The sequence below is a fragment of the Mauremys reevesii genome, linkage group 3 (assembly GCF_016161935.1).
Source record: "Mauremys reevesii isolate NIE-2019 linkage group 3, ASM1616193v1, whole genome shotgun sequence".
NCBI lineage: Eukaryota > Metazoa > Chordata > Testudines > Geoemydidae > Mauremys > Mauremys reevesii.
Genome location: NC_052625.1, coordinates 51,306,252 through 51,450,430, shown reverse-complemented (window position 1 = coordinate 51,450,430; position 144,179 = coordinate 51,306,252). Strand labels below are relative to the sequence as shown.

The window sequence follows — 144,179 nt, the reverse complement described above, 5'->3', positions numbered from 1 at the left end:
TCTCATAAGCCCAGACTAAATACCTCTCCCCAAAAAACACAGCCTCCTACCAATGCCAATTTGCATCTATTAGGTCTTTTAAAACCTCATTAAATATACAGACTCCTCTCTGGGCCTCTAGTGCTGCTTGAAGTAAAAAAAGTCTCCAAGGCAGGCCATGAAGATGTGACTTGTGAAGCTTATAGATGTTAGCACTAAGTTTGCCTGAGGGGCGGGAGGATAAAGGGTGAACAATGAATAGTGAGCAGGGGGCTAGAGAAATGAAAAACAGAAAAAGTTGAAGGGAGAAAAAATACCGTATTTTAAAGATAGCAGGACACAATCTCCCCCATTTGCACTGTGGTCTGGGCAGGCAGACAGAGGATCTCTAACGGGTTGCTCGTTTCTTAAGCGAATGCTGGACTGTGACTAGCAAAGCTCTGTAAGTGGCTTATAAAAGTATGTGTTACTGTGTGTCGAGGCCTTTTCTGAAGCATACCACTGCAAAGCATGCTGTGCAATGGAGCACTTCTCTGTAGTGGAGCAAGTTGTGCAGGTGAAACCAATAACAATCATGAGTGCTCTAACATTTCCTGTGAATCCGCGGAGAGTTATAATTGCCATTAAACTGCTCTGTCCAGAACAGCAGTCCGCTGCATTATTCTGTTCAATGACACAGCGTTGGTAACGATCACTGAAGGCACTCGGAATAGGTAATTTAAAGGTGACCTACTAAAAAAGAAAAGGTGTGCTTTTGCCCATTTTTGCTTCTTTATTACATAAACGTTAAAAGGCTAAAAGTCCTGACCAGGACAGTAATAGTGATGATGAAATGCTAAGGGAAATTAGAGAGGCTATCAAAATTAAGAACCCAATAATAGTGGGGGATTTCAATTATCCCCATATTGACTGGGAACATTTCACTTCAGGACGAAATGCAGAGATAAAATTTCTCGATACTTTAAATGACTGCTTCATGGAGCAGCTGGTACGGGAACCCACAAGGGGAGAGGCGACTCTAGATTTAATCCTGAGTGGAGCGCAGGAGCTGGTCCAAGAGGTAGCTATAGCAGGACCGCTTGGAAATAGTGACCATAATACAATAGCATTCAACATCCCTGTGGTGGGAAGAACATCTCAACTGCCCAACACTGTGGCCTTTAATTTCAAAAGGGGGAACTATACAAAAATGAGGGGGTTAGTTAGACAAAAGTTAAAAGGTATAGTGACTAAAGTGAAATCCCTGCAAGTTGCGTGGGCCCTTTTTAAAGACACCATAATAGAGGCCCAACTTCAATGTATACCCCAAATTGAGAAAAACAGTAAAAGAACTAAAAAAGAGCCACCGTGGCTTAACAACCATGTAAAAGAAGCAGTGAGAGATAAAAAGACTTCCTTTAAAAAGTGGAAGTCAAATCCTAGTGAGGCAAATAGAAAGGAGCACAAACACTGCCCAACTTAAGTGCAAGAGTGTAATAAGAAAAGCCAAAGAGGAGTTTGAAGAACAGCTAGCCAAAAACTCCAAAGGTAATAACAAAATGTTTTTTAAGTACATCAGAAGCAGGAAGCCTGCTAAACAACCAGTGGGGCCCCTTGATGATGAAAATACAAAAGGAGCACTTAAAGATGATAAAGTCATTATGAGAAACTAAATGGATTCTTTGCTTCACTCTTCACGGCTGAGGATGTTAGGGAGATTCCCAAACCTGAGCTGGCTTTTGTAGGTGACAAATCTGAGGAACTGTCACAGATTGAAGTATCACTAGAGGAGGTTTTGGAATTAATTGACAAACTCAACATTAACAAGTCACTGACCAGATGGCATTCACCCAAGAGTTCTGAAAGAACTCAAATGTGAAGTCGGAACTATTAACTAAGGTTTGTAACCTGTCCTTTAAATCGGCTTCGGTACCCAATGACTGGAAGTTAGCTAATGTAACGCCAATATTTAAAAAGGGCTCTAGGGGTGATCCTGGCAATTACAGACTGGTAAGTCTAACGTCGGTACCGGGCAAATTAGTTGAAACAATAGTAAAGAATAAAATTGTCAGACACATAGAAAAACATAAACTCTTGAGCAATAGTCAACATGGTTTCTGTAAAGGGAAATCGTGTCTTACTAATCTATTAGAGTTCTTTGAAGGGGTCAACAAACATGTGGACAAGGGGGATCCGATGGACATAGTGTACTTAGATTTCCAGAAAGCCTTTGACAAGGTCCCTCACCAAAGGCTCTTACGTAAATTAAGCTGTCATGGGATAAAAGGGAAGGTCCTTTCATGGATTGAGAACTGGTTAAAGGACAGGGAACAAAGGGTAGGAATTAATGGTAAATTCTCAGAATGGAGAGGGGTAACTAGTGGTGTTCCCCAAGGGTCAGTCCTAGGACCAATCCTATTCAATTTATTCATAAATGATCTGGAGAAAGGGGTAAATGGTGAGGTGGCAAAGTTTGCAGATGATACTAAACTACTCAAGATAGTTAAGACCAAAGCAGATTGTGAAGAACTTCAAAAAGATCTCACAAAACTAAGTGATTGGGCAACAAAATGGCAAATGAAATTTAATGTGGATAAATGTAAAGTAATGCACATTGGAAAAAATAACCCCAACTATACATACAACATGATGGGGGCTAATTTAGCTACAACGAGTCAGGAAAAAGATCTTGGAGTTATCGTGGATAGTTCTCTGAAGATGTCCACGCAGTGTGCAGAGGCGGTCAAAAAAGCAAACAGGATGTTAGGAATAATTAAAAAGGGGATAGAGAATAAGACTGAGACTATATTATTGCCCTTATATAAATCCATGGTACGCCCACATCTCGAATACTGTGTACAGATGTGGTCTCCTCACCTCAAAAAAGATATTCTAGCACTAGAAAAGGTTCAGAAAAGAGCAACTAAAATGATTAGGGGTTTAGAGAGGGTCCCATATGAGAAAAGATTAAAGAGGCTAGGACTCTTCAGCTTGGAAAAGAGAAGACTAAGTGGGGACATGATAGAGGTATATAAAATCATGAGTGATGTTGAGAAAGTGGATAAGGAAAAGTTATTTACTTATTCCCATAATACAAGAACTAGGGGTCACCAAATGAAATTAATAGGCAGCAGGTTTAAAACAAATAAAAGGAAGTTCTTCTTCACGCAGCGCACAGTCAACTTGTGGAACTCCTTACCTGAGGAGGTTGTGAAGGCTAGGAGTATAACAATGTTTAAAAGGGGACTGGATAAATTCATGGTGGCTAAGTCCATAAAAGGCTATTAGCCAGGATGGGTAAGAATGGTGTCCCTAGCCTCTGTTCATCAGAGGATGGAGATGGATGGCAGGAGAGAGATCACTTGATCATTGCCTGTTAGGTTCACTCCCTCAGGGGCACCTGGCATTGGCCACTGTCGGTAGACAGATACTGGGCTAGATGGACCTTTGGTCTGACCCGGTACAGCCTTTCTTATGTTCTTAAGTTTAAAAAAAAAAAGTCTCTTCAGGTCTTGTATACTCTGTTCCAGGCTAGCAGTTCTCAAACTGCGGTTGCAACCCCGTTTTAATGGGGTTGCCAGGTCTGGCCTTAGACTTGCTGGGGCCTGGGGCTGAAGCCCCACCACCCAGGGCCAAAGCCAAAGCCTGAGCCCCACTGCCCAGGCCTGAAGCCTTTGGGTTTCAGCTTTCGCCTCCCCACCCAGAGCGGAGGGGCTCAGGTGGGCTCAGGCTTCGGTCCCCACCTCCTGGGGTCGTGTAGTAATTTTTGTTGAAATTCTAGATTTCTAGAACTAGTGGGATGATGATATCGCAAGAAATCAAACCCCAAGAAATTGAGAGGGGAAGGAAATTAAATCACTGTTTAAAAAATTCTGAATCCTCTATAACCTATTTGCCCAGGCTGCAACATTGCCAACTCTTGCAATATTTGGTGTTTTTCTTAAAACCTCAGCTCCTGGGATCATGTTATTAGACAAAGAACCTCAGCTTTCATTTGGAGAGAAAAAGTTTCTAGACCTCATGGTTGCAGAGAAATACTTGAAATTGTGACCTGAGTGCACTTTAAAGGCTCAGATACCAGAAGGCAAATAACGTGATGCAACATTTATTAGATCTCATTATTTTTAAGCCAACCTCATTATTTTGGGGGCCTTCCTTATTTATAAATGCTTGAGGCTGGCCATACTGCCACAGTATTTACTGTAGTATAAATGTCTAAACAGAAACTCAAAAACTCCTGACAAACACTTGGAAGACAAGATCTCTTTGTGAACACTTCATTACCATTACCCCTTCAGTTGAAGGCTGAGACAATTCCCATTCTAGTTCTCTGGTCCTCTTTGGAGATCTTCTGCAAAAACTGGAAGACTTGCCATTCCTGATATTTTAAAGGTAAAAGTCCCCCAAATGTTTAAAAAGCCACCTTTCAGGCCTATATCATCATAAGAAAGCCAAAAACAGAGGCAGAATATTGACACACACACCCCCGCCGCCCCCTTTGTAGATCCCTTTCCAAAACTCAGCTGGTCCTTTTCCTATTTCCTTTTATCACAGTCACTTCTCCACAGTGCTGGCTCCAGCTTTGGATTCATTCAGGACTAGCAAACAAACACCTCTCTGCTGTCTTGTTTTCAGCTTCAGAAAAAAATTCAAATCTCAAGTTAGCTAGCAGTTATGTTTGTGAAGAATCACTCGTTTTTGAGGTTATTTGATGCAGAGAGTCTGCAAAGAGCCTGGGAAAATAGCTTTGAGAGATGTCAATTGCCCCATTTATTTGAGGGAGGTGTTAACTCAGACGCCAAAGAATGATAATGTAAATCCACTTTGTTTTCCAATTCATTCCTCTTGTGAGAAGGGAGGATCATAGATTGGTAAAATTTACTATGAGTCAAGTCTCATTTTGATTCCCCAAATGGATGGCCCTTGGGAATTATCACCATTCTCCATCCCCCAGTTAGAACGAGCCAAACAAAAAGAACCTAGAAGAGCACATGGGTAGAATTAAGCCATACCAAGGGGGAGCCAAGGTCAGGGAGTTCTGACATCACACAGAATCAAATTGTGAATACCTACACAATCTACTGTGAGGGGCTTCTCCTTTTGGTGATTCACAAGGGCGGAACTTGTTTTATGGGCAGAGCTTGGAGCTATCCACCATTGTTTTATTTCCAATTCAACTCTTGGATGTGTTCAACTCCTTGAGCTGTAGCATGCCCTCCAAAGTAAAACATCATGGAAGTTGGGTAAAGAATGTGAAAACATACAATATAGACATGGCAGTCACAATGGCATGCCTTCCAAAAACACACACCTCTCAGGTGGAGCAATGGGTGTGGGTACAAAACAGGCACAGGAGATGGAAGAGTAAGTGAAAAAGCAGCAGAGGTACCAAAACCAAATAGTCTCTGTGTGTCTGCTACATAAAGACAACTATCCTTTTCCACCATGGTCAACTTGGTCGGTTACATTGCCTTCTTCCTGAAAGGGTACAACACCACCTGTCCAGAGAGGCCATGCCTACGAGACAGTCTCATTTTAACAAACCATTCCATACCCCCAAACTTACTTTGCTCCTCCAGTAGGCCATCTCCAGTAAGCAACTGATTTGTCTAGGTTCACTGTATTTAGGTAACAGCATGAAAGGCCCCTACCAACATCTAGGCATTACCACAGACTGCTCTGGTGATCCTGTATGCATGTGGTGTCACTTCAGAGCCCCTCCGGACCTCACCACAGGATGGTTGGCACTGTTTTGTTCATGAAGTATGAACATGCTGCATCTCACTCAAACTCATGCTGCACCGAGGCCAGAAGTTTTACAATGCTGCCTTTTCAGATTATAAACACGTCAGGGCCTGATTAGCAGAGGTGCTCGGCATGCACAGCTGACTACAGTGGGAGTCATGTGCCCCTTTGCACTCCTGAAAATTAGGCTCCATGCCACTGAACCAATTTTTCCATGTGTTGGGGGTTTGCTGACTTGGCATTCTGTACCCTGCTTTTTCATTCTGTGCTATGCTAGCACCGGGAGCCCCAGGCCCTTAGGCTGACTTTACGTTGAAAGAAGGAAGGAGAGGTAAGCATTGGTTGAGAAATATAGATAAGTGACAGCAATTGGCAGCCTAAGCAAGAAATGAACTAGTTGATTTCAAGGAGGAAAAGCAGCCTTGACATGAATCACTGACAAGTTAATGGCAACGATATCAGCTGTTTATTGTCTCTCTCTCTCGATTTGTTGTTTGATTGTTGGGTTTTGGTCTGTTTTAGAGGCATCATTTAGCATGAGTTTCTCTTGCCAATAAGCCTCAACCTTCCCCTCCCCTCCCCCAAGCCCACCACTAAAAACTCGATCTCTAGCCCCACTTTGAAAATTCACTGATAGAATCATAGAATATCAGGGTTGGAGGGGACCTCAGGAGGACATCTAGTCCAACCCCCTGCTCAGAGCAGGACCAATCCCCAACTAAATCAACAAGCCTATTCCATAGAAGCTGCACCAGGCAAAGGGAGGCCATAGTTCAGTAGACAAGAGAACACAGTTACCATCAGGCAGAGCAATTTACAAGCTAAAGTTCATATTTACCTTTGTGGAAAGTCCCTGGTGATAACAGGCTAGAGTCTATGAGTTACCCATTAGCAAGCAGCTATTATATTATGGCATAAGAACTGCTGGCTGGGTATGGAATCAAAACCTGAGCCATATATCCCTCTTGCTATTTCCTCCCCCACCCAAAGAATCAGTCATTTCTCAGAAGGAAGCAAACGCAGAGCTGTAAAACAAAAACAAAACAAAACAAAACAAAAAAAGGGAGTGAGATTAAGCCAAACACATTTGGTGGCTTGTGTGAAGTGAGGATTGTGGGTCTGAGTGCAGCTCTGAGTGGACAAGAGTTCACATTGCAAAAAACACCATCACAACAGAAACCCACTTGCAGCCTTGTTGGAAGTTTGAGCTGACACATCAAGGACAATATAGTCCTTCACCACTTACCTATCATCTCTCATCCGCAGTGATGGTTTCTCCAGGGCAGGGCGGAGGCCTGTTAATAAGCAATGTGGGGAAGCTTGCACTGCAGCTGCCTATGCCGTACTTGTTTTGTGAATAAAAAACTTCCTTTCATTTGTGCACTTAACAATAACATTCACAAAAGCAAAGGGAGCATTTTTATTTTTATTTACAGTTCTTCATTTTTCTGATCACCATTCAGAGAAACACAATCTGGCTTCTTAAGCGAGGGAATTCCAGTTCATTCATAATAAGGCAAAGAGAACACGCCAACAAGATTTAGTTAAAAGAATAGCAGAAAAGCACAACTTAGAACTCCAAATATTGCTAAGGAAAATGCTTGATCTCATATCAATAACGTTTCAGATATGTTTCCCTCAAAGTGTGATGCTAGGAGATCTCCATCCAAATTTCTTAGCCCAGCCAGCTGAAAGTTTCATTTTGATATGGCATCGCTACAGCTTTCACACAATGAAAGGAATACAGAGTTAGTAGAATTCTATGGGCCTCAGATGTGCCCAGGAGTGTTTTTTCCAAAGTCTTGAGATATTTGGTATTTTTCTTAAAGCCCCAGCTCCCAGAGTCAAGTGATTACACAAAATTCTCAGCTTTCATTTTTTTAAAAAGTAATTTTCTAGCCCTCACAATTGCAGAGAAAAGCTTGGCAACATGATTAGAGGGAACCCTAAAGGCTCAAAAATCAGAAAGCAAATTACATTATATATATAGAAGCAGCAAAGAATCCTGTGGCACCTTATAGACTAACAGACGTTTTGCAGCATGAGCTTTATTCACCCATGAAAGCTCATGCTGCAAAACGTCTGTTAGTCTATAAGGTACCACAGGATTCTTTGCTGCTTCTACAGAACCAGACTAACACGGCTACCCCTCTGATACTTGATTATATATATATATATATATATTCTTAAAATCTTGTGATTTTTAAGCAAATCTCATGATTTTTCAGGGCCCAAGGCATGATTTCTCAATGTCTGGAATTGGCAATACTGAGGTAGTAAAGCCTACCATGTCTCAGGCCTGGTATCTGAACATATTGATTGTAGCTGTCACTAACAAAGCATTAAAATACACAGGCAAATCAAAGGCTGGGAGGCTACCTTTTCCTGATACCTTTACTATCTCTATTTCCTTACATTAGTTTGACTTTTCCTCCTCATAACCAGCATCAAATCCCCACTACTTCTCGCGCCTTATTCCCCTTCCTGTTTTTCCACTCATACCTCTCTCCCTCTTCTACTTGCTTTCCCTTTCCCTTTGCTCCTTTTCACACATAGCCTCCGGCTTGAGTAAATTAATTCATTTAGAATTACAAACTTTGGCTCAATTACTCTATGATTATTTCCTTGGGCTTGTACATTCTTTCACTGGATCTGATTTTAATAGCTGAAAAGCACTTGAGATGTTTGCATGAAAGGCACTGGAGAAATGCGATTGTTCCAGAATTAAATACTCTGTCACGTCAGCATCTTCATTTGTTGTTGTTGAAAAGAATTTTCAGATGCAGGTCACAGCAGCAGATCTAATGCTAGGAAAGTACAAATCACCGTACTCCTCTATGAAAGCTCATTTTTTCTTCCTTTATGAGACAGGCAGAGCCACTTTAGCGGACTAAGGAGGCTACTGATGCTGCTACTCCAAAGGGTGCTGCATATGCAGTTGCTAATCCTTGCAGGCCAATCACCAAGTAGCGACATCCTTTCTGGAGAGCTTTGCCAACATTCTATTTTTAGGGAAGAAGGGGGCGGGAGAGAGAGAGAGAGAACAGAAAATAACATCAAATTAAACAGTTTGGGGAGCTCAAATAAAGAGCAGCCATTTTATATGTCCTTCCACAACCTCAAAATATGAACAGACCCACCATCTTCTTAGGGCTTGTCCACAGGGAAAAGTTTTACCTGTCAGACCAGCATAATTCAACTGTTATACCAGTATAAATTGCCATGTGGACACTCTTACTTTGCAGCAAGAATGGATTTTTTTGTGTATTTTTAAACACCCTCCAAAGTAACGTAAGCTAAACTGAAAAAAGGCATCATTCGTGAAACAGGGTTATATCAGTGTAACTATATAGGTTTAAGCTCATGCCTTAGCTTATACCAGTAGAGCTTTCACAGGCAGACAAGCCTTACTTGTGTTATAAAGACTATTCGATTGCTTGCATTTAAGGAGGACATTAGCTGGTTAAAATTGGGGTGAAACGTTTAATGGAAATGTACACAAACATTTCAACTCTTTTTGTCAACATTTCAAATTTTGACCATCTCTGTTTCAATCTATATCTATAAAAAACGCACACATTTTTTACAGCATTGCCGGAAACCCAAGATATATTATTCAAATTGAAAATATGAATCTAATTTTCCTTTCAGTATTGATACTATTGACTTACATTTGGCATTTCTCATGATTGGACAGTTAAACAGTCTGGGCCAGCGCTTTCTTATTTATAGTTAGCTTCTAGTCAAATTTACTTTCAGGCCCTCAGGGACTAGCACAAGACTGCAATGTGCATTGCACATGCTGCAGGTGAACGTTTATCTGTTTAAAACAATATTGGTGGAATCCAACCCATTTCTATTATTGAAGTAGCTTTCTCTAAAATTGAATTACAGCACCTGAAAGACCAGATGAGATCAGACAATGTCCCTTCATGGGCCAAACTCTGCAGTCCTCACTCCCACGAAACCCTATACAAGTTTTAATAGCGTTAGGGTGGCCAGATTGAGAGGCAGCACAGACCAGTGGGTAGGGCAGCAGATTGGAAGGCAGGAGGCCTGGGTTCTTTTCCCAGCCCAGCCATGGATCTGCTGTTACTCCTCCTCTGTTTCCTTCCTGTCTTTTGTGTGCCTCATCTACATTTAAGAGTTTGCCGGTTTAACTATATGGGTACCATTAAACAAGCCAAACCTTTCCCCTGTAATTGCAGTTATTGGTCTAAAAGTGCTTATGCCCATTCCCAGAACTGCCATAAGATACACTGGGATAAAAACTTTTATACCACTACTACTACTGTGTCTATACTAGGGCTTTTACTGACATAGCTGTGTCTGCCACAAAAGCAAAAAAAAGAACCCCTAACCAATATAATTATGCTGGTAAACTTTTATGTGTAGACTAAGGCCTAGTCTATACTAGAGAATTAGGTCAGTGTAACTACATCACTCAGGGGTATGAAACATCAACACCTGGTCCCCTGAGTGACGCAGTTAAACGAGCTTATCCCCCGGACAGACAGCACTAGGTCAATAGGAGAACCTAGCTACGGTCTCTAGAGGACCGATATGAGAACCCCTCCCATCAGCATAGGTAGAGTCCTCACTGAAGAGCTATAGTGGTGCAGCCGCGCCACAGTCGCATTTTAAGTGCAGATGAGCCCTAAGCCCTAGACCAGGGATGGGCAACTGGCCGCCACTTCCACATCATTTATTTGGCTCGCTCATAGGTGGCCGGTGAAAAGGAGGAGGCTGAGCTGGGGTATGGCCATGGCTGACCCAGTTAGCACCCCCGAGACCCAAATCTGAGCACCAGGCACAAATTAAATGGACAACACTGAGTTACCAAAATTATTCAAGAGGAATGTTACTTTCAGAATAGGAGTGATTTTTGACCTAAATGATGATAGTTACCAAAGTAAAAAATTGTTACTTTTCCCCCTTAAAATGTGTGTGCAATTTTCAGGGACACCTTGACTCTAAACTGATCATTTTATAGATATATGGAATCTTATTATACTTTTTTTTGTTGCTGCTGGAAAAGAAAAAAATCCACCCCCTAATACTTGTAGTTAATTAGAATGATGTCAAAATAAGAACGCTAGAGAAATGCAGCACAAAGAAATGTAAAGTATCCCTCACATGGATTAGCTTAGTGTCATTTCCAGACTGAAATGACAGATTTTCTATCCTTTGATCTAAGTGAGAGTCAGTTCCATTCCTTCTCTAATGGGACTGGTTTCTTCTGAACAACAAAGAAAGTCAGCAGGCTGCTTCCTCAGATTTAACTAACAAATTGTCTTTCAAGCAGACATTTCTCTTTCCTATGAATGGCAGCAGTGTATTTCTAGTAAGTCTCAAAATATCTGTGTGAGAGATATTCAGGGATGTTTTTAAGTTAGTTTTAAGTGTGATTTTACATACCTAGGAAAGCTGTTGGACAATTACTATTAGTTACTATAGTGATCTGAGAACTCACCACTTTAGCACAAGTTTACTTTTCAGTGCAAAGGCAGGATTGCAGCCGTAGGATATTAAGTGTATCTTTTTAGCAGTCTGTGATTCACCTCCCAAGGACAATGGAGGTTAGTGCCTTTAAGACTTATACTTACAACTTTCTGATGTTACAATAAGAAGTTTGAGGAAATAATTGTCAGTTATTTCCCTTACCCTCTCCCTGAAATCCCTGCAGGGTTGTTCACTGCATGGTATTGTGGTCAAGGCACAGGACTAGGTGTCAGGGCACCGGGAGTCTACTCTCAACTCTGCCACTTATTTCTGGAATAACCTTGAGCATGTCACTTAATTTCTCCATCTGTAAGATGGGGTAACAACTCACAGGAGTTCAATGAGGTGCAATGTTCCAGAAATTCTTGGCAACCCTCTAAAAAAGGGTCTCCTACTGCTGCACTTCTAAGTGACTTCTAGTGCTCGCTGTAGTCTAATTTCCCCCTCTTGCTCATCTATCTATGGCTTCCATCAGCACTATGTCCGAACCCTTCACATACATCAATCAAGCCTTACAGCACCTTTGCCAGTAGGGAAGTATTGCCCTAATTTACAGATGGGGAAATGAGACAGAGACAGACAGTGTGACTTTCCCAAGGCCACACAGGAAGTCTGTGCTACAGCAAGGAAGCAAAGGCAGATCTCCCCATCATCCTTCACCACAGGACCATTCCTCCTCCAGTTTTATTTCCGGAAACCAGCAGTGACCTCCCTGGCAGGGCAGTTATACTTGCGTTTGCATTTAGGGTTTGTCTGGTGTATTCATTCCTTTTTTTAGCACCATCTCTCAGCTTGCATTCCCCTTTCTTTGGATTTTTTAATACAGTTTTTGTGACATTTCAATTTACTAGCACATGATGCCAGTGATTGACTATTTAAAAGCATCTTACAAGTTAATTTTCCTTTGTCCCTCTGATTAACAGAGGAGTCTGAGTGAGAGAAGAGGAGCCTGGCTCTTCACCATTAAAGGAGGGGGCAACAGAGGAAGACTGTGAGCTTTAAAGTCTGCACCTCCAGTGTCAGGCTACAAGCTGGGACTTGTCACATCTAGCGACACTGGAGCATGACAGATCCTGCAGCACATTCTTTCTTTGAAGCAGCATCGCACAGCAGAGAGGGCGCAGAGAAGAAAGTTGAAGGGATAGAAGAATGCTGTAGTCTCCCACCTCCTCGCTCCTCTAACACATAGAGGAGGAAGCTGTCCTGCCACACTAATAGGACTCAACACAAGCACCACTGCCACAAGCAGAGCAGAAAAATCAGGGCCATGTCTTACTGCACACATTAAAAACGGGATCTAGAAGGGAGGAAAGTGGGATGGGGAGACAATGTTTAGGTTCTAGTCCAGGCTCTGCTACGATTCTCTGTGTGACCTTGTGTGAATGGCAACCTGCAGGTGCCTCGGTTTACCTGTTAGTGAAATGGGCACTGACACACCCCACAAGAATGCGGCGAGGTTGCGTTCAGTAATGTTTGCAGAACCTCTCACGGAAAGGCGCGGGAGGAATGCAAAGGATCCACAGTGCTTAAGGTTTCCAGTGCAGTTTCTGGAGCATAACTGAAAGTCAAGTCCTGAAACGGATCTTAGGTGGGGAAACACCCCCATTAGCCCAGGCCGAGCCACCAGCAGAGCCCTGTGCTAAGAGGAGCCTGGAGGAAAGGCAGACGATGCATTTAAAACAGAGTTAAATCCGCGGAGCGTCCGCTACACTAAACACACCGACAGCGGCAGAGCGCGGGGTGCAGGGTCCGGGCTGGTCAGTGTCAGACGCGGGGATCATTCCAGGGGCCTCTGGAGCGAGCTCGAAACGCCTTCCTGGCTCGCCCTCCGCCTGGCCAGGCAGCAGAGCCTGAGCCCGCGGTGCTCAGCACCAGGGCCATGGGGCGCCCCTGCCTTGCTCTGGGCGCGCGGATCGCTGGCCGGCGGCTCGCCCCAGCGGAGGGGGTGGGGCGGTTTCCCCGCCGGGCTGAGTGCAGCCTCCGGCCAGCTCCGAGCACACGGACTGGGGGGCCAGCGAGCAGCCGCAGGGGCAGGCCCGGGACTCCCAGGCGAAGCAGCGTGGGGCCGGGGAGCCGCCCCGGGCGCGGGGTTTGTTAGCGAGCCCGGCTGAGCCCGATCCGGGCTTACCTTGCTGTACTTCCTCAGCTTCCTCTTGCACTTGCTGCGGCCTCCCGAGCCCTCCTGGCGCAGCGGCTCGTACTTGTCCGGGAGGAGGGCGAAGCGCACTTTCTTGGCGCGGCAGGGCTCCTCTGCCCGGCTCCCGGGGGCTCCCAGGCTCTCCTCCTCCTGCGGCTGCCTCTCCAGGATGGCGATCTGGTCCTCGCCGGGCCCCGAGGGGGAGAACTTGGCTTTCACCCTCCCACCCAGCCTGGCCCCCACGGTCATGGTGCCGACACTCGCGCCCGGGGTGGGACGGCTGGCTCAGAGTCAGGCTAGCTGCACCTCTGAGCCCTTCCTGCTTCCCAGGCACAGGACGGGACTTCCCAGTGGCCTGGCAAGGGAGAGCAACAGGTGGAGCTAAAGCGAAACACGTTTACATCCCAGACTGGATTAGAACCTCCCCTGCCCACAGTCCGGCAGAGATAAGGCAAGTCACGGCAGCCTCGGTGCCATCCTCCTGCAGGGCGCTTGGGCTTTGATCCCTGCCCCTCCCCGGCCCACTAGAAATTAGAGCCAACGGGGTTTTGGTGAGTGTTTGACATAATCCCTTACTGAACCTGTAGAAAGCTTCCCCGGTTACCCCCAGCTTTCTAAACCCATCGGAAGTGCTAGGGCCCTTGGCAGGGGGCACGCTTCCGCCCCTTAGGATTGAAGGAGACACTAGCATCCATGCTCACATCTGGCTTTTCTAGAAACATCAGCCCTGCCCTCCAAACGCTGGTCAAGGCTGGTCTAAAGTTTTCCATAGTGTTCTGCAAGCCACCAGACTCAACTGGGCTTTGCTTCCAGCCCAGTGCAGAGAACACAAGCTCTAGCAGCTCTGATAGGCAAGGTGGCCTGCAGTTATTAGGAACCAATATGCAGTATTAAGGACCGATGAAGCCTGAAGGCCTCTACCCTGTGGTGAGAGTAACAGAGCACAGATCAAAGGCTGCTCCTGATGTCACAATTAGGAATGAATTGATTCGTGGAGGCCTACAGCCCTGTAATTCCCCAGAGCTGCCTGCCTTAAAACTATCACTTTGAACATCAGCCAAAGTGTTGATGTTCTTATCCCCTCTTCCTCTTCATTTATCAGAAAACTCCTGTGACTGCAGCCCTCTCTCCCAAGGAACCACTGGGGCGGGGGGCTAAAAAGGATTTGAAACCTTTAACTTGATAACATAGATGACAAGGACGCAGGATCTAGACAAGTATAGCAGAATGGCAGCTCTTCCAATGAAAATCTCACTCATTCTTACTAGGGCAGTTGTAGGTAATTGACCCTTGGCTTTCTGACTGAAATTCATTAATAAGCTTATCGTGGTTGGCTTTGATGTAGCTACTAGAGAAATGTACCCAAGGCCTTAAGCCTTGCTGCATACATCACTGTCCACGTACAGATTCTGGACTGTGTTCTCAGTAGCCAAGATATTAAAAATTACACACACTTCCCGGCAATAGCTGTCAGAAAAATCTAATCCTACTGTGCACTCTCCCCCTCCCAAGAATCTAAGCCTCAGCTTCATTAAACGTGAGGAAAGCTTAAGCCAGGCCACAAAACTTCAAGGTAAGAAATTTCCAAAATAAAGGCAAAATCTAGGGCCCCATTGCTAATGGCATATTAGGGAAATTCACATTAACCTTTAGTTGATACTGCCCCACTTAGAGCAGACAAGTGGCAGGCTGGAGCTCAGAGTGCTCTTCTCAGCTGTGTAAGGGAAGGATTGCCTGACATTAGGGAAAATGAGGAACAGAGATCAATCAAATAGGGGACTTGCGGGAGACCCTTGTTTAACAGGGGTTAGATAAAAGTGCACACATTTCAGCCATGTCTACACTACCAATGTGTGTCAACAAAAGTGATGTCAACACCCAAAATCGACATAATGAAAATTGCAATTTCGTGTTCACACTTACTCCCTCTGTCAGCAGATCGCGTCCACAGTGAGGGCACCATCATCGACAGTGTGAGCAATGCACTGTGGGTACCTAGGTGTTGTGGGATGACGGAGTGGATCGTAGCACATCTTGGGACAGTGTTAAATGTCCCGTGATGCATTGCTTTCTGTCCCAGCATGCCATGGGCTTCTGGCTTTCTTTCACGGTATTTTTTCCAACAGCCTCTCTTTGCTGTGCACCCCCTGGCATCTTTGTGAGAAGAGATGGATCCTGTACTCTTCTCCTATGCTCTGTTAGCTGTCGTGAAGACATCGTGGATGGCAGTGCAGTTAATCGTGTAGTTCCTAACTGAAGATAGCACGCAGGCACCCGACCTTCTGCGTGACATGGACAGGAGCAACTTTAGATTGTTTTGGGCATTCACAGAGCAGGTGCATAGGGTAGACCATTGCTTTTGGGCTTGTGAAACAAGCACTGAATGGTGGGATCATATCATCATGCAGGTGTGGGATGACGAGCAGTAGCTACAGAACTTTCAGATACGGAAAGCCACCTTCCTGGAACTCTGCGCGAAGCTCGCCCCAGACTGCGGCACCAGGACACCAGAATGAGAGCTGCCCTATCAGTAGAGAAGCATGTGGCAATTGCTGTGTGGAAGCTGACAACTCCAGACTACTACTGGTCAGTCATGAATCAATTTGGAGTGGGGAAGTCGACCATTGGGGCTGCATTAATGCAAGTGTGCAGGGCAATAAATTGCATCCTGCTACAAAGGACCGTGACTCTGGGAAATATGTGTGAAATAGTGGATAGCTTTGCAGAAATGGGTTTCCCTAACTGTGTAGGGGTGATAGATGGCGCACACATTCCAATTTTGGCATTAGACCACCTTGTGACGGAGTACATCAATAGGAAGGTGTACTTCTCCAGGGTGTTGCAGGTGCTTGTGGATCACCGTGGGCATTTCACTGACATCAACGCAGGGGGGTCTGGGAAGGTGCATGACGCACATGTCTTCAGGAACACTGGCCTGTACAGAAAGCTGCAAGCGGGGACTTTCTTTCCTAACCAGAAGATGACAGTGGTGGGTGTTAAAATGCCCATAGTAATCCTGGAGGACCCTGCTGTGGCTCATGGAACCTTACACGGGACACCTGGACAGTAGTATGGAGCAGTTCAACAACAGGCTCAGTAGGTGCTGGATGACAGTTGAATGTGCCTTTGGCAGATTAAAGGTGTACTGGTGATGCCTTTATGGCAAGTTGGACCTCACTGAGAATAATATTCCCATGGTCATAGCCATGTGCTGTATGTTGCGTAATCTCTGTGAAGCTAAGGGTGAAAGGTTTGCTCAGGGGAAGAGTGCTGAGGCAAACCGCTTGGCTAGGGCTGTCAGAGGAGCCCAGAGGGGGGGCTATTCGAATCAGGGAGGCTTTGAGGCAGCACTTTGACAATGAGCACCAGTAACGTATCTCTCTGTCTGAGTTGCTTCAATGTTATATTGCATGTAGTTTTCCTAGGAGGCAATGGTGACATTTGGGGCCTTATATTTCAGTAATAAAGTGATTAAAATGCCTGTGCATATATTGGCAGTGCCTTCAATCCAACCTTGTAGGAAAAAAAATAAAAATGATTTACCATTATAAAAGTTTGCTTTTATTGCACAAGAAACAGCACACACACAAATACATATTCTTGGTGGGAAAGAAGGAACCAGGGAAGGGAAGGCTTTCACAGCTGTGTGTAAGTCCAGCTATCATTGTGAAAGTTGTCTGAGGGGGTGGAGTGAAGGGGAAACCAAGAAGTCCCAGAAGGTAGAAAGGAATGTGTGGGCAGAGTTGGGGGAGGGGGGCATGGAAAAGAGAGTTTTGAATGTGCTGCAGTGGAGGTCAAGCACTGATCTGCTCAGTCTGCAGCATTATTAAGGACTTCAGCATCTGCATTTGCTCCTCCATTACTTCAAGCATCTGCTCAGTAGCATCTTTAACACATGCATGATTCTCTTTTCTGTCCTGCCGCTTGGCTTCCCAGCACTCCTTTCATTCCCTTTTTTTTGCATTGGAGCACTGCAGGACCTCCCGGAACGTGTCTTCTTTGCTGCATCTTGGGCACTTTATCTGCTGGAGACACTTGGCTGGGGTGCATGGGATGTTCCTGGAGGCCACATCTGGCGAAGCACAGCGGACAACGCACAGAAGCAGGATTATTAAATTCACACACAGCATTGAAACATTTCTGTTACACAACCTTTTGCAGCATTGCCATCACTTTCTCACTGATCCTAGCTAGGCAGGGGGGACGCTCCACATGGGGAAAAGAGCACACACTCTTTGCAAGGGTCATGGTGCAGCATTCTAGGGAACAAATTCTAAAATTCTCCCACACTTTTCCACAGGTGGGAGTAATTCTAGCAGACATCTCACTGCTAAGGGTAAGCAGGGAAACAAGGGTGCATCTACTCCATGATTGTGGCTTCCACCCTGCTCCCTATGCTGCTCGCCTATATGCTGCTTTGGTCCCTGCACAATTGATTGCTGAATGGCGCGGGAATGTTTCCTACAACATGGGAAGGAACAAAGCTGCTCTGCCACGGAACCTTCGGCAGAGGATTGACGAGTACCTCCAGGAAACTTTCCTGGAGATCTCTCTGGAGGATTCCTGGGAGATCTCAGCGTGCATCAACACCCTGTTCCGCCATACTGATTAGCTACACAGGGAAATGTCCAGCTCACGGAAACACAGCCAACCTCCTGCATTGCTATGTCCTGCACCCACCTCTGCACTACACAAGCCACAGCCACTTTCCAGAAGTCTCATCTCCTGCTTCTTGCTTGCTGGAGAGTAGCTGCTGAGACTGGCTAGACACCTCTAGAGTGGACAGTTCCTGGCTGCCTGCCCCACGGGCGACCCTGCAGGGAGCTGCACATCCTCATCTAACTCCACCTCTTCATCAATGCCTTGGTCTTCTGGGTTAGGTCCTCTTTCCGTTGCCTCTGTGCCCCTCTGAAGTATCCATGAGGCTCTTGGCGATGAAGGTGGGGTTGCCACCGAGGATAGCATCTAGCTCCTTATGGAACCAGTAGGTCTTAGGTGAAGCACCTGAGCGACAGTTTGTCTCCCTTGTCTCATGGTACGCCTGCCTCAGCTCCTTTATCTTTGCTCTGCACTGGAGCGTGTCCTGATCGTAGCCCTTTTCACACAAGCCTAGAGAAATCTGCCTGTAGGTATCCCAATTTCTGCAGCTTAAGCGCAGTTGGGACTCCTCCTTTCCCCATATACTGAGCAGATCCAACAACTCTGCAGTGGTCCAAGCAGGAAAGCGTTTGCTGTAATAACCCACCATGGTCACCTGGGAAGATGCAATGAGACGTCTCCACACCGAGCAAACAGGAAATAGAATTTCAAAAATTCCCGGGGCTTTTAAGGATGAGGGGTGGATGGTTGTTTATCTGTCTGAAGGGCAGTGGAGTTCAAACTGCTGACCAGAGTGGTCAGGATGTACATTGTGGGACACCTTCTGGAGGCCAATTAAAGTGATGAAATGAAGCGTGGTGTCTACACTTGCACTTTGACAACAAAAATGTAGAGGGAAAAGATGTAAATCTCTTGTGAGGGTGGATGCATTTTGTCACCAAAATCGGGTATTCTCCCTGACAAAAGTTGCCTCACAGTATGATTGGGCTGTCAAACGGCAGTTTTGGTGACAAAACTTGGTAGTGTAGACAAGGCCTTCCTTTTTACTACAGTATGAGGGGACATATACCTACACACAAAGGTTAATCTGTTTTTCTCCAATGGTTTATAAACTGGCTCTGTAGAATCATATTGTAAAGAAAGGTGATGAACAAGATGCAACCCTACTGTAATCATTTTTCAAACTAACAGTCAGACTATGATGTGAAGGCAGTAGGCAGTTTCACGGGTTAAGATATTCACAGCAGTTTAGGATCTTAAACTTCTTCCATTAAAATGAATAGATGATGCGTCTAAATCCTTTGGCCGCTTTGAAAAGTCTCAGCCATAGCCTCTAATCTTACAATTGTCTAGTCTACTGAAAACAAATGATTGCTTCCCACATAGGAACTGCGATATGTATGCACAGTGACAGTTCTTTAGGAGTCCAATTGCCTCATGGTCAAAGGAACTGAGCCAGTGTTGAGAGGAATCTCTTGCCAAAGTCACGCCACTGCCCTCATGCTGGATGATGGTGCCTCCATTGCTGAAAGAAGCATTGTCACGATCAAGGGAAAACAAAAATTGCTACCAAAACCTCATTGAAAACTAATTTTCCTGTATTCATAATTTTTGCTGGTTACCAAGATAGAAATGAGGAAAAGAATGAGGCTAATGATCGACCACCACTTCCTCTCAGTAACAACTCAGCACTTCTGAAACTCAAAATCACTCCTGAGAATTATTTGACTGTCAAGTGACCTCCAGCAGCTCATCTAGTCTGTTTCCATTCCTCCAGGATGGCAGGATCAATTTCATTAGCACTGACACAACTCTGCTCAGCACAGCCTCAAACATCCAAAGAGGATGTAGAGCCCCTTGTTCCATGTCCATCTCTTTTTATATACAGTTTTTACCAATATTTCAGTTAAAATGGTCTCTGCTGCTGCTTGCTCTGACCTCACAATAGTAATAATGTGCATTTAAGCCTCAGTTCAGCAAAACACTGAAAACACTTATTAGCTTAAGCACATTCTTCAGTGATTTGATGAATCATGGCTTTATATAGCATCTTCCCCCTAAAACTTCAAGGCACTTTGCACACCCAGATAAATTAAAGCCCACTCTACACACTGAAGAGCAACGTTGGCCAGGGGTGTGAAAAAACACACATCTCAGACAGACGTAGCTATGCTGATATAACTCCCCAGCACAGACACGTCAATGTCAACAGACAAGGTTCTTCCCTCAACAGAGCTAACTTCGTTTGGGGAGAGGACATTCCTACACCAACAGAAAAGCCCCTTCTATCAGGATAGGCTGTGTATAGATATACCGAAAGTCTTGCAACATCTGTGTGGGTACGTCCAGACTACCTGCCGTATCGGCGGGTAGCGATCGATTTATCGAGGATCGATATATCGCATCTCATCTAGACGCGATATATCGATCCCCAAACGTGCTCCCTTTCAACTCCAGCACTCCACCGGAGCAAGCGGCGGTAGTGGAGTCGGCGGGGGAGCCGCGGACGTCGATCCCGCTCCATGAGGACGGGAGGTAAGTCGGAATAAGATACTTCGACTTCAGCTACAGTATTCCTGTAGCTGAAGTTGCGTATCTTACATCGGCCCCACCCCCTAGTGTAGACCAGGCCGGTAAGTAGTAAGCTAGGCCTGTCCTCCATGCAGCATTCCTTTTTTATGTTTGTACATAAGAATTTTCTCTCAGTTGTCTTTTCCTCTTTTCCCGCACAAACATCTGCACGCAAACACTACCTGCTTTTTATAAAGATCCTGCCAATGTGTCAGAGTGGCAGGAAATGGGGTCTTTGCTGGGGTGAGTGCTGGGGCTTGGAGCTCATTCCCCCCCCCCCCTTAGTGGTCTCAGCCTTTCCTTCTCAACTTGTAAAAGAGACTTTTGTGCACTATGGGCCTGATCCAAAGCCTATTCCAGTCTGTGGAATGACTCCTGTTAACTCCAACAGATTGTGGATCAGGTCCCAAAGCAGTTATTGACCACTGTTAAATTTAATGCTACTTAATCAGTAAACGAGCATCTCTCTACTCAAGCAATTTGCTTAGCAAAGCCTCATTAAAGGAAACTGCCATTTATTATACTTTTTGGTTATTTCAGCTGCTTGTCAGAAATTGTCACCATTTACAAAGCAAAGTTATTAAACTCAAGTATAGTCAGTCCTCAAAGAATGCAGACTACCATGTTGCTGGTTTGCTGACCTGGTGATCCTTCCAACTTCAATGGGATTACTCGTGTGAGTGAAATCGCTAGCACTCTCTTTTGTAACAAGTATGTTTGTTAGAGCTGGCCAACATTTTTTTTCTAATGTTGCTGGAATTTCAAATTTTGAAATTTGATTTTTTAAAAAAAAATCATGAAAATCTTCCACTTGAGCAACTTGTTGAAATTTTTAATTTTTTTTTCAAATGTCATGTTTTGAAATAGGAGAGGGGAAAGAAAAGCAAACTCACTTTTTTCCTTTGGTTCATACTGGTTCCCCTCCAGTTTCAGTATTTGAATGTGTGAAGGAGATATTTTATTATGAACCAAAGTTTATATTCTTTGAAATGTACACCTTTACGTGGAGCGAGCTGAGAGGAAAATGTACTGCTCTAGCTGCTACTGAAGTACAAGCAGAGCATTGTAACCTAAAAACTAACAGGATTAAATTTACAGGTGAACAAAGATCTAAAGGGTAAGAAGAGCAGGTCCTGGGAGGCAAGGCTTGTGTTTTGAGCACATTTTTTGCATTGAGATTAGGGTTGCCAGGTGTCCAGTTTTCGACCAGAACGCCCGGTTGAAAAGGGACCCTGGCGGCTCCGGTCAGCACCACTGACTGGGCCATTAAAAGTCCAATTGGCAGCACAGGCAGGCTCCCTACCTGGTTCCACATGACTCCCAGGAAGCTTCCAGCATCTCCCTCTGGCTTCTGGGTGGAGGGAGGGCCACGGGGGCTCTGCATGCTGCCCCCGCCCTCAGTGCCAGCTCAGCAGCTCCCATTAGCCAGTAACTGCAGCCAATGGGAGCTGAGGGGGTAGGCACAGGCAACACGCAGAGCCACGTGGTCGTACCTCTGCCTAGGAACCAGAGAGAGATGTCACTGCTTGCCAGGAGCTGCCTGAGGTAAGTGCTTGCACTCCGAACTGCCTCCCATACCCAACCTCTTGTCTCAGCCTGGAGCCTTCTGCACCCCAAACCCCTCATCTTGGGCCCCCCACCCCAGAGCCCGCACCCCAGCCAGAGCCCTTACCCCCTCCTGCACCCCAACCCCTGCCCAGATCCCCCTCCCACACCCTGAACCCCTCATTTCTGGCCCCAGCCCAGAGCCCATACCCCCTCTTACACCCCAACCCCTGCCTCAGCCTGGAGCCCCTCTCCTGTACCCCAAACCCCTCATCTCCAGCCCCACCCCAAAGCCCGCACACCCAGCTGGAGCCCTCACACATCCCAACCCCCTGCCCGGAGCCCTCTGCTGCACCCCAAAGCCCCCATCCCTTGTCCCACCCCAGAGCCTGCACCCGCAGGTGGAGCCCTCACCCCCTCTCACACCACAACCCCCTGCCCCAGCCCAGTGAAAATGAGTGAGTGAGCAAGGGTGGGGGAGAGCGAGTGATGGAGGGAGGGGGAATGGAGTAAGCAGGGGGCATGGCCTTGGAGAAGGTGTGGGGCAGGGGATGAGGCAAGGGTATTCAGTTTTCTGCAAATAGAAAGGTGGTAACCTTAATTGAGATACCCGCTGCCATTACACTGCTAGCAGTATTAAGTGGTTGGCTTAATACAGGCTTAATACAGGGTTCAGTGGGCATGAGAAATACAAAAGAGTGGGCAAGAAATGTAGGTCCTTAAACTCGCTCCCTTAACATGCCATGCAAGTTACAAGGTACAGAAATGAAGGTTATTTACTTGTAACTGGAGTTCAAGAGAGAACTCTGTATATTCCCATTTATCGTATTGCGCCTCCTGGTGGTGCCTAGTGGTAGAACCTTCTCCAAGCAGTGCCCATTCAAGAGTTCATGGGTCCCTTGCTACTCCTCCTTCCCCTCAATATATAAGGGAGCACTGAGCCCTCCATCATCTCGGTTCCTTCCACAGATAACCCAGAGACACCATAATAGGACTATGAGAAAGAGGGGGAGGTGCGGGGGTGGGGGATGCAGGGAGTGGAGGGAAGTGTGAATGTGCAGAGTCATCATGAAGATCTCTGTTTATTAATAACTAACCTTCATTTCTCCTTTCAGTGTCTCTGCATATTCTCATTTGTGGGTAGTTTGACAAGCAGTGCGGAAAAATCCCAGAGGTGAGAAGAGAGTCCTAATTAAATAAGGAATGAAGCACTGCTCTGCCAAATTTGGCATCCGCTCTAGAAGCTAGATCCAGAGCATAACATTTAGTGAATGTATCCAGGTAGAACTCTTGCAAATTTCATGGTCTAAGGATCAGGTCTAAGAACCATGTTATCTTTATGAACGAGGAGTGGATATAGTTTCCTTGAATTTTTCCAAAGTTTTGTCAGCCTTATTGCTGATCAGACCATCCCCTTTGAAGGGGAGATCTTCCACCTTCACTTGTGTCCTCAGCCAAAGAAGTGTAACAAAGCTAAGCATGCCTTTTCAAGGTAACTGTGGAAACCCATGCTCTGGTGAAAGAGTCTGAAGCATCGAATGATGCTCCGCTTTGCCACATTCTGCACTTCTATCAAAATATAATTAGCCAACTTCTTTTATTATCTGCAAATCTTGGACAAAGAAAGCCATCCTTTCCCGCAGGTGGAATTGGTTATGGGCCATCACCAGCTAATTAGCTACTCTAATTCCCAGAAAAGAGAACAAGAAAACTTTCCCCCCACCCCCCAGTTTGTATATATTTTTCTCCCTTGTCTATCAGGAGTGCAGGTAGCTTGGCTAAGCCTGTTATTGGCAGGAGCCACCACTGGGGAATTTGGTACACAATGTATATGAAAGTTAGAAAACCCTTCATGGGGGAATCAGACAGTTTGCTTTCTTGGAAATCGGTCCGCTCCTGCTTCTGGACAGCCTAAGAGTCAGAGAGTGACATCTTATTCATGGGGGTAGCCCCAAGAATGTCAAATACTGGGTAGGAGGTTTCCTCCACAGCCTTCAAAGGTAAATTTAATGGGGCCCCGGCTACCATGCAACCTACAAGCTCATGGAATTGCAAAGCATCCTCAAAGGGGAGGAAGCAGAGGCTACACCCACATGCTTATCAGGTGACATCAATATTAATTTGTTCCCTCTCAAAAAAAAAAGGAACTATTGCCTCATGTTTTCTTCAGAAAGCATATCAGGTACAACTGTCTGAGCTGCTGACAGATCCAGAGGAGCCACTAGATCCTTATTGGATGAAACATCCCTTCTCCATCTATAAAGGAGGATGATCCAGAAATTCTTGTGGTGGAAACTCTGTCTGGTAGCTGGGATCTGGAAACAGGAGGAGGAAGAGGAGTAGAAGTACAAGGAGGCATAACTTGGTATGAATAAGGCTCTTGGTTTATCCTCTTAAAGAAGGAGTTGAGCTCATATCTGCTATGGATCACTGTAGAGATTTCACCCTACGGTTCTGTTGCTGAGAAATAAAAAGTGAGAAACATCTGCCTGAGTTCTTACTGGAGTCTCGGGAAGAGGGTGCAGAGGTGGATCTGGAGAAAGACTAAATCTCCTCTGCTTGCCTCTTTTCAGGAGACAGAAGTAGATAGCAGAACCCAACAAGACTGTCTCTTCCTCATCATCAAGTTTCTCTCAGTCAGATCAGGGGAACACTCAGATGCAGGAAGCTGGGCTTTAGCCACTACTGTTAACAAGCTCTTTGGATCTGAGGATGGTCCCAAAACAAGAACAGTACGGAGCCAATGCCATAGGCCTGTGGAGTATCTGATTAGGAGAAACACTCAGCTCTATGACACTGGACTTTGAAATGGAATCTGGAAGAGATTTAGGTTTCAAAGTTGGAATCGTAGAGGCCATGTCAGAACTGGATAGATCCAATAAGTCCAATGTGTGGGATCTAGCACTGCTAACAGTGATAGTCTTCTCATTCTGCTTCTCATTAGGAATGGATACACTCAGAACTGACATGGCTTTAGGCTCCTTAGCAGACAGACAGACAGCCCTTTTCTTTCAATGGTGCCTTCAAAGCCTCCACAGCTTTAGCTGAAGGATTGGAAGCCGGTACCAACAAAGATCCCAATGACTTGGAACCCTTAGACAACTTAGCCTTGCTGACGGAAGCCACTGGAGCCAAAACAAATTAATCTTCAGATCCAATGACCCTCTGGAACCAGACAGCTTAGCAACAAGAGATTCTATGAACAGAAGCACCTGTACTCTTCTGCCTATCCTTGTGCGCTCTATTTTCCAGACTATCACGCCTGGAACACCCAGGAGGAGAGTGACACGTAAAGCACCTAACATGTTCATCTGACATTAAGACGACAGCTGGGCATGAAGCACATCTCTTAAAGCCATTCTTCTTTTGTGGTCCCACCATCACACACGGATTCTCACAAATTATATTAAACTATCTATACTAAACTAAACAAACTGCTTATACTAAAATGTGTATGAAGGACAACAACCACAAAGTAACAAGGCACTACCACTGGAAAAATCCCAGATCTGAGAGACCGGAGCTGTTCACTTCCATCTGGTGCAGCAGTTGGAAGGAAATGAAGCGGTAGAGGGCACAGCACCCCCTTATAGAGCCTAACCTTTGGAATCTTTGGAAACACTGAGGGAAGACATAGAAGGGAGCTTACGTGCGCTCTAATGGACACTGCTTAGAGAAGAGCCTATCAGCATGCACCACCAGGCAGCACAATACCCATAAGTGGGAATATGCAGAGCCCCTTGAAGAAGAAACTGTATACGTTGATATCAATGCAAAAGTTACTTTCCAAGACCTATGACAATAGTGACAAAGAACATAGCACCATTAGGTCAGAGGCAAAGCAAAGCACTTAATTTTTTTTGCAGTATGCAGTTGTACCTTGTAGACCGTGCCCTATAGTACATTGATCAGCCAGAGTTATAAAGCTACTCTGAGGCTAATCGACAAATGCAGCCACGACAGTACTCTGAAGTCAGAGTAGAACAAAAAATAATAATAAACACCTACTGAAGCACTCAGTCTCCTTCCTGAGCTGAGTGAGTCATCAGAAGAGGTTCAAAGCACACAGAAATCAAGCAAACACAGAATGCAGTAGAGCTTTTGTGAAGGAAAGTAGAATCCACCCTGATCAGCCTAGTTGAAAAGATGACAGACCCCGAGCAATTTAAAAAAGGGAGGGGGGGATCTCTCCCCTGAAAGTTAATAATTTGACAGTACCTGCACGTAGCATCTTACAAACCCAGTGCACTTTAAAATTTAAGATCGTATACAGATAGTCAATTGACATAATGCAGCTAGTTCTGGGCTGGGGAGCAGCAGCCATTTACACCTATGCTACACAATAGAGTTTAGTAAGGATATCAAATTCAGCGAACGCTGCAATGAAATTGGGCAATTATATTGTTTACTAAAGCTGCAATTTTGTCTAGAACAAGTTCTAACACCTCAACCCATCTGAAAAGTGTCCTGGGATCTTTATTGACCATAAGCAATCAGGATATCACTTTTAGCGTCTGTCCTCTGAAAACAGCAATGCCATCAGTACAGCATCTACCAGCGTCATGCTGGGGCATTAGCTCAGTATTGATTCAGAGAGTAGAGTGCCACTGACTATACTGCCAATACCACTTCCTATAGCACCCTTAAGAACTGGTCCACACTAGAATTTTTTTGCCAGTATTATAGCTGGGGCTTGTCTTTGCAACCTTAAATAATGTTCTTTAAACAGCTGTGTGTGTGTGTGTGTGTGTGTGTGTGTGTGCGCGCGCAATATCATTTAGGGGAGTGATTACTTTTACCACATTTTTATACTGGCAAAACCCCAACTGTAACTGCAGTTATACTGACACTGAAATGTGTTTGCCAGTATATTTAGGTCATAGAACTGGTATAAAAGTCTGTGGCAGAGGTGGGAACAGACCCAGGTCTCCTGATTTTCATTCCACTGGCTTAAGTACAGGAGCATCCTTCTTAACTCATCTTGGTCCGTCCTTGCTTAGCTTGTGGGATCTGACAGGAGAACAGAAAAAAGTGGTAGGGCTGCAGACACTCTCAGATTAACAAAGGGAATGGTATTAATGCTGGTCTGAGCAAGAGTTTGTCTAGTTGACAGCAATTCATCTCAGACTTCATTTCTACCATACTATTGTTTTCTTCCTTGCTCCCGCTTCAGTTCCACACTGATTTAGCACATGTGAGAGCTGGACGGCTTCTGTAGGTATCTTGATGATCTTTTCTCAGGTGAAACAGGGCAATAAAAATTACTTCTATGAAATATATGCACCAGACAGGGTACAATGGAACTAAGTTCATTGTTAAGTCTTTTTTAAAAATATAGGAAGATCACTAGCCAGCTGGAAAGTAAATATCTGAGTATTTGTCTGAAATGACTTAATTGGTGTCACCTTCAGTGCCTAGCACGAAGCATCAGATCCCATTATCATACGCCTTCAGAAGAGACAATGAAAGCTTTGTGTGCAGAAGTCACAACCTATCATAATGAGAAGCAGCCCAAAAGTTTCACATTGCAGCTACCAGAAAACAGGACACAGAACTAGCAAAATTGTCCTTCCCCCCACTCCCAATGCAAGCTATCTGGGTATTGAGAAGGAGCTGGTTTACCAGGGTCCGTAAAAATGTTTAATGCATGTATAAGAGGTGGAGATTGAGATGCGTAGGGGAATGAATGAATGTATATAATCAAGGTGATCAGACTTTATGATCATAATGGTCCCTTCCGGTCTGAGAAAAGGAAGTCTAACGAGGAGATCTGGATTTTATTCCCAACTCTGCCAACCTGTTACTCTCAATCTCCAGCAAGTGACTTACTATCCCCATTTGACAGATAGCAAAAATGAGTATAGCAGAGGTGAGTTTTACTCCCTATTGTAAAGAGCTTTGAGATGTATAGGTAAAATGCACTAAGTATTACTCACCGCTTATCCAACTTAAAAAGGGCAATCACAGCATATACTCACTTTGGGAGCTAATATTAATCTAAGGAAACCCTGCTTGTTCCCAGTGTCTGTGCTCCAGTATCATCAATACCCACACCGCTCTGGTATTAGTCAATTATTGCAAACACAGTGTAAGTAACTTTCTATTAAAAACCCACACATTTTTTTGACAAAGCAATAAACTGAAATATTTTCTACCTATAAATTTCTCTTCTGCTGTAGGAGTCATGGGGGAAAAAATCAAATAAAAACATTCAATCTACTTCTAACTTCTGAAATGAGTGAAACAATTCTAAATAGTGTTCACATTCACTGAACCACATTCACGCTGGAACTTATTCCAATCACGGTCATTTACTAACTGATAGAGGTAAAAAGCAATTAAATCAAAGTTAGTATTTCCCAAAGCATGGGATTCACAGAACTAGCTGGGGTGGGAGTGTGGATGGACCACCACTGTTCCAGAGTCTCAGTTTTTATTAAAAACAAGAAAAGACCATATTATGAAGATCCACGCTATCAGAGTGACAGCTTGTAGCTTACTGCCTCTCCAGTGCCACCTCATGGACAGAGGTTGCACTACAGCACCCTGCCTCTCATCATCAAGTCTCTTCAGGGGCCCTGTAAGAATCACAGCTCACAAATTACTTCAAAACAATCCCCAGAAGAGATCCCATTTATTGAGCCTTCTGGTGCATGCTGGTCCTCCAGGTCCCAAACCGAGTTCAGTTGCCCTCTCCCAGTAGTCAAACACGAAGTCTTTCAAAACAAAAGACAAACTAATGGAGTCTTCTTCCCAGTTTCAGGTGGGCACAACCTCCTCCTCCCTGCGGGTCTGCTCTCAGTGTCTCCCTTGCTTCCTGGGCAGGGTGTCTCCAGGCCTCACTGACTAGCGAGCTTTCTCCTGCTTGTAATTTCGGTTACTTTCTCTCAAAGGAATGGGTTACCTAGGGAGGTGGTGGAATCTCCATCCTTCGAGGTTTTTAAGGACTGACTTGACAAAGCCCTGGCTGGGATGATTTAGTTGCAGTTGGTCCTGCTTTGAGCAGGGGGTTACACTAGATGACCTCCTGAGGTCTCTTCCAACCCTAATCTTCTATGATTCTTCTATGAACCCCCATCTCCTGCAGCTTCCTGCTGCCTTTTAACCTAGGATCACTTGATTCCCCTCAGGTGCAGCTCATTATGTAATCAGGGCTGTCTTAGCTCCAGGCTCTCCAGCCCAAGGGCAAACTCCTCTTACATTCCTGATCAAGATCATCCATCCCACTAACCAACCTCAGAGCTCCCTTTGAGATGATCTGTTAAGAGGAAAAAAGTATGTTGCCACTTTGCAAGAACAATTAAAATAATTGTTAGGTAACACTATTATGAAACTTGAAAACTAATGTTTTATTTCTGTTTTGAATAACACAAAACTTGTGTGCAAACATTTTCCAACGCCTAATATTGAATATATATCATTCCTTAAAATAAGAACGTAAGGATGTTGTAGAACACAATTTAAATTCTAAAACATGGTTAGGCCTCTAACAGATGGAGGTACAGGGGGCACCAGTGATTTCATTTTCTCCAAGCGGGGAGATTCATCTTCCAGACTTTTGGGAAACACTACTCTAAACCATGAGTTACTGTTTCTCCATTCGTTAGACCGAGGGGAAGCTCAAATAAGTGCCTCATCATTTTTGTGATGAACAATCGTTTCTCTAGGTCAGTATGTGTGGGTCTAAAGCTCCTTTTCAGACAGGATAACCTGCCTTGATAAACAAGAGTCCACTATGGGAAAATGTTTCTTTACATATTACTGTCATCTAAGTGTTGTAAAGTGACGCCATTCTCACTTGTTCTTGGGCATATTTTCATTCGGAGAAGAAAAAAAATCAAAATTGAGAAAAATTTTCATTGTCCTGGATGCTTTCAATCAGACTCTGTGAAGAAGGGTTAACTGGGTTTGGAAATGACAGCATATGTTCTTACAGTGGAGGTATGCTGGTTCTGAGTTTGACTTTATGCACCTAGAAATGCAGTCAATGGAATCACCATCAAGAATGTAAGGCGATCTGAAGACAGACATCTTTGTCACTTCCTGAAGCTGTAGAACTTGATACAGCATTTATCCCTGCATGTCAGATTTTCTCCATGTTTAAGAAAGTCAAGCACAAATGAACGTACTGATATTATGGTACATGATACCTTCAATGATGAGCTGCCAAAATCATAACAACCGGTTCCCTCCTCACCCCAGGAGGGATCATGCCCCCCCTTTTTTTTTTTTAAATACACACACACCTGACTTTACAGTCAGGTGTGTAAAAACCTGCCGCCGGGCCCACACCCACGCCGCCGGAGCTGCAGCCCGGCCCGCTGCCGCGCCCGCACCCGCGCCGCCGGAGCTGCAGCCCGGCCCGCCGCTGCGCCCCGACCCGCGCCGCCGGAGCTGCAGCCCGGCCTGCCGCCGTGCCCGACCCGCGCCGCCGGTGCCCAGCATCTCGGTAGGTGAGGTCATGGCCGGAACCAGGCAAGCCGGAGCCCGCGGGGGGGGGGGGGGAACGCGGAGCCAGGGGCAACTCGGGGCAGGGAGGGATGCGGAGCTGGAACCAGGCGGCGGGGGGGTGGGGGACGCGGGGGCCAGGGCACACCGCCCTCCTCATTCCCTCTACCCCTACCTCAGCGTCCTCTTCGGAGCCTCAGCGGGAAGCCTGCTTGCTTCTCAGCCCTCCCAAGCTTCCCGCGGGAAGAGCTGATTCGCGGGAAGCAGGGAGGGAGGAGAAGCAGGGCGGAGCATTCCTGGGAGGAGGTGGAGGCAGAGCTGAGGTAAGCTGGGCCGCAGCAGGGAGCTCTTGTTAAATTTAAATGCCCTTTTAGAACAAGTTCTCCCATGTGGGACAACTGGTTCTAAAATGGCTTCTAAATTTAGCAACCGGATCCTGCAAACCGGTGCGAACCGGCTGCAGCTCACCCCTCTTCCCATACAAAAGTCACATTGTGTCTTGGATCAGAACGTTCTTATCCCTCTCCACTCAAATTGTAAGGTGTAGAGCTATAATAGGGCTGCTTTAAAGTGACTATACAATAGGCATTGATGGTTCAATACTCTGTCCTACTAAATTTCCATATTAAGTTTGTTCAGTTTGCACGTACAAATGAATTTTTAAACTGCCAACCCTGCAAGTTCGCTCTGGGATCTTTCTATCTCATGCACCCCTTCCAGTGACAGAAGTTCTGAACGTCAAATGACATCCTCAGGTACACTTGTGCTTCCCCACTATCTCCAGATTATTTCCTCAGCAAGTCCTGCAGTGTCTAGTTGCTGCTGAGAACATAATTTGGTCCACGTGACAACTATTAATGGTGGCGATGCACAAGATAGAAAGAACAAATCCTGACTTGGAAACAAGGATAAGTTTGCTGTGCTGGCAATTAGAGGAAAGATTTTATTTGAAAGTTAATCAAGTCTGATATAGAAATCAGACACACAATGAATATGGAACCCAGTGAAATAAATTGATTAAAAATAGTAACCATATAGGACAAAAGTTAACTGTTCAAAACAAAATCTGTGAAAGGTAGGAGAAATATCAGGATTTAATATATTCCATCAACATGACAATGTCATGATTTTATGCAGAATTTTCCAAAAAAATGATAGAATTTTATTTCATTACTAAACTCAAATATAGTCTCAGACTATTACTATTCATTCTCGTTGTGTATTTTCACATGGAAGGGATCAGTCCAAACAAATGAATAAAAAAACAAAACAAAACACACAGCCATCATCTCTCACTATAACAGAGGAGATATAAGCTTCCCCCCATGGACTTGATATGTGAGTTTTGGGCATTTTACAAGGGAGTGCTTCAGGTGAAGGAGCAGCAATTACGTGGCCCCTGGGATGAGTTTGTTGCTGTGTGCTTGCTTGGTGTGTGTCTGCTTGGTTGAAGTTTATAGTGTGATCTTTTTGGGAGGCTGTGTGCCAAGCCTAGAGGCCTTCTAGGCAAGGCTGAGTGCTTCCTAACAAGAATCTAGCCTGCCATCCTTTGGCTCCTAATCCCTTTAGGATCCCTTGATAGCTAGTTGGTTTGTGATGAGTGGGAGAACTGCACGATGAATTGTCCGACAGGTGGAAAGATTGCAGACCTCTCAAGACATCTAGCCAGACTTATGTGCAGTGCTGGGGAGAGCTGGTGGTCATGGTACACATAGGTACCAATGACATAGGGAAAGGTGGGAGAGGTCCTGGGAGGGAGGTCAAATTTAGGCTGCTAGGTAAGAGATTAAAGTCCAGGACCTCCATGGTAACATTCTCTGAAATGCTCCCAGTTCCATGTCAGGGCCACCTAGACAGGCAGAACTGCAGGGTCTTAACGCATGGATGAGAGGATGGTATTCAGAGGAGGGGTATAGGTTTATTAGGAATTGGGGACCTTTTGGGAAGGAAGGGCCTATACAGGAAGGATGGGCTCCACCTAAACCAAACCAAAACCAGATTGCTGGCATGTAAAATTAGAAAGGTCATAGAGGATAAAAGCCAGCAGGGGAAATGTGACAAGTAGGGAGGAGCACATGGTTCAGACCGATACATTCCATACGGGAGGATTTATTAAAGGGGACACTATCAACTTATAGCCTCTCCTCTTTATTAGGACATACAGTACAGGTGGGAAGAGAAACAGTCAAACAAAAGAGAGTCCCGTTCAATTACATCACATGAAGCCAGATGAGTAAATATTGACAAATTTTAATAAGTGCTTGTATACCAACCCTAGAAGCCTAAATATGGGTGAACTTGAGTGCTTGGTATTAAATGAAGATATTGCTATAACAGGCATCACAGAAACTTGGTGAAATGATGATAGTCAATGGGACAAGGTAATACTAGGGTACAAAATACACAGGAATGACAGAGTAGGTTGTGCTGATAGGGGAGTGGCACTATATGTGAAAGAAAGCATAGAGTCAAACATAGTAACAATCTTAAATGAAGCAAGTTGTACCATAGAATTTCTATGGATAGAAATTTCATGCTTGAATAATAAAGAGTGTAGCAGTAGGAATGGAGTACCGACCACCTGACCAGGATGGTGATGATGATTGTGAAATGTTCAGGGAGTTTAGAGAGGGTACAAAAACAGAAAAAACAATAAAAATGGGGGGGGGGGATTCAACTATCCCCCCATTGACTGGGAATATGTCACCACAGGATATGATGCAGAGATAAAATTTCTAGACACCATTGCTGACTGCTTCTTGGAGCAGGTATTCCTGGAACCCACAAGTGGAGAGGTGATTCTTGACTTAGTCCTCAGTGGCACACAGGATCTGGTCCAGGAGGTGAACATAGCTAAACCACTCAGTAAATTTAATTACATCGTGGCCACTATTAACATCCTTCGGAGGGGGAATACAAAAGAAGCTCATCACAGCAGCATTTACCTTAAAAAAGGGGAACTGCACAAAAATGAGGAAGCTAGTTAAATGGAAATTAAAAGGAACAGTCACAAGAATGAAATGCCTGTGAGCTGCATGGAAACAATTTAAAAACACCATAATAGGAGGTTCAAATGGAATGTTTTACCTCTCCCCCCTCAAATTAAAAAAAAAAAAGGAACCCCACACCAGTAAAAGGAACAAAAAAGGCCACAATAGCTAAACAGAGTAAAAGGTGGTTAAAGAAAAAAAAAGACATCCTTTATGGAGGAGATAGTATGATATGGAGGAGATAGTATGATAGGATAACGGGCTTAGTCAATAGGTCAATTAAGTGCCACACTGGTAATTAGTACAATGGGTCAATGATAGGATATTGTTAGCCTTTTTCCAGAGGGTCTGGCTGGAGAGTCTTGCCCGCATGCTCGGGGTTCAGCTGACCGCCATATTTGGGGTCGGGAAGGAATTTTCCTCCAGGGTAGATTGGCAGTGGCCCTGGAGGTTTTTCACCTTCCTCCGAAGCATGGGGCAGGGGTCGCTTGCTTAAGGAGTGGGTGGATCGGCTTATGTGGCCTGCATCTTGCAGGAGGTCAGACTAGATGATCATAATGGTCCCTTCTGATCTTGAATTCTATGATTCTATGAAAACCTGTCATTCAAATCCTACTGAGGAAAATAGAAAGGAGCATAAACTCAGGCAAGTCAAGTGTAAAAGTATGATTAGGCAGGCCAAAATAGAAATTGAAGAGCAACTAGCATGAGACACAAAAACTAGCAGCAAATATTTTTAAGTACATCAGAAGGAGGAATCCTGCCAAACAATCAGTGAAGCATCTGCGTGGCCCAAAGGGCTAAAGGAGCACTCAGGGAAGGCAAGGCCATTCTGGAGAAGCTAAATGAATTACGTGATTCAGTCTTCACTTCAAAGGATATGAGGGAGATTCCCACACTTGAGCCATTCTTTTTAGGTGACAGATTTGAGGAACTGTCCCAGACTGAGGTGTGGAGAGGGGAGGTTTTGGAACAAATTTATAAGTTTAACAGTAGTAAGTCACCAGGACCAGATGGCATTCACCCAGGAGTTCTGAAGAAACTCAAATATGAAATTGCAGAACTACTAACTGTGGTATGTAACCTATTGCTTAAATCAGCCTCTCTATCAGATGACTAGTGGATAGCTAATGTGACACTGATTGTTAAAAAAGGCTCTAGAGGTGATCCCAGCAATTACAGACCAGTAAGTCTAATGTCAGTACCAGTCAAATTGGTTGAAAGTATGAAAAAAAAAAAAAAGGACCAGACTTATCAGACACATAGATGAACACAATATGTTGCGGGAAGAGTCAACATAGTTTTGGTGAGGCATGATTTCCCTTTACAAATCTATTGGAGACACAACGTGGGTCAGGTAATATTTTTTATTGGACCAACTTCCGTTGGTGAGAGAGAGGAGCTTACAGAGTTCCCAGACCTGAAGAAGAGCTCTGTGTAAGCTTGTCTCTCTCACCAACAGAAGCTGGTCTAATACAAGATATTACCTCACCCATCTTGTCTAATATTGTGGTACCAACATGGCTACAACAACATTGTATTCAACAATCTATTAGAATTCTTTGATGGTACAACAAATAAGAGGACAAAGGTGATCCAGTGGATATAGTGTGCTTGGACTTTCAGAAAGTCTTTGACAAGGTTGCTCACCAAAGGCTCTTAAGTAAAGTAAGGACTCCTGGGATAAGAGGGAAGATCATTCCATGGATCAGTAAATGGTTGAATAATAGGAAACAAAGGATAGGAATAAATGGTCAATTTTCACAATGGAGAGAGGTAAATAGTGAGATCCCACAAGGATCTGTACTGGGACGAGTGCTGTTCAACATATTCAGAAGTGATCTGGGAAAAAGGGGTAAACAGTGAGGTGGCAACGTTTGCAGATGATACAAAATTACTCAACATGATTAAGTCCAAAGCAAACTGCAAAGAGATATGAAGAGATCTCACAAAACTGAATGACTTGACAAGAAAATGGCAGATGAAATTCAATGTTGGTAAGTGCAAAATTATGCACACTGGAAAACAATCCTGACTACACATACAAAATGATGCTTACCACTCAAGAAAGAGATTTTGGAGTCATTGCAGATAGTTCTCTGAAAACGTCTGCTCAATGTGCAGCGGCAGTCAAAAAAAATCTAACAGAATGTTAGGAACTATTAGGAAAGGGATAGATAAGACAGAAAATACCACAATGCCACTATACAGCTCCATGGTACACCCACGCCTTGAATACTGGGTGCAGTTCTGGTTGTCCCATCTCAAAAAAGTTGCATTAGAACTGGAAAAAGTCCAGAGAAGGCCAATAAAAATGATTAGGAGTATGGAACAGCTTCCATATCAGAAGAGATTAAAAAGACTGTTCAGCTTGGAAAAGAGAGAACTGAGAGGGGATATGAATGGTGTGGAAAAAGTGAATAAGGAAGTTTTATTTACCCCTTCCCATATCATATGAACCAGGGGTCACCCAATGAAATTAGTAAACTGCAGGGTTAACACAAATAAAAGGAAGTATTTCTTCACACAACACACAGTCAACCTGTGGAACTCCTTGTCAGAGGATGCTGTGAAGGCCAAAAATATAACTGTGTTCAAAATTTTTTTTTTTAAAATAAGTTCATGGAGTACAGGTCCATCAATGACTATTAGCCAAGATGGTCAGGGACGAAACCCTGTGCTTTGGTTGTCCCTATATCTCTAACTGCTAGAAGCTGGGATTGGATGCCAGGGAATGGATCACTCAATAAATTGTCCTGTTCTGTTCACTCTGAAACATCTGGCATCAGCCAATGTCAGAAGACATGAAACTGGGCTAGATGGCCCCTTGGTCTGACCCAGTATGGTCGTTCTTATGATTCATGGATAAATTGCACAGAGATCTAAATAATTCCTGAAGCAGATTGGTGGTGAACATATGAAGGAGCTCCTTCGGAAACTAAAAGTTCACTTCCAAAAATTGGGATATGGATCTAGATGTGTCCCAGTGACCCAATTCTATGAGATGCAAAGCACCCTGCACCCCCACTGGCACCTTCTAGAAGATGCTCAGCACTTTGACGAGTGGGACCATAAAAATTATGCAGGGACTGATTTTTCACAACACAGAATTTGTGGCCCAAAAGGAACAAATGAAATACATAACTGCAAGAAGAGACCTCTAGGGCTGTTGCATAATAAAAATATCTCCTTGGAATAGATTTTCATTTTGATTAAGGGCAAACAACAAGCACTTTAGTATGAGAACTGTTCAAGTAAGTTTTAATAGAGTGCACCAGTGAAAGTGAATTAAGATGACTTGCATCAAAATTTGTTTGAATAAACACCAGGTAAAAAGGGGCTACAGTTGTTTCTTTCCAAACACCACCCTTTTTCTAAGGCAACAATACACGTTCATTTCAGAATATAACTGTTACAGAAAGCTACATCACAGTATAGTACAGCATGTAAAATCCACCTCTGTCAAGAAGCCATTATTGAATGGCACATTAGCTACACTTACAGCCTTCTAATTTAGAGTTACAGAGTTTACCACAGCTTTTAATTTTTTTTTAAAGTGACAGATTTTCAATGAACTTTCTATTCTCCACAAGAGTGTGCATATGGGGGGATATTACAGTAATTACGACATTAAATAACATTGCACAACCAACCTCTATGGTTAATTCAGTACAAAATAACAAGTATTAAAAGGTACCATTACTAGTGGTTTTACATAGTTTATATTACTAATTATGGAAGGAATTTTTTTTTCCATAGGCAAATGCCTAAATTACAAAGCTGCACATTACAGGCATAATGATGTGGTATAAATACAAGAAATCTAGTAAAATATTAAACACAAACAAGTTACATGGGAACAAATTGTACAACCACATAAGCTAAATCAACCATTATTGTTTAGCAGTAAAGTATCATAAGGAATTGCATGTTGTCTTTGGGGGCAAATATTCCAAAAGCCAGTAAATTCCTGAGGTGGTATTATTAACTCATACAATTGGTCAACACTTCAAATTATTTTGTGCTATGAAACAGTCCCAACATTAATATATTTCCACACGCTAGAATTTGCAATATATCGAAGGCAGCAAACAAGTGATATTTTACATCATATTATTTAAATGAAATAATTTACTCTTCTCCATTTTGATGCTACATTTTCAAGAGCAGAGTAAGCATTATAATTTGCACACAAAACATTACCTAGAGGTGATTTCTGTTCCCCAGCAGCTCTCAGCTGGCCCAAGGCAAAATAATCTTTTTAAATCTGTAAGTGCCAACACTGTAAACATGTTTGTATTTTTCAGCTAAATACTGTCCAATACCAAGGATAAGAACCAAACATAAGCAGGAACAGTCTTGTGTACCACAAAAGCCGATTTATCGACTTCTGATTCAAATTCACATATGATTTTTAAATAACTAAAAATGGTCATGCTACAGTTGTGAAAACTATTTTTGTGCATTTTGACTCTGGACACAGTTTTAAAAAATGCATGATAGAAGAATTATTAAAACCACCAAAAATGTAAATAGTGATAGGGAAGAACTTTTTCAACTCAAAGCATCAAACATACACTTTTGTGCAGAAATCTAGACAACTATACAAGATCTGTATTTAAGCAATCATCTTTTTTATTATACAACTATGAACATAAAATGAACAGAATGCTCTATATACTTACCTGTACATGTGAACATAACTTCTTTAGCTACAGTTATTTAGTATAGGTCATACTGAATTTAATCTTACAATTCAGAATAACTATGTATAACCTTATTGCAATAGGGACAATTTCTACATGGGGAGTTTCACAGGCCAATCACACTAGCCGTAACCAGTACATTCAAAACGTAAGTGTAGTTCACGTATGAATTTTCCCTGATCCCATAAATTTAGTTTCTCTTTACAGCTTAAGCTCATTTGCAATTTTGGATGCAATGTTCTTAAATGCAATAGAAGTGCCAGATATTCTCTTGAAGCGGACTCCATTGAGTGACAATCGTGGCAATTTGCAGACTTCCATCTCCCATTGAACAAGACTATCCTGTCGTGCATCACCATGAACACAGAAGAGCAAAAACCTCTCTTTTTGTTCATAGTCACAGTTATTAGCATCTAACACTTTTCGAATCTCTCTCATCATATCATTCGGGTCCATGGAGCTAGTGGTCTTCATACTCCATGTGAATCGCAAAGAACGTGGTTTGGAATCTTTGCTATCCTCTTTCTCTCGGTCTTTTGGTTCCCCAGAAGCACTCCTGGAGAGAGAAACATGATGCATGCTCAAAAGTAAAATCCAGAAAATAGATTTAAGTGCTAGGAGGTAATAAAGTTTAAGAAAATCCTAACTGTAATACAGTAAAGCTGTGTTATCCGGCACTTTATCAACTGAAAAGCTCTAGAAACTGGCATTTCAGGACAGGGTTCTGGGTGTGGGCTCTGTGAGGGAGTTTGGATGCAGGAGGAAGCTCAGGGCAGAGGGTTGGGGCATGGGAAGTGTCTTGGGATGCCAGATCCAGGTGGCGCTCACCTCGGGAGGCTCTCCGCAAGCAGCAACCTGTCCCTGCTGTTCCTAGGCGGAGGTGTGGCCCTGGGGAGCTCTGTGCATTGTCCCTACCCCATCCTGAGTGCTGGCTCCGCAGCTCCCATTGGCCAGGGACCGTGGCCAATGAGAGCTGCGGGAGCGGAACCTGCGGGTGGAGGTAGCGAGCAGAGCCACCTGCCTGCACATCCGCCTAGGAGCAGGAGGGACATGTTGCCACTTCCAGGAAGCCGCCCGAGGTGAGCGCTTCCGAGATCCGGCACCCCGAACTCCCTCCTGTGCCACAACCCCCTGCCCCAAGCTCCCTCCTGCACCCAAACTCCCACCCAAAGCCTGTGCCCCAACCCCCAGCCCTGAGCTCCCTCACACACCCAAACTCCCTCCCTCTTAGTTAACCGGAATTTTTGACTTACTGGCACCCTCCATTCCCCCAGTATGCTGGATAACAAAGCTGTATGTGCAATGGTAACTACAGATACACATCCCTTTGCACTGCTGTAGCAGGAGACAGTGGAATCTACATTTTAAAAAGTATCTTTTGATTTCTGTTGAGCTCATCATTTGGAGCACACCATACAGCAACAAAAAGGTATTAATTTGTGGGACACATGGTCTGGATGTGTAAACATGCTGTAAAAGCAGCAAAGGAAGGAAACCCACCCTGCATTCCACACAAAAGCTTTTGCTTTCATGCTTGTGCATGAAGAGAAACTCATTTCCTATATTTACAAATTGGGGAGCATTATGCTCACAATTAACCCAATTTGTTTTTATAGATTCTTTAGGGACTTTTGACCCCCTCTTTCTCCTCTTTTTTAAAGTGACCTTATATTTTGGCAACATCCTATTTTAACTGATGCAGTAGAATTTTATATTACAATTACTCAACTGAGTGGTCAAACAGCTTCTTTGTCTCTCATAACAATACAAAGCCAGAAGACACGTAACAGAATAGTGAGGAAGAGAGACAAAAATGTCAAGTAATTATCTTCTAATGAACACAAACAGTGGGACTATAAAGCTTCTTTACCCATCAGCTCACTCAGCATAGGTAAGTTTGGAACACAGTTTTGTAAAATAGTACTCATTTTCAATTTAAAAAGTTCCAGATTCTGCTGCTTCTTTTCCCAGATGCCCGAGAGCTGCTGATGCTACCACCCACTATTGAGGAGGGGGGTGTTTCCTTGGCAGGGGCTGTTAAATAAAGAGTGGAGGTCAATTTCTCACTCTCATTTTCCCCATTTCCTTTCTTTGCATCCCTGCTGTTTTCCCTTCATCTCCCACCTCCTGCCCACTTGTACTTCTTGGGCAAGCAACTTAGTTCCCAAAACACTACCTCACTCAATCACCCTAATGCCACCACTACTGGGCAAGGCCCTCTACGACAGCCGTTACTGGTATTATTTTTACTTAAAATGTGCCAGTTGTTACACAAACACATAGGAGAACAGTCTCTGCCCCTATATTTGAAGTGCTATATTCAACCATGAGGTTCTTCCTCCCCCGCCCCCCGAACGATAACCTGCCACTTCATTTAATAAACTTTTCCCTATTCAGAGGGGAGCAGAACCACTCTCAATAGCTTTTAAAAAAGTATGCTTTTTAAACATTAAAAATTGATGGTTTATTTTCATTGCTGCCACCACACCACATCAGTATTAGAAGACGTGGCACAGCAGCACAGTCGAGATTTGGACTCATGTAGCATTTCAGGAAGTGGCTTGATGCCCAAAACATACTAGGCTGGAGGATAACCAGGAGGCAGCAGAGAAAGTTAGAGAACAGGAATGAGTGGTGAGATCAGAGCTGAAATCCACTGCTATGATTAATTAAATTAACAGACTTGACTACTATAGTGTCAGAAGCACAGCAGCTTAAGGACATAGGGGGAAGAAATGCTGAAACAGGTAATTCAGAAACATACACAGAATATTAGTTATACTAAGGAATGTAAACGGTTTAAAGAGCTGCTGCTCTTTTAAATACAGATGCTTATTAAATGTTCTCAGAAATAAGCCATTCTTTTTTGTAATTAACCATTTTAGAGTATAATGATAATTGCAGTGTGTGTTCATTGTTTATTCATTAGATACTTCATGAATGTACACGTGCTTTACCAAGCACATTAAAAAGGCAGTCGACATACTGAGACATGCTAGAAGAGAACATATACTGAAAGGCAAACACACTGAAGAGTATGTTATGGCTTATGTTACAGCTACAGTTTTGTTTGTGTGTGTAGTGGTTGCCACACAAAGTCAGTATTTACAATTACCGCCCAACAATATCTGAATACCCCTGTTATTTTGAAGTGTAAAGAAAACACTGATACCTCAGACATTGCAGGGTGCTCACTGTTGGTGAACAGTGACTTTTAAATATTTGACTATATTAATATTTTTACTCTACATGTAAACATTAAGTATTAACCTATATATTTGCTACTTAAACCTATATTATACTAAACAACATTAAACATAAGAAGATGTTTAAAGAAGAGCCCTATGATTTGGTTTAATCTTGTAGCTGGGATTGCTTTCATAGTACTGTGTTAACTTATCAAGTTTGTTTCTTTACAAAATGTACAATACAAAACACAGTTTTGAACAAGTATTTAAAAATCAAAAAATGAATTTCCAGGGAATTAAGAGGGATGGGCAGGGACCCACAGCAAAACATAACATTTTTAAAAATACATGTTATTTAGGCACTATTCTATTTTAAATCCTGGTTAAAAATCTTTCAGAAATCACTTAAACTTTTAACACAAAGGACCTAGCAGGGAAGTATTAATTGTGGCTCCTCACCTTGAGGTGTCAGTTCTGCCACTGGCTTCGCCTTCACTTGGATCCCTCAAAACAAAGTTAAGGTTGAGATTCAATGATAAAGACGAAAAATAAAAGTCAAGAGAACCCATATCTATAACAGAGTTAAAATAACTACCGAGCAAAGATTCAGCATAAAAATGTCATATTTACTAATTTTTGTTAAGTACTATTTTTCACAGCTGCAAGTTTGACTTCCCTTTAGGACACCTCAATTTACTGCAACCCTGATATGTATTTTTTTTTTTTAAACTCTTGGCAAGATTAGCAAAAGTTACAGAGTTCTGGCCTACTACAGACTGAAAAATGGCCATATATGATTCCAATAAGTATAGTTATAGCACTTTGGTCAACGAGGACCTGAACCAGAGAGGTGCTATGAGCCCTCAAGTACTACTGAAGCCAAATATAGCCAGCTGCAAGTGCTCAGCTCCTCTCTGGGACAGGCCCTTGGGCTCGACTCCTGGAAACATTAGGCATCTGCTTAGCTTTAAGCATGGTCACGTATTTAGAGCTAAGCATGTGCCCATGAGTTTCTTGGATCAGCCCGAGACCCTAATTCAAAAGGTTACATATGATCTGTTTAACTTTAAGCCAACAAATTATCCCATTGAATTCAACAGCACTACGGATGGGCTTTAAGTTAGGCAGCTGCTTAGGTCCCTTGCTGAACTGGCATCATGATTTGTAAAATAATTACTTAACAATATGCGTTAGTAGCCTCTGGCTGTTTGGGAAAAAAAAAAAGTACAATGCATATTATATAAGCCAAGGTATCACAATCTGATAAGTGGGTACATTCCCAGTGCTGCAGTACAAGCATTTTTGTAAATATTTTTAAAAAATTATTTAATCCACCACATAACACCCTTCAAAATTATTCTATATGAACATCTAGTTAACTGACCATCTAGAAAGTATCATTTGGCACAAATTGTTAATACACATTTCAACAAAATGCCTCTATACCCTAAGCAAGATGCATTTTAACTAATGTATAAAAGCATTTACTGTAGAAATATAATATAAATATATACTGTATAAATACCCTACATACTTACCAGAAAAACACATACAACTGCCAGAAATAAAATAAAATAAAAACAATCCTTCTGGAGATCTTTGTAAACAATAAAAGCAACAAAGAATCCTGTGGCACCTTATAGACTAACAGACGTTTTGCAGCATGAGCTTTCGTGGGTGAATACCCACTACTTCGGATGCAAGAAGTGGGTATTCACCCACGAAAGCTCATGCTGCAAAACGTCTGTTAGTCTATAAGGTGCCACAGGATTCTTTGTTGCTTTTACAGATCCAGACTAACACGGCTACCCCTCTGATATTTGTAAACAATATACATATAAAACTATTGCTCACTAGGGTAACATTTCATATTATTCAAGGACATTAAGAAATAAATTATTAAGATCAAGACTGAGACAATCCAAACACAGTCAAAACAGTTAATTTAAGATTGATAGAATACACCTCTACCCTGATATAACGCGACCTGATATAACATGAATTCGGATATAACACGGTAAAGCAGCGCTCCGTGGGGGCGGCTAGGGCTGCGCACTCTGGCAGATCAAAGCAAGTTCAATATAACGCGGTTTCACCTATAATGCAGTAAGATTACAAGCGTTATATCAGGGTAGAGGTGTATAACAAAATATCTTTGAGGCAAGCACCCTTTCTCCCCTCCCCCCCAAAATCAATGATCCGAGAGACAGGGTTAAAACAGCAAAGAAGTGTCAGAGGTTTGAAATTTAGGACTTGTAGTCACTGATACCAAGAAAACACCAGAAGTTAATCATCAGATCTAAAACAAAAACAACCCTCCATCATGCATAGAAGCAATTTTTTGTTACAGTTTGATTTCATTAGGAGACAACACTGTCAGTGTGTCCTATATAAATCTATCATTAATTGCGTATGATGAAAAAGTTCAAGTCTAAAACTGGCTATAAAAAAAAAATCACCATTCTTCGCAATGTTACATGCATACCATTTTATTCAATATAGTCTCAGAATGACATTTATAATGACTAACAATTAATGTAGCCTCCTGAAATGATTAATTAATTAGTGGAAAACGCACTTCACCCCATTTGGAATTTTGTTGCACAAATGGAATGATAGAGCACTTAGCAACGGGTTGTAATGTTCAGAAAGGGAACAAAAAACCCAAAAATGTTTCCATACTACTAATGCCATTAACGTAGGTTCAAAGTTCTGTATCCTCAAGTTTGGAAGAAATTCTGGCAAAGGTAGAGAATACATCTTATTTAGATAATTAACCACACATTGTCAGCATCTTAGATTAATCTTATTTTAAGAGGATCAGACTGATTTTTATTCTGAACCTATCATGCTATTTAATTCCATCTCCCCCTTCACATTTTGTTCATGAGATCAGCGTGTACACTGCAAGAAACTATTCTTGTCACCTTGTAACTATTCTTTTACTAAAATGGCAAGTTTCACTTATGAAAGGATTTAAGACTAGAAAGCATATCTGTGGAATTTAATATAGGATATTATGATTCTCCAAAGACAGCAAAGATCTATGGGATTTAATTCTGTTGTGAAATTGACAGTTGTGCAGTAGAGTGCTATTTGTAACCTCTGTAACTTGCCTACTACATGAAAACTGTAGGTAAATCTCTGCAGTGGTTTCAAACGAAAATCAATTGATCAGCTACTGCCGGACATAAGTGAAATGTGAAAATTAAATATTCTTGTAAGAAAGCTTTTAAGGTAATCATGTAAACAGTCAAAAGATCAAATTATTTGATCTATATATCTTCTGTTTTTCTACGGCATCCATCATGGTTAAATGTAAACATTGATGTGCATCCTTGACTTTCAGATTCTTTATGAACTGCTTAAAAATAAGTTTAAATGAAAGAAAAAAGGTTACTTAATGTTCACACAAATGAGGATTTCCAGATGCTAGCAGTTAGTGTACACTTTTACATGTCATTTTTACTGTCCTCAATGAGAAACCAAAATTCTCTACAATAACCTGTGAATAGGGAAAACACTGTTTTTGTTTCAATAGAGAAAGTTCTCTAGTGATTAATAATCTTGCTATTGTAGGAATGGGCTTTGTAATTAATTACGTCTATATCACTTGATTATAATTAATCACTGAAATGTAAATGTTCTTTTTAATGTTACATGATAATTTGTTTAATGAGAGCACATCAATTTTGCAGATGGAGATATTAAATTTTTCATGTATACATCAAACTACCCTTTCAGTTGTTCAAATCAAACCCCATTTTTTTTCCCCTCATAGTGATGTAAATAGGAAACCACTGTAGTTGCTGCATGATATATGTGACTATTTTTTTTAGGGCTGTTGATTAATTGCAGTTAGATCAGGCGATTACCTCAAAACATTAAATTGCAATTAAAAAAGTTAATTGTGATTAACTGCACTGTTAAACAACATAATACGAATTGAAATTTATTAAATATTTTGGATGTTTTTCTACATTTTCAAATGTATTGATTTCTATTACAACAGAATACAAAGTGTATAGTGCTCAATTTATATTTTTTATTACAAATATTTGCACTGTAAAAATGATTAATAAAAATAGTATTTTTCAATTCACCTCATAAAAGTACTGTAGTGCAATCTCTTTAGCATGAAAGTTTAATATACAAACGTAGATTTTTTTTGGTTATATAACTGAACTCAAAAACCAAAAAATGTAAAACTTTAGAGCCTACAAGTCCACTCAGTCCTACTTCTTGTTCAGTCAATCATTAAGAGAAACAAGTTTGTTTACATTTACGGAAGGTACCACTGCCTGCTTCTTATTTACAATGTCACCTGAAAGTGAGAACAGGCATTTGCATGGCACTTTTGTAGCCGGTGTTGCAAGGCATTTATGTGCCAGATATGCTAAACACTCATATGCCCTTTCATGCTTTCACCACCATTCTAGAGGACATACTTCCACGCTGATGATGCTCGTCAAAAAATAATGTGTTAATTAAATTTGTGACTGAACTCCTTGGGGGATAATTGTATGTCTCCTGTTCAGTTTTACCCGCATACTGCCATATATTTCATGTTATAGCAGTCTTGAATGACAACCCAGCACATGTTCGTTTTAAGAACACTTCCACAGCAGATTTGACAAAACGCAAAGAAGGTACCAATGTGAGATTTCTAAAAACAGTTACAGAACTCGACCGAAGGTTTAAGAATCTGAAGTGCTGTCCAAGATCTGAGAGGGACGAGGTGTGAAGCGTGCTTTCAGAAGTCTTAAAAGAGCAACACTCCAATGTGGAAACTACAGAACCCGAACCCAAAAAAGAAAATCAACCTTCTGCTGGTGGCATCTGACTCTGCTTTGGATTGTTATTGAGCAGAACCAGTCATCAGCATGGACACATGTCCTCTGGAGTAGTGGTTGAAGCATGAAGTGACACATGGATCTTTAGTGCATCTGCCATATGAATCTTTGTGACGCAGGCTACAACAGTGCCATGTGAATGCCTGTTCTCACTTTCAGGTGATATTGTAAACAAAAAGCGGGCAGTGTTATCGCCTGCAAATTTTAATCAAACTTGTTCAGCCAATTGCTCAGACAAACAAGAAATAGGACTGAATGGACTTGTAGGCTCTAAAGTTTTACATTGTGTGATGGGGCAAGGCCAGATGGCTATAGAAAAGTAGTGGGAGATAGATATTAGCCCCAGGTTAAACAAATCCCTGGTACCAGGATAAGTAAAATGGTAGCTGCTCCAGGTCAATTAAGATACCTGGGGCCAATTAAGATCTTCCCAGAAGGCAGTGGAGATTACTAGGTTGCTTGGGACACCTGAAGCCAATTAGGGGCTGGCTGAAACTAGTTAAAAAGCCTCCCAGTTAGTCAGGTGGGCATGCGTGCGAGGAGCTGGGAGCAAGAGGCGCAAGGAGCTGAGAGTGAGAGGGTGTGCTGCTGGAGGACTGAGGAGTACAAGCGTTATCAGACACCAGGAGGAAGGTCCTATGGTGAGGATAAAGAAGGTATTTGGAGGAGGCCATGGGGAAGTAGCCCAGTGAGTTGTAGCTGTCATGCAGCTGTTACAGGAGGCACTATAGACAGCTGCAATCCACAGGGCCCTGGGCTGGAACCCGGAGTACAGGGCGAGCCCGTGTTCCCCCTCAAAACCTCCCAACTCCTGATCAGACACAGGAGGAGTTGACCCGGACTGTGGGTTCCACCAGAGGGGAAGATCTCTGAGGCAAGCAAATCTGCCAATAAGCGCAGGACCCACCAAGGTAGAGGAGGAATTTTGTCACAACTGTTTTACTTTTGAACGCCTTTTTTTTTTTGGTACACAATTCTACATTTGTGAGTTCAACTTCATGATAAAAGAGATCGTACTACAGTACTTGTATTAGGTGAACTGAAAAATTTCTATTTCTTTTGTTTTTCACAGTGAAAATATTTGTAAATAAAAAAAATATATAAGTGAGCATTGCACACTTTGTATTCTGTCAAGTATCAGAGGGGTAGCCGTGTCAGTCTGGATCTGTAAAAAGCAACAATAAGTCCTGTGGCACCTTAAAGACTAAGGGATGTATTGGAGCATAAGCTTTTGTGGGTGAATACCCACTTTGTCAGACACATGACAAATTTTCAAATATATTGATTTCAATTACAACACGTATTCTGTGTTGTAACTGAATTCTAGATTTTCAAATATATTGATAATCTAGAAAACATCCAAAAATATTTAAATAAATGGTATTCTATTATGGTTTAATCGTGCGATTAAATTTTTTAATCTCTTGATAGTCCTAATTTTCGTTCTTTTAAGATAAAGAAGCAAGAGAATGGCTGGCCAAATTTGGATTGATATAATACAGAGAAAAGCAAAGCAAGACGGGTTCTGAAAGGGTAAAACAAAGCAAAAAGATAATCCTATTCTAATTAAAATTTACATTTATGCTAGATTGTCACATTGGCAATCCTCTAAAAGAATTAAGAATTTGAAAAATAAATCTCATTTATTATCTTAGAAGAAGTGAAAACTATCCAGGAAATAAAGCAAACACAAAAAATTCACAGAAGTATGGTACTAACCTGCGAACAAACTTGGAAGTTATCTTGCTAATAATACCAGTAGAAGTGCCCCTTCTAGCGTGTGCAAATGCACCAGTTTCATGTGAAGGTGAGGCAGGTGGTCCATTGTAAGTGGCATTACGCCGCTCCCGTAGCTGCTCACCATGGAAAGTGCTTCGACTTGAACTCCCACGAGGAAAGCGGGTTCGGTCTGGAGTAGTAGTGCTAATACTATGAGCTGATGGGGAAGCAGCAGGCACTCTCTGAGTTGCACTGCTGGGAAAACAGAAGAATGTTTAACACAAAACAACCTCCCATATATATAAATAAAAGTAACATTTGGGAGACTGTTCACTCCTCCTATGGAAAAAAAATGCTGACTGATTTCAAACTCTAATACACACAAGTCAGGTGGTCCGAGCTGAAATCTTTTCAGAATTCTTTTTGAGGAACACAGTTGAAAAAAGCCACATACACCCCCCGGCCCTTCCCCCACCTCAAATACATATATATGATATTGTGATACCAGCTTTAAGCTCTTGACACTGAAAGAGGAGATTTTATAGTGCCTTTCCTGACACCAATAGGTGCAAAGTAATCTTCAGTGCTAACAGGTTTAAAATTTATAATTCAGTTTAAACGTGTCAGCATATATATTCTATGGACTGAGTCTGCATCAGATAAACATGTAGCTATTGCTGTTTTCCAGGAATTATCTAATGACTGAGATCTAGTTCAGAGACATGTTTATTGTGTGATATAAGCAAAAAATGATGTGTCCTGGACAAAACTGAACCTAAACCATATGTAGCACTGTTACTCAAATGAATGAATTTTAAAACAATACCGGAGTACTGTATGACATAATACATTAAGACTATATACACTATATTAATATAATTTATGTTACCAATAGTTTGTACAGAATTTTGAAGATGTAAAACACTATGCAAACGCAAAGTATTATATTACCTTGGTCGATAAGCTTCAGTGCCATCTTTGATGGTTGGTAACGTAACTTTTATAGGATGACCAGAGGCAGACATAGATTTCTGGTGTCGAGGTCGTGTTGATACAGCAGATGCAACAGCAGAGCCTGCAGAAGATGTGCTACTCGCAGACATTTCTGTTAGGCTTTTATCACAAGAAAGGCAGGAGGGCCACAACAATAAGAAAAAACACATTAGATGTGCTTAAAAGTCAATTCCAACAACAGAAAAGTTTATGTCAAACCCTGAAACTAGATAAAAACTCTGCAACAAAATTAAAAAACAACAACAACACAACAACAGCCTTACAATGATTAGTCACAAAAAACATTATTCTTAGTAAAAATGCACATTTTTATAATCAGTTTTCATGGAAAAAAATCTCATTCAAGGATACTGCAGGATGGCTTTTTATTGCTTACATTCATATAAATAAGACTATTTTCCTTTAAATATACAAGAAGCAAAACAATAACTTTTTTTCAGTAAGATTGCCAGCATATTTTCCATTATAATTTTGCCTAACTTTAACTGTTTGGGCTTAAATTTTCCATGCTAGGTGTCTGCCTCACCCTGATTTTTTTGTGGGGAAAACTTCAGCCAAAACAGTTTGGTTGTTTCTCAGAATGACACTAGGGAAAAATACCTTCTCTAATTTAGAAACAGTCTGCCACCACTTTAAAAAAAAAAATTAAATGAAAACTCCAGTACCCTCATGCTTTCCAGCAGGGACTTGAAATTGGTCAGAGATGTGCCTTCTATGGTTCTTGTGAAAATCTGCCCAAATTTGGCCAAGTTAACAGCCTCTGAAATATCCCAGTTCACACACACTCATTAGAGACTTGTTAGAGTTTAGCATCTAAAATCTCCAAAGATAGTATGTGATCACGTAATTAAAGACTGTACCATAATACATGTGTACAGAGGGGCCAAATTAAGGCTGAACAGACAACCTTAATTCTGGCATTGCCTAACTTTTCAGAGCTTGACGTTGCATCTTATATGCTCTTTTAATACAGTTTTTCTTCAGTATCTCTCTGTCTCTCTCATACACACATTCACATACAGAATATTTCCATCAGAAGTTGATCATCCTGAGAATGTGCCTCATGCATCACATTACTGTCTCAACCTTGCACCTCTGGAGCCATAGGCTCAAATAATTATTGTGTTTTTAGTCACTAGTCCACCTGTCAAAGAGACCACACAATTTTTCATAATTCATAGCCTCTGCTTAATTTGTCACAGGACTGAAATAAGCAAAACCACTGCAAGTTAGGACTGGAGTACAGGATATTGGGCAGAGGTGTACGGAGAAGATGATCCTGTACTGCTTACTACAGTTACCAAAGATAACTAACTTCAGGATTGACTCACTTTCATGCACCCAATTGAAACACTAAATACAAACTGCACATCAAATATGTGTAGCTAATGACTGCAATTTCCCTAAATCACACTTCTTACAAACACTGACAATCTACATTAACAGTTAGTAAATACTCACTTTTTATATTGCAGGTTCCTAAATTAATGGATGGTAACCAACACATAAAAAGACTCTGATGTTAACAGAAGCACAAGTATTTTAGCTGTTGGATCAGACAGATTTCTCCTACAAAGAAGCTCATAGGAGTAGACTGCAGTAAGTTAAAAACCCTATTGAATTCTCATGACGTTTTTAGGAAATCTCCCTGTAGTGGGGTGGCTCCCCCACTCCAGCGGAGAAAGGGTTAAAGTCAGCCCTGAGAGAAGGTTGTGGCTGAGAACTGCTAAGCTGGGCCATGCCCCAGTGAGGCCACAGCTGGCCTGTAAAGAAAGGCTGTGAGCCAGAGGCCCAAGAGGAGTTTCTCTCCAGGCTGGGAGAGAGCAGGGCCTGGCTGCCTGCAGAAAGGGTACTGGGAGTGAAGCAGGGCTGGGGAGAGCCAGAGGAGCAAGGGAGCTCCAGGCTGGCAACTCCCCAGGCTGCAGGGCCTGGTCCAAGGCCCATAGAGGTACTGGGAGGCAGAGGAAGGCAGCAGGTCTGAACCCCCTTACCTAAGATGAGTGGCTTTTACACTGCAATCTGCCCCAGGGAGTGGAGGCTTGGTGATGACTGGCAGTAGCGCAGACCGAGGCAAAGTGGGGATTAGAGGGTTGGGGGTTTCCCAGAGAGGGGAGACCCATAGAAACTGGTGGGGGTATTGCCAGGGGGCAGCCCCAGGGTAAAGGGGCACCGGGAGGGACACAGGCCCAGCTACAAGCGGGACACGAGCCCTGCAGAGGGCACTCTGGAGGCTGGAAAAGAGCTAATTCCCAATGACCAGCAGGAGGCGCCACAGAAGTGAGTCCCACACTTTTACACTCCCCCTTTAATGGGATGAGTTTTGAAGGTCTCAGAGGGCATAAGGGCAAGGCCTCCTAATCCTACAGATCCAAGGTATCCACCTGGAAGACAGCAAGAGAATCACAAGACAGGAGCCATCACAAATGGATAGCAGCCCCTCTGCATAAATAAGATGGCACTCCTGGCCCACGGCAACATTGCTCACATAGCATGGACCCCAGCAACAGAAGAGACGCCACATAAGGAGTTGCTATTCCACACACATTCAGGAGTAACCAGGGGACCCAGCATCAGAGACTGGCAGGTTCCCCAAAACTCTTTTGGGGAAAGCACCATAGAGCATCAGCAGAGGGATTCCTTGGAAGGGCAAAAGGGTAATTTCACAAAGGAAGCACCCTTGTGCATACTTGGAGAGTGGCAGGGCCGGCTCTAGCTTTTTTGCCGCCCCAAGCGGTGAAGAGAAGGGGGAAGAAAAAAAAAAAAAGAGGACTGCTCTCCCGCACCGCTTCATCCTTCAGCGGCCGGTCCTTCCCTCCGAGAGGGACCCACTCCCAGATTGCCACCAAAGACGTGGATGTGCCAGCCCCTTCCATGGGCCGCCCCAAGCACCAGCTTGCTGCGCTGGTGCCTGAAGCCGGCCCTGGAGAGTGGGGAATCTTATGAGTCTCTCTCTACTGGCATAAACCGAGTGGACAGTCCAGGCGTAGTCACCAATAAATATAACCGAGGAAACTAAATTATAAAATGTGGAGGGTAAGGGGGGTGGGTTAGACACTTCAGAGGTGGAATATACTGATGTATGATCACTGTAATCAAGCATGCTGATTCAAAAACTTAATATTTTAAGTAAATCCTTCGCCAATTATTTTGAATTGTAGAGAAAAGGGAAATGAGTCAAGGTAATCTACAGAAAATCAACTACTGTCAAATTCAGAGCTCACACAGCAAATATTTAGCAAGCGGAGACCTCCCAATTTCTATATTTTCCCCAGATTTAAATTTCTGTATTTAAGTATTTTAACAATATTGTGTTCCTTCTTGCTGCCTCTCAGTTTGAATGTTTCACACTGATGTAGTGCATATTCTGCAATATAGCAAACACAATTATTCCCAAGAAAATGAAGATAGCTATTGCATTTAGAAGTACACCTCTACCTCGATATAACGCTGTCCTTGGGAGCCAAAACATCTTACCATGTTATAGGTGAAACCACGTTATATCGAACTTGCTTTGATCCACCGGAGTGTGCGGCCCCGCCCCCCTGGAGCACTGCTTTACCATGTTATAGCCAAATTCGTGTTATATCGGGTCGCGTTATATCGAGGTAGAGGTGTACTTTACTTCAATTTGTTTGCTTGCTAAGTTTGACAGTGTTACATATTTGCTATTAAATGCCTTCACAGCGATCAATCTTCCAAAAAGAGATCAAATGTTAAACACAGCTTGGAATTCTGACAGATGTGGAAGAAAGCTGACTACTTAAATACTTTGTTTATTCATAAAAATGTGGTGACAATAATACTTTAAAAGCTAGTTAAGATAGATTGCAAGAAGTGCTATTTATGGACCCACTATTTCACAGATAACCAAAGGACTAGTGGACTCAGTACGGAGTAGTAGAGAAAACATAGTTCTCTATCCCTATTGTACTTTGATAACTACAACCATGTCACCAATACTACTCCACAAGCTTATCGTTTAGTAATTGTTGCTACATAAATGGGTTTCTTCCATGCTTCCTGAGATCTAGACCCTATACAAATTATACAGGCTCCAACTGCTCAAGAAAGACTTCCAGTCAAAACGCTGTTCTTTGACAGAAAATTGGGTTTTTCAATAAAACAAAGATTTGAGGGAAAGTGTTTGCTTTTTGCAGAAAATTTAGAATTGTCATTAAAAAAAACACTTAAATATTGCCTTGATGGTGATATAATTAGACCAAGGAGCCTGGTTTGTAGAGAAGGGGAATTTAAGGCACCCATATTACAACTTCAATGAGGTAATGCACCAGCATTTCAAAACTGAAATGTTTCTGTATTTGGCCAAAATTGGTTGGTATTCAAATTTCCACTAAAAATCAAAATTTTCTACAGTAAGAAGAAACATTTTTGACTACTTCTAATTAAATTTTCCAAATATCAACTAGTTAGCTTTGTTACATTAAAAAAAAAAAAGTTGAATCTACCCAAAAGAAGAAATGAAAATTGCAAGACATAAGTAGTCTTATGATGTTTACCATATTTTGGATTTGAATTTTTGGGTATTTCTAAGGCAACTATCACAATGCTGTCTAAGCACCCTACAAATTACTTCAACCTTCTTGCTATACAATGCTTTATTGTAACCCTTAACCACCACAAAGTTTTACATTAGTTTTTTAAAAGAGCCCATTTTCACTATGGAAAGCATATGACAATAAGGCAGAAAGCACTGTAGTTTTAAGAGGCATTCTATTACTTGAAAAATACCACAGCATCAGAACGCCTGGCTGCTGTGCTGCATAGACTCCAGGAGATGAAGTCCCTGTAGGAAAATTTTACAACTTAAGAAAAAAAAAGTGAATATAAGCATTTTCAAATGAGCTTTGAAACTGAAAAAAAGCTCTAAGAGCAAGCCAGGGGGAGATACTTCTCAGACAGAAGGAGTCTAATATCACAGACAGGGTTTCAAAGTTTTCACATGACCCCTACAAGAACCCATGTCCTGTCCCATGAGGCCACAGTACTTAAAATGACGACACTGTACATTCAACAAGAGAACATTCTTTCCCGAACTTCCTAGAACAGACACAGTGGTGGTTTTGCCCTTAGGACAGCTGGGGCACCACACCATTCTTTTTCTTTTCTTTTTTTTAAATTAGAGAAATAAGTTTCCTTTACTTCTCTTCCATACATCATTCATAGCTGTTCAATTAAACATGCCCCTTCATGATATTCATGCATGGGAATCTGTGCTAGTGCTTTAGTGCCTTCTGTACACTAAGCAGACTGAAGCAGCAGCAGGACTTCACTGAATTGTCTGTCAGCCACATTGAAGAGCACAAAGAGTCACTGATAAAACTCTCCTACTTATGTACACCTAATGTAAATTACAATGTTCCCCCAAAAAATTAGGCTCAGGGGTGTCTCTGGATGGAGAACTATGGTGTTATGAATTCTGTAAACCAAATTCAAGTTGTCAAAACTGAACTACTTTGTGTCCAAGAATTTTTAGACCCTTCACGTAAAATGTTTAGCTTCACAAAAGCATGAATGAAATCCATCAAAAATGCAGTAGAAACAATAGTCCCAAAGCTAAATTACACCAGATAGAAATTGTTATAATGTGTTGTAGAAAAGCCAAAAAAAACCAAACCACCACATGAAAGGTGAAAGGAAAAAAATCTTGTTCAGCTACAGTTTCAAAATGCAGTTTCATAAGAAACCAAGCACATGACAAAAAGCCAGCCTTCTCTTAAAAAGAAAATCACAGAAAATTAATAATAAACTGTAAAAAATAAAAGTCACCCAGGGTGGTCTGCCTACCGAATGGATTCCCTGTACAGGGAAGTAATGTGGATCCTGGGGAAGCAAACACTACCAGTGGCAAACTTGCTGCATTTGGAGGTGGGGAAGCCAAGAGAGAATTGGCTTACAAGTACTACAGCACTACAAGGCTTACAAGATAATGGGTCACCCAGATCCAGGATATTTGAACGAAGAGACGGCAGGACATGAGAGCAACGCAGCTGGCATGGAAAAGTGTGACCACAGCTACAAGAGAAGTTCTATAAATGTTGTGCAATTTCAGGAGCAGGGAGGGCCTGCCACCAATATGGCCCAGTATGGAGGAACAGGTGCTGCAGTATACGGTGCCATTAGCAACTAGGCAAGTGACATCATCAACCATTTCCACCCATCTGTCGGCCCTTACATTTGTCAATATGCTGAACAGTTACCAAGATCCTTGTAGCAGGTTTTTAGTTGGAGGTTTCTAGCAGGGTGGTCTCAAAGCACTGGCCGTAGGGAGGATACACATTGTCCCATCACTGTTAATACACTTAGGGATTTGGTGCAGATCCTAGAGCCCATACATCAATTTGGACAAGAGACAGCCTCGTTCAGGGCAGCATTTCCAGTAGCATTTTCTGCGACTTTTAGGATCAGTGAACTAGTACCTGGGTCCTGCAGGAACTCTTGTAGAAATGCTCTGGCATTAAGGGATATACATTGGGAGAGGGAGTCTGGGATATTAACTTTGAAGAGGTCAACAATGGATCAAAGAGACCAACGTAAATCCAGTATCTCTTCAAAATCATGGGCAATTAAGAATAATAAATTGTAAAAAATAATAAGTTGCCTATATACTGTACTATATATAGTTAAATCTATTTAAAAGAAAACATCAATATTTTGTGCAATCAGAAAATTATGATCTATTAGATATTTTAAACTTAAAACTATTTTACCCTATTTTTAACTACCACCTCAGTTCTAAGATGCAGCAAGGAAGCCCATCAGTAACCAAAATATAATTCTTACCATGGAAATAATGGATGTCTAGTCCTCTATAGATTCAGATGGACATGTGGATCAACTGGTTACACTACTATAACCCAAGAGTTCAAAAACATATTTCTAACCCATCCTTCTGTGCTGCTGTGTTAATTATATAGTAGTTTTAGAAGGTTTTAAGTGTCATAAATTTTTTAAAAAAAATCACTCCCCCCCTTCATACGTTACATGGTCCTTTATATATGCAAATTAACAACCTATCCTTCGGGAATTCAGAGAAAAATACTGCCTGGGCAGTAAAATTGATCGATATGAAACTTCCAACACTATTGATACCATAAGAGTGGATAATGGAAACATAGTTAGTTTACTGGCTTTACTATGATGGGGCTTTTCCACCCTTTACAACTTTACGGTTTTACATTTAAGTACAGTACTCATATGCATGTAGGTTAGTGCTTTAAAAATACAAAAGAATTCGTATGCCCCTTCAAACAAATCTCGATATAAAATTTTATAGGTATACTTTGCACTTAAGTCAGACACTGCAAACTACAACTCCTATTTTGTGAATATTTTTTAAGCTAAAAGTAATTTTAATGGTCTATGTCCATTAATGTGCAAGATGTTTTGTTAAAAAAATAAAAAATATTTAATACACAGTAATCACCCCAACTACAGAAATATTTGGGACAAATGAGATAAGCAAGACTCACAAAACTCTTTTGTCAATTAAATAGTTACATCTTATTCAGTAGTTATTAGGGAACTTTTAAACACACACACACACAAAAACTTAGCTATACTGTAAGAAAGCCATCCTCTGGATCATCCAGAATATTTTATGTCTGAATTGTTTTTTCTATTTAGATTGCAAACTCTTCTGTCTTTCTCTTGTACTCTTTGTACAGTGATGGAGGCAACTCCTGACAATATTATTGCATGAGATGGTTAAAGGCAGAATCACAATATTTGTCTAATTTTGTCATAATTTGTCTAACTATGATGAATATTCAGGCACAAACTTTTCTGCAAGATAAAACAAACACGTGTACAGTTTAACTTGCTCCACATCACAGCATCTTTCATAAGCATATTGGCTAAATGTTTGTTTTAACTCCTGTGTCATACCTCAGCACAACCTCTCAGATTTTTGGCTAAGCCAGCTGAGTACCTGTTATCTTTCCCATTCTGTATTGCAGAATAGCGATCTGAAGAGCGCTCACAAACATATGTGTTCCTTCTGGTCATTCCACCAACAGGAAATACGTTGCTCTAGAAGGAGAATAAAAATGAGCAAAGACAGATGCAGGTAATTAATATATACACATTTTAAATGAAGTTATCCAGAAAAACACAAATCAGCACATAAGAATATATTTGATTTAAAAATGTGGCATCTAAATTCCAGACCAGTGGTTTTCAACCTTTTTTCATTCACAGATCCTTAAAAGATTTCGAATGGTGGTGTGGTTCCCTTTGGAAATCTTAGGCATAGTCTGTGGACCCCCACAGGTCCACAGACGACAGGTTGAAAACCACTGCTCGATGATAACAATCTTTCGCAGACATAGTGTATGGACCCCCAGGGTCCGTGGACCACAAGTTGAAAACCACTGTTCTAGATTGTGTGAGAGAAGACATTAAATGTACAGAACAACTTAATTAAACCTGTTGACACAAAGTACTTATTCGATCATCTATCCATTTCTAATGCTCCCATCACCATGCTGTGTAGGCTCCACTGGAATTCACTGACTAAAAGCAAGGAAAAGTGTAGTTAAGGGGAAAATTTGCTTTATTAACATCCAATTCCTGCACACAATAAAGAAGTCCTATAGGACTTGATCATCCAGTGCGACTGGGACACCCACACAGAAGTCACACTGAAGTAAACAGGACTCCATGCAAGTTTAAGGGCTCCCCTGTGTAGATTTAGTTGCCCTCAGCGCTTCAATCCTACAATTTGTTGTCCTTTGTTGATAAGGACAAAAATCTTTCAATCTGCACTGCAATATTCAATGTCAGTATTCAGCTGAAGTCAGGCATTAACAAGAACTAAGGAGGATTTTGTCCTTAGGTACCATAGTGACAGGTGCCAAATAAATATGTAATATCAATAGTAAGAACAAAATTCTCATTGATTTTTTTTGCTAGTTAAATGTGCTCCCCTACCTAAAATCTATTTTTAAAATGTTTCTGACAGCTAATTATCTCTTTAGAGCTAATTAGAGCATACACATTTCAAGTAAAATTTTCAATTTTATAGATGGGATTAATTGAATTTTGATTTTTCAAAATGTGTAGTTGACAGGTTGACATTAATTCATAATTACATGTTATCAAAATAATTAGTGTACTATAAGATAGAATGAAGTTTGTAAACATGCAGTACATCTTATAAAGTGTTTTGGAAAATATACTACACTAATACAGATCATTATATTTCAGCATGGCCAATTAAAACACTCCACAATCTATGTAAATGCAAGAAAGCATGTGGAATAGGCTGTGGTCATAAGACAGACAGTTACTTCAGCAAGAACAAGGCACACGAACACTTGGATCCATACTTTCATCCATTCTAAAATTACAAAAAAGTCTCTCGTACACAATGGGAAATTTGGGATAGCTGCTGTGAATTTTAAATACATGTATAGTAGAATCATAGACTCGTAGGACTGGAAGGGACCTTGACAGGTCTTCTAGCCCAGTCCCCTGCACTCAAGGCAGGACTAAGTATTATGACCATCCATGACAGGTGTTTGTCCAACCTGCTCTTAAAAATCTCCAAGTACTACTGTTATGGTTGTGTGTCAACATGTTAAAGGCACAAAAACAGGCATATTTATGTGTACAGTGCCATGGCAGGCATAGTTTTTACAGCCAAGAAGAGGGCAGGTTCTTCTTTCTTGAAAGTTTCATAGGTTTTGCTTATTCTTTTAAAAATGCTTTCAGGCTTATATATTTTTTTACTCTTTTAATGATATATTTGAAGTGTGCTTTTTCCCCCCAAATTTACAAACAAGGGGGCCTTTGGACCCAGATAATCCTGAAGTATGGATTGTTGTACTGGAGTTTGCATTTTCAAGTCAATGTTTTTTGATGCTCTTTTAAAAGTAAGCTGAGGCTGCTCTTGAAAGAAACTGAAGTTATGTTGTTTTGAATACAGTACATCTGTCTCCTTTATCCCCCCCTCAGACCATAGAACAAAAACTGCAAAGAACTACTGAGTAATCTTTACGGTTTCCTCATCTAATATTATTTTATAATATAGATTACCAACTGCAACACTTGGTTTTAAACTAAACTGTTACATAATGGGAATCAATGTGTGTAAGGGATAATAAACATTTTCTAACAAATCTAGTCTTTCCCACCACCATGTTAGCTTTAAAATGATTCGGAAATGGGTGAATTTTTTTTCACCCCATCCCTCTTTGGCAAATTACAGTTAAAAATTAATTGTTTACCAACAAGTTATATAGAAAGAGGGAAATTATAAAGGAAATGGTTGTTCAACCTTAACTACAGCTGTAATATCAGATGCCACTACATTTTAATCTCGCTCATCATGAAACCTCTTTCACAAGTGCTCTAAAATAGTAACATATTTACAATGAACAGTCACTGTAGTGCTTATTAGCAAGTAAATCAATTTCTCACTCTACCACTAAGATACTTCATTTAATTAGTTCACCGTAAGCAAAGAAATGTTTTTGACATATCAGCTTACAACACACATCAGCATAATCAGTTTTTGGGAGATGCAGTTTTGGGAAAGCATGGAAGATTAACAATCCAATGAAATCTAATCTCACAAGACAAAAAGTTCCAGTACATGTTCCACACAGCCACCACTTCAAGTTCCCCCAGGGAGAGATTTTTAAACGAAATGAAGGGTTAAAGACAGTTGAGTGATGTATTGCAGACACTGTCTGTGAGAGGAAGGAATCCTTATAATTTAGCGAATTTAAAAGCTGATTTTGTCTGAAGAGAGAATTTCTTTAGCAGCGGCATGGATTCCATGGAATCCAACATGGAGGTCACAGTGTACTAAATCCCAATGGAAAAAGCAAATTCTTACAGTCTATCACATGGATACTTTTCGCCTGACTGCACTGTACAAGACCTACTATCTTGATACTTAATCAGTTTTTGTCTTCTCTTGAAAAAGATAGCACAGGTTTTATTCGTATTACAAAATCTGAGATTTTTGTACTACAAGTAATTTTCTTATTATGAGTTCATGCTTTTAAATGAAGTATCATATTCCTGTAAAGGTAACAAGCAAAAAAATGTGACTGTATGCCCTGAAGACCCATGATACTGCACAAGCCTGCCAACATTTTTAGGTTAGAATATTAAAGAAGAAGAAAAAATGCTTCCTATAACTAGTCCAACAGCTGTCTGGAAGCTTTTTTTTTTTATTCTCCCCAAAAGGAGATGCTCCGTTTCTGGAGACACCACAATATCAGGTCGATGCCTGAGGTGGACAGAGCAAGCTCCTATTCCATCCTCCTGTTTCAAAAATCAATTTAATATATAGTCTTCAAATAAAGGACATATCAGATATTAAACTGATAAGAACAGATATAACAGAAGATAATATATTTTATTTTTAAAAAGCATATACAGCATAGCTTCTTATTGGTACACAAGAATAAGCTACCAAAATACATAGTTAACAGACTATTCGCTAATTAATATAAGGCTAATGCCTATATAAGATGCCATGTATACAGCAGATATTGCCCCGGCTGATTTAAAAAAAACACTCACACTTGGAATTGCAGCCGCTTTCTTTCTTTCTGGACCTACAAGTGGACTTGCTGCCATTTCTCCTTTGGATCCAACTGTAGTGCTGCTAAGTTTACGCGACACATCTTTGTCCCATTCCTCTTTCTGTTCACTTTCCACACTATTTGCCTGAGCCCTTTTTGTGTATGATACAGCAGGAGGAATTGATGGACCAACTGTCAAATAAAAACAAAATTATACTATCTAAAACCAATCATTGCTTCTCCCCCAGTCAATATACTCTGAAGTATGATTCTCTATACGTGGAAAAAAAACCTTTGGAATGTCTAGGACTGCAAGGTTGGTGTATATGCTACCTGTAAAATGTGATCGTTACAGACATTAAGTTATCTTTAAATAAATTTGAACCACCTGTCTCCATTACAAATCTGAAGACACGTTCAGTACTTCCTGTTTCATATTAGTATTGATTTATAAGTTTCTACTTATATTTTAGTTCTAATTTTAACGGATTTTAACCATCAATTTGCTACAAAAACAAAGCAAAGAAAATGGGATGGGCAAAATGATAAAAGGGAAACTGTTCCAAATTATTTAAAGAAAAAAAAATTTTTTTTAAAACCTTCCCCTACTGTAGGGTGGCCACTAATGCATCCCCTGAATACTGGACAATCCAATACTTTTGGGAATGGCATGGGCCCATTCCCGCCTGCGTGACCTTATCTCCATCAGCGTGACCTTGCAATCACCATCTGTGCGAGGACATGCTGCATGCAGGATCCCTGTACGCACCTGGTCAAAAGGGGTGGGGTCACACACAGGCAAGACCAAAGCAGCACGCTCTTCAAAATGGTGTCCTCCATGTGTGAGACTGGATAATGCCACATCTGGTTTTACATTAGTGTCAGACGGGACAAACTGGACAAAAGCAGGACTGCTTTGCTTAAAACTGGACATATAGCCTGCCTACCCTATCCTCACTCTCCTCAACCCATGGAGTAAAGCTTTTGTCCACAGAATAAATTAAAACTATTTTAATTTACTTTATGCTTATTTTGGGAGAATCACAGCTCTCCCCTCACAGTTCTTTCTGGGCAGATTCTCAGCTGGTATAATATATACAACTCCATTTATTTCAATGGAGTTTGACAGCTTGCACTAGCTGAGGATCTGCCCCAATGTATTATTTACTTCTGTGGAAAAAAAAACCCACTACTGATCCGTACAGGGGGAACAGGACTGGTGAGATGTGGAAGTCAAAGTAGGAGGAGGAAAGGGTCAAGAGTTTTGCAATAAAAAAAAGTTTTAGCCTTTGACTGCCTGTTTTTTTTGTTTTTAAACTTTTCATATTTAAAATGTGAATATTTACTCCATTTTGTATACCTACTACCACCTGAAGATGCTTCCCAATAACTCTGTAAAATGATTATCCCTGGCTAACCTGACAATTTGGCCTTCAGTCTCAGAATACATAAAACACAATAGCCTGCAGTCTTGGAGTTTATTCAGATCAGGAGTTAATGATCTCTCCCACGAACTATGAATTTGCAATATAGTGTTGTTTTTAAAAAAAACAAAAAACGTATAGTTTTGAATATAACCGAAAATTAGAACTGGTATTTAATTCCATACAGAATTTAGGTGATAGCTCCACCAAAGTAACAAACCCAAAAGGGTCAATTCTATTAAGCTGGCCCACATTTACCACAGAAGCGCTCGTACGGATAAGAAGCATCATGGTGTGGCGTGATGAGGCACACAAGAAATGCACAGAGAGGTGGCGTGCCAGGCTCACAAAACACTGCACACTCAGATTTAAATTGTGTATGTTACTTTACTTGTTTGAATGTCATCCCCACCATGATCACTGAACCGTCGTTGTTTCTGATTGGTCGATATACTCCGCTGGACTTTCAAGTGAGCAGGAGACTGCGTAGAGCTGTTGTTGAGGTCACTGCTGGGTCGAGACCTTTGACTCAGGTTACTACTGGACAGGGATTCACTTCCTTCAAACTACAAACGTAAGAAAGTATTTTAAATATTTTTGAAATGTAGACAAATTAACATTATCAGCGCTACCATATCATTATATAGTGAAGGATTCCTATATAAAGCACTTAATTTGGTTGTTAAGGCTTTTTAATTAAATAGGCTAAAATAGAAAATTGCCTATTTTAAAATATAATTTTCTTCAAGACTTCATAACTTCAGTTATCATTGTTTAAGCTAATCCTGCCCATTCAGAATTGTGAAAATCAATAACACCCCTACAAATGTGCTCAAATTACATCTGCCTAAACATGAATGAACTTGTTTTAAAATGTACAATTAGAGCTCAGAACGATGAGCATTATTTAAAAGAAAAACCATGAGAACCTCAATATTAAGATAATTTATTATCTAGTTTTAAGGCTTTTTTCCCCCCCGTTGATAACATTTTAATATCTGAACAATTTCAAAATATTTTCAAACAAACTTGGAATAGTAAGTCTAGAAATTAGGTCAGGAAAGCAAGTAGTAATGATTTAAGGATGTTTCAGTGTCTTTAACACATTCTTTGGGCCTAGGTAATCCAGCCTTTGCCTTCACAGATTCTAACAAGCACTATAAAGAAAACTGTTAGTAATAGCAGTGTGATTGTCTAAATTTAAACGCTAACAGATTTCTTAGATGGAAAGATGTGTCAGATTCCTCCTCTGTACCAACGTACAGGAGTTCTGGGGTGGGCAGTGACTAGTGAGGGAATGCACTGGAGGATGAGTATATCAAAGCCAGGCTGTCAAAGAGGAGAAGTGCTAGGGGGCAGTGTGGAAACAAAGTTCCTCCATGAGCAAGGTCCCAGCCTGTGGCTGGATCTATTGAGATCACTGAAGATCTCAAGTTATCTTCAGATTTCTGCTAGTTCCACAAGAGTTAGAGAGTTTCCAGTCCCAGTACAGGGTTAACTCTCAAAATTATGAAGTGGCTCATCATTCTTTAAGAATACAATAAAATAAATAATGCACCCTTGTTCAGTTAAACTATTTAACAAAATAGTGTACCCAAACAGTATTTTGTAAGAATTACTGCTATCGTGAAATACTATATTTTGGGTTTTTTAGTTGTATTTCACAGTTAATATTTATTGCACTTAAGTTTAAATGTTATTTTTCCTGTTACTTCCCACCATTTCTGCATAATAAAAGCTAGCAGTTTATAAACAATACATTTACAGAGACAAATTCAAACCTCAGGCCATCTAGCCTTGCATGTGTCAATGAATGAGATACCGTAATAATTTAATCCTTAGAACAGAGTACTCATCTCAACTACTTGTCACTTAGAATTCTACACTGAGGGACAACAGCAGACTGTGTGGGAATATTAATTGTGATTTAAATCCCTCCTAAAATTTCCAAGTCAAATCACACACCCAGTAACTAGAAATTCTTCCTGCTCCCTGGCGTAGCACTCCTCAGTGGCATCACAAACTGCTAAGAAACGGTCAGATCCCAATGTGTTCATCACGTAGGATTAGCCAACCTCTCAAGGTCTAAATAGTCATCTGATGTCCATTAATTCTTGGTGTGGCTGAGGCAGTGCTGCAGAAGAGGAGTTTTATTCAGCCTCTTTGATCCTACATTGCTCTTAGGAGGCCAAGATAAGCCAAGGGTACATGATGCTGATTTACAATTAAACAGGTTGCACAGGATTCATCACTTTGCCCAGTGAATATTTCCAAAAAACATTTTTTTTTAAACTGATGTCTGTTATTTCCATAAAAAACACTTAGGACCAGACCCAAAGCCCATTGAAGTCTACAGAAAGACTCTTGGGAACTTAATGGGTTTTGGATCAGGACCTCAGTAAGTCTCTTCACTTTGAGTAGTGGATTTCTCACCTCTCTCCAATTCCATAATTTTAATGGACAGAACGGACAACAGTGAATAGAGCTAAATTTCCAAGTGCTGTGTAATTTTCCATATACACCACCACCACTGCCAATGGAACTCAATCCTAATAATTCATGCCACAGCTGTTACATTCTTGGACCTCTCCTGAATACCATCAAATCACGTACAATGGCTAACTGTCTTGTAATGTGGAAAAATGGAGACAATTACATTTTATTTGTTAGTTAAAACACACTTAATCCAGGTCTGCAAAGCAAGGTCAAAGCATAAACAAATTGTCACCCAACCCAAGCTAAACTAATTTCTGAAAGTCTTATACAAGGTGAATATAAAATAAAAAAAAAACCCAAATATAACATGTTCAGTACAACTAGATTTAGAACTCAAACTGGCAGATATAAGTTAGATAAAACTTACTTCAGGTGGTTTTCTGCCTAGAAGCAGGTAAGTAGCCATGACTTCATCATACTTTTGCTTTACTAAAGACTCATGGATCTCCTCTCTTGAAAAACCCATAGTGACCATTATGTCTAAAAATAAAAGAATAAAAAGCAGAGTTTATTCTTAGCAGGACAGGTGCCCTAGAGATTCTTGGCAATTTATATACACTGAAAATGGAAAACAAAATTTGAAGGTAACTGATGATTCTACAGTCCAAATGAGTCTACATTGTATTTATTGTCCGGGGACGAAAAGACTTCAGCTCCATTGTTTTCATTGTTACTACTTTCTTGAAAACTTTGGGCCTATGCTATTTAAATGAATAAACTAAACTATACCTAACCTGGCAAAGCACAAAGTAGTCTAGAAAGGGCACCGTGACTAAGTTAAAGTTTCTCATTTAAATAAACAGCAAATACATTTTACTTTTGTAATTAACCAATTCCCTTTGTGGCACTTTCTATCAAATTGTTTTATTTGCACTAAAACATTTATCATCTATTTCCATATAATATGAAAATCCTTACCTATTCTTTTGGTGTCATTAAAATCTGGTTCTGGCTCCGTATATGGCTTTAATTCTTCCTCTTCATGGCCAACATTCATCCACCGATCCTTCATAATTTGCTAGGAAATTAAACAAATCTCAGCTAAAGCATTACACTGTTTATTCAATTAGGGCTTTAAAGTAAATTCAAAGCCTCCCATTGATTTGAATGGAAATTGAATCAGCCCCTGTAAGCTCCGGTTTAGAAAACAAGATGTTTCTTAGTTCCAGCATCAACCGATACATATTTATGTGAACAACAATACTGCTTGGCCAATTAACTAACCAGGAATAGGACCTTCATAAAAGGAGATCTTGTATTACAGCAGTGTTCAAAAGCTACCATTATCTGCATGGTGAAAAGATGGACATAAATTGCCCTTTTATGTAGTTACCATAATAACAAACCACAGTGATTGCTATTAGGACAGATGTTTAAGGAAATTTTTAGGGAATTATCTGCAACTTATAACTTAAGATGGTGCCCTGCTAGCTTAATAGGTTCTTTCTATCTCTATATTTTTCTACAAGGCTTTTCAAAATAAAAACTGAAACTATTATGCTCTGTCATTATCTCATAAGAATATTCTATTACTGTACATCTTTATACACACAGGTTACACAGGCTGACTTGCATGTCATATTTGTCTAAGGCAAAAAAGGGTCAAGTAGCAACATCTAAACAAGGCTCAGTGGCTGCCATAACCCTGCTCAGGAGCAAAGAAAGACTCCCTTAAGCGTCTGTAGCTGGAGCTGCACTAGTGTATCTCTGGTGACGTCAGATTGATGTTTCCAGTTTAGACTCTGGGCATTATATTGTTTTCTGATGAGCTGTTTATTCTGATCTCCTCCCACTCTCCTTAACTCCTTGTGCCCTCAATACTCTTCTATATCCTTCGCTTCCCCATCTCTTCTTCCATGTCCTGGTCTTCTGCACTCCTTTGTTCCAATTCATTCATCCCTTCCTTACTTTCTCCCTCACCCCTTAAAATATTTAACATGCATTTAAAATATATATCAGATTAAAAAAAATCATAACAGTACATTTGCCAATCAGCATTATGATTGAAGCTCAGTCCCAGTCTTCTGCCTCCCCTATTTGTCTCTCTCACACTCTCTGCTTGGACATAACCTAGTACAACAGGACCCTGAGTTTGGTTGAGACTTCTATATGCTACTGCAAAAAAAATAATTTATTCCAAAACAGTTTTTAACAACAATTTCTTTAAATAATTTACAAAAAGAACAGGAGTACTTGTGGCACCTTAGAGACTAACAAATTTATTACAGCATAAGCTTTTGTGAGCTACAGCATCCGAAGAAGTGAGCTGTAGCTTACGAAAGCTTATGCTGTAATAAATTTGTTAGTCTCTAAGGTGCCACAAGTACTCCTGTTCTTTTTGCGGATACAGACTAACAGGCTGCTACTCTGAAACCTTTAAATAATTTAAGAGCCTGTGTAGAAATGCCGCTATGCTCCCAAATGACTGTTGTTCTTTGCGAGATAGGGCAATAATCACTGGCTATGACCATTCATCTTTTCCTGTGGATTGTCTCTCTTCAAAACATATTCACAGTTCATCTCAAGAAAGAACTTTGCATTTAACTATTTCCATGCCATGCAACCATCTTTAATATTATAGACTATATCTATGCATTTTTGGAAGATTTTTTTCTGATACACCTTGCCATTCCTGAACAATTATTCAGAGGGAATCCTAAACCTCCACCACATTTGCTCTTTAAACACATACCTACTTCCTGCTGAATAGCTAGAAACAATACTTATCCTTCAGCTACGATGACAGGTAGAAAAGCCTTTTTGGAGATTGACACAAATGCCGCTCACCAGGTTGCCAAAAGAGACGTGACCACCAATCTATCCTCCCCCCACAGACTCCAAAAATGTCACCGCCAGAAAACACTTCAGTTGAATCCCTCTAAGAGAGAAAGGCTCAATTTTCCTAGGATTTAACCTGGTGTCTTGCACTACTACATGGCTGCCAAACTAAAGACCTATATCTGTCTTACTGCTATTAATAGTACAAAGAATAAAATCTTAAAAACAGCTATTCAGATACATCAGTTTGCTTATTAGCCAACTAATGTTTTGCTGATAGTAAAATCACCAGATATACGATTAAAATTCTGCCTCAGAAATAATCTTCGTAATTATTTTTGCTAATGGACACAAACTGCTGCTGTCTTCTCTGGCCACAGACTCAGCTGACAGTTGACTCTGATTATTTACAAGGAGTCTTATCACATGATCGTCGCCAAGACTATTACTATCCAACTACAAAGTTCACAACAGACAGAAGATGTTGGAATCCTTCAGTTCATTTGTAGTATTCTCAGCAAATGGAGCAGGAATGCAAAACTATTTCTACAATGATATTTTTGGCAAGAGAAACCACCTTTCTAAGAAGCATCCCATTCCTCCCCTCCATCCCCACTAGATCTTTCAGCAACATGACTGGACCAATACCATTTTTGATGCAGTGCTATTAGTTTTGTCCCTCTCCTTGCTATTCAGATCTATGGTTCAAAGCTTCTCTAATCTAGTCCTCCATCTTTTAAAGATGAGTATGTTTTTAAGCTAAAATTCACTATTTTTTTGTCAATTAAGTACATTAATTTAGAGGTATTATCTAGTTATTGTTCAATATCCAAAAAAGCCCAGTTGCAGTAAAGCACTTTTAAAGCGTATGGAGATGATCTAGCCTCAGAAGGATCAGTATTACATTTGTAGGGAGTTCAGTCTGGCTTTTGGTCAGCTAATTGTACAGCAACAGCTTTGGTCAGGATATTTTAAAATCTGATTATCAACCCAAACTACATGTGAACTGGCTAGATGCTGGTGCAATGCACCATGCCTGAAGTCTTAGGGAAGACGATCTAGTAATGTTCTGGCTTGGTTTGAGACTTGTTAGTCTCAAAAACATCCATTTTGTTATTCTTCGTAACTGTAAACCTGCCCTGTTGCAATTTCCCTACTTCTCATTTCTTTTGAACTTGAAATCTTGTCAATTTAAAGAAGTCCCAAGTAGTTTCTGGTACTGTACCTGCCCCTAAATCAGGGGTTCTCAGGACAATTTTTTTGGTGGCCTCAGAGTGCAGCCACCAACTCTTGCTGGTGGCCGCTCTCACACTTTTTCCTAAAATACTTGATTAGCTTTAGGAAAACCAAATACATATGCACATGTACATGTCCAAATCATTGTTTGTTTATTTATTGCTAGCTAGTATGTCTGTTGTGAAAAATGATATTAGCAAACATACAAGTATCACTTTTCACAGCAGACTTACTCAGCCCTGGCAAGCCTGGGGACAAATTAAGCCCTGGCTGCAGGGTTGGGGGAGGCAGTGGGGGCCAGGGGAGATGGGGAGGCAGTGGGGAGCTAGAGCCTGAAGCCATGTGGCCAGAGCCTGCTGCCCCTCCACCCCAGGGCTGAAGCCCAAAGCCTGAGCTTCACCACCCCTGGGTAGGTGGGGAACTCACTAGCTGCCTGCTCCTCCAGTGTTGTGCCCCAGGTGTCTCCAGAGGGGGGCAGGGCACAACCCTTGCTGCTGGCCCCAGCATCCAGGAGCAACAGAGAGGGGGAGAGGACTCTACTTTGCCCTCCCCCCAGGAGGCTATGGCTGCAAGAAAAGCCCCTGATGGCCACGTGAGAGAAACACTGCCCTATATATCCCATCAACATTTGTGATTGTAAAACAACATTTTCCTACTTTTAAAATGTTTCCCTGTTCATATGGAAAAGGCCTACACAAACAAGGTTTATAGTATTTACATAACACATACCAGCCCAAGGGCTAAGCCTACTACTTAAGGTGCTGTTTCTTCAGTTCCAATTTTGCTGCTGCTGTTCCTGGTAAACACCCTCTTGGTGAAAAAACAAAACAAAACACACACTGGATCTCTTACCAGAGCAGCATGAGAGTGTCATGCTAGTGCATGGCTCAGAAATAACAAATGACCAGTAACAAAAGAGTGAAGCTGACTAAGCAAAATACTGTCAAAACACACAAACTAAAAAGAGAAAAATATTCTCGAATCTTTTCCAGTTCCAATAACCATATATATTAATTGTAACAGTAACAAGGGCAGCATTTTCTGATGGAAATGTGAATTTTAAGTTGATTTTGTCCCTATAGCTAACATGCTGAAGAGGACTAGAAGCAACACTCAGGCAGATATATAAAATATTTATTTCCAAGCCATGTACCCTAAACTTTTCACCCCAAATAATACTTCATATCTCACTAATAAAATGCATTTTTGTGATGGTGCTCTCCTTCAAATTAGAGGATGGATTCTCGCCCAGTGTTTCATTTCAAGAGTGCCTCAGACTCTGTTTATTCACTCCCTTTTTGCAGATATTTGGCAGTAACCCATTTTCTACCCTAGAAAAGCAGGCTCCTGTATGGCTGCCATCAGCAACACTCTACAGGGACAATGATGGGTTTCAAAGAATAGGAGTAGATGATTGTCATACTCAAACACTGAGGAGCCAAGTTATGCCTCCAGGGTTTCCAAGAATCTTTAGTCTCAAGGGCTAGACCTGAATCTCTTTACGAGAAGAAACTTATAAATGGAAGGCTGGAAGAAGCCATTCATTCTGAAGTCAGTCTTTCAGCTTCTTGCAGTGGACTAAGCTCTTATCAATGTATTCTCTAAGCAGGAATATAATGTAATTTATTACAATCAACCAATCAGAAAACACCATTACCCAGCTTCCATCCAACTATTGAACACAACAGTTATTCTGAAATGAAAAATACTTGTGACAAATCACAAAGGAAGCCCAGCTTGAAAGAAAAAGCTGTTTACAAGCACAGCTCGCTATGAATATGCTTCCTAGCCAGGCATGCAAGAAAGCTCAAACTATTACACTGGAAAGAAAGAACTGCTTAAATGGGATGAATGCTCTGGAACACCATCCCCTGCTAGGAAAGCAAACACATGAAGATAAAATAAAGGTCACTAGTGACTAATGCACCTCCGTTGTACTTTTTATTTCGGATACTGGATAGGCATTATCAAATCTTTCTTTGCCACAGATCTCCAAAAGCAATATAAAACGGCAATTAGATTTGTGGTCTAAATCTATACACAAAAAATATTTGGTGTAATATACTACATCTCTGGAGCCAAATCAGCAATCATATGCTGTTGCAGGAAACAGCATTTTACATTAAACTACTTGACTAAATTGTACATTTTGAAACACCTTACAAAACTGTTAAATAACTGCTTAAAACCAGATTTCCCCACTCCTGGTAAATCTGGCATACATTTTTACAGACAAAACAGTATGACTCAATTCAGTGTGAATTCTCATCAAATAGATTTTTAGCTGAAGGACAGGACAGAACTAGTAGTATTATTTCTTGGTTACCAAAAAATAAAATTATTAATGCCCAGGAAATTAGGAGAGAAAACGAGATTAAGCAAAACTAGCTAACAACTATCAAGTTTACCATTGTAACAGCTTTCAATATTTGTGTTTATGACACCAGACAAATGAAAGCTCATTTCCCATTATAGTCAGAGCTATTCATCTTGCCTCCACCCTCCAGGCAGTAGGCTGGCAATTTGAAGTCATGGTAAGAACTCTTGGGGCATTGCTTCACACTGCTTTTTGTTTTACCTCAACCAAAAAAATGTTCCCCAAAACAGCCATTTACAACAACCCTATTCTGCTTGCCACATTTTTTTGAACTAGCTCCATGTTTAACCATTTGCAAGAAGTCAAATAGAAGCAGTTTGCACTTTGTAATGCTCTTAAAGTGACAGTCCTTTGATCGGCCAAAAGTTAAGAAAGGGAAAGACTCCATGGCCTTGTCTCATATTCAAACTGCACTGCCCTCTGCAATGCTTCCTGACAATCCTAGGAACTGCAAGCCTCTACAACAGAAATAAAGTGGGATCTTTCTTTCAAAAACAATGTCCTGTCTGGTTATTGGAGTAAGTAGTTCATTCTTGCTGTGAAGATAATTTCAGAAATTACTTACTTCTAAGCTCCCTCGTTTTATTGGATTCAGCACCAATAGTTTTTTCAGTAGATTTTCACAGTCTGTGGACATATAGAATGGAATACGGTACTTTCCCCGTAATACTCGCTCCCTCAGTTCCTAAATAGAAAAGAAAAAATATTCTTGACGCTGAAAAGTTAGCAAATTGAAATTGAGATGTCAAATTTCAACTCTACCTTTAAATTCTGACCATCGAATGGCAAGGAGCCACTGACTAGTGTGTAAAGAATAACTCCAAGACTCCATACATCCACCTCTGGGCCATCATATTTCTTTCCTTGAAAAAGTTCAGGAGCAGCATAGGGTGGGCTTCCACAAAAAGTGTCTAGTTTGTTACCAATTGTAAATTCATTACTAAAACCAAAATCTGCAATTTTAATGTTCATGTCTGCATCAAGTAGAAGGTTTTCTGCCTAAGAGAAAAATATTGAAAGAAAAATGACCAAATGTATACATCACAATAAAGATCAACATATAAGTGTGCATCACTTTTGAGAAGAAAAGTTACATTTTCCAAAATACTCAGTTTGACATTAGAGAACAAAGGAAACAAACCCTGTTAATTCACTACTTACAATATTGATATTTAAAATATCTGGAGTCCAATTTTGGAGGTGCAAATAAAGTTAAATTCAAAGGATTTATTGTTCAGACAATAATTTACAGTGTATAAAGCTAGACTGCAGTTAAAACTAGTTGACTGTGGATTCAAAAGCAATCTAGTGCTTCTAAATTGAAAGCTTTGGCCTAGAAGACTTAGCCGGTTTGCTTCCAAAGGATATAAATTGAGTCCCAGGCACGTTGCCATGGGTATGGGCGTACCGGAATGGCTTCCCCAGGCAGCAATTTAAAGGGCCTGGGGCACCCAGTAGTGGCTGGAGCCCCAGGTCCTTTAAATTGCTGCCAGAGCCCCGCTGCTGGAGCCCCTGGGTAGCAGAGGTGGCCAGGACCCCTGAGGCTCCGGCAGCGATTTAAAGGGCCCGGCACTCCCCTGCAGTAGCTGCAGCTGGGAGCCCCTGGCCCTTTAAATCACCGCAGGAGCCCCGCTGCTGCTACCCCAGGGCTCCGGGAGCAGGGCTCAGGCAGTGACTTAAAGGGCATGGGGCGGTAGCGGCAGCGGAGCCCTGGGCCCTTTAAATTGCCGCCTGAGCCCCACTGCTGGAGCCCTGGGGTAGCAGCAGCAGGACTTGGGTGGCAATTTAAAGGGCCCATGGCTCCGGCTGCTGCTACCACCCCGGGGGCCCTTTAAATTGCCGCCTGAGCCCTGCTGCCAGAGCCCTGGGATAGTGGTGGAAGCCGGGACCCCCGGTGCTCCATTGGCAATTTAAAGGGACCAGGGCTCCGCTGCAGTAGTGGTGACCAGAACCCCGGGCCCTTTAAATGGCCCCCGAGCCCCGGGGCTCCCAGGCGCCTCTGCAGCTGGTAGCTCCGACAGTAACTTAAAGGGACCGGGGCTACCAGCCACCGCTACCACACCCCAGGGCCCTCTAAATCTCGATTTAAAGGGCTTGGGGCTCTAAAGGCCCCGCCCCTTCTGGCTGAGGCCCCACCCCTCCAGTTGAGGCCCCGCCCCCTGCTCAGGACTCCTGAGTAAGTCCTTTAAATTACTTTCATCCGTGTGCGCCAATTCTGGAAGTGTGATTTGCCTAATTACTGTACTGTTATTTCTCAATGAACCGGTTGTTTGATGTTTTTCGTGTTAATCCCACCCCTTTGGCTCATTCTCCAGGACCTCAGTATCGCTTGCCCTGAACCCCATTGAGTTCTTTTAAAATCAAAGTGAACCAAGATGTGCCTTCCTCTTCATTCCTTCCAACTACAGTCCAGCAAGGCTCTTGGCACATAAATCGGTGTCTATTTGCCTTTACATTATTCACACTGGGAGAATCCCCGATTCTCCCTTCTAATTTGTTTGGAAACCAGTTAAAAATAATACTGAGTTATTTTGGAGAGATGAACCTTTGCTAACCTGTAGGAAGTAATTAGGTGGATTGAAGAAAGATGATGAAAAGTGGGAGTAGGGGAAGGAAATACACAAGGAGAGAAAAAATTCTTGCTTATGTTAACTTTTTTAAAACTACCTTTAAACAATTTGATAGACCATTTTTGTAGCCTTAAACCTGGACTCGTCAAGCAATTTCATTATAACCTGAGGATGCTTCCTGTTAACTTTAACCAACATATCCTCGGTTATAAACAGGTCAGCCTTTGTTTGTTCACCTCAGGCTATGATCATTATACGTTAAAAAGTTATAACAAACTCCTCTCTCTCTTTATTGGATAATCCTTTACTGCTGATTCCTTTAGTTTGTTTTTTTTGCACAAGCAAGAGACAGCCCTATAACCAATGACCAATGCATTGCAGTCCTATACTGCAGCATACTGCCATCGTGACTATCCATGTTCACACATGTGGAGATGACGTGTAGCAGATTTATTACCTAGCTCAAAGCTTCTCTTTCTTCCCCCTTCAACAGCTCTTGGTAAATATAGGAATAACTAGAGAGGAGGGCATGTCTCAAGATGTTTTTTTCTCTGGCTTGTAAAGTTTCAATTCCCATGCCATGGAAGTACAGTACAGTTTGCAATAGGAGTCAAGTTTCAGAAAAAACACATTCAAACTACAAATTAGTCATAAATTGTAGTCCAAAATTACATCCAAGAGAGAGGATGATTTCGCTCTCTCTTAACACAGAGTTACCATCTGAAAAGCATGGCTGATTTACTCATACTGTAGCTGGATGCACCCTGAGGGACCTGTTTTGTAACAAAGGGCTGCTAAAGTCTGTTTTTCATTCCTCGGACTTTTTATATTTCAGCAGAATCAGGTACTCCTAATAAAAAGCCAATATACTGCTATTTGCTTTACTCTGCTTAGTTCCACTATGCAAAGCAATAACATACTTTATGTAGCAGTTCAAAGCAAAGAAAAATTTCCGGAAATGCTTCAGGAAACCACAATACAGAAATACACTGATATTTGCTGTTCTTCTACTAGGCCAAAAACTGTAGTTTGTTGATCAATAATCAGAAAGGAAATGGGTATAAAAAGTATCATAAGACAAGGAGGAACATTAGAGAGAGATCAGATGCTTAGAGACCCTGGATCAAGGCCTCCTCTCAAGCAGAAGTTTTGACATTTCTTGTGCAACATCGCTAACAGATCTGTAGACTGTTGATTCCAATTGACAAACAGTTCTTGAATGTGAAGTCCTTCACAGAGTATTCAAGACTGCTTGCAGGTTTTCTCCTAAAGCAATGGGAAAGCACATTTTGTAGGCCTAGAGGGTGGAGCGCCACTAAAGTTACGTTGCAAGTATAAATTCCCAAAGACCTTAGCATTGCATGAGAATATTTTCCAAAGATTAAGGCCTCAGTCTTTGTATTCAACTCACATCCTTCAAAAGGCCAGTCTTCTCTGGTAACCTGTACCTCCTTAGGAACACCAGACACTTGTAGCTAGGATGACTGTCCATGTCAGCTGAGGTTGCCATAGACCTAACTCCCACATCCAAAGCATCAAGCTCTGCTTGGAGGGAAGTGCATATAACATGCTTTCCTTCAGTAATCAGCTATTTACATTCCTCTCTGCAGTCCTGCAGGATCTTGCCGGTGAATGCTGCAATGTTTTCATAATTCAGAAAGTCATTTTGCCAACAGCAATTGATAGTTGGGGATTCTCATCTGCAAGCTTGCCGATGAGTAGCTTTTACATCCAAAAATATTAATTTTCTGGGCTCCTGTCCCAGGGGATAATTTTCAAAGGGCCCTTGTGTCCATCTTTTGTAGACTGCAGATACCACAAGGGATCCTAGAGTAGTATGTGAGTAAAGCAGCTCAAATCCAGAAGACAGGACCTGGTACCAATGCTCTGCACTTTTTCATGTAGGAACTCTCAAGGCTGGTGTTTGCCAGAGCAGTTTAGCAGGATCCAAAAGGTCTTCAATTAAAGGCATTCCTTAGACAACTTGGCCTAGGGGTGTACAGGATGCCCAGGAGCTTATGAGACCTCTCCTGGACCACTTCTACCAGTACCTCCAGCATGTTTGTCTCCATTCAGAGCAGTTCTTGGAAGGATTTGTAGTCATCAAGTTTGAGGATGCTTATGGAAGAACCACCTCATCAGGAGATGGTACATTAAGATCCTCCGTCTGAAGCTCTACATCAGAGCCATGATACAGATGCTCACCAGTAATGAAGGTTCTTGAATAGTTTTGGGTGCTACTCTCTGTAACAGCAGAAATGAAGCTTTAGACCTGCCCATGATGCAAATGCTGCTCACCTTGTAGACTGAAAACCCCATGTGTCCAGTACTACTAAAGGTGCTGGTAAGCATAAGGACCAGGGGGCCAGGGTGGAGGACACCAGGAATTAGGATCCCTATGTCTTTTGGAGATAAGCTAACAATAATAAACCCTGGATTTCCTTTCAAAGATGTAAGTCATTGATCATGACCCTAGGGAATGAGAAGCCTCTTTGCTACCATAAGAAGCTGAGGGCTGCTGCTCCTGAAGTAGTGGAGCTGAAGCAAGATTCCTAGTAGGCACACTCTCATCACCTGTTCTAGTCAGTACCAGTCTGTGAAGTACTTGGTACCAGAGGGGGCAAACCTTAGTATTAGCTAACAGTGGTGAGTTGGTGCAGATGAGACAGATCTCCCAGTACCATATAATTCCTTGGTACTGAGAACTCAGGTGCCAAGAAGAGGTGAATCGATGACACTGGTACCAGGGTGGTTGATACCAAAGATGCCAATACTGTGTGCTTCAGTGCTGTACAAGTAGTTCTTGGTGAAGTTTTTCAGTCTGAGGAGACCAATACTGGGGCTCAGTGACCAGAGTCTAAATGGGTCACAAAGGGACCTTGCAGACAAATGCAGAAGATTTATGCTTCTTAGAGCTGGTTTCCAGTATAGGAGAACTAGATCTCCTCCCTTTAACATCCCTTTAAAGAATGCTCCTTTGCCCCTCTGTCATTAGAGGTGTTACCAGTTGAGAAGGAAGACTGTTCACACCAAAGGAGCAGGAGCAGACAATTGATCAGGGATCCTGGGGTCTTAGGAAGGATACATGCATTTTTCCATTAAGAACATTTTTAGATATGCATCACTAGCTTTCTGCATCCTCACTGAGAATGATTTACAAATTGATCACCTGTCAATAACATGTCCTTCCCGAAACACATTTGGTGTGTCCAAAGTTAAGAAATATTACTGCCTCGTTGGAGGGGCAATTCTGAAACACTGGCAATTTCTGCTTCACCATAGCAGGCTGATGCTGTGCTGGGTAGATCCTGAGAGAAACAAGTTCCCTACAACAGGTACAGAAAATAAAAAGAGAGGACAAAAAGAGGAAACACTCCCCTAATTACCAACCTAACTTTCCTCGCTGACAATAACTATTTACAAAGAGCAATAAAGGCTGCACAGTGAGTGAAAGCAGTCAGACGCTGCAGGGTGAATCACTCTGAATCACCAAATACTTACAGAGTGGAGAAGAACAGATGGAAAAACCCACATTGCTTACAGATTTTTAAAAGACGTGATCAGTTTAAGCATTTTACTATAAATTGTCTTAATCTTGAAACCATGATAGCTGGCAGCATTTATGAGTACAATATATATGCATTAAAATGAGCGTTTTCATTTTCAATTTGCAGATATTTTTATATCATTAGTAAGGATACGATTCTGTCACAAGTATTTTGAGTAAAAATCCCTAAGGAAGGGGAGGACAAGCAGAGCGCTGCTGCGGCTTGCAGCCGCTCCTGCCCCGCCACTGCTCGTGCAGCAGGGGCTGATATAACCCTGGCCAGTTGCTGCTTTGGCAGTCCCGAGGCTGCTAGTTACAGAGGTCCCGGAAAGTCCTCCATGACAGAATCCTATCCTTAATCACTGGCTATATTTTTTGGTCTTGTGGTTAAGGGACTAAACAGGGACTCTGGAGAGCTAGGTTCTTTTCGTGTCTCTGTCACAGGCTTCCTTGTGATGTTGGGCAAGCCACTTAATTTCTATGTGCCCCGATTCCTCTAGTATGGAATGAATACAATAGTGCTTCCCACCTCTGAGGGGGTGTTGTGAAGCTAAATTCATTAATGTGTTTGAAGCACTCATACTACAGCAACGGCAGCAACATGGAAAGAGAGGTAGGTGAACCTGCTCTAATACTGTCAATTAGTTATGTTACCAAAAAAAGGAGCACCCTACCTTGAGATCACGATGAACAATGCACTTTTGATGACAGTATTGCACAGCAGATACAATCTGAAACAACAACATTTTCAATAAGAATTAATTTGAATCCCTATATAATTAGGGTTTTTCATAGCTTCTACTTAATTTTGCCTCCTAGTATGCATTAGTGGAGAATGAAGTATTTTCACATACAGGGAGTGTAAAAATCCTTACAGCAACTGATGTTCTCTTAGGTGTTTGTGCATCCCCAGTGCCGGAGATCGGGACTTTTTTTTTTGATTAGCAGTGCTTACCAGCCTGAGCCTGTGCTCCAGCACCTTCATGCCCCTCTTCAAGGTTATAAAAAGAGTTATAACGATGGAGTCTTCTACCCCTTCTGATGTTTTTGGAGCTACAGAACTTTAATACACAGAAACACCCAGCGCTCTTTTTAATAGAGAAGGAGGTCTGCTCACAAAGAGAAGGATCCTGGGAGCCCAGATCTGAGGCTGGCCTCAAGCATTTATGGGGAAAGTACATTTTCAGTCTGGCCTCTCTGAACTTTTGTATTCACTTTGAAAATGAACAGCAAATTGAACATTTGCTAAATATATGCCCTTCCCCTAAGCAAAATAAACAAACATTTGGTAGTAGGATGGCAATACCACATAAAGGGAAATATTTGAAACCAGGTGATTTTGGCTTAGCAACGAAGACTAAGAACCCAGTATTAGGCAGTCAAGAAATTAAGAACAAAGCTACCCAAATGAAACCTATACTAAATATAATTCCTAAATTATACATAAATATTTACTAACTAATCCTATGCAAAACACAAACACACAGACAAAATGGACAGCGCTAGTCATTTCATCTCAGCCTACGCCACAGTCAGAAGTTACTGAGAGACGGCTGGCCCACATTGAACCTTTTCTACCCTCAGGCAGGGGTTGCACAAGTGCTCTGAGCTGTAAGCACAAGCCAACAAGTACTGCTAGTCCAAAAAGGTCCAAATATCCTGTGTTGGGGCTGCACAAACACCCTAAAATGGAATATTTAAAGACAATCACTCAAAGAAGAAATATCCATTTAAACACTTTTCCACTATGTTCTTATTTTAGTGAACGATATGCCATAACTTTTATATCCTATGTTATTCAGCTACCACATTATAAATTACTAATTTGTTGATATTAATCTTTTAACCCAGAGAACACACTCCATAAATGGTAAAAGGTATTTTTATGTTATTTATCCTTCTAGGGTTAAGCATCCAAAACTTCAGGGCAAAAGATTTCAATACAGAACACAGTCCTCAAAGTAACAGAAAATTATCAACATATGAAGGGAATCACTTTAAATTAATTTAGCCCATTGAATGCGGCATCATTCTAGTCGAATTACTTTATTCAATACAGTACTAGCAAATGCTGTTTGAATGACTGTATATCACAGATGAATGTAATGAAGATTTTTTAAAATTTTAATAAATATAGACTTCCCCCTTTCAGACTCTCTCCTCATACGCTCTCCTGTTACTCAAATGACTGAATGGACTTTGCTCAGTTTCCCAAAAATATTACTTCTAGGAAGAGAGAAAGCATATATATTTTCAGCCCAAATGGAGAATTTTAGAGGAAGTTGTGAACATGTGACAAAAAATAAGGCTAAAACATAAGTTTAATTTTCTCTATTACAGAAACTATAATGAAATGAAGAGATTAGCATGAGGAGACTTCAACAAGTAAGTTAATTTGGTATTAAGTTAGTTTCTTTATATGGTTATTTTGCATCTTAATTTTGAAAAAATCAAACACCAAGTTATATAAATAGCTTATTATATCTAAACAAACAAATGTGCACAAGTAAAACCTTCCCCTAATCCTCTTGACAGTAACCATACATGAAGATTAGTACTCGGGAAAGAAGTAAGGATGTTAGAGTATTTTAAAAAGTGTACCCCTAATAAAATACATGACATATTATAAATGAGTAAACTAAATGTTTATATAACCATATAACAACCTCACTGAAGAACATCTGTTTATTTCAGGAGACTCAACGAGTTAATAAAATCTGAAGTGAGTCATAGTGAAAGAAATTTGGTTCCTCAAGAATATCGATTAACAAGAGCTTAAACAGTCTGTTTCTATTTTTAAATTATGCTCAGGATCTAGGTATTTTCCTCTTGAGGGATTTTTCCATTCTAGCTTTAATATATATCACTACAAGTATGAACTTTTACTTTTTTTTTTTTTAAAAGTCAAATATTTTTTAGTTCAAGTTCATTAAAGATATTGTAAACAGAAACAAATTTCATACCTGCCTAAATTTTGCACGTGCCTCCTTTTCTTTCATTCTTCCATGTGCAACTAAGTAGTCAAACACCTCTCCTGAACCAGAAAAAGATGAAGCATAAGTTATCTTGCTCAGGTTTTATTATTTATACCAGACTATCAAGAAGAAAAACACCCATATACCATGAATTTGGGCCAGATGCTCAGCTAGTGTTAACAGTTGTAGCTCCATCAACTTCAATAGAGGATCTGATCCTCTATGTACAAAAAACCTCAACGTATATATGTGCAAAAATCCACCCACACAAGTTACTGACTGGGCTTATCAAGGAAAAACACTGTCTGCAGGTTTCAGAAAACAGACTAGTCAGTTTATTAAAACCATTTCAAATATGCCCACAGTCTTGAGGGGGAAGCAGTCAGGAAAGATTCCTTTTTACTGCTTGTATTTGTGTTCACTGTTCAGACAACAGAGTTATTGCAGACCTACAAGAACAGATTCCTTTCTAGTAAGACTTCAGTTTTTTAAATTCTTATATTAAAATGGGCATTAAATGAAAGACCAATTTAAAGTGCAGTTAGGGTAATAAAGAATAACTATGTAAAAGGGATAAGGTTCTAGGTGTAAGGGGTGGCACCTTCTTAGACACCAGATTTGCACTGCATGTCTTCACATCAGTTTTATTTTGTGAGAAGTTTAAGGCCAAAAAGCTCTTCACCAAATGGCTCTCAGATTCTCATTGCTAGTGGTCTCTCTCTCCCATGGTATATGACAAACAGCCATCTCCAGTTGGTGGAAGCTCCACTCCCTTCCAAACAGGGATTTCAATGGGTACCAATTGTGTTCCCACAATTCACCTGGCTTTCTTTTCAGTCTGCCTGGCCAGCTGTCCCATGTTCTTATCCCCAACTCCCAGACCTTCTTGCCTCTGTTGCACTGCTCTGACACAAAGTCAAGATGAGAGGCAGGTGCTCTCTCTATTGCTGATGTAAGTATAAGGATGGGAGACACACAAGGCCTGAGCCTCTGCTAGAATGAAAGTCAGATTATCTCCTGGTATATCATCAAAAACAACTACACAAACATTTGTAAATTAAAGTAATCTACTGTGCATAACACTGTTTATTGACAGCAGAACTGTACCTTGAAGTTCTGATTGGGGACTCCATGAGGCAGACAGCCAACATGCAATACACAAGACATAACACAACCCCAGATGTCAAAATTGGTTTCCGTTGTGCATCTTTGCATGAAGATTTACTTTCCACTTTTCAGTTTACCTACAAAACTGGAGTTCAACAACTACTTACCCCCACTGGCATATTCCATTACCAAATACAGTGTTTTTTCTGTTTCAATAACTTCAAATAATTTTACTGAAAGAAAAAGGAATGAAAGATTGCATCAAGCAGCAAAAATTCATCAAAATTTAAAAAACACAGCCCAAACACTTATTCTTTAAATTAATACAATTTATTAACCAGTGATACCACCAAGCCAGAAGATTTAATCAGTTTTGAAAAAAAGGAGAATTAAGTTGTAAGAACATCATGGCTATATAAAATGTTTTACAACTTTCTCCGGAGTATCTCACAAACACTATACAAAAATGAAATCCATGCTGAAATTAGTGTTTAGTTTCACACAGGAATTCTTACCAAAAAACATACAAAAATCCCAAGCAAATTACTTCTCTATTACAAACGCTCCAGGTTAGAGAAACTGTGGAGTTCTGATCAACTTAAAAAGACCCAAAGTTTAGGTGCCAAAGTGAGAGATATTCTAACTGTCATAATCTGAAAGGCTTTCCCAATCAGAATATAACACTAATAAAACTACCATTGTCACAGGTGGGACGGAGGGGGACCAGTAGGAGCTTAGAATGCTGGAAATGCAGCACACTCAGCCCTAAGAATGGAGACGAGGGAGTACCTAGTATGTAATAACTTGTCCATACCTTGTATGCAACAAGCCCTCTGGCCGATTCAGGAACATTAACTGTCTCTGGAACAAGACTGTCCAGCCCTCCTCAGCCAGAAGAATTGTCATCACAAAGTAGGACTCTGAAGGTGGGGGGAACTAAAGCAGAAAGGGAAAATTACATACTTTGTAACTTGGTTGCTCTGAAGATAGCACTTTGCAGGTTTCTCGGTCCTAGGTCCTAGTTTCTTAGTGAGAGTGGCAGAACTCATTAGCTCTAAGGCTTCTTAACCCATTTGAGCAATAGGAAGAGTACGAGCCAGATCCCCTATTGGACATCAGAGGAAATGGCTAACGCTCAGCAAGGAGGTGGTGTCTGATTGAACAAGTTATCCTCTACGAGCCAAATTTCTGCTTGCCTTACTCATGTATCCCACTGAAGTAAACAGGACAAGAGCAGGATTTGGCTCTGAGTGTTCATCTATCTTAAAGATTTAATGGGTAAATAAAAACAAATATCTAAAACATATTCAAACAAAATAGATAAGAGTATAATAATAAAGTCACCAGAAAAACAAATCCAACTCCTACCTATACTGGGATGATTCAATATCTTCATTATTCGTACTTCTCGAAACAACTGTTGAGAAAACAAAATAGCTTTATTCAAACTGTGCTTACTAGGGAAAAGCTACTTCAGACATGCTGCTTTATACAGGGAATGGAAGGTGAACGGCAATTTAAGATGATATTAACATAGCCTTTTATGTTATAATCCAATACTAGACAATTACATTATTCACTGTACTAGATAGACATCAAACTCATTTTGTGGACAGCACTGTATTACATTTTTATTATAACGTTTGGCTGGGTCTAAAAACCTAAGGTCATTTACTATCTTCAATGCGCAACAAAACTACACTTGTTTCAAAACAAGGTATGCAAAAAGATATGTAGGCTCTTGTATAGTAACAGCTTCTAGAGTTTCCATTGGCTTGAAACAACAAAGGGCATTTGCAGGACCTATTGCTATTTCTGCCCTTTTGTTTATTTGGCAATTTGCATATATATGTAATTAATTACCCAGTCTGTGTACATAACTCAGTGTGTGTGCACAACTTCGTGTTTCTGGTGTTGGAGAAAAAAACTGGACTGTGAAGTATAATTAGGCTTCAGGGGTCAGGGCCGGCTTTATTAACTGCGGGGCCCGATTTGAATACCCGATGGCGGTCCAGGGCTTCGGCGACATTTCGGCGGCGGGGGGTCCACTCAGGGTCTTCCGTGGCACCAAAGGACCCCCCACCGCCGAAATGCTGCCGAAGACCCCCCAGAGTGGACGCCCTGCCGCCGAAATGCCGCAGAAGACCCTGGAGAGGACCTCTGCCGAGTGAATAAAAAAAAAATTAAAAAGGCATCTAAGGGGCGGGGCCCAATTCCAGGGAATCGGGCGAATCAGCCTAAAGCCGGCCCTGTCAGGGGTAACACAACATGAATATGAATGGAATCAATTCACACATACACAGCTGAACAATACCTACATCACATCACATCTGAAAGGGTACACATCCATAAGGGCTACACAATTTTTTAGTTTTAAGACTATATAAAAAGTGTGGCAGGTGTGCAACAGCAGTAACAACTCTGATGATTCTCCCCCCTCCCCCTCTTTACTGAAATTGTGAGATGTCGTGAAAATCTCAGCTCTTCTTTAACAAAAATTCTAGCACTCATGGTTGCAGAGAAAAGCTTGAAAAAGTGAAGTAAGCATACCCTAAAGGCTCAAAAACCAGAAGGTAAATTAAAGGAACTCCAGATTTATTTTTTTACAGTCATGATTTTTGAATGTTTGGGGTTTGGCAATACTGATAACACCTGAGCTTTCCTTCACTGAACAACGAACATACTTCTGTTGTCAAAGGTATTTGCTGTGCTTGACGCTCTCCAGCCTTATGCTTAGGATGGACGTGTTGCAGAAGTCCTGTGCTGAGATACAAGAAAGCCTCACACAGCTTTGGCAAACTGTCCGACTATCTCAGCGACTATGAATGCTATATCCTGTCCCTTCTTTGAAAAAAGCTGGCTAAATCCACAAGTGAGGTTCAGGAGCAAAGACAGCAGTAACCCCTGGACACCTCTGGGGACTTGGGACTGAGGGAAATTTCCAAAAGAAAGGGCATTGCTGACAGAGAGGAATACTGCTAACTCTCCCAAAAAGATTAACTGCCCTTTTTGTATTCTGCAACTAGCACAAACTAAAAATAGAAACAATCACAATTATTTTCCTTAGACTAGATTGAACATTTTCTACTTAGTGCACATCCTGGTTCCCCTCTTCTTAACTACATTTAATATGATTTTGAAAATTAAGCTTTTGATCAAGCAAAAGTCTCACGAGTAGATATTTTCACTGGTTAAATGTTTCTAGCAGGACGCCATCCTTTCTCCTTATATAAATGTTCAACAACTGCCTTCAAAGGAGATAAAAAGAATATATGTGAGACTGTCTGGGGAGCGGGGAGAAGAACCAAATGAAAGGCAACATCATACAGTTTACATTAGTTAATCTGGATCTAAAAATACGGCTGTCTGGTAAATAATAATATTGTGCTAGTATTTGTGTTACAAAGTGTTTTTGCTTTTCCATGAACTCAATTATTCCAATACAAATTTGTCAGGTAGACTCTGTTTTGTGTTTTGGTATTTTGATTTTGTACATTACATCTGAATTGCTCACAATTATGAAAAGCAATCCAATTAAACAAATTTGTCTGAAATGACCGGACGCAAGATAACAAATCTAAAGCAGCAACCTGTAGAGCATGAAAATTTCAGAAGAACTTCTAGGCAGACATCTGAAAAACTGCAATATTGACAGGAAGACAACAAAGACAGGCTGCACAACATAATAGTATTAGTGTCTAAATATAAGTTACTTTTAATGAACTCATGTCTGCCAAAGCAGGATTAAAACACTACACTTCCATAAATAAAAGGATTTAGAATCTGGAAGGAAAATCCTAAAGAAATACAATTTTACATTTAATCTGAAGCATGTAGTAATTGCCAATATTATTATTCTGTTCAAAGATTCCAAAGGGATTAAAAGTTTACTAATTAGTTTAAGACTCAAATGGATTTCACAGTGACTGACAATTTACATCCTATGCAAATATATAACAAGAAAAAGGCAAATTGAAAAGCAGACCAAAAAAATCTGCTTTCCTAAAGCCAGGTCATGAGAGACTAAAGCAGGGGCGAGCAAACTTTTTGGCGTAAGGTCCACATCGGGTTTCTGAAATTGTATGGAGGGCTGGTTTGGGGAGGCTGTGCCTCCCTAAACAGCCAGCTGTGGCCCGGCCCTGCCCCCTATCCGAGCGCCCCTGCTTCTCACCCCCTGATGGCCCCCCTGGGACTCCTGCCCCATCCAACACCCCCTGTTCCCTGACGGCACCCCCTGGGACCCCTGCCACATCCACTACCCCCTGTCCCCTGATGGCCCCCGAATCTCCCGCCCCTGACTCTCCCCCCACACCCCATTCAACCCCTCCTCTCATTCTTGACTGCCCCCCCCCCGGGACCCCTGCCCCATCCAACCACCCCCAGAACCCCTGCCCCCGCCACCCCATCCACCCCCTCCTTCCTGACTGCCCCCATTCAACCCCCTGTTCCCCGCCCTCTGACTGCCTTGACCACTATCCACACCCCCAGCCCCCTGACCACCACCCCAAACTCCCCTGTCCTCTAGCCAACCCCCCCTGCTCTCTGCCCCCTTACTGTGCTGCTTGGAGCACCAGTGGCTGGCGGTGCTACAGCCACACCTCCCAGAGCACCAGGACAGGAAGCCCTGCCGCCCAGCTGGAGCCAGCCACGCCACCGCGCAGCACAGAGCACCGGGTGATGCCACCCAGCAAGAGCTCGCAGCCCCACCACCCAGAGCATTGCGCCAGCGGTGCAGTGAGCTAAGGCTGCGGGGGATGGGGCAACACCGGGGAGGGGCTGAGGGCTAGCCGGCCGGGCAGGAGGGTCCCGTGGGCCGGATGTGGCCTGCAGGCTGTAGTTTGCCCACTAGACTGGACTAGAGCCATAAAGGGATTTAGGCACCTAACTGCTGCTTTAGAAACATAAATCCAAAACTGAAATCCTCAAAAACCCAGCAGGCACTTGTATTCCCTAGATGTCTGAATTTGAACCAGAGGTGATGCACAAAACTGCATCAATCCTGATGCCTGACACTTAGTTCATACCTAAGCACCAGCAGGATCCTCCAACTATGCATTCTTCTGCCTCTCTCACCTGTGAGCTTGAGCTGGTGGGCCTGTTATGATGAGTACACAGCAGCCGCAGGTGATAGTGATACTTCCCCTTTTTACCCTATAGCCCAGTGGTCAGGGCACTCACCCAGAATGTGGGAAACTAGGCAGAACAGGGATTTGAACCCAAATGTGGGGCAGGAATTTGAAGCCATGTCTCCCAGATCCCAGGTGAGTTCCTTATCCACTGGGCTATAGGGTATTCTAGGGTGGGTCTCTCTCAATCTCTCCTGCTGAAGCTGTTCCACTTCCTATGAAATACTCAGTCATTGCAGCAGGGACTGGAACCTGGGTCTTCTGAGTGCGTGCCCTAACCAGAGAACTATAGTCATTTTCACTCTCTCTGACCCACTGACTAAATATTTTATACAAAGTGGAACAGCTTTAACAGAAACGATTGAGAGATCCACTCCACAATATCCTAGAACCCAGTGATTAGGGGACTCACCTGGGATATAGGATACCTGGGTTCAAATCCCCTGCTCTGCCTGATTTGGAGAAGGGAACAGAAAACAGGCTTAGACTCTGCTATACCCCAATGATGATCAAGTGCGATGGGGCAGTACACTGCATACAGCAAACAGCTGAAGCTGCATACCATTTTTTATTACAGAAACTTTTCAAACACCAAGTTCCAAACTCTAAAATCTGGAGCTACACACTAAGTAGATGTCTTGGCCTCAGCAACATGGTTATTCAATCTCTTCCCTAAAAAACTTCTCTCCTTACAACTGCCTGGTCATTACTGAAACTACCCAGTATAGGACCAACCTGTTATAGAAACCTTCCTAGGCATACTTTTCTGATAGCTTGTAAGCCTGCAGCTGCTTGTCTCTGCCACATTTCAAGTGGCCTTTTAGCTGGTACCTTGCCCCGTCCCAGCCTGTAGGCATTCCTAGTATGTTTTCTCTTACTATGGAAATTCAGTTTCAAACCTAACTCACAACAGTGAAGTTATACAGACACACCAGGCATATGTACTAAAATTTTTGTTATGATGGGAACTGGGCAATCACACCACCTCATTGCCGCTACTGGGCTTGACCATTTGCCTTCCATTCTGGCTAAATAAGGGAACAATTAAAGCCCCTTTTGTTTAATGGTAGCTGAAACAATGGAAAGTCACTGCCCAAGGAATAGACAGCATGCAAAAATGGGGCATGGCTGGGCCATGTAGTCCTAGGAGGTTGTCAGGGGGTTGATCTGATTGCACGAGAAGAAGAAGAAACAGAAAGGCCAAAGGAGCACACAGGAAAGGCAGCTAGGAAGACCAGCAGACAGCCACAGAAACACTTGTTGACCCTGAGCTTTTGAGTAGCACTCTGGCTGGAAAGAGGCTTGGAACTGTGAGCAAACAAACTATCTCCTGCTGTTTGGTTCTACTGTGTTCAGGGAAACACTATGTACATTCTTTGTAAATAAACAGGCTTGCATCAAATAATTTGATTATTATTTCATCATTAACTTCTCTCCCCATCAGAAGCAATCCATATGACCCCGAATATTGGCTAACAATATTAAGGCATTGTGAACAAGTTAAAAGAAGAAATGCAAGGTGCATTTTTTATCCTGTAGAACAAGTCAATAATACAGACAATGCCAGAGAGAGACTATGTCTACACTACAAGCTAAGGGTGCGAGTCCCATGCTTGTGTGCACATACACATGGGAATATAAATAGCAGTACAGCCACAGTAGCAGCAGCAGCAGAGGCACTGCTGAGCTGTGTTGGGTACATGCCCACCAGTTTCAGGCAGGTTTGTACTCTGCACGGCTCAGTCCTGCCTCCACTGCCGTTAGCTGTGCTACTGCAGCGACACTGCTACTTACATTCACCCGAGCTCAGTGAGAGGTAGCATAAACGTGTGTCCACAAGCAGGGGAATCACATCCCTCATTCACACTGTAGACGCAGCCTGAGAGAGAGAGAGAGAGAGAGGGAGAACATACGTAGTGTTAATGGCCAAGACATCTGCTAGGTAACTGTATAATTTTATGCCACAGGTATCAATATCAAAAAGGTATATGTAAGCTACAATCACTCGAGTCTATCATGTAACTCTTGGGCACACTACCATATGTACATTTTTAAGAGGCATATTTAATCAACAGATCATATTTAGTTTTTTTCAAAAAGCAAATTAACCAAGTTGAAATTTGGCCAGAATATTGGGGTTAATACCCCTTTTCTTGTAAGAAAGGCTATAAAATCTCTAAGAATCACTGGCTCAGAATCTGAGATTTAAATTTTGTCCTCCCTTCCCTTCCACCCACAATAGCACCTTCAGCATCACAGTATTACCATATTGTTCTCAGACATTTGGTTCACAACTGACCCAAAAGGGAAAAGAACTCCCTACTGAATCCCCAACACCACTTCCTGCAGTGCTCAACATTGCTTACTGTAGCTTGTGAGACCTGATGAGATCACAAGGTAGTATGTTTGCAAGCTACTGGTGGCACATTGAGAACACTGATACATTAAAAGTTACACAAAACCAGTAATTAAAGCAAATGTTATTCGATACTAGTTACATGAATATTAGTAATGGCATTTACAGCAGAAAAAAGGTTCTCTAATTATGGGACTATTCCACAGTGTTCTTAAAAGTGCATAGGAAGTGGGGAAAGAATGTGATCAGCTACCCAAAAAATCAGGTCTCTAAGCCTCATGATTTCAAGCGTTCAGATCATATCACACCAAGAAGTTCTGGCCAAGAGTTCCTGTAAAGGTAAAACTACTGAGACACTTTGGTGAGTTTCTAACAAAGTTCCCAAGCCAATACGATTTAAACCTAAGAGAAAAATACTTTTAAGTATTAACATTACTATAATCTAATTCATAAATTCTATTTAGGAAAACTGATTTAAACTACAGGTTGTCATAACCAAAACAAATGGTGTATTTCTCTCTTCTCTTTTGGCATAAAAACAAAATAGGTTAATGTCTTCTTAAAGATAAAGAGCATTCACTTACATTTAACTATGAGTAGTCACTTTTGATGACCTAATTCACAACTATCTGAGCTAACAAACAAAATAATTATTTAAACAACAGTCTCTCTGCCTTCCACATTGCCCTCGTCAATCTACCCAAAAAAGAAGTGCTCCAAGGTCATCCGTCTCAAACGTCAGTATGACAGTATCATTCATCCTTAAATCCTATGTTGGAACCCCCACCTCTACCACACCAAATTCAAGCTTCTTGTCATTTGTTCAAGGCCCTGCATAAAACATAGACCGCCCTTACTTATCTGCCCTCAACCGTTTTTACACTGCCCCTTCTCCCATCACTTCTACTCCAAAAATCAGGCCATTATTGCCTGCTTGTTTATCCGATTCTCACATAAACATCTTCCATACCAACCCTAATGTGTAGTATGCCATTCTTAGCTTATTTGGTAGGCCACTGCTCCCTCCAAATTTAAATTCCCTGTGGAATTCTCACTTGTGTTGTGACTCCACTAAGAAGCTAGCAGATTACACTAAGGAGGAGCTAGATACTTGGAGATATTTTAGGCAGAGCTGGTAGTGCCAGTATCCTTAAGGTTGGCCAAGACACTTCCCAATAAAAAGCCCTGGTTAGCTGTTTTTAAGAATGAGAGAGATTATATTAAAATATATACACCTCTACCTCGATATAATGCTGTCCTTGGGAGCCAAAAAAAAATCCTACCGCGTTATAGGTGAAACCGCGTTATATCGAATTTGCTTTGATCCGCCACAGTGAGCGGTCCCGCCCTCCCGGAGTGCTGCTTTACCGCATTATATCTGAATTTCTGTTATATTGGGTCACGTTATATCAGGGTAGAGGTGTATTTAAGCAAAACAGTGCCTTTTCCCTTTGTTCTTGGAAACACTGGAACTGATTTAGCCAAAATTATTATTATTATTTTGTAAAAACACCACACTGCCTGAGGCAGATACATGGCATGGAAAATTTCCATCTAAACAGTCTGGCAAAGTTACAAGCATCCAATAATAGAATCTTATAATGGATAGCATTTGGCAGTCCAACTATAGGCTTCACGACCTGCTCCACTGCTGCTGCTGCTAATAAAAAATGGACCGCCACTTACTTAAGGTAAAACATTGCAATGAACAATTACAAACTTAACCACCTTTATCATTTCCCATTTGTCTATTTCTCCAACAGCTTTTAAGCATTTTTGCTCTGTCCACACTGGAGAAAATGTTCCCTACAATTCAAAATCAGTTTTAAAACCAGTTGGAAGCCACAATGTGGACAAACCTCAAGTAGCCAGAACCATTTGTATATCCTGTGTAGCTATGCTTGTTGTCAGAAGCCTTCACTCCCCCTATCTTCAGAGGCCTTAACTACACTGGTTATAAAGACAGCTTCAGCTGCTAGAATCTGTTTTTTGCTCAGGCTCCAACTGGTTTTAAAAGCAGCTTGAATTTTTACGTAAATTTCCCTAGTGCAGGTAAGGCTTTTGTGATAAGGACTGTTAATTTTCTTGAGTTTTAGAAAGCACATAATACACTGTGAGCATTACCTAAAACAGGAACAACAGCAACAACATCATCATCATCCTCATGTTCGGCCTGTTGAAAGTTTCTTACATTATGAATAGGTTTGAAAAGTTCTAGAGAAAACATTCTATCAATTGTCAGACCATCTAACAGGAAACACACACACAGAAATATATAAAGTATGCCAGTATGAAAGAGTGAAATATGTAGGTTAGTCCAAATTATTTTTAAAAAAGCACAAAATATATGGGGTCCTAATTTGCATATCAGTTTAAAATATATAGCCTTCAATTAGGACTTTTCACTATTCACTCCAAAAACAAAAAGCAGATTGAAAAAATGAGACTCTCTCAGGTGTAATCATCGTAAACTTCTGATGTTCAGAAAGTAGTAAATACAATCCTAAAGCACATCACAAAAAGTCAAGCACTCTTCCACAAACACCAGCAGCTTCAAGGCTGCTTAACAGAAAAAGTCATTGCAATTCAGGAATATTATGTCCATATTTCCAACTTCTTGAAACTTGCATTGAGCACAAGGATGACTGATTAAAATATAGTACACATTTTACTACACAGGACTCTACAGGGAGCTTACAAAAAGAAACTGTAAGTAGTTTTGGAAGTTCTTGAGATATTATAGGTTACTACTGTTGGATTCTCAGTTGAAATCTTCCTTCATCTAATTAACAAAGAGCTGGAAGCACACAAGAAAAAAAACCTGAAAAGTGATTTGGAGATGTTATGGAACCTTTCCATTACTTAGCTAAATAATATGACACTGAGTTTTTCCTTCCCACAATTAATACTGACAATTCAAATTTCTAACACAAATTTTTTTACATCAAAATGCTGAAAACGTGTGGATAAAAAAAATTACAGAAAATGGGACAACTGAATTCAGAAATCTGTCAATTTTTTAAAAACATGCACTCCTGTCCAGCCAGCTCAGTTCTCATCAAGCCATAGCTCCGCCATATTCAGATTGGGTATATCCAAAGCTCTGAAATAGTGCAAGTGCTGAACAAACAAATAAGCTGCCAAACCTGTATTGATATCTCAGGGCAGACACATATGCTAACTCAGGGTATGGCTACACTGCAATTAAAAACCTGCGGCTTGCCTGGGCCAGCTGACTTGGGCTCATGGGGCTCTGCTAAAGAGCCATTTAATTGGACATAGACATTTGGGCTCGAGTTGGAGCCCAGGGACTAGGTCCCTTCAAGGTAGGAGGGTCCTAGAGCCGGAGCTCCAGATAGCACAAACGTTTACACCACAATTAAGCGGTCCCTTAGTCTGCGAGTCACCTAGCATGGGCCAGCTACAGGTGTCTTATTGCAGTGTAGACATACCCTCAGTTAGTCAAGTTTATCTAGACTGGAGAGACTAATGTTGTGTTAGTGTTTTCCCTATAGGACTACAAGTTTTTCATTTTGGACAACAACATGTCTATGTCTGAAGAATAAATATGCTGGTGAAGTTAATCTCTCTGTATATATGTTTTAGGTTTCATTTTATAAAAAATGAAGTTTCTTCCTCCCCATCCCCAAAAAAGAGTGGATTTAAAAAAAAACAAAAAACAGGGAGGGTAAAAGCCACCAATGAACTAAGATCTGAGCCACAGGAAGTTTATTAGCTTCCAGTGCTGACACCTAGATACTGAGTATGACTGGTCAAACAGGCTTTTAAAGAGTAATTGCATTCAAGTAGGTCACTGCTAGTACACTTCTGGGAGAGACATGATTTTCCCCAAGCAAAATAATCAAGTTTGTTAGTCATCTGCAAACAAGTCAGACTCAAAGGTCTCACATTTGAAGCATAAGAATTAAGAATAAAAAAAAAAAATACAAGTTCTCTCAGACATCCTAATTTTTGTACCAGGATTTCCTTTGTACAACTACTGTATGTTAATACATAATTAATGTGTATTACATGCAGTCTTAAGCAAGCCATTTTGCAACACTATCATAAATCCAGAATCCCCCAATACCAAATCTAAATTTCAGAATATTTTTTATTAATCAAACAGCTTTCCTAATCTTCCTCAGGACATAGTAAAAGTTTTATTGGGAAACAGGCATTGGTAAATATCTGAAGTTTGACCTTTTCACCTTCTTTTAACTTCATCAGGTCTTACTGTACCAGTTGGCCTTACTAAGCGAAAAAGCAACAGAAGTGAAACCTTCTAAGGGCTTGATTCTGCAAAGTGCTGAGCACCCTCAACTCCCACAGATTTAAATGGGAATCAAGGGTATTCAGGACCTCTCAGGATTGAACTCCAAAAAAGCAAGCGATTTCTTGGAATGCTATGCTAAACACATTCCAGAAACCAAAATAAATCAGTGTGAGACTGTGTAATTTCTTTTGACAGAAGTCTCATGACAATGCTGACTTCCTCCACTATAAATTCTTCTCTTCCTCAATTCCGCCATTTACCCAGCCAAACAACTCTGCTTCTTCTCCACCCTGACTGGCTCCCACAATTCCAGCCACCTATTTGCTATGTGACCTCTTGCTCAAATCCTCTCCCTACTTCTTTCTGTAGAAAATTTTGCTGACTTTTTCAAAGAGAAAAATGACAAGATTGGTGTGATCTTCCCACTCTCCTTCCCTTTCCCTCCTAGCACTTTCTCCTCCTCCCCACATCACTGATGCAGAAGACCCTCATATCCACTCTTCCTCTAACTCCTCCACCTATCCCACTGACCCCATTCCAACTTGTCTTCTAATCTCTTACTCTACACTCATCTCTCCCTTAGACTTAACCTCTCCCTCTCCTCAGGTTTCTTCCCATGACAATTCAAGGATGATTTGGGGCATGTCTACACTAGAAACATAAATAGACATCTACACTACCCTCCTTCTGTTGGTGGTGTGTCCTCACCAGGAGTGCTTCTACCAACTTAAGAGGGGCAGCGTGGGGGGCGGAGAGCCTAGGTGTGACGCTGCACTCCATATGATTTCTATGAAAATATGCTAATGAGTGTGACTATAATGTAAGTGGAATATGCTTCATGCAAAAGGTCCCTTGTAAAATATCATTACAAAGCTTATAATCTACTAAGTGTGGTCATCCCATTTGTATAAATGTATCATTCTTGTATCTGAAACTAGAAATATTAAATATAACTCTGAGGGCCTATTGTAATTATGCAAAGTGGGGGCCATTAATGGTGGTTTAGAATCTTGATAGCTCCGATAAACTAAGACAATTGGTTGTAAATGGCTCTGTTTACTTGCAAGCCTTCCTGTGAGTCAGACCAAGAAGAATGAAGGCTTGGGGTTCTCCCAGGACATGTGACCATGTCACCTGGTACTGGAATCCATTTTAAACCTGGTGCTTTTCCGTTTAGAAGGAGGGGTGGGGACCCAGAGAGACAAAAGATTCCTGCCGTGTGCCAAAGCTATGTAAGGGGGTGGAACAGAACAAAGGCTGCAGTCATGAGAAATCCTCTAGCTACCACCTGAGCTGGAACAAGGGCTGTACCAGGGGAAAGGATTGGGCCTAGACTAGAAAGGAGTCTAGTCTGCAAAAGAAGCTTATTGGAACATCTCTGAGGGTGAGATTTACCAGTATTCAGTTTCTTAATGTATTAGGCTTAGACTTTCGCATTTTGCTTTATTTTGCTTGGTAACTTACTTTGTTCTGTCTGTTATTACTTGAAACCACTTAAATCCTACTTTTTATATTTAATAAAATCACTTTTGCTTATTAATTGACCCAGAGTAAGTAAGTAATACCTGGGGGAGCAAACAGCTGTGCATCTCTATCAGTGTTAGAGAGTGGACAATTTATGAGTTTAATAAAACAGATTTATTTGGAGTTTGGATCCCATTGGGAGTTGGGTGTCTGGGTCCTAAAAAATCCCACTCTTGAAACGGGAAGTCGGGTGGTCCATGTGGGATTATCTTGAATTTCATTGAAAGTGCTGCCTAAAACTGCCATTTGAAGTTTCTCCAAGACAATTCCATCCTAGACTCTCTCCAAACCATCTTCCACCCCTTGTGCTCTAGCTATCAAAGTATTTAACAATTTCTTCCCAGCCAAAACCCAGAACAAGTACTCTATTTACATCTTTCTTGACCTATTGGCTGCATCTGATGTCAACTACTATACTGTTCTTTTTAACAACTTGTCATCCCTCTGCTTTAGTTACAGTCCTCTCCTGCCAGCATACATCACTTAAAACTTTAGTGTGTCATTCGGAGCGAGTCCTGCTCACTACCCCCTCCAACTTTGTGGGGATCTCACAGGACTCCATCCCTGGTCTCCTCTTCTTCCTCTACACATTATCTCTGGACAATCTAATCCACAAACACAAATTCAGCTTTCATGTCTATACTGACTAGTAAATCTAACTCTTCACTCCAGACCTGTCTCTGCCTGTCCCAACTAAAAAAAATCTCAGCCTTTCTGACACCTCCTCATGGATGTCCTGCTGTCAGTTTAAAGTAATCATGACTAAAATAGAGTTCTTAAATTCTTAATCTTTTCTGCATAAGCCCTTCCCCATCCTTCCTTTCTCAGTCACTGTGAACATCACCAACTTCCCTGTCACTCAGACCTATAACCTAGGTTTCCCTCAACTCAGCCTCTTCACATTCAGGTACTGTATAAATCATATCACTTTGTCCTGCATAATATCTTGAAGACCAAGCGTTTTCTCTGTTCACACAGCTAAAATCCACAAGCTACAATAGTCTAACCATCATTTTTCAGCAAGCACCTTTGCATATTCTCTGATGCTGCCCCAATGAATATCCATGTAGCCACCTCACTGTTCTCCTTCAAATCCTTCCTTTAAACTCTTCTTGATGTCATGACTTAAAAGAAAAAAAAAATCTAAAAATGTATAGGCGGCTGGTTTGCTGAGACCACTGTTTCATTCTGACCAATATAATTTCATTGTTTCCTTGTGCTTCTCTGGTCTATTTTATCTACCTGCTGTCTGCAGTCTTACACTTAGTACATGCCCTGAAGAGATCACAATCTGTTATATGGTTTTACTGTGACTAGCAAAATAGGGCCCTAGCCTCTAGGCACTAGCATAATGGAAAAACAATTGTGGCAACAACAATTATGCAGGACAAAAACAATTGTGGCAATGATCAACAGTTTCAAATTAAAACATCACCATCTCTCTCAAACCAGTTAGAGGTCAACCTCACATAGATAAACTGCATATATTTTCATTATTTGGGTGCATGTCTCATCTATATTAATATTAACATTAGACAGATTATTTACAGCTCATCACTACCTCTAGAAACCAAATAGCAGTTCCTGGAGTTTTTCGGCTGTAGCGTTAGATAAAATATTTGTTCACCAAGTATCTTGCAGGTCAAGAGCCGCAAAGCATCCCTGTGAGTCTGACTATGGAATTACGAAGGCAAGGATTACCACCCTGATCTTGAGGGAACGAAATGTCTTAATTCATTGCTTCAAGTTCAGGTGCCATCCCCCTTTTTTCCCAAAATTTTTTGGCCATACAAATAGAAAGTACAGTCTTGAAAAGTAGAACTAAAGTGAGGAACACAAATATTTCCTCCAAAATGATTGTTAAACAATTGTTTTAATCAAAAAGGGTACTTAATTTTTTTTTTTTTGGTTAAAACCCTGTGCAAATGCTGTCATTTCAGAATGTAACAACAAACAAGCTATTGGGCAAATTTTCACATGCCTCAGCCACAAATTCTATTTAAAATGACAGGAAAAGAAGACAACTAGGAAAGATTTTGAGTAGGCTGGCATTTTTACAAAACACTAGCTAATCAGCAGAAGTGTTTTCAGAGTGCATCTCTTGCTTTCTACTGATTTTTTATCCCCTCTTCACACTAAATTCATCCATCCCAACACAAAGGCTAAGTAACCAAGCTTTCTATGAGGAACTGAACAAGGATGAGAGAGGTGAATTCACCCCAGCAACAGGCAGTGAGGCACATCCCAAATGGTCTCTTCTTAGCTAGCCTAAGTGGCATTAGCATGAAGATTACCTTTGTGGGGTATAGAAACTCCCCATATGGCTGTTCCCATCTACTATGGAACTTAATTAGGAAGGATAGAGGGCTTTTGTATGGATTTTCCATATTTGAGTGAACCTAAACCTTCAAGGATCAGAGGGGTAGCCGTGTTAGTCTGGATCTGTAAAAGCAGCAAAGCTCATGCTCCAATACGTCTGTTAGTCTATAAGGTGCCACAGGACTTTTTGCTGCTTTTAAATCTTAAAGAAACACTGGAAAACGGTCAAAATTTAGGACAAATGATCTGTCATGCACATACTTAAAATCAATCAATCAATCAACTGTTCACTGAAAAACCAGAAGCTCTGAGTTGGCCCCTCATGAGCCAATACAGTTATCACAACAATACAGATGGCCTATAGCAGGACACCACTTTATGCCTCAGCAGCATACATGCAATAGTCAGCACAACCAAAGATGTCTGATTTTTTATATAAAGGGGTCAAAAAAATCATCTTAACTTTCCTTGGCAGCACAGTTCAATTGTTTACAAAATTACAAAGGTTAAATTCTTACCTTTTGTAGACTGGTAGGATTTAGCTGGGTTTTATCTATTATTTTCACAGCAACCTAGCGGAAAAACAGGTATTACTAAACTTGTGAAAAGCTCTGACAAAAATGTGCATGTTAGTAGCTAAACACATTGCATATCTAATGTGCATAAACATAGCTATAAAAGTGTGCGTACAATGGGCACATTTGCCAATCTATCTTCCACTCCATCTAGCAGAATTTCTTAATAAGAATCCAACTGTGCTTTATCACTTTCCATTGCAGCTTCAGTAGCATAGTCAGCTTTACACTCCTGCCAGCACTGTGGAAAATGTAACACTGCATAGAAACACAGATGAGATCCCAACGAGATATTTTCATTTTCTTTTGGAGGTGCCTGAATTTTTTTCCAGGGGGGAACAGGAGAGGGGAGAGGCTGGGAGGGAGGAGGGAAGAGAAAAGGACAGAAAGAAAATATTTTTTCCTGAAAGGAACACACAAATAAATAATAATAGGCAACCTAACCTCTGACTTAAAAAACTATACAGCCTCTCCAAAAAAGAAAGTTTTCAGAAAAGAATTTTCAGTACAAAAATGAAAATTCTATCTTCACACATACTGCAACTGGTTCTATTTTCATTGCATTATATTTTGCAATATTAAACAAGTCTCAATAATCAAGGATGCAGTTGGAAACAATGTTAGGAACATTTATTAGAAGACTACACATGAATGCGATACAAAATACTTCATTAGCCATACTCAAAAAAGCTTACTTCTCTTCCAGTAAGAACATGTCTTGCCAGCTTCACTTTGGCAAAATTTCCTTTTCCTATTGTTTTTAGTAAGCGATAATTTCCAATGTGAGGGTGTTCTTCATTTGTAGATGTAATTGAGTTTCTACATCGGGGGATGTTTTGTCTGCTACTCGATTTGGTGGGTTGGACATGTGGTTCAGCGTATCCATCCACAGAGGTATGCTGTAAGGAAACAAAACAAAACCACACAGGTTTTAAACAGTTACAAAATACTTTAAGAGTAAAAATCTGAGTCCCCAATTTTTAAAAAATTTGATCAATAACTTTTAACTGTAGCTTAAGCAGATTTGTTGCCACTAGGTGAAGTTTGATTTATACATCAAGAAAGAAATTCAGAGGCACACTAGAGCTGCTTCTAAATGTAAGCAAGAGCGATATTTAGACTCAAAAACAATTAAAGCACACACGGTTTTTTCTTCAAATATGAAAGTGTACTATTAAAACAGAACAAATTGTGAGATAGTGTATATTTGCTAATTATCAAATCTTGATGTAAGCATCTTTGAGCCGTTAAAAAAATATAAAAGTATTTAAACTTTAAATAATCACCCTTATTTTCCTGGAAGTTATGAATAAAGAGTATATTTTTGCAAATTGCAAGAAAGATGGATTTATCATTTGTCTGAAAATGTTTCCAGTAAAACTGTGCTTGAGATGGAGAATATAAATCTTAAAAGCCAACTTTGCTCCAAAGAATATTTTTACTTTCATAACTTTTACTTCCATACTTTCTCTAGAAGAAAAATTCTGAAGTTATTAGCACCCTAGTTTTAATAAAATGGACTGTTTTCTATTTAAAAATATTCCCACATCTATCAAGTCCATTGCTAATAAGTCACCAAAACAAAGAAATAAAAAGGCTGTGCTGACCACCAGTAACAGTATCACAGTTCTACTGTGAAAGTCAGTAGGGTGATCCTACAGTGTCTCCATATCTCAGCCTTCAAATGACTACCTCTGCTTCCTGGTGTTGCACATACGACATCACATGTATATACAACATCACTTCCTCCCGCCTCAAAGCGCTACAAACTGTCCCCCACAAAAAAAAAACACACACACAAAAAAACCAAAACATGCAAGCGTTTATATCTGCACAAATTACATCTGGGCTGAGGAGGTCCCAGCTTGAAAATATCCCTTGTATTCCCTTCTTGTGTTATAAGCCAGAGTGTTAGCAAGCACTCAACTGGTATTTTACATAGAGGTATATAAAATGCATAGTACTTGTATCATTTTACTTTTTCCTTCCAAACCAGTTATTGTTAAACTCTTCCCACCTCCGCCCACACCCAAATTGTCCAACATCAATAGCAGCTGTACATATGTACTGGAAGGCAGAGTTCTGCCTTTAGTCATTATCTTCACATTGTAGGGAAGCACCTGCTTCCTTCAAGAGTATCCAAATTTACATTTGTAAATTTAAGATGAGGACAAAGCTGAATGCAGTGTTCAAGGTAAGGAACACCATTACATTATTTCTATAGTCTCTGCCCATGTAATAAGTTTAGCCCAGAATGTGGGCCTGTATTCTGTACAACAGAGACTGAAGAGGACCTACAGGTCCTGGTTGATAACCAACTGAAACAAGTTCCCACTGTGATAGGTGACTAACAGGGACAACAAGATCCTTGGATGTATGTGGGACAGATGTGAGACCTTGGAAGCATGGAAACTTAAAATGACAGCTACACTGAGATGCACAAGACAATATGGTCCATAGGCTTATTCATCAACTTGTGCATCTGTAAATGTTATATGTTTACATTTGTGAGCTAGGGATTGTATTCTAGCTATATGGGGGAGGATTACCAAGCTCCCTCCTGAGCCCAAATCAGTGGGAATGGTAAACAAATGCAGAGAAGCACCACCTCCTTGGCAGAATTGCATATAATGATTTCAACTAGGGTCAAGACGCCCAACGGACAAAGAAAGAGCTTTTATAAAGAATCAATGTAAACAAGATGCAGATTCTGCATTGTGATCCAAAAACAGACATGAAATTGTAACCAAAAGAGCAAAACCCTGCTGGAAGGATCTGAAGGACTGGAAACTGCCAGGATCTCCATATGGAAGATGGGTGACACTTGGTAAGTATAACCGGCATGCAAACTGTTTTATTATGTTTTCTCTGTAACGATTTTGTCCTCAACATGTACTATGTTTTGTGAAAGCTGGCTGATCACCAGTAAACAGTGTCAATTGTTCTTCGAGAGAGCACAAGCCGCAGATGCAGGACTAAGGTCAGACCTGCTGTGAGAGTCAAAAAGTACTGAAGGGAGACTCCAAGACTACATCCATCAGTGTGGAGGGAGAGGGATGTGGGTCTCTGCCCCTACCCTGGTAGTGAAGACAAGCTCTAAGTCGACCTAAGTTACACTACATAGCTTAGGTCGACTTACCCCAGTGTTTTCACTGCACTGCGTCAATGGGAGATGTTCTCCAGTCAACTTGCCTGGAGTACTGGATAGTGTGAACAGACAGCAACTGTGAAAAATTGGGATGGGAGTGGGGGGTAATAGGAGCCTATATAAGAAAAAGACCCCCAAATCAGGACAGTCCCTATAAAATCAGGACATCTGGTCACCCTAGTACTGGAGTTGACCGGAGTCTGCTCTGCTGTCTATTTAGCAGGTCATCACTAGACCTGCTAAATCGACACCTGCTGCACGGGTTGCACCAGCATCGATCTCCTGGGTAGTGAAGACAAGCCCTTAGAGAGGTGCCAGCTGGAGGCCTCAGACCTAAATGGGCACTCTTGGGGAGGATAACAGAGGGGGCAGAGTTGCTGTTAATCCCAGAGATGACAAGTCTGAACAAGGGAGCATTAAGTGAAAGTAGGGAGTTGGTATTACCTCTGTATACTGCATTAGTGAGACTACTAGTGGAAACCTGTGTCCAGTTCTGCTCTCCACACTTTAAAATGGACTTTGAAAAATCTGAACTGACTAAAAAAAGACCTACAAAAATCATTTAAATTCCGGAAAAGATGCCTTACGACGAGGGACTTTTAAGAAACTCAGTCTGTGATTTGATCACAGTCTAAGTCCCTGTGTTAAGTAAGAGCCTAAGTAAAAATTTTGCACACATCACGAAAAGGCTGCAGAAAGATTTTTCCTTATTATATTACAGTTGTACCTAAGTGCTAGATGCTGTACAAGCAATTTTTTTACTTTTCTTGGCTGGAATCATCTCTTACTAACTCAAGACAAGATGCAAGTATAAGCAGACTGGGGGAGAAAGGGAGAGCAGTGATTTGAATGTATGGTTACATTCTACATTTACCATCTACAACTAGACAGTGTCAGATCAAAGTTTGTTACAGCTGTAATGTATAAACAGCTGTCAGAAATACGAGTGGCACCCAACTAGACATTATGAGTTAATTTCCATAGGCATAATGGGATAAGTGCACCTTGAGTAGGGATTTAAAGACACCTGCTGGAGTAGTAGATGAACAGACAATACGCAGAGTGGAGATTTCTTCATGAGACATGTCATTTCATCCAGATTTTGCAGGGAAAAACAGTTACTAATCTTATATCAGCATCATACAAATGTAGGACCACAGTCTAAAACAGACAACACATCACCCAATAAGGGTGATTCTAGGAAGTTTCAAGGTATGAAAGACAGACAGTGTTTGGTTTGGGGGTTTTTTTTTGTTTGGTTGGTTGGTTTTTTGGGTTGTTGTTGTTTAATCTGGTTATTAGGGTTTCCATATTTAAATAAATCAGACTACCTTCCCGGATTACAGCTGTTTCATTCTCTCTTTTGCTTTCCTTTGTTGGAGACTTTGCAGCAAAGTTTGAACAAGAAACCTGAAGTGTTCACCAACCTCCTCTAAACAAACAGTATTAAACAATGTGCAGATAAGAAGAAAATCAAGATATGTCTAAAAAGTTAAATCAGTCAAATTAGATCCAAGTAAACGCTTAGACAGTGTAAGCATTGCATATGCATTATTTGGAATTACTGCATCTAACTCTGAATTTGGCACTCTGCATTTCTTACCTGTTTGGATTTCTTTTGCAGTGTAACTTTAACTCTTAAGTTTCCTGGGTTTATAATGCTTGTTTGGAGCTAATTGCAACAGCCTCGACTGTTTTTTAACCTTTAATGTTACAGTAAAGATTGGGAGTGTATATATCAGTATTTTAATGTTGATTTGTTTCTGGGAATTTCCTTACTTTTTAAAAAGTGTACACAATGTCATACACAAATACTAAAGACATCCAAAGAGAATGCTACTATGCAATATTCCTAATGATCTGAAGATAGGCACTGTATTAACATTAATGCTAGTCAGATCTTATGAAAAGAAAGATTTGATATTCAAAGCTCATTAAGGGATTCAGCAGGCAATGCACATTACACGCACTAGAAAGAAAAGCTGATGGCAGAAGAACAAGAAGCAGAAAAAGGATCTCTTGGATGAACAATACAATACCATACCATACCTTGGGTCGATCAGAAGGATTGTTTATTCACAAAGTGATTAGCAGGGGATTGTACAAAATGGGCTACCACGGTTGCAAACCTCCAGTAATAGAGATGCCACATAAGAAGAATGTACTGTGTTTTTAAAACGAATTAAGGTTAACTTTTAAGGGCAGATAGAAAGGTTACTTGCATTACAGTAACCGGAGTTCTTTGAGACGTGTGGGCCCTATGCGCATTCCATATGCTCCATGTGCCCGGAACTGGAAATTTTTTTACTAGCCGTGTCTGTTGGTCCATGACTGCTCCCTGTGCCTCCTCATGCACTCAACCAAGGGCATAAGTGGAAGCGCAGCTTGACCACCTCTGCAGTTCGTTCTCTACTGCAATCCACCTTAGGAAAGGATCTGAAGCAGGTAGTGAAATACATATACGGACTGCATATCTCAAAAGAACGCCAATTACTAAGTAACCTTTCTTTCTTTTTTGAGTGATGGTCCCTATGTATATTTCCACTGTAGTCCTAATCAGTATTCATTGAGGAAGAGGGTGCAGTGAATCAAGCTGCACCACCAACTGTAGGATTGCTGTGCCAATGGATGCTTCTGCTAAAGAAGCTTGAACCAGGGTGAAATGCCTAGTAAAGATATGCATAGAGCCCCAATGTTACCACTCTACAGAACTCCAGGAGGTGGAATACCCTGAAAAGAAGCCATTGAGTCAGGCTGGGCTCTGGTCAAGTGGGGCCTCATACTTTGAGGTGAAAGAGTCTCCAAGATCTCACAGCGAAGAATAATGCAACATGAAATCCATTCAGAAAGTCTGTGAGGAGCCTGCTTGATTCCCTTTTCCTCTGTTCACCAATAAAAACTAAGTCTCAGAGAACTCCGGAAGGGTTTCATCCTTTTCGGATAGAAAGCTATGGCCTGACAGACATTCATAGAATGGAGGCTCCTGTCTTCTCTGGTGGCATGAGGTTTTGGGTAGGTGTATGACCTGATTTAGGTGGAATTCAGAGGGAACCGTCGGAATTAAATTTGGAGTATAACCTCAAAGAAACTTTCTCTGAAAGCCATGTAGGGAGGGTCTAGCAAAAGGGCCCCGAGTTCAATTAGTCTTCTGGCAAAGGTGACAACAACAGTCAGGAAAGTCACCTTCATAGACAAATGAAGAAGGAAGCAAGGGGTCAAGAGTTCAAAGGAGGATTCATGAGCACTGACAAAACTAGATCTGAGTCCCAAGTTGGTGTCAGTTTCCGTTCCAAGGAAAAGGTTCTGGTAGGGCCTTTCAGAAACCTTACAGTCTCAAGATGAATGAAGACTGAACAGTTCTCTACTGGAGGAAGAAAAGTGCTGGTCACTGCCAAATGCACACACAGTGAACTGAGAAATGGCTTGACTTCTTTAGGGAGATAAGTTAGTCAAAGATGGTAGGGCTCTCTGAATCCTCTGAAGGCACGTGACTATGTTGGCACTACTTAGGAAAATCTCAGAGATTTTCCAAAATGGAAGAAATTTTCTAATATCATTGAGGATGGATTTTCCCTTCTCTGAATAGGACCTCTCTAAGCTCATCATCCATCCAAATACCAGAATGTCAGATGGCAGAGTGCGGAGTTGGGATGTTTGTCCTATGTCAACAGGTTCAGAAATTGCAGGATTTGTATGCATGGTTGTGCTGACATCTGTAGGAAGCTAGGAAACCAAAACTGCCTTGGCCAGCAGAGCACCACTAGAATAACAGACACACTGTCCTGCTTGATTTTTCTCAGGACTTAGGGTAAAAGATGGATGGGTGGGAAGGGATACATCACCAGCTCCTGCCCCTGAACTAGGACTGCATCCCCATTAGAATCATGACTCCAAGCTGCTCAGGAACAGTAGATTGTCCTAAGGCAACAAATTATGCCACAAAGAAGTCCCACAATGGGAAACCGCTAGAAAATGTTCTATATCACTGAGTTACACAGTTCCCACTTGTGGTCTCTGTCGAAGTGCCTTCTGAGGCTGTCTGACAAGGTGTTCATTACTCCCAGGCAGTGCAATGCCAAGAGGGGGAATCTGGTGACAGATGCACCAATTCCAGAGCTTGATATGTCTCCCTCCTCTTTGTGCAGAAGCTATCTGTGACACAGAGACCCTTAGCAAAGAGCTCTCACCTTGGATCGGACAAACTCATTACACCAAATACATATCTTACAGGATATTTATCCATGGGTGAGGTCCTAGAGGACTGGAGAAGGGCAGACATAGTACCTATCTTCAAAAAAGGGAACAAAGAATACCCAGGAAATTATAGATCAGTCAGCCTAACTTCAATTCCTGGAAAGATACTGGAACAAATTATTTAAGAAGCAATTCATAAGCACCTAGAGGATAATAGGATTCTAAGGAATAGCCAGCACCGATTTGTCATGAACAAATCATGTCAAACCAACCCAATTTCTTTCTTCAACAAGATTACCAGATGAGTAGATAGGGAGGAAGCTGTAGACGTGACACATTTTAGTAAGACTTCTCACAATGTCCCACATGACAGTCTCCTAAGAAAATTAGCTAAATACAATCTAGATGAATTTACTACAAGGCATGTGCAAAACTACTTGAAAGACAGTACTCAAAGAGTAGTTATCAATAGTTCATTGTCAAACTGTGAGGGTGTATCTACTGAGGTCCTGCAGGGGCTAGTCCTGGGTCCAATACTATTCAGTATCTTCATTAAAGGACTGTGACAAATTAGAGAATTGGTCTGAATTCAACAAGATGCATTTCAATAAAAGACAAATGCAAAGTACTTCACTTATGAAGGAAAAATCAAATGCACAACTACAAAGTGGGGAATAATTGGTAGCAGTACTGCTGAAAAGAATGTGGTGGTATTCACAAATTGAATATGAGTCAACAATGTGATGCAGCTGTGAAAATGGCTATCATTCTGGGGTGTACTAATACAAGTGTTATATGTAAGACAAAGGAGGCACTTGTCCCGCTCTACTTGGCACTGGTGAGGCCTCAGCTGCAGTACTGTGTCCAATTCTGGGCACCACACTTCAGGAATGATGTGGACAAATTGGAGAGAGTCCAGAGGAAAGCAACAAAAATGAAATATGGTTTAGAAAACCTAACCTATGAGGAAACGTTGGGGGAGGGGTCAGAAAGAAGACTGAGGGGGGAACCAGATAACAGTTATCAAATATGTCAAAGGCTGTTCTAAAAAGGACTGATCAACTGTTCTCTATGTCCACTGATGGCAGGACAAGTAGTAATGAATTAATCTGCAGCAAGGGACATTTAGGTTTGTTATTTGGAAAAGCTTTCTAACTACAAGGATAGTTAAGCTCTGGAATAGACTTCCAAGGGAGGTCGTGGAACTCACATCACTAGAAGTTTTACAGAACAGGTTGGTCTGTGATGGTCTAGGTTTACCTGGTCCCCCTCAGCATAGAGGGGTGGACTTGATGACTTCTTGAGGTCCCTTCATTTTTATGATTCATGTAGAGTGTCTACAGACAGCTTGTAACTTGTCAAGACTCAATCACTGCAAGATGTATGCATTGGTAACATTTAAGGAACAATATATTTATATTGAACATATGCTTTATGGACTTGGAATAAAAAGTAAAGATTAGTCACCAGGATATTTCAGTAATGTCCCATTAGGGTATGAGGAAGTTGCCACCACACCCCTTCTAGCCAGTGACGCAATGCAAGGCTAAATTGTTTAGCCTTGCACACTAGTAAGACTTAGAACAAAGAACAAGCAGAGGGCACGACAGAGTCAAAGCCACTTAAACACAAAAAGGAAACTTTACAACAAGACAGGGGTTCACCCTGTCTGTGAATAGAAACAAGAGATTGTTTTTTAGTATGATTGAGTGTGTGGAAAGACGCTCTGCATCAATTCACTGAGGAAACTCCTTAAGGAGCAGGCTGGGCATTCATGAAACCTTGGATCCTGATTTGTCTGCAACCAGCCAGTTCTGCAAAAACCTGAACTTGTGGGGGAAAATCTACTTTATAATATAGTAAAGGTAACTATTAATAAGTGTAGACCCATGTTTTATGTTTTTTATATTGTAACCACTTGTTTCCACCACTCTCGCTTATCTCCAGTTATATCTTTATTCTTAATTACTACTTTTATTTTATCATAAGTGCTCACAAGGGCTATGTGGTTTCCAGGAAAGGCAGTTTAAGGTAAAACTGATAAGCTGGGGTACACTGCACCTTTGGGTGCAGAGGATCTGGAAATTCTGTGAGTAGGCAGTGTCAGGGGCTAGATATCATAAGAGAGCGATTCAAGTATGCTTGGGGATTGGGGTGCACCAACTGGCACAGTGAGAGGAGAGTGCCTGCGTGGTTGAAAGGCTGGTGGTGCTAGGGAGCTGACATCCAGCTACCACAAGAAAGCTCCCTGCATCAGCAAGAGGGAGTCTAACAGGGTGACTCAGAGTTTGGGGGACCCAAGAACTATCACACTTACTCTTCCCTGTTTATGTAATGAAGTGTGGTCATGCTGTCTAACATGACCAAAACGTTATGCGAATGAATGAAGGTCAGAATTATTTTGCAAGCTTTGTGAACTGCAGTTTGAGGAGGGTGGCGCATAGCTTGTACTCATGTTAGGACCGTGAGGTTTGATCCACATGATCATCCAGGTGTGCTCCCCAACACAGTAGGGAGGCATACCTGTGAGGCCAGGGCAGCTCAATATTTCCTCAACTCGCTTCTTCATGGGTGAGTAGGTGGAAGAATGAAGGGAACCACTATACATATGGGGTCTTTGTTCTTCCACCAGATATATGAAGCCAGGAAACTGGGCAGGATCAAGATTCATTTGTCCAGTTTGTTTCTGCTCAGAGCATAAGCTGTCTATAGCCATGCCTGGAGGCACCTGAAATGAAGTTTTGAAAAATGTACTCCATGGGTGCAGGAGGCCATGTGGCCTAGAAGGACCAGGTTGGATCAAACTGTCATTTGAGGGCTCATTTTGACCGGAGGTCCCTCAGAACATGGAATCTGTCCTCATGTAGATATGTACTACTTGAAATCAAGTTTGTTGTCACTCCAAAAAAGTCTATAATTTGCACTGGTACTAACGTGCACTTTTCTAGGTTCACTTAAGTCCTATGGCTTGAAGAAGGCTGTGAATTATACCGTGAGCAGCCAGTCATAGAGGTGAGGAAATACTGGGCTCTCCTGGCAACACGGGTATGTCACTACCAATGACAGCAGCTTTGTGAAAGCTCTGGAGGCCACTGATAGACCAAAGGGAATTACTCTGTATTGATAATGATCTAGGTCCACCATAAAGCACAGGAGTCTCCTATGGGCTGGATGAATGTCTCTATGGAAAACAGGCATCCAATCAAGAGCTACAAACCAGTCACCTTCATTTAGGGAGGAAATCATAAAGGCCAGGGTGGTCATCCTGAATCTCAAATGCTGTGTGAAGGCATTTAGTTGTCTGAGATCCAAGATGGAGTCTTTCAAAACCCCCTTCTTTTTGGGAATGAGGAAATACCTTGAGTAAAAACCCTTCTCCTTTGTTGAGGTGGCATACCATTGGTTTAGAGCACAAGGCGGCACAGGCGCAGACCAACAGATATCACTAGTAAAAATTCTCCATTCTCAGGTGCTTGGAGCACGTGCACTCATACTGGAAGAAACATCACCTGAAGAAGAATCACTGATACCCCAAAATATCAGACTAATATCAGCCCAAGCATACTATCTAGATCAGTTAAGATTGCAGCTGCCTTGTATCACCAGAGTGACACAAAACAACTTAAGTGTGCTGGTGAATCTGGACTTTAATTTGCAATTGACCTATTAAATTTAGAGGCCTGAGTTAGTTACTATGACTATGAGAAAGGGAGAGAAGAAAGCAGAGTCTCCGAGTCTCAATTTATTTGTGTGTTAAGGGCTTCCCTGCACTCCTACTTCAATTCTATTGACAATGCTGCCTCAGTACATATGTAACAGAAGCTGTTATGCCATGGGGAGCCTTTCAAGCACTAATGCCAAAGCCAGCATGCAGCCACTTAATCTGTAATTAGCAGTGACAGTTGAGCCAAGTAATTTACCAATGAGAATTTGACGTGTCTAGTCTCCGGTATGCTAGTGAATCATTACAAACAACAGATGTGATGCATGCAAATTAGCTGGAGAGAGAAGTTGGTGATTGGTTGATTTATTGCTGATGTCACAGCAACCCCACTTGTGATTTACTGAGCTGTTAATCTGAGCCTTGAAAATCTAATCATAATTAAATATAAGAATTATTAATAACTGATTAATTGTAATATATTTACTTCAATTATAGCCTACATACAAGATTTCAATTTAAACTATATGTAAAGTTTAGCGTGTCTGTTATTCCATTAAGACAATTCAGGACAAGGAAAAGTTCTACGTTTCTTAAAGGAAATAATTTTTAATTAATTTTAACTCAAAATAACTAGTTTAATTGTGAATTCTTAGAAAATGTATTCTGTATTCAAAAGAGGAAGTGCTGTAAGTTTGGGGATGATAAACTGTATAGTTCCATAAAATAAAGAGGTTGAAATCTTGTTTTAAATTCAAAAGGTTGAGTTCTGTTATAGTCTCGCACCTAGTGCCTCCATAACAGAGAAAACAGCAATTGACACTGTTCTATGCAGGGGACCTAAATTCTGGAATTTGCTTTTAGCCCTGATACACCAGAGCCCATATTTGTTAACCTTCCATGAACACTGCAAAGACTTCCTTTTTGAATGCATTCAGAGAGACCGAGGTTCATAGGAAGAGAGGCTGAAGGAGAACAAAAACAACGGCAGGTGGGAAGAGGAGAAGAATTCTGTTTAGTTTTTTTTTGTTTAGGTTTTGTTTTTGTTTTTTTTTTTAAAGAATGTACAAATTATTAACCAACCTATTGGAAATATTGATGAACTAACATTTTGTATTGAAGAGTTTGGGTTTGTAATTGGGTATTTAAAATTTTAGGCGGTATGTAGTCTACTGGATATGTGCCAGAGTTTTTTCAAATATTAAACTCGGTTGATATGGCAGGTGGGATAAAGAGGATGACTATACTCATACAACGATCCTCCTGATTTGCTGAAACAAGTCACATATTTGGGAAGGTTTCTCAAACTGAATGGTTACAACCCCCCCTACACCAGCCACAAACCGCCATCTTCATGCTACACTAAGCATTGGTCACCTTGAAGGTGTGTCCTGATCCCAGCTCTTTTTGGAGGCAAGAGTGAGTCACAAGCAACTGGTACTTCTAACTAAAACATTCACCGATTTATTCAGTGGAGGAATTTCCCTTTCCTTCTTCAGAACACAGAACAATGTGACCAACCTTGAAGAAATGTACACTAGATGCATGTAATCTAGCCAGTTACTGCTCAGTTTCAAACTGTTCATTTCTGACCTAGCTTATAGAAGCTAGCCAAAAGATACCTACAAGCTCATTTAGTCAAAGCCAATAATCCTAGATTCAGCACAATTTGGTTTTAAGCCAAAACATGTAATGGAAAAAGCATTAGTAGTCCTATTGGATCATCACCCCACTGTTCTTTGATGGAGGAGACATCCATTCTCACTCTGCTGGTTCTCTCTATAGCATTTGACAGTTTATCATGAGATACAGTAGCACAGAACACGGCTGCACATCCCCTCAGCAACATGGACTACCGTGAGCACATTGAGCCTGTCCTCCATTCACTATGCTGGCTTTCCATATAATTTTATTTAAAAAATGTTTGTCATAGTCCTTTATCTTCAAAATGCTCAATAGTCTGAAAGCTGCTACACCACACTTATTGTGGCAGTGTGCAGAGTCTGTGTAGCTACACACCACAGTGTCCACATGTCAGTGAAGAGTTACGCATGTTAATGAAAGACTTTGGCGGAGGGGACGGCAGCAGGAAAAGGCTCCAGCAGAGCTGGACAGTAGGAAACGACTTAGCAGTGTAGACAGGGGAGGTGCTGCTTGGGTGTGTAGAGAGATGTATAGGTAGGGCCCTACCAATTTCAGGGCAGTGAAAAAGTGTCACAGGCCAGGAAATAAGCCCTTCCCCGTGAAATCTGATCTCCCCCTTGCTGCTGGGAATGCCCCAGCCAGAGGGCTCCTAGCTGCATGTCCCTGCTTGGCTATGAAGGGAAAGGACTTGTCCTTCCCCTGCATAGCCGCTCTTGCTCTCAGGGGGGAGATTAGACCCACCCCCGAATGCCCCTGCTGCAGGAAGCACTGGGAGGTTCCTGCAGCTGAAGGAGACTTGTGGAGGTGGGTCCAATCTCCCCCTGCTCCTGGAAGTGCCCCAACCAGGGGGTTCCTAGCTGCAAGACCCCGCTGGGCTGGGGAGGAACAGGACTTATCCTTCTCTTGCATGGCAGCTCCTGGGGGAGAGGAGACCCACTTTGGATACCTTTTGGGTTGGGACCCCCACGGTTACAATACCATGAAATTTCAGAGCTAAACAGCTGAAAACATGAAACTGACCAATATAAAAACCCACTGATCAAAATGGACTGTGAATTTGGTAGGGCCCTATGTATAGGGTACATTCCCACAAGGTCCAGGCCTGTCCTTACTCACCATCTACTACACTTTATTTATACCGATGCTAGGGAGGCTTGTGATGTATATACTCTACACGTCACCAAGAGAGGCATGCAACGTAGCTGTACATGGAGAAAGAATTAACCCACATGCAACAGAAATTAAATCACGTAGCTTTTGGGAAGCACTCTGATAACAGTGAAGGGGTTAGTACAAGCTGAACAGAATTTAAACTATTAATCATAATATTACAGAAAGGCTAAGATGATATTATAACATAAGAATAGGTGAATGTGTATATAACCATTCCTAGTTTCTCTGCTTTGATGTGACTAAAACATTGCAAATTTGTTAAGTTAGCTTTGGTCTTCCTTTCATCTTTAAACCTTATCTTGTGACAGTTAATTAAGAAATTTGACTGTGCAGTACATATATTTGCATAGCTTGCACAAAGCACTACCTTGAAATGCTAATAGTTTCAGTTTGTCTGATGGGTTATATGGACAATAGTTAATGTGGTCCACTTACGGCTATTAGGATATGTTATGTAAATTATGCTTTGAGCCAAAAAAGCGGGTTTTGAACAAAAAACATTCTACAAGGATACGTATAATTTATGGATATTTAAAGATGAAACATTTCTGATAAACCACATACTTCTCCTTGAACACATTTCAGGAAACATAAAAATTATTTTGCCTACTGCTTATTTCTTTCATATATTGTATTTTCAAATAGAGTTGTCTTTATTTTCCAGTTCCTTCAGCAAGAAAAGAATGGGTTAAAAGATCAAGAAAAAAATCCATTTCTTATTCTGGGGTTTCATTCCATAAACTGTACTAAGGTGTTACTAACGAACTGTAATACCCTTTGTCAACAGCTTCAATGAAAGAGATTTAATTGAGTATTACTGTCTCTTATCCAACAAATGTCAGTATTCATATTTATATATAACTTGACACAAAATAAGCAGCAAAGAAGATTTAGTATTAGGTGTTTTATAACAAGAGAAAGAAAATAGGTTATATTTGTCATAAAGGATTGTGGTTTGTTTTTATCATCAATGGTAGCATCCTGGGTGTCTTGTTCTTTGTTCTCCTATTTTAGTATATTTTGTATAACTGTTTCTTTGGTGCTAGTGAAGTTACTGATTTCAGAGTGCTAGCCGTGTTAGTCTGTATCAGCAAAAAGAAGGAAGAGTACTTGTGGCACCTTTGATATTAACAAAATTTATTTGAGCATAATCTTTCGTGAGCTAAAATCCACTTCATTGGATGCATGCAGTGGAAAATGCAGTAGGAAGATATATACACAAAGAGGACATGAAAAAAATGGGTGTTGCCAGACCAACTCTAATGAGACAAATCAAGGTGGGCTATTATCAGCAGGAGGGGAAAAAAAAACTTTTGTAGTGATAATCAGGATGGCCCATTTCCAACTGTCAACTGTTTTTTTTTTCTCCTGCTAATAGCTCACCTTACCTAATTACTCTCTTATAGTTAGTATGGCAACACCCATTTTTTCATGTCCTCTTTGTGTGTATATACACGTATACATCTTCATACTGTATTTTTCACTGCATGCATCCAATGAAGTGGGTTTTAGCTCATGAAAACTTATGCTCAAATACATTTGTTAGTCTAAGGTGCTACAAGTACTCCTCGTTCTTTTTAGTGAAGTTACTGTCAGCCATACAAGCAAAGATTTTTCTTTCACCAAGCTAAAAATAAAACTGAAGCTAACAGAGTCAAAGTTTAGAAGGGTCTTCATGATGCTCAGTCTCGAGATCAACAGCTGTGTCTAGAGATCAACAGCTGTGCCAATGCAACTCCATGAATCATCCACCTGGTGATACTTGGCGCTCAAAGCCAACATGTGCTTCAAATGTCAGTACTCCTCCATGTCACCAAATGTAAACCTCAATCCTTTCTTACTACTTGTATACTGTAGAATACTGTACCATTTACACTGGGCCACATCAAACTTCAATGAAAGCAAAGCAATGGTCATTTCCCCCCTATTTTTCACATTCACACTTATGCTTTTATTTGTAGGACTTTTTAATACAATACTTCTGAGACTGATATTTTAAAAATGTCTGGTGCATGATTCTTTTCATAAGTCTTGGGCTACAACTAATTGTATATAGGAAACAGAATCTCAACACTATTAAAGACTCAATAAATATTAATTTAATTAGTTTCCTTATTCATAACAACCAACACACTCAACTAAGTTTGATCGAAATGCTGAACTCAGTTCTCAAAAGCAGCAAAAGGACTAGCACATCTTAAATATGACACCACACTGACTGGGTCTAGGGTATTCTCAAATACTGAAGATTTTCATTTCTAGTTTGACTACAGATTTAGGATTGTTCAAGTAACTGTTTTCTAGAAGTCGGTCAGTCATATAGGTACAAGCTTTATGTTGACAACAGATTTACATAATATGTAAGCACTTCAAGCTCCATCAAAAGATCATGACTTGAATTATCAGCAACAAAAATTATTCTGAGAACAGCAAATCTGATGCATGACTGAAAATACAAGAAGGGACTACATCATTAACTGATGCTTAAGCATTTAAAAAGCATAATTTATTAACTACAGAAGGATGAAGGAAAATTTTAATATTGAGTATATATATATATATATAGGCAAGCTGGAGATTAACAAATAACCCTTCTACCTAACCCCTTTTGTACAGCTTTCTTTCCCTTCCATGACGGGTATGAGATTTTATTATACATGATGTTTCTTCAGAAACACACATTTGTGCTTCTAGATACGTACAATCCATTTCTTACATATTATACAATACAATTATTCAATAATTATTCCCCAGAAGAATACATATATGTTGTAGATAAGTTTTTATCCTGCACTTGTTAATATGGTATCTAAGCTCCTCAAATTTCTAACATTTTTCATACTTTTCACAGGGCAAATGCCCAGCATTTCCAGATCCCTGCAATTAACAGAACTGCTTTTCTAATCACAAGCTATTCAAGACAAGACATGTTTACAACTCTGTCCCAGGCACTCTGAGACAGAAGGCTGAATGTATCTTGTATACATCAATTACATTATAATATCAGGTCACCTGAACTGCAGTAAAGCATTTATACATTTGAAACACAAAAACGAAAGCAGCAAAAAGAGTCCTGTGGCACCTTATAGACTAACAGACGTTTTGGAGCATGAGCTTTCGTGGGTGAATACCCACTTTGTCAAATGCACGACGAAAGTTACTTAGGACTGTGATTTTCATTTAAAATATTAAGTTAATAAAGAATGAGAGCCTTTTAATTTACATTTCAAGTTATGCTCAATTTCTTTTATTTTGACTGAATGGGATAACACATGACCTTGCCATTCCACACCCTGAGTCTCCATTGATTCAAAAGGAATTGTGACACAGACTAAAGGATCAGTGCCTACAAGATTTTGGCTTTGCAACATCAATAAACACATGACAAAAACCCAGTATGGATTAGTCCTGTTAAAAAAAAAAAAAAAAAAAACAAGTGTCTCTCTTTCTTAGAGTTGGAAAAAAAGAATAAACTGCTCTTACTACAGCATCACTGAAACATTTAAAAAATCCTTCCCCTGAAGAATTGTGGGTGGGTGGGTTGGTTTTTTTTTGTTGTTGTTTTTTTTTTTTTAAATACTCCATATCAACAATTGTTCATCTCTTCTCTGTCAGTTAGCTATTTAACCCAGGGAGTTTTGTCTGAATTAGTTTAATTCAAGAGAACTTTAAACATGTAGATACAGAGTTCCAAGTTGAACACTAAGAGATGAACACAGTAAGAATACCTGAGATGCTGAGTTCTTGCAAACAAGATTTGCAATTGCTATGCAATCAAAATTTGCAAAGAGAAATATTAAAAAGAATTAAAAATAAATTCATCTTAAACCAAAAATTCGTGTTAAGAGCAAGCTGAACCAAACAAAAGTAGGGACGGCTGAAATTCAGGGAAAACATACCACACAAAGGAAATAAGCAGTAATTATTACTACCATAGATAGCTATAGAAAAATAAACTGAATCAAACTGCATTTAAAAAAAATTAAAGCGTTTCCAAAATTTCATTGCTAAGATTCGGGCAGATGAAGAGCCCCTGAGACTGACACTGGAAAGCCAATTCCAACAGGAAACACAGCCTGATTATGTCATCATGACAGGCAGGTCAGAGGGCTAGCAGACATATGAAATAGCTGGCATTTCCTACACTTTTTAGAAAAATTCACTATTTTTGTGCATGTATATTTTATCCTCAGTATGCAGTACGTTTCTTTTCATGTCTAGTACTACCAGAAGAGTGTAGATTGCCTCCAAAATCTGTTCACCCTCTAGTTCTGTAAGCCAGTGACAAGCAGCATGTTTGGGACTAAAAACAAGCAGCTGTACAGTAATTGCCACCCTCATCTCCTCTCAACTCGTAAAATACTTCCTCTGGGTTTTAGAGATAGACAACACCACAATCAAACCTTAATCAAAAGCTCACCTTGCCACAGTATACACATCCTGACAATACCTCTGGGTTTTCCCAGACTTCTTCCAAGGTGTCGGCTTCCTGCATCTGCCCTTGACAGCTCTCCAACACCCTCAACTCTCTGGTATCACCACAAAACCTCTCTCCTCTCCCTTCACAAACGCTGACCTTCTGTGGCTTCACCCCAATTTACATTACTCAACTACTTGCTCCTTCAGCTGGGTTACAAATAAAAGGCCTTCAAAATAGTCAGGCAACATCCAATATAGCTTTCACGAAAATTGAACTGCTTGAGCTCCTGGCCTCTCATTTTGTAAGTAGCTATTATTTAAAAATTAGCATAAGTTCTGAATGAAACCAACATTTCGGGATGGGAAGTGGTGTGATGGTTCCATTACTGGAGATGGAAAAGGATTCTGGGCAGCTCACTTCTCCTCTGGTCTGATGAAAAGGTGGAGGATGGGAGGGACAAAAGGAAATTAAGAAATAGCCTTTGCAAACTACTGGAAAGATCCATACATCTGACATGATCCTGAACCAGGAGGCAAAACTGAGAAATTCTAGTTCTTAGACTTCAACGAGGGAGGGGGGAAGTCAGAACTTTACCTTTTCTGTAAGGTAAGACAAAGATTGTATTTGAAAAGGACTGCTGTTATAACTTGACTGGAGACCAACATACGGAAAAGTTAGGCTTGCCTCTATGGAATAAAGATGGCAACGAAAAAGAGACAACTTACTCACAGAATGAGTGCCTTGCTGGTGAAAGGACTTCATTCTAATCATAAGATTTTGGAGATAAAGAATATCCCCAAAACAGTCTCAGGTTCTTGAAAGGACAGGATAAGGAGCATGAGGAGTTTTGATTATGTGTAGGGGCTTACCAAATTCATGGTCCATGCTGGTCAATTTCACAGTCATAGGATTTTAAAAATTGTAAGTGTCACAACTTCAGCTATTTACATCTGAAATTTCACAATGTTATAACTAGGGGGTCCTGACCCAAATGAGGGTTGTGTATGTATGGGCGGGGGGTGGGGCAGTGTCAGAAACCAAATTTTAATTAAACCAAATTTTAAACCAAATTAAAGTAGGAGGTTGCGGTATTGCCACTCTTACTTCTGCACTGCTGCTGACAACAGCACTGACTTCAGAGCTGGGCAGCCAGAGAGTAGCAGGCAGCACAGATGTGAAGATTAGATAGTATGGGGGAGGAGGGAGAGTCATCACTTTTTGGGAGGGAAGGGCTAACTTTACAGGTGGGCAACCATCCAGGGCCCTGTGGTTAGGAGGGCACTTTGGTTCCCCCGCACACATATACAGCCAGCCCAAGGCCCCTTTTACCTCCCGAATGCTGGGCCCAGAGCCAGGGATGGGCAGGACTGAGGGCCAAGGGCACAGGAACCTTTGTAGAAGGGAGGAACCACTGGTGCCAGAACCAGGGGTGCTGGGGGCTATGCCCCCCACCTTTTTAACATGGGCATAGTTTGGGGATGGGGCAGTGTGATACCCCCCACCAAACTGCAAGTTTACGCAGCTACTCCCTGTGCACCGACTCTTCTCCCCAAGCTGGGAAGGAATGGGGGAAGGAAATAGGCAGGGGTGTGGTGCTTCCTGCAGCCGGAGGAGGTTCTCAGAGGTGGGAATGACCCAGCCCCAGGAGCGGCCCCTCCCCACTCCTCCCAGGAGGAGCAGCTGGAACTGGGCGAATAGTAGGAGCCCCAGCTGGGGCGCCCCCAGCCCTGCCCCTCTTCGGCTGATTTCATAGTCCAGGGTGCATTTCTCATGGTGAATTTGGTAGGGCCCTAATTATGTATCTTCTCCCAAAAGGACGAATCCAAAGGGCATGGTGACGACCCAAAAAGTTACCTGAATGGTGGCTTCTAGACAAAACGAATCCTAGTTTATATCATTTATGCTGTGCACTTCCAGGAGACAACTGGAAAGACACATACATACCAGTTTTAGAAGTCTGGCACAGAGAGTCCCGTCTGTGGTTCAGTTAGCCATTGTGTGCCTACTCTAAAAGAATATGTAGATGGCTATAGCTGAATATTCATTAGTTGAAAGATCCACATTACAGCGCCTTCCATCTTCCAGTCAATGGGTCACTGCATAGCGACAACATTTCAGGAAAGGCCAGATTAAATAAGTCACCAGAAACAATGTACTTTTCATTGTCACACAGTTACAGATCTTGGAAAGCTACAATGAGTTTTTAGATTCTCTACAGAATTCTGTGTAATGCAGATATGGATGGAAAGGCGCAGATCACCTGCAGCTTCCTAAAGACAGATGATGGGAATAAACACCAAGGAGTCCCCTTGCATTTTTTTTTAAATTAAAAAAAAAAAAAAAAAAGAGGCCTTATATTCTCTTCTGGGCCTCCTGCTAAATTATAATCTTAAGGGTCCCAGATACATGAAACCAAATGGACCCCGCTCCTCAGGGGCAATCTTCTCGGGTTTTCTACATAGCACATATATACCAGGGAAGGAGAACATATGGCAGTCCTCTCTGATAACAAAGAATCCATTCCCTTTTCCTTGTGAATCTATGAAGTGGAACTTTCTTTTTGCATGCCAGAGACCCAACAAGACAACACAGATGACAATGGACCCTGCACTTGGACCACTTTTTGAGGAATCCAGAGACAAAGGGAGCAAACAGCAAAACCTCAAACACCAGACTCTTGCTCCCTTCCTGTAAGACAGGAAACAACTGTGGAGCAAAGCCAGGAGGACCGGGCTCCAAAATTCTACCTTATCCAAATTGGTTCCCTGGCTGAATGACAAAAGGAGAAGGAATATGCAATGTATGTACAGGAAGAAGCTACATCTCAGAAACGTATTACATGAATAGACAATTGTCTCAGCCATTAGCAACAGCCCTGCACAAACGATAATTCAGTTATTCTAACAGGAAAACTGGAAAGTTTGCTGACAGTCTTTTCAAGACTAAGGGATGAATCCCCGTTTAAGTTTGCATATATTACTGTGTATCAAGATTGGATTACACTCTGAAATATTCAACATATGAAAAAACTGTGCAAAAAACCCTGAAACTTATTAAACGAGACTACAGAGTAAGAGGTCTAAATATAGTATATATCTATTTTTAACTCAAACATGCACTTTACTAAGAAATAGTATATTTCTTAGCAGGTCAAATATTTCAATTTGTTTAGCAGGTCAAATATTTCAATTGATAAACATTATACAATGGAACAGCAGTAGGGGTTAACTGAAGAAATATCCTCTAGCAACAGCCTGCAGAGGAAAGCGTTCCCTTTACTGGAGACAAACTAAAGGCCAAGACTGGTTCGAGTCATATGTCAGGACATGCCTTAATTATTTGGTTTCTATCTTCTCATTGGGAAAAACTATAACGCAGACATCTGGATTGGTATAGATTTATTTGCACAATCAGGTCTTTTAATCTTAACAATGAATTAGTGTAAGATGTATGTGTCATGGAGAAAAGGATCCATAAAAAACAGCAGTATTCCCTCATTTAAGAGTTGTTCTGTCCTATTGACATATACATAAAGTTATTATAAATTAAATTTAAAAGATTACAAGGTACTGAATGTTAAAATTAAGTCATTTTGATCTAATTTCTCATCTTTATTGCCCAAAATAAAATGAAGTTATTTAAGACAAAGTTAAACTGTCTCCATTATTTTCAAAACTCAATTTATATCAAACCTTCAATAGCATCTACAGCACTTTGATGGGTTAAGGTATCCTGACTCAATTTAAAAAAAATGTATTCCATAATCATAATCCATTGTGAAGCTGCATGACATGCAAGGTTTGTAGGCTAAAACCTGTCTCTAATACTGCCCCATGTATGACTATGAGGAAACCCCAACACTGACACTATTCCACCACAATGGCCCATTGCAGCATAACAATCAAAAGGATTTAAAAGCATTGTACTTGTGCTCAAAAGGTATAACGATCAGCTTTTATAAATTATCCAAACTTCCCATAAATTTCAGTGTCTATGTATAAGTGAAATAGCATGAATTTAAAAGAAACAAGACAGCTGAGAAACATAATTAGGATTTAAGAACATATGGTAATAAAGCAAAGACTTAAAACAGATCATTTGCCGTAGCAATGAACAACTAAATCCTAGAACTCCTTATTTTGTTGTGGATGAGAGAATAGGAGAATAAAAACGCTTAGACTTTCCTAATTTGGTAAAACCTATGACTCAGAAGTTTTCAGTGTATAAACTCCAATTGCGATTGCCAATTCCCATCACACTAATACAGGACAAAATGTTTTTCCTGCATTCTTTATTTATAGAAGTTCCATATATTAAAGGGGGAGGGAGAGAGGAGTATTAAATGGGATCTCCCATTCATCAAGGGTAAAATACCAAAATTATGGGAGAATGTCATCTGAAGAAAACACACATATTTGTATTAATTTTCATATTAAAGTTCACTGTTTGCATATTGAGTAACTGCTAACTAAAATCAATGTAGGCAGAAAGCAGGAACAGAAGCAGTCAGCAGGAGATCTCATCAAGGTTTTAAAGACTGTTTGAGGTTCCCTTGTTTCTTGCTTAAAGACTCAGTGCTTACTAAATTTTATCTCTCCCCCCAACGAGGACCCACAGCAAAAACTATAATCTTAAAATGATCCCTGACTCTGCAGGATTAAAATTGTCTTTAACTAAAACACAAAAATTGTTTTTATGTCACGAACAAATGAGTGCTTTGGCTGACTATTTTATCTAGCATACTTTTAACTATTACTAACTTATTTTTGCTGTACCTGTTAGACTAAGTCTCTAAAGGCTTCGAAGTGCATAAAAACATTGTCTGTCAAGTTGAACAAGTACCATAAAACATCAGTTTATACTGTCAAATTTTAGTACTGACCTACAGTAATTCATAGCTATAAACCATGGTTTTCTGGGGTTACACAATATGCATGACAGAGCAAGTTTCTCGTAGCTCTAGCTCCAATTCTCGCTCCCACATAATCTGTTTTTGCTTGGCATTAGAGTGCACAATTTTCTCTCTTTAAACCTTTTGCTGATGAAGTAACTGGTCAGTGCCCAATATTTGGACCAACAGTAGTAGTACAATGCAGAAGACTCCAAAAGAAATGAAGTAAGGTTTAATAAATAAATTATGCCAAAAGGCTCAGATGCTGCTGGAGATTAACTGCTTAATTTACAGATGGCCAGGGGAACTATAGCAGAAGTCATTAATCTTACAAACAGTTATAGAGTCAAAATTTACCAAAAGGTGGAGAGAGAGTGGGAAGGAGTACACATCCCAGACCCAGAACAAAATTACAGAGTCTATTCCAGAGATACCAGGCCCTATAGTGCCCTTCCAGAGAGACACTAGTTAAGAGAAGTAAAGCAGCAGCTCTTAAAGGAATAGGAGTGCACCTTCAGAGCCCCCTGGACAATGATGATATCAGACTGACTTCTTCAGTTCTAACTCTGGACGTTACTTTCTGCTTGCTGATGCTCATTTGTGCCAAGCTCTCTCTTGCTTATTAGCAAGTGCACTTGTCTTCAGATGCAACAGAATGTTTACAGGACACCTTCTATCAAGCAGAGTAGTATTGAGATCTAAACGAAATAAGGATTTATAGGATCCAGCGTCTTCTAGACCTATCTCTAATAGATATAGATATTAAGATTCTGACTTAAACACAGTACAGGTATCCAGATAAGAGACAGTAATGCCTAAATTGGTACTCTATAACCAAACGGGCTTTATAAAAAGGAAGAAGCCCTTAAGTAATATGAGAAAACCTCTACACGTCATACAGCACTCAAGGAGCTCTCTGGATGCAGAAAAGGCTTTTGATTTGGCAGAATGCTAATTTTTATCCATGGGGGGATACTTTTAGAAGTGGATCAAAATAACCCATACAAATCCTGCATCATGTATCTAGGGAAGAAATCAGACTAGTTAGTGGAATGAGTCTCTATTGGAGACAGTCCATCATGCATACAGACAGAACTGAATCTGGCAAGACAGTCACATTACAAAATTGTGTGCTAAACTCATATTCCAAAATTCTGGCATCCATAAAACATCCTGTTACTTAAACGTGCTCCTGACTGAACATGAGAGGCACTTGATCAAGCAAAAAGAGCAGACTGTGGTGATATATGAAATAAATAATGATGCTTTCACACTTTGGCTGAATGAGAATATATTCACATGTTGGGGCAAAATATAACTGGAAAGAAAAATTCAGGGATGGACAACTCAAAACAAATTGATGAAGGCAAGATATTAAAAAAGAAAAAGCACAATGAGTTTATAAAGATTGTTTGGGTCTTTTCTTTTATGGAAGTTTTTTTTTTTTAATAAAGTAAGCAAAGCTATCATACAAGGGTTTGAAGTTTCAGCACTCAAGATTGTCCAGAATGTATAATTTCATTACTATGATTTAAAAAGACAAACTAGATTAAGCTATTAAGTTACGGAGTACAGACTGTAAATATTACGCAACAAAAATAGAATACAGACAATTATTGGGTTGTAATGCTAATCAGATAGTACTACACATGCATTATGTGGTTCACAGAATGCATGTTTCTCCACCTCTGTCTATAATATGTAATATTGTCCCACATGACAGTATAAAATGTAAGAGAGCCAGATCCTCTTTCATACACATGATATGGAAATGCTGGACAGTAAAAATATTTTGGAAATCTAGCCTGAAATAAAAAAAAGAAAAAATAGAGATAGAACTCAAACAGGACTTAAAGACATGTATTGGGAGTTGGTCTACAAAAAGGATTTAAAGAGGGAACAAGGAAGCTACACTTTTTCTTGCCCTTTATAGCAAAAGAAGAAACCCATGGATCCAAGGCAACAGGTCATACTGTAGCTCACAGGAGTAAACCATTAGTAGAATATCTACTAATGAAAAATTTACTATGAGAACAGGGAGAGACAAGCTCACAAAAGATGGATAAAAGTAATTTTACAACTTTCACAAAAAAACAGAAATTGAAATCATTGAGACACTTCAATATGGGCACAATCTTGTACTTACAGTACAAATAGTCAAGGAGAGCCTACGTAGACAACAATCAAATTACATCCCTTTTTTCCTTTAGCTTTCTGTACTTACCTTCTGAGACTCTCTCTCCCACCCCTAGAAAACCATCAGCTTCCCAATAAATTACTTGTTTAAAAGTTGATATCTGTATGTTTAACTATTCATATTAAAGTATGGTTCTGTTTAAATAATTTTAAAAAAGAAAAAGGCTAATGAAATAACAAATGTACAATTAAATACTGTTAATTTTGTAACAAGATAGGTACTTGTGTGTCATGGCACCAACTAAAATGTTTTATTGTAAACTACCTGAAATTATCAATGACATTTTCTTCCCTTAGTTTATTGCCCTCTGCCCCTCTTCATCCCAGTCCCCCCCTCCACCCCAGAGTGTTTCAAGCCTAGTACTCCTTTGTCCTGCTTGTTCCTTTCCATCCTTCCTTTTCTCTCTTCACTCATTTTCTCATTTTTCTCCCCCCTTCCCCTTCCAACCTGGTAGAAACAGCAAGAGTACAAGAGGTCATAGCTGGATAGCCTCTCTCTCTCCTCATCCCCCCACCACCCCGAGGCAAAAAATGAAACAGACATTGTTCAGGGAATACCATCTGACCATATAGGGGAACACCACTCTACCATGTCTCCCCACTCCCAACCAATGAACACATAGGGCTGCAGCTAGTGCCCTGAGAGTGTGAGGGGACTAAACCAATAAAAGGAGGCAAGAGGTAGCAGCAGTGGGAATACATGCATGCAGTGCCTCAGGAACGCCAATATCACCACCAACCGCTAACTGCATGTCTTTTTTCTGACTGAGTGGGCTTGACAATTAACTTCAGATAAAATGATATCAACTGGGCATGGGTAGGGTCATATTGTTATTTCGATTGTGGGGTTTTGTTTTTTCCATTTGAAAAACTATAAAATCTCTCCTTTCTTTATTATGTTTTGGAAAGATTAATATTAAATCTCTATTTCTATTTCAACCCAGAATAACAAGACATTTGGAAAAGCAGAGTGTTTAAGCACCGGCAGAGAATAAATATTTAAAATATTTGTATATAAATAAAATTAAACTTGTCTTGTCTTAAAATTAAGATTGTAAACTTTTTAGGTAAGGTCCATGTCTTACTAGATATCTGTAAAATACCTAGCACAAGGGGGCCCCAATCCTCACACAGCATTTAGATTTCATTGTACTGTACTGTAAACAGCATCAACATAATGGAGATGAGCATTACAAGGGCAGAAATATAGGAAACTGTTTCAGAAATGGAAGGACAAAGTCGTTTGGGGAAGGATATGATGGTATCCTTAAATTCCTCTGTTAATTGTGGAGTGGGATCTTCTGAGAGTTCTATATAGTAGATCAGGGGTAAGCAACCTATGGCACAGGTGCCAAAGGCGGCCCGTGAGCTGATTTTCAGTGGCACTCACACTGCCTGGGTCCTGGCCACTGGTCCGGGGGGCTCTGCATTTTAATTTAGTTAAATGAAGTTTCTTAAACATTTTAAAAACCTTATTTACTTTATATACAACAACAGTTTCATTATATATTATAGACTTATTGAAAGAGACCTTCTAAAAATGTTTAAAATGTATTACTGGCACGCGAAACCTTAGAGTGAATAAATGAAGACTCGGCACACCACTTCCGAAAGGTTGCTGACCCCTGTAGTAGACGGTGTTGGAGAGTTGTCTATTGGCCTCATTGATGTAGTCATCACAATTAAGGACTATGATAGCACCCCCTTTGTCTGCTGGTTGGATTTCAGGACTGTATAGATACAGTCTCGGTGGTAGAGAGATTGTGGTGGATATAATGTTTATTGAGGATTTCAGTCAATTTTTTTGCTGACGCAATCAACGTAATGATCTACTGTATGGTTTTGTTCTCTGAGGGGTGTCCAGGCAGATTATTATTTCTTATGACAGTCAGTGGGGACATTGGGGTTGGTGTAGTCTTTGGCCTGGTCTACACTGGCGGGGGGGGGTGTGTCGAATTAAGGTACGCGACTTCAGCTATGCAAATAGCGTAGCTGAAGTCGAACTACCTTAGTTCAAACTTCTTACTTGTCCAGATGCCGCGGGATCAAAGTCCGCGGCTCCCCCGTCGACTCCGCCACCGCCGTTCGTGGTGGTGGAGTTCTGGAGTCGACGGGAGCGCGTTCGGAGTTCAAACTATCGCGCCTAGATTAGACGCGATAGTTCAAACTCCGAGAAGTTGAACGCTACCTGTCGACCCGGCCGTAAGTATGGACGTACCCTTTGTTGTGAAAGAATTCCTTAATGCATAGTTGGAGGAATTCTTCTAGTTCATGTTGGTATGTTATCATATTCTATGGTGGGGCAGAAGTTCACTCCACTGGAGAATACAGAAACCTACATTCTGATCAGAAGAGTTTTTGATGATAGTGGGATATTGTGTAGTGTCCATGTGGTGGGTCATTTGTCTTGGTTTCTCCTGGAGGTTGTGTTCCATTGGTTGTGAAATTGTTGTACTTGGTTCCATGTTTTGTCTTGCGTTGGATGGCTATCAAACTGCCTTTTTTTTTTTCCTTGGAGGGGGGTGGGGGCGTTGGGTTTCCTGCATGATCTTCTAGGTAGGATTCCCTATGTGTTTCTGCAAACAACTTGTTAAAATTCAACAAATTTTTATGTTGAGAAGTTTTCCAGCTCTAAATATTTTTTAAGTCCCTTATGAACCATTATTATTAGCAGCATGAACCTTTTAATAAGTCATGTAAAACATAGGTTTTCTTAAAGAAACATCATTTATAAAATTATACAGAGTGCTCTATGAAACAAGGGTTTATGCTGGTTAGTTAGAATTTCTGTATCTTAATCGAATATTTTATGTCACAAATGGTTAATAATTAGACACATGCACATCTCTCTCAAACAGTCATTTGACTGACAGTCTGGTGAATGCAGTTTTATTGAGAACGTCACGTGTAATTATTTGGATAAAAATGTATATAGGCTAAAAGTGAATTTCTAAATACCAAATAAGAACATGATCAATAGGAAGTGTGTGGAAAAACCACTTTATGGTTCTTAATTTGGGCTCAGGATTTACTTTACACAGAAGCTAGTCTTGCTACAGTAAGGGTGGAACTAGCTTTTTGTTATAAACCCAGATGTAGCAACCTTACCCTTACTTATAAAATGTCAAACTGGAAAAGTGTAAGATACAGTCACCAATGAAACCACCGCTATAGTTGGGGACTCAGTGACAACACAATAATTCCCTGATAATGTTTAATAGTTTGGTCTTACCATAGGAATGAACTGCATTTTAACTGTCACTTGCTGAAGTAAAAGGGTATTGCACTGTTCAGGAACACTGTTACAATGCACTCTGGTCCTTTTTAATCTTGCAAGAGAAAACTGTGTTTTAACTGTGAAACAGGATAACTATGTTGTATCCAACTAGTCAGATGTAGCAGTACTTACAGTGTCGTTCTGAGCTAAAAGAAAAGGCATCTTCAGATATGGAAAACAATCTTCTTCCAATAGGAGTGCACTCTGTCCCGATTTTTAATACAGTTTTTTAAATAAGAGATTAAGTAGCATGCAATCAGTTGAGACTACCCTAACTCCTTAGGAACAATTCACCTGTGTGTCAAAAATGTTACATTGCTTTAGGATTTAGCAAACATGGCCCCAATCCCACAAAGATTTATGGAGGTCCTTAACTTTATGCCCTCTGAGCACTTACAGGGCACCAAGTTAAGCATGTGCCCCTGTAAGTAGTCCATGTGCCAAGTCTTTCCAAGATCAGAGCTTTAGTTACAAATACCCTATGGTATTGCATTCCTGAGTTGATGATCTCACCTAATTTAATTTTTGAGCTTTAATTTTCTCGCCATCCATGAGCTCAGACTATCCTGAGTTTAACACTAAAATATTTGAGACTCTGAAAGTTAAACCTTTCTAAGACCATATTTTCAGCCACAAGCAGCGTTAACCAACTGAGAAATATATGATACACATTAAAAGTCTTTAAATGATCAGAGGGGACTCATTCATTGATAACGGCTTTTTGATACTGCCATTCATATTGAAGTATATTGCACAAAGTTTCACAGACATTTAAAGTCAAACTATGTACAGGAAGCTATGGCAACTATACTCTTGTGACAGAGTTAAAGTGAAGAGAAGTGCCAAGGCCAAGGAATAAGAATTAACAAATATAAGAAGCAGAACTGGATTATTTTATTAGCAAGAGAAGATCAGAAAGTAAGTCTCAGGGACACAGAAAAAATATTACAGATATGTGACAGTGGGAATAGGACCTACTGTCCACGGAAGTGAGAAAGAAGGGTTGGGGGGAATCTCAAGAAAATTAAAGATGAAATTGAGGTTGAAAAAGGAGAAGTAAAGAAATTAGAGTTACAGGTGAGGAAAGGTCAAAACAAAATGAAACACTTATTCAAAGATACAAAAATTGCCATTACACACTCTCTAGTTCTTGGAGGGCTGGGATAAACACAACTTCCAACTTACAGCCTTCTAACAGCCCATCCAGCAAACCATCCCGGTGGTTCACTGGATAAGCCTCTCAGTATCAAACTACAGATGTTTCACTGACTCCAAACTTATGGGGGACAGTGAGGGCAGGTCTACACTATGGGGGAAAATCGATATAAGATACGCAACTTCAGCTACGTTATTCATGTAGCTGAAGTCGAAGTATCTGATATCTAATTACTTACCGTCCTCACGGCGCGGGATCGACGTCCGCAGCTCCCCATGTCGACTCCGCTACCACCGTTCGCGTTGGTGGAGTTACGGAGTCGACATGAGCGCGTTCGGGGATCGATATATCGATCCCCGAGAAATCGATATATCGATCCCCGAGAAATCGATATATCGATCCCCGAGAAATCGATATATCGATCCCCGAGAAATCGATATATCGATCCCGAGAATCGATATATCGATCCCCGAGAAATCGATATATCGATCCCCGAGAAATCGATATATCGATCCCCGAGAAATCGATATATCGATCCCCGAGAAATCGATATATCGATCCCCGAGAAATCGATATATCGATCCCCGAGAAATCGATATATCGATCCCCGAGAAATCGATTGCTACCCGCCGATACGGTGGGTAGTGAAGATGTACCCTGAGGGCATGAGGGGGAAGCATTTTTTGAGCACTACAAGGAGAAGCTATTTTCAAGGCACAGATCATTAACCTGACCTTCTCTGTGTTTGTGGGACCTGGGGGAGTGGGAAGGGGAGAGAGAATGGACAAGATAAACCAATATTGATACAAAGGGCAGAAATGTGCCTCTTTCCCTTTCCCCTCCCAATATTCACTAAACTCAGAAGTAGTTTAGTATCAGGCCCTGACTGATGGTAGTGTCACCAACTCCATGGCTGAGTCTCCACACTGACAAAGAGCAGGATCTTGGAAAAGGGAGGAACAGGCTCAGCATCTGAGCTTGTAGCTTCACACTAGCATCTACATCAACAAATCCACCTCTGTCAAGCATACTTTGATGCAGACTTGAACTAAACATGTCATAATGCTTCCTTTGCAATATGCTTCTACTAATTCTATATCTAATTAAAAATGAAGTTAGATATTAAAACAGATAAGTGAAATTTTAGTGTTTTCATGTGAAACTGGTATTTTCTTTCAGATCTGTTTAGAGTCTTTATAACCTATACTCCTCATAACCCTCTCAATTTATTGAGTGCTGCCAAAAAGATGAGAATATTCTCTCAAAGATAAAATAGAAAAGATGTAGCCTATAATGTATATTTCCATATTTCTTCAACTTCTAAAACAAACAATTATTTTTTCTAATAAGCCTTCACTTTTCTGGAGTAAAATTCCCAGATTTTTTTGGGGTATCCATTTTCCCCAAATTGTTAGAATCCATTTAATCACCACCTTGAAGTGAAAGTGAATCTGCCAATCATGAACTGTTCCTGAAGAATAAAGATTAATTTTAAATAGAATGGAGGAAATTCAAAGGATGACTTCGTCTTCTTGTGCAGAATTTCTTCTAGAGTACCTGGAGAATTGCGAATTAGGAAAGGAATATATGTAATCCTTTGTAAAATTTGTAATCCTTTATAAATTTAAGAGCTCTATGCTTTCTTCTGGGGAATCCTGTTTTATTCAGTAACTCAGCGAAGAGTTTTCATCCTGAAATTTCTGACGAAATCTTACTTGCAAATTTATTATCCATGGACACAGGTGGCAAATGCAGTTTCCAGAAAGTACCTATCCTGTAGCAAGTCTCAGAACTCATAGGTGAGAAACAACTGAAGATGCTAAAGGTCAAGTGTATATCCTTTATAGATGAGTTTTTGAAGGAAAAAAAACAAACCTCACTAGTTCATGTGAGTATTTTTTTCCCTTAGAGCCATACATGTAGCTGTAATATATACTCTAAAATCTTCTGTTGCTTCATAATTCTTCCTCAAGATATTACCCACCTATCAGATAACTCTTTATATCAGGTTTCAGAGGGGTAGCCGTGTTAGTATGTATCAGCAAAAACAACTAAGAGTCCTTGTGGCACCTCAGAGACTAACAAATTTATTTGGGCATAAGCTTTCATGGGCTAGAACCCACTTCATCAGATGAATGAAGTGAAAAATACAGGAGCAGGTATAAATATGTGAGAAGATGCGTGTTGCTTTACCAAATGTGAGGTCAGTCTAAGGAGAAATCAGACATTCCCTCTATGAAGATACTTTTAGCTAAGAAAGTTACAGTTAATATACTGCCTTACAGTAACAAAACAATATGCTCTCTCTCAACAGACAACTTCTGAAAATGTTTAATCTCGGTTCATACAGAGGAATTCTCATTACGTATTTATTATATCACCCAGTACAGAACAAAATGTGATAACTTACTTGGGGGGAAAAAACACTGATTAAGGAAAAAACATTCTTGTCATCTGGCTGAGCATTTAAAATTGTAATAGTCTACAGTCTAATAGTCCCTTTTCACCAATAGGTTCAAAACATTCTGCAAAGTGTTTCTTTGGTCTCTTCATCAGACCTTTCTAAGTCAGATTATTTCCCTCTTAAAATGCTATTTAGGATGCACACACACAGCTATCACTTGCCTGACAAAGAAAAGATAACTATGTAACGCTGGTAAAGACACTAAGTATTGTGTACAATTTGGTTCACATCATTAACGAACAAAAAAAATTGGAGGTAGTAGAGGGAAGGATGGGAAACATAAGAAAGTTAGGACAGATGACCAAAGAGGAGACAATAAAAGATTTTAGAAAGTACAGTTTGAAGAGAGAGAGAGAGAGACACACACACACACACACAAAGTAGGGTATTACTTAATGGTTTGCAGGACTAGCATTTGGAAGAGGGCATTGGGGCTGGAGCACCCACAGGGAAAAATCTGTGGGTGCTCTGCACCCACCAGCAGCCAAGCTCCTCCCCCCCCGGACCCTCCATGTCCTCCTCCTCCCTAGAGCGTGCCATGTCCCCGCTCCTCCACCTACCTTCCAGTGCTTCCTGCCTTGCCACCGCCAAAAAGCTGTTTGGCGGTGTGCTTGGAGGGAGGAACAGGAAAGTGGCGCGCTCAGGAGCTTTGGGGAAGGAGTCAAAATAGGGGCAGAGTTGGGACTGGGACTTTGGGGAAGGGGTTGGAATGGGGGCGGTCGAGCACCCACTGGCGGGAGCAGAAGTCAGCACCTATGGAAGAGGGTAACTTATCGTAGCACCATAATGAGCAGAAGTAATGTGTGTCCCAAGATGATAGATATTAGAAAGGATGTAATAATAAATCTATTTGAATGAATCAGCTGAAGTGGTGGTTGAGATCCTATCACCATGTTTCAAATAGATTATATAAGCAAGGCCTGCTTAGTTTACCATTCAGTAAAACCACAGTTGCCTTGTTTCCACTCTTTTTACAATGGAATAAGTGTTTTTTTCTCTCACCTGTCTATAATCAGCCATCTTTAGCAGAGGCACAGTGCTAACTTCACAGTAAATATTACAAAATGACTTTTTCTAGGATTTTACAGTGAACTAATCCTAATGTGCAAGTTATCTCACTGTAGGAGATTTTATTATTTACTGAACAAACAACAGAAAGCAGAGAGAAGACCTTAGTATGAAGATCTGCACACGTGCTTCTGGCATCACGAAGAGGTGGTTCTAAGAATACTACTTCTCCCTCTATCATCCATCCGAGAAGGAGACAAGATCAAAGAGCATGGCAGAGCACCTGAGCCTCATGTAGAGAGCACTTCCCAAAGAGACTACTGCCAAACAGACCAAAGCATGCATAATCACATTTTGAACTCTATACAACCTACTGTGAATGCTGGTTCATTATAGCTTTTCAACTGGTCAGATTTGATATGAATGCAGACCAGACTGATTTAAATCAAAGCAATATTCTCTCTATGCCTGCAGAAGAGGCTACTGCTGTCAAAGCCTGGCTTAGCACTTCAACAAACTCTGGTTCCAGGCACTCAGTCAACAGTTCAGTGGCTTAACTTTCTTTAAAACTTTGCAGCAAACATACACTGCTTAGTATTAATGTTTTTCATTTAAATTAATAGAATACAGTAAAGTTTAGGCCTTAACACAGGTGTCATACTTTTCAAATTTATTTTTAAATATATTTTTAAAACTTGTTTAATTAAGAAAATCCATTTTAATTACAAATTTTTTTTATTTTTAAAATATCATTGATTTTTATCCCCTCTGCTTGGGAATACCACATTTGTTTTCCCCCTTTCCCAGTTCAACCTCTGAAGTTACACAATGAATATTGAACCTTAGACCACTAGCAGTTTAGAGCTCAATACCTCAGGACCCAGCAAGGCTAGAAACAGGAGACTTAATTTTGGACTGGATACCGCTCTTGCCCTTAACAGGACCAGAGATATTGGATCTTACAAGTCCAACCTTAAATATGGGGAAAAATATTTTGTATTATTAAAAGTCTAAAATTAGTTATCTTTTCTCCCTCTAAGCCTTGAAAACTGGACTCCCTGGAACTAAGGCAGCATCATTTTATGTGGGGGAAATGTAACATGCTGTAATACCAACAGAAGTGTTTAAAGACAAGAACATTTAAAAAAAAAAAAACCCACACTATCTCTATACTACATACAGAGAACACACAATGGTGTTGTGTGGTATAAAGTGTTTATTGGTGGGTGAGTAACAATGTCACCTAAACTCAAGCCAATAAAACCACAATATTCACGGCCATGCAGTCATCATATTTTGTATGCACAAATACATATCTGTGTGCGCTTTTCAGAAGCAGTCCATTTCATTCACTACTGACTTGCAATCACTGTTGGGGAGGAACAATGGAAGCTGTTCAAACAATGCAAGGACATACAAAATAACAGTTTAAGTCACAAAATTAAGAACATGAGATAATTCAAACAGAAATTTAGGATTACAGAATGTAATTACTCAACAGTATTTTTAATGTATTCATCGAGGTTACAAAAAAGTAGTAAAGAGTTATTTTGCTATTAAAATACATCTATTTCTTCAATCCTTTGACATTTCTTATGCTATCTTCAAGTTATTAGTTTCAATTATGGGTTTTTTTGGCAATTAAGATATTGGACGGGAACTCAGGAGATCTGGGTTTAATTTCCAGCTCTGACGCAGTCGTCTTCTGTGACCTTGAGCAAGTCACAACCCCTCTATAGATGCGTCCCCTCTCAGTTGCTTGTTTGCTGTATCCCTTTTTCACCCTTTGTATGCCTGCTCTGTTTACATCTTGATCCTGCAAACACTTGTGCATGATCTTAACTCTAAGCATGAGTAGTCCCAATTAATTAAATTGGGCTGCTCATGTGCTTAGAGTTCAGCTGTGTTAAAGGTTTGCAGGACTGGTGATTAAACTGTAAGCTCTTACTACTATGTTTTCGTATGGTGTCTCATAGAATGGCCCAGTCTCTGTTGGGCCTCTATGCGCTAACATCTCTTACTCTTGCAAAACAGAACCACAAGATCTTAGGTGGCCACAGATGTTCCACTATATGTACTGCATGAATTCTTAGTACCAGAGTTGAAATAAGGTCCTTTCTTATAACACTAGTTTCATATCTACAGTCTTATTAGTTGAAAAGACCGGTGTAGAAAAAATTATTATTTTAGGTTCATTTCTATGGATTAACTGGAACATATTAAAATAACATGTTAAAATAATGTATGTTTGAATGCTACTTTCTCTTTTCATTAACATCCTTCATTTTGTAACACTCACATATAGCACACAAAGCAAATACAAAACAGAAGTGGATTCTGCAATACCACTCAACCACCTAAGCAGAAAATGCTGTTGACAGTTCTATATTGATCAGTGTTGGTATTTGTCTGCACTTATGAGTAAATTAAATATGCTTGCGTAATAAGCTTTCTACAGTATTTCAATCAACATTATCAATCTTAATATTTCCCATCTGAAGTACTATGAAATTATTCATTCATTTAGTGGGTTAAATAGATACCTGAAGATTTTCACAGACTTCCCATACTATTCAGGCAGATTTTGTTTTTAGTTCAAGTTATCTCATAACTTATACTACTTGCTTTTTGAAGAAGTTTGTTTAGGATTTGTATACATCTTTACTGAAGACAGTGAAAATAACTAGAAGTTTACCACAACAGAAGTGAAACTTTTTGGTCCTCCCACATTACCACAGCACAGCAAAGCTGGAGTTCTAAACAGTGCAGAAAACACTTGGATGTAAACATAAATGTTTCCACTTTCAAATCAATTTTATTAAATATTTCTAAAATAACTCAAATCTAAACCATTTTTCACACAAAGGGCTTTGTTCCTGATTAGTACTGAGGAATTACCAATCCTGTTGACTTCAGTAGGAGTTTAGAGTGGTCAACACTCTAAAACTGGGTGAAAGTTTTCAAACTGAACAAGAGCAAGCCATAACACTTGAAAGTTGGTAAAGAAAATGTATTTACTTCAACAAAAATATTAATTTGTTCTACTATTATCTACTGCTTCTCACAATCACAATGATACAGGTGCACATCAAAGTGAAGACAAATCATCTGTCTTGATAGGACAAATAATTTTAGAACAATGCATATCACTGTAGAATTTACAAGCTGATGCACAGAAAGCCTACTCAATATTTTACATGTAAACAGCCTTCTATTGATTTGCCACTACAGTATGAACCATGCCATTCCTACTTGATTGTGTCTGGTTCATTGCCTTAAAGGTTAATTGTAGCCCGGCTGAATTTAACTGGGCAGAAGCCTATTACAATTAATCTGAACATGTGTCCTTTGACAAAAGTAAATATTTGCTTTTAAAGTTTGCACACAAAAAAACCTTAAGATTCATCTAAAAGAAAAAAAATATTCCTCATCTGTCTTCTCAGCTTCACAAGGATGCAAAATTAACCTACATATGACATATACCTTTCAATGAAGCAACCTCAGACTTATTTTACAGCTATAATTACTGCATGTGTTTAGTCATATTTATGTAAATTAAGTTGAAAATAGGACAGGAAACCAGACTTGCAAAAAGTACTATTTTAACAATTTGCAGTTTCTTACCTTGGTTTCCCTGGGATACCTGCCAAAATTCTGCCTAATCCGCAATATCCTATCCTGTTACAAAACTCAAAACTGACCTTGAGACAGTCTCAGTATTTAGAAGACCTTTTTGCTAATTATCTAGCCTGAGAAGACATCACACAGTATTATTCTTCATTGCATTTAATTACAGGAAAACTACCTACAGTTAAAATTGAAAGTTTTACTTTAATATTGGACTGAGACACTACCAAAAAAAAGTTCACTTATGAACTGGGGAAGTGAAAATAATGCTATAAATTAACTGTAAATTAAACTTTTGGGGGGAGAAGGAAGATATGGAGAAAAGAATCAAAATTGATTCTGTAGTCAAAATTGAAGAAAAACTATTAAGCTATTTTATAGCATGTACTTCAAACTTCCACTATAGTGAAGGTTATAGACTAGACTAGTTTCCATTTTCAACTTCTTGTTTTCACATGCCCATAACATTCCAAAACATTTACCTTTTGTTCTGAATCTTTTCATGCTTTACCACTGCCCAAAGGTGTATATTATATAGGGCAGAAGACACCAGAGCAATTTTAAGAGTTTTAGCAAAATCCCTCCAGTGATTCTGAAATCTTGGAGAGAAGAAAAACAAAATCTGTACTGTTAAATTATAGACACACATTTAAAAAATGGTTAAAGGATAAGGGCCAGAATTTGAAACTTGGCATTGGCTACATTGAGGAGCAGTGTTTTTTGGTGGAGGAAATACATGCTATGAATTGAAAGATCACTTCTGAACATTGCCAAAGAAACCACACTCTCTTTGGGACATCATGGTACATTCTACCTGCTTCTTCTGATCACCAAACTGATACTCTGTCCCAGCAGTAACTTAAATCTGCATGAAGGGTATTTTGGGGCTTTGTTTGCACTTGGAAAATTGGAGGGGAGAGAGAGGAATTGTGCTAGCACCAGTGAAACTCCTTCAGTATTACCAGTGGTGGAAACTGTAGCGAAAACAAGGCTTACACATTTTCACTCTAATTGAACAGCTCTCAGAGAGGTTGGTAGTAAAATTGCTTTTGCCCTGTCCACACAATAGCTTCTGATTGCAGACATCAACCAGTGCAAAACACAAAAACAAAACAAAAAAAAAACCACTTGTAACTTATTACAGCATAAACACGCCCTTAAGTTTTACTGAAACTTCAAACTGTTCAAAAAGACTCAACTTCCTTAACTTCGAGGCCAGAAAAAAAATCATAAATGCAAATACAAACAGCAGATCAGTCTAATTTTGCCAGATTTTACAATATTTTACAAATGCTGTATTTTCATTTAAAGGGAACGTTAAAGCTCAATCTTTTCTGTTGTTCTATCACCGTTAAAAACGTATAGAAAACTGACTCCATCCAAACAGCAGCAGCACAGAGAGGAACTTAACCCATTCACAATGAAGTGTTAACTTCTAATAATTTAACCATTTTAAGGCTCCCAATTTATTCTTTGAAAAGGAAAATTAGTTTTCCCCTTTTTAAAAAAAGACAAAAGGTATTAAATTCAAAAAGTTGCATTCATGCAAATTAGGTCTGCAGAATTAAAATCACAATGTAAGAAAAAGTGAAGGTCTCAACAGCAATGATAATTTGGCAACATTGCACATATTTAGTGTTTTTCTGGTTAAATGTGTAACCAATTAGGATTGCTTGTAACATTACAATTTTCAGGATGTGGAACACAAGCAAATTAATGTTACTGTTACATATGAACCTTAAAACCCACAGAGTCAGGAAATAAAGTTAAAGTCATGTGTGGAGATTTTTTTCAACATGCTTTGCTGTAAACATTTTCTTCTACTTAATAAGAAATCAAAATATTGTTTGACAGAAGAATTGCCTGAAAAAACATGAACTCAAGAACAGAATTATGAGATGAATTCCTTTAACAGAGAGGTCAGAAATTAATTTTTTTCCCCCATATGTCCGATTAATTTTTCATTTAAAATGTATATGCCTACTAAATTCAAACTGGTTGACATAGTTTTGTAAAAAACAAAGATGCTGACCTACATTAAAAAAGGTATCACACATTTCATCTATATTGTTCTACAATACTATGTCTGGACAACTGGTTTTTCCCCAGAGCACTGAAACCCACTCTGTGGATGCAATAATACTGTGCAACTTTGACAGAAGCAAAAATCATCTCCCACAGAAGGATGACGACAACATTTTACGTTCCCACCACCTAAGCCATGTACAACCTAGTGGCACACTTACATACAGAGAAAAATAATCTGACATGGAGATGATATGGCCAATATTCACACCACTCCATCAAATTGTGTAGAAAAAAAAAAAAAGATACAGTGTACTTTTGAACCCGCAAGGCTCAGAAACCAGGCCATGCTGTTGCTTAAGGCACTGAAAGAAAGAATTCTTGTCAGGATATTTTCTCCCACACCCCCCTCTCCCCAAACCAAAACCATATGTTCTTATCATGTAAAGCAAATGCAGGCAATAAAAATATTCTAACTATAGCATAGTTAATACTACCCCAATTAACCCATCCCATGCTGTCCCCTTATCTCCCTCACCACCACTTTCACAGTTTTATCCTTCTCCTCAGGAGAATTTCAGTTCCTTGGTGCAAAATAGCCAGACTTCATGTTAGTACTTTTGTCCAGGTTGCTGCAATTAATTGACTAATCTGCTTATTCCCTGCTAGCCATTTGTACAAGGCGGTCCAATTAACCCCCAAAGAGAAATTAACACTCAGGGAATTATTGGTATCTAATAGGTTAATATCCTTATCTTCATGAACCAGAAAATAGTAAGTCATGGTGGGGGTTCATAATAGTGTCCCATTGCACTTACACTGTTGTACAGGTGACCTTTGAGTGTACGTCTCCTGCCACACAATCTTTTCCAATCCAATAACACAAACACAATTTTCCCCATCATAGTATACTTCAAGCTACACACTCTACTCCTGAGGGCACATTCTGTGCCAAAAAAATTAAAATTCTGCATACGTTTTAAAATTCTGCGAATTTTATTTGTCAAATGAATGTGGAAGCTCCACCATGGTACTGGGGAGCACAGGCCACTGGCTGCACAGATCACTGTGCAGCTCCCCGCCCCTGCAGCGCTGGTGGAGGCTTTACAGAGCTGCAATTTAGGGTACGTCCATACTTACGGCCGGGTCGACGGGTAGCGTTCAACTTCTCGGAGTTGCGATAGTTCGAACTCTGAACGCGCTCCCGTCAACTCCGGAACTCCACCACCGCGAACGGCGGTGGCGGAGTCGACGGGGGAGCCGCGGACTTCGATCCCGCGGTGTCTGGACAGGTAAGAAGTTCGAACTAAGGTAGTTCGACTTCAGCTACGCTATTCGCGTAGCTGAAGTCGCGTACCTTAGTTCGACCCCCCACCCTAGTGTAGACCAGGCCTTAGTAACTGTCCACACCTGCAAGGCACATCCAGCGCTGCAACTCCCTGGCTGCAGCGCTGGCTGTACACCTGGTCTGCTTGGGGTATAACGAGTGCAGCTCTGGTGATGCAGCGCTGCTCGTCAAGTGTGGCCACACACCAGCGCTGCTCGTCAAGTGTGGCCACACACCAGCGCTGTTATTGGCCTCCAGGGTATTAGGAGATATCCCAGAATGCTTTTAATTAAATTACTCTCTTTGTTTTGTTATGATGCCTCTCTTTGTTTTGTTGTGAACTCGGGGCTCCAGAAGCTGCTTATCTAAAAAACAAACACAGCTCCTGTTTGCTGTGATCAATCTGTAACTGACTGTGAACAATCAATTGAGATAACCCACTACCTTGCTGTGAATGAGGCAGGCAGGGGGATGAATGTCTACAGCCTACTGTTTGCTTGAGGAGAGAAAGGGTGCGGGGAGGGGGAGAAAGGGAGTCCGTTGGAGCAGCTGCTTATCTGGTCTGCGGGCTATTTGTAGTTAAGAGTGAATGAGGGGTCGAGGAAATGTTCAGTTTTTCAAGGCAGGGAGCTGACACACAGTGTCGGCTCCAAAAATCCACTCTCTCTCTCTCCCCCGCTCCCTCTTTTGAAAAGCACGTTGCTGCCACTTGAACACTGGGATAGCTGCCCATAATGCATCACTCCCAACAGCGCTGCAAATGCTGCAAATGTGGCCACACTGCAGCACTGGTAGCTGAGAGTGTGGCCACACACCAGCGCTTTCCCTACACAGCTGTATGAACACAGCTGTAACTCCCAGCACTGCACATCTGCAAGTGTAGCCAAGCTTAGCGGTGAGGCTGCACCCAACCCTCACACAGCGCAAGGACCCGGCCTGCCCCAGGAACACCCCAGGTTCCTGCCCCTCTGTCTGGGCAGGCAGGCTCAGCAAGGCAGGATCCAACTTTGGATGGGCTTAATGTGCGGGGATCCAGGTGTGGGTTGAGAGGGTTCTGTGTGGGGCAATCTGGGTGTAGGTGGCTCAGTGGGGAATCCGGGTATGGGGGGGTGGGGAAATCTGGATTCACAGGGGCTTTTGGGGTAGTTCTGGGTGCAACGGTAATGGAATGCTGCAGGGGGGTCCAGGTGAAGGTGGCTGGGGCTCAGCAGCAGGGCAGGGGTTAGGTGTGGGAGGACAGAGCTTGGAGGGGGGGGGTCTGGTTGTGGAGAGCTCAGTGGGGGGAGGTTCAGATGCTGGGGGAGTGGGGCAGGGATCCAGTGTAGCTGGCTGGGGCTCAGTGGGGTGGGGATCCAGGTGCACGAGGCTCATCAGGGTGATCCAGGTGCAGGGGAAATGGGGTTCATCAAGGGGGCCGTTCTAAGTGGGGGGGTGAGGCTCAGCAGGAGGGTCTGGATGCACAGGGGTTAGGTAGATGGGGGAGCAGCTCCCTGTACAGGAATCCCTCTCCCTGCAGCTGAGGAGCAATGGGTGCAGGAAGCGGGGGCAGGGAGGTTTGGAGAGCTTCCTACCACCAGGAGAGAAATCTGGGGGAGGGTCTGACCTGGCCCTGGATGCTGTGCAGGGGAAGAGGAAGTCCCATCCTCCCCAGCCCAACTGGGACTAGCAGCTGAGCCCAGCACAGGGAAGGAGCCAACAGCTGGGTCCCCAGTCCTGCCTCTTGCCCCACAGCGATTTACCTCTCTGCCAGCTACTCTGGGAACCCGAAACATACTGCTGGGGAGGGTCACATGATTGTTCTTGTGGCTTCCCTTTGCTTCCCAGCCAGAAAGTCATTTTTCTACGGGAAAGCAAAGAAATATGCAGAGGACATAAATTCTGTGCATGTGCAGTGGCACAGCATTCCCTCAGGAGTAATACTCAAGCTTTCACTGTCATCAAAAAGGCATCCCACCTGCCTCTCCAACTACCATGTTCTCTCATTCAACCACCAAGCTTTAGGGGAATCTCTCAAAATTCATAAAGCTACCTTCTTCTCCTCTATATCCCTTCTTAAAACACCTCTCTACAATCAACCTACCATTAGGTCTGCAATTTTTTCTACCTGGCATTAGTTAGACAAGGGGCAAGCTGCAACTTCTATTTTTCTTCTCAACTCTGTTTGTTTTCTTATCTCATCCTTCCACCCCACCCCATCCCCACACGATTTTATGTACTAGTTATATGCTGCTTGACACCTACAATGCAAGTTCTCTGGGGCAGAGACTGATCTCTTTGTTATTTGTCTCTTTAGTACACTGCACAATGGGGCCCTGATCGTTGGCTGCATTTCCTAGGTGCTATTATAACACAAAAAACACTAAAAATATCCAAAAAGTTCAGCTGAAGTTGACTATGGAATTCCAAAGAGTTCCCAGACTGGGAGGCTAAGTGGCCTTTGTGTCAGGAAGATGGCTAAAGCCATTACTAGCTTTACCAAAGCAAGCAAGAAAAGGCCAACCTCCACTATCACCCAATATTTTGTCTTCTGCAGGACAAAAAGAACCAACAGACCTGGAACTTTACAATAAATAAGGAAAGGTATTTATAATTACAAAACTTATTTCTCCTCTTTTGCCTTTACCTCAACTAAAGGATTTTCCAACTATACCACGTGATGTGACATGATATGAAGGGGCTCACTTCTCTTTGACATCTGTTACAGATCGGTTGTTCAACAGTAAGGGATAGATTAATTATATTAGTGTATATTTTTTACACTTGGGCTACAGCTAGTATGGCTTGTTATGCCAGTTAAGTTTCACTGAATTGTGTACATTAAAAAAATTCAGATACAGAACAATTAAGTTATGCTAATTTGTGTAACCATATGATCTTACTCCTGTTACCTTTGTCCTCCCTTCCCTACTGCCTGTCTCTTATTTCATATTAGACTGAACTCTTTGGAATAGGCATTATAGCTGTCTATATGTTTATACACTGTGAAGCACAATGAGGCCCAAATCTTAGTTAGGGACTTCGTATACTACTGCAATATAAATAAAAATGTATCTTGTTCCCACTCACATCCCCTCCAGTTTCCTAATAACCATATCTGCCCACTAGAAACAGTATGTGTAGACATAAGGCCAGTTCTTGTATATTGTCTCCATTCTTCCTCCTACTCCTTCCATTACTTTCCTAATATAGCTATTAATGATAGACACTTTCTAGACTATTTGTTTTAGGTTTGCATCCCTCTATTCCGTACCCCAACAAAAAAAGTTTTATATCTCATATGCCTCCACTGTGTAGATCTATAAAATGTCACCACTGGAAAGGAACATAAATATATTTATATACATAAAGTCAAATCTTTTAAAACTTCTCATTTACCCTGCCCTCCCTTTGGTGAGGGATAGCTCAGTGGTTTGAGCATTGGCCTGCTAAACCCAGGGTTGAGAGTTCAATCCTTGAGGGGGCCATTTAGGGATCTGGGGCAAAATCACTACTTGGTCCTGCTAGTGAAGGCAGGGGACTGGACTCGATGACCTTCAAGGTCCCTTCCAGTTCTATGAGATAACATATAGAGATATACCTAATAACAAGCTTAACATTGGAAATATCCACCCTCTTTATGGTGGCCAGTATTATTTTAGGCCTCTGCTCTGTAAGTAGGATTCTACCAAATTCAGGCCATTATGGTCAATTTCACAGCCATAGGATTTGAAAATTGGTAATTTTCACATTTTCAGCTGTTTACATCTGAAATTTCAGTGTTCTAACTGTGGGGGTCCTGACCCAAAACGGGATTGCGGGGAGGGTCACAAACCTGTTGGGGGGGCAGGGGGCAGGTGTCACAGGATTGCCACCCTCACTTCTGTGCTGCCTTCAGAGTCCAGCTCTGCATAGCTTCCTGCAGTCACAGGAGGTTCCTGGAGGTGGGTCTGAGCTTCCCCCCGCGCACCGCCCCTGAAGCAGCTATGCAGGGGGTGGACAAATCCTGTCCCTCCCCAGCCCAGCCAGAGCTAGGAGCCCCCTGGCTGGGGCACTCCTAGCGACAGAAGGAAATCAGACTTCTTGGGGAAGGGCTTATTTCAGTCCGTGATGCATTTTTCAGAGTCGTGAAATTGGTAGGGCCCTATCTATAAGGCACCACTTCGGCGGTGGAGCAAGGAGACAAGGGTCATGGGATGCTTAAGAAGAGCACAAATGGAGATGCAGCTAAGTAGCCCAGTGGAGTACTAGTCAAGGGAATACATCTTGTTCCTCTGAGAGAGGCTGTATCGGAGGAAGTACAGTAAGGGGAATGCAAAGAATAACCCATCCCCAAAGGGCTACAGAGTGAGAGCAGCTCAACCTAAGGTATGCAAGATGGAGTAGCGTGCCCAGCCCAGGCAGAAAGAGCATAAAAGGTTTCCTTCCTCTGGTGTATGGAGAGTCTGGAGAATATAGAAAGGGTGCAAACCAGCCTCTTGAGAGGAAACGTGCAGCTAGGCCAAGCCTGAGGACTCGTCTACACTAGAAGCCCTACATCAGTGCAGCTGTGCCGATGTAGCGCATCTGGTAAAGACGCTCTATGCCCACAGGAGAGCACTCTTCCATCAGCATAATTAGTCCACCTCCCTAAAGACGGAAGCTATGTCGGCGGGAGAGCATCTACCACCAATGGTGGTGAGGACAGCGCTGGTGAGGACAGCACTTCAGTCGCTGTAACTTGTGTCACTGGGGGGAGTGAGCAGGGGTTTCTTCTCCACATCCCAGAGCGACATAAGTTACATTGACCTAGCGTAGACCTGCCCTGAGTGAAGGACATAACCAAACCTGATTGCTGGTGTGGGGAGATGCAGACTCCAAACCAACCTGAACAAAACAGCCAATGCACAAAAGTAACTGTCCAGCTTGGGTATGTCAGAGGTGGTTGCCCAGTCTAGGGGGTGGGAGAGAGGAGCTCAATGTGGCTCAGAGGTGTGGGCAGGGGGAGGAAAGGGGCACATAGGGGGTGCCTGGCTCACGCAGAGACTGCAGGAGGGAGGGAGGCAGGAAGGAAGGAAGAAGCCGGGGACGAGGGGAGCCGAAGGACTAGGCGATCCAGGTCCTGGGAGGAAGGGCTGAAGAAGGGTGCCTGGCCCGCCCGGAGCGGCCCAGCTGGGCTTGGAGGGAGAGAGGGAGGCGGCGGCCTAACCGGGCGCTGGTACCTGGGCTGGGTGAGCCGCAGAAGGAGGCCGGGGCGGGGTGCCCGGCGGGGGCAGCGCGGGAGCTGGAGGGGGAGCGCAGCGCAGCGCGCCCAGGGCCCGGCCCGCCCGGACTCACGTTCTCAGTGTCCCGCTCGTTCACGGTGGGCAGCGGCGTCCGCGTGGACATCTTGCGGGCGGGCCCCGCGCCGAGGACGGGCCGCCCGGGAGTCCTAGGCCGCGGCGGTGCGGGGGCTGCGGGGAGCCCGGCTTCCCCAGCGGGAGGGGACCCGGGGACGTGCCGCGGCGCCGGCCCCGCTAGGTTCCCGGGGCCATGGCCTCCTCCGCGCCCGGGCCGGATCGGGGCAGCCCGACCGGCTGCGCCTCCTCCTGCTGCCGCTGCCCGCCCAGGTGAGTGGCCGGCAGCGCAGGGGAGCCGGAGCTGCCTCCTCACAGCATCCGGCGGCGACGGCGGCTCCTCCCCCCGCGGCTCTGCCCCTCCCAGCCCGCGCCGCGCCGCGGGGCCCGGCCCAAGGCACCGGCTCGCTGGATCCGGCCGCAGCTGCTTTTGGGGGGGGGGAGAGAACCCAGCGGCTGCTTCCAGCGCGGGCGGGCGCAGCAAACAGGGGCGCCTCAGCAGCGCCGGGTGGGCGGGCGCAGAGCAGCGCTGACGGCGGGGCGGGGGCCGCGCTCCCCCGTTCTTTGCAGGGCCCCTGCCCGCGGCGGCCGCTCGGGGTCCCGCCTGGGCCGAGCCGTGGCAGCGCTCGCGGGCCGGCTGGGGGAGTTCGGGGTTGGGAGCGGAGGGGTTAATCCCCCCCCCCGATCCGTAGGGGGCAGTTCACAGCCGGGGGCAGAGCCGAGGTTCGGGTGCTGGGGGAGCTGGCAAGGCCCTGGGGGGCGGATAAGCGGGGTTGGGAGTGACTCAGGGCCCGCACGGGTAATCGCTGGTTCGGATAACCGGAGGGGGGGCAGGAACTATTAAGAGGGTCAGCTGTGCCCTAGGACACGACTGAGGTCGGGTAAATAGGGCTTGGGGGAGGGATTTATGTTCGGGGTACAGCCACTGATGTGGATAAACAGAGGTTCTGGGTACCCCCTTCCGTGTGGGACATAACCAAGAGGGAATCTGCACTCTTGGATTGGCTTCCCCGCTGTTAGGAGTCCACACTAACCTGGCTAGGTAAGGAGGAAGGTTTCCCTGAGACATAACCACATGTGGAAAGAAAGAATTTTGAATTTAAGGGATCCAGATGAACACCCTTTTACTGCAGACTCATTAATGTTTCCCCAGGCAAGACTTGCAGTGTAGGAGGTTTGCAGTGCTTATTTAAGGTCCTGTTTTTTTGGGAATGATAGCATACTTAAAGTTAAGCATGCACAGACATTTTTACCTTAATTTTTACCAACACTCATTATTGGCATTAAAGAGCAGGCAGATTTCCCTATTTCTTATGGAGTTTATACAGCTTGCACACCCAGACTTTATGGAGACTGGGAAACCCTGGATCAGCATCCTTACAAATTAGGCTAATTATTTATGACCCAAATATACCAGTCTAATTTAGGCACCTAAACAGAAGTCACTGAGACACTGTG

At 41.3% G+C, this 144,179-nt stretch overlaps 2 protein-coding genes and 1 pseudogene across 4 annotated transcripts; all 3 read right to left on the bottom strand.

Moving 5' to 3' along the window:
• Nucleotides 1–7,900: 7,900 nt before the first annotated feature.
• C3H1orf115 (chromosome 3 C1orf115 homolog) lies at nt 7,901–13,686 on the bottom strand. Its single transcript, XM_039531720.1, has 2 exons — nt 13,334–13,686; nt 7,901–8,705 (listed from the first exon to the last, which is right to left on the bottom strand). The coding sequence occupies exons 1-2, from the start codon at nt 13,589–13,591 to the stop codon at nt 8,586–8,588; spliced, it is 378 nt and encodes a 125-aa protein (XP_039387654.1). The 5' UTR covers nt 13,592–13,686; the 3' UTR covers nt 7,901–8,585.
• A 23,042-nt stretch (nt 13,687–36,728) lies between these two features.
• Nucleotides 36,729–143,086, bottom strand: MARK1 (microtubule affinity regulating kinase 1). 3 transcript variants are annotated; one of them, XM_039530920.1, is made up of 18 exons: nt 142,723–143,085; nt 97,915–98,118; nt 97,163–97,216; nt 82,412–82,460; nt 81,211–81,276; nt 79,925–79,995; nt 77,636–77,692; nt 71,607–71,843; nt 71,410–71,529; nt 65,372–65,471; nt 64,821–64,933; nt 62,370–62,523; nt 60,532–60,725; nt 56,924–57,024; nt 48,913–49,074; nt 47,962–48,213; nt 41,849–41,893; nt 36,729–38,757 (listed from the first exon to the last, which is right to left on the bottom strand). In XM_039530920.1, exons 1-18 carry the CDS (start codon nt 142,771–142,773, stop codon nt 38,403–38,405), a joined length of 2,385 nt encoding a protein of 794 aa, XP_039386854.1. In that variant the 5' UTR covers nt 142,774–143,085; the 3' UTR covers nt 36,729–38,402. The 3 variants fall into 3 exon arrangements, with proteins under 3 accessions (XP_039386854.1, XP_039386853.1, XP_039386855.1); XM_039530919.1 differs by having other exon boundaries at nt 47,962–48,216; nt 142,723–143,084; XM_039530921.1 differs by lacking the exon at nt 41,849–41,893 and having other exon boundaries at nt 142,723–143,086.
• On the bottom strand, nt 60,191–60,363 carry LOC120402455 (annotated as a pseudogene).
• Nucleotides 143,087–144,179: the final 1,093 nt, after the last annotated feature.

Excerpts from the sequence above, each read along its gene's own strand:
- C3H1orf115 (XM_039531720.1), bottom strand. The coding sequence starts at position 13,591 with ATGACCGTGGGGGCCAGGCTGGGTGGGAGGGTGAAAGCCAAGTTCTCC. Across the intron at positions 8,706-13,333 it reads AGCTGAGGAAGTACAGCAAG|AATGTTGGCAAAGCTCTCCA; the intron begins GTAAGCCCGGAT and ends CCCTAAAAATAG.
- MARK1 (XM_039530919.1), bottom strand. The coding sequence starts at position 142,773 with ATGTCCACGCGGACGCCGCTGCCCACCGTGAACGAGCGGGACACTGAG. Across the intron at positions 77,693-79,924 it reads CACGTGCAAAATTTAGGCAG|ATTGTATCTGCTGTGCAATA; the intron begins GTATGAAATTTG and ends TTGTTGTTTCAG. Across the intron at positions 65,472-71,409 it reads TAAAACGAGGGAGCTTAGAA|CAAATTATGAAGGATCGGTG; the intron begins GTAAGTAATTTC and ends TTAATTTCCTAG.